Source organism: Lynx canadensis, chromosome C2, assembly GCF_007474595.2.
Source record: "Lynx canadensis isolate LIC74 chromosome C2, mLynCan4.pri.v2, whole genome shotgun sequence".
Lineage (NCBI taxonomy): Eukaryota > Metazoa > Chordata > Mammalia > Carnivora > Felidae > Lynx > Lynx canadensis.
This window is the reverse complement of record NC_044311.2, coordinates 63463563-63607741: the sequence shown is the minus strand read 5'-3', so window position 1 is coordinate 63607741 and position 144179 is coordinate 63463563. Positions and strand designations below refer to the sequence as shown.

The 144179-nt window shown below is 42.1% G+C and overlaps 1 protein-coding gene across 1 annotated transcript; it reads left to right on the top strand.

Moving 5' to 3' along the window:
• The first annotated feature begins 27800 nt into the window (after nucleotides 1–27800).
• SLC7A14 (solute carrier family 7 member 14) lies at nucleotides 27801–140223 on the top strand. Its single transcript, XM_030330405.1, has 8 exons — nucleotides 27801–27957; nucleotides 84995–85452; nucleotides 106733–106969; nucleotides 108624–108841; nucleotides 117709–117855; nucleotides 120343–120551; nucleotides 122424–123301; nucleotides 135628–140223. The coding sequence occupies exons 2-8, from the start codon at nucleotides 85149–85151 to the stop codon at nucleotides 135948–135950; spliced, it is 2316 nt and encodes a 771-aa protein (XP_030186265.1). The 5' UTR covers nucleotides 27801–27957; nucleotides 84995–85148; the 3' UTR covers nucleotides 135951–140223.
• The last annotated feature ends 3956 nt before the right edge of the window (nucleotides 140224–144179 follow it).

Genomic DNA, 144179 nt, shown 5'->3' with positions numbered 1-144179 from the left:
TAGGCAGGGCTCCTCTAGGGATGGCTGTGCCCTCCGGAAACTTTCCCAAGCTCCCAGTGGGCATTTGTGGAAGGAGGTGAAGGAGGGACGAGGAGGTGCTACATGTGGCACAGAAGTAGTGATTAGGCCTCTGTGTGCTCCCAACAGGGAGGCGTGCTAGAAGAGAAAAAAGCATGGGTTTTGAAGTCAGACAGGCCTGGGTTTGAATCCTGCTTCGGTCACTGTATTAACCAGCTCAGGCTAAGTCATGGTGCAGTAACAAACAAATCCAGAATCTTGGTGGCTTGCAATAACAACGGTTTATTTCTCACTCAGTCTACACGTCATTTGTAGGTCAGCTGCAGTTCTGTTTCATGTTTTCTTCAGCTCAAGACCCAGGCTAAAGGAGCAGCCTCTGTTTAGGAAACTGACCTTGTGGAAGAAGGAGAAGATACAATGAAATCATATGCGGGCTTTAAAATTTTCTGCTCTCATCGCTTCCATTCAAATTTTACTGACCAAACCAGTTATACCAACGAGTCTAACATCAACAGAGCAGAGATATTTAACCCAACAAAGGATAGCAAATATGTTGAACAATAATACACCTTGCCACAGCCATTTACCGTGTGTCCTTTGGCAAATTACTGTGAGGAAGGAACAAGGATGTGAACCTAAAGTTGATGACGGGAAGGTTAAATAAAATATGGATTTTATTTTTTTTTTTAATTTTTTTTTTCAACGTTTATTTATTTTTGGGACAGAGAGAGACAGAGCATGAACGGGGGAGGGGCAGAGAGAGAGGGAGACACAGAACCGGAAACAGGCTCCAGGCTCTGAGCCATCAGCCCAGAGCCCGACGCGGGGCTCGAACTCACGGACCGCGAGATCGTGACCTGGCTGAAGTCGGACGCTTAACCGACTGCGCCACCCAGGCGCCCCTAAAATACGGATTTTAAAAGCGAGTATAGTATAGTAGCAACTAGACAAGTTAGTTCCCTCTCACATTTCATATACGAGACTTATCAAAGAAATTCTCATCCCTTCAGAATTAGCTTTTATGATTCTCTTCTATGCAGGTGTGCCAATGTTAATGACTTCTCTTGAGAAATGCTCGCGTTGTAATAATGGCCTTCCGTGCTATTTTAACCTAAAGTCTTAACTCTAACGATGGGAATTTCAGACACCAGAAGGTGTCGATATGCTTGACCACTTTCTTCCTTGCACTATGGCCCTCTAAACTTTCCAGTTTGGACCACTTATCCAAATTAGGAAGAACCATAATGCATCATGCCATGTAAGAAAATGAAAGTTGGAACAGCTACAGCTCAGTCCCCTAGGACTCTCAGAGGGTGTGGAACATACCTCAACAATTTTGATGACATCATGCAAAGAAGTATAGACATTGTAGCAGAAAAAGGAGTTACAGGGTTGCCAGGGCCAGGTGAGGTGATACCCATTGAGAGAGGAGGGTGGAGACGTGGACTGACGGCCAGGCCAAAGACAAACAACTGTATCTCTCTGAGGGATCCTCAGTACCAAGGGTGGTGTGGGAAGAGAATCAGACAAAATTTGACATCACCCGCAAGAAAATATGAAATAGTTATTTCTACAACACCACGCCCATCAGCAAAGGCAACTAGCATCAAACAGAACCAGATCAAAACAGAGCTTGGCCAGGGACATCTTCCTGCCACATATATGTCGTCAGGTATATAATATGACTTTTGCCTGCATCATCTCTCCTTCCAGCCCCCTGCAACCACACAGAATGGAGACCTAGAAAAGAAGAAGGCAGGCTGTGTGCATCTCACATCCTCTTCTTCCACCATCCAGAGGTCATGCTCAGGCCTGTGCTGCAGGGAAGGGAGAGAGCGAGCTTTAATACACTTTGAAATTGAACTGGACTCTTAATTAGCAAAAGTGACAAGAAAGTTATGGAATCGGCTGAACATGCTGCTGAGACAGGAAATGGAAGACTTATCAGAGCATAGTTTAAAATGGTAATTGGAAAAAATAAAGCTGCTATACTCCACTGAGTTAAATCTCCTCAATAAATTGTGAAACCTATTTCTGAATCATTACCTGATTGTGTTTCCCTGATTAAAGACTAACTTTCTCATTTCAGGGGTGGAGTTAAAAGTGGGTTCTTTTGGGGCGCCTGAGTGGCTCAGTCGGCTGAGCTCCAACTTCAGCTCAGGTCATGATCTCACAGTCTGTGAGTTCGAGCCCTGCGTCAGGCTCCGTGCTGACAGCTCAGAGCCTGGAGCCTGCTTCAGATTCTGTGTCTCCCTCTCTCTCCGCCCCTCCCCTGCTCACACTCCGTCTCTGTCTCTCTCTCTCAAAAATAAATAAACATTAAAAAAAAAATTTTTTTTTTAAAAGTGGGTTCTCTTTTCCTTTAAATAGTGGGCTTTAATTCAGGGAACATAGACTCGTAAGCACAGGTAACATAATCACGTTTAATTCTGCCTTTCAATCTGCCTTGTTCCAAAGGGATCCCAAAAGGAAGTGGGGCCCCCAACCAGAAAAGAGTGAAGTTTTTTTCTCATTCCAAGCCAGATTGCACATTTACAGATGGTGAAGGGGAGGATGGAATGGTCCAAATGCCTGTGAGTTCCTAAGAAAACTAGGCCTGCTTTCTCCAGTCAGGAGAAAGGACAGAATGGGAGTAATTCTCAGGAGGGGTACCATGGGAGTACGGACCGTGAGTCCCATTATCTGAGACTACCCCGGAGAGACTGGGTGAGCCCGGAATCTTAACAAGAGTTAAGCTGATACCTTCTTTCCTAATTAAGCTGATACATTCATTCAGAAGATACATACTGAACACCACAATATGTTAGGCATTTGTCTGCTTCACTGTTGGGAAACATCAGTGAACAAACAAATAAACAAACAAACAGAAAAATCCTTACCCCCGGTAGGGTTCAGTTTACAGTTTGGAGAGAGAGGTCATATAATATATTTTTTCGAATCAAGTGAGGAAGTGAGCTGGGCAGTTATCTGTGTTCCTGCATTCAAACAACCAATTGATTCAACACTGAAAGTTTACCGTCTCCTCTGCTCTTCTTGGCCAACAGACCGTATGAGCAGCATCTTGACCTTCAATGTCAAGAAGTCTTACAGTGAAAAGCTGCTCTTCCTTGTAAAGACTATGATAAAAAATGATATACTTTCAGGCCAAGCAAAAACAATTAGAAAACGTCATCATTCTCATGCCACACTTAGAGTATGTGCACTCTTTTCCTTAGCTGTAGATTGTATTAACATTTAAGTTAGAAAAGAGATTTTTGGAGCACCTAGGTGGCTCAGTTGGTTAAGCATCCAAATCTTGATTTCGGCTCAGGTCATGATCTCAGGGCCATAAGACTGACCCCCACATCAGGCTCAGTGCTGGGCATGGAGCCTGCTTAGGATTCTCTTTCTCCCTCTGCCCCTCTCCCCATCTCTTTCACACACACACAAAAAGAGATTTTCAAAAAACATCCAAAACCTGTCCATTTCTCACCAAATCTATCACAGTCACACTGACGTAAGTAACCATTATTTTTTTCATCTGGCATATAATCAAAGTTACAAACCAAACAATAGTGAAAAAATGAGTTATTTAGAAAATGATATGGGGATCAAGATGTCCAAAAAATTGAGGGTAGTTCCCATCTCTTACTTACTAAAATACAACAGAAAGAGAAATCAAGAAATCAATCCCATTTATAATTGCAAGAACCATAAAATACCTAGGAATAAACCTAACCAAAGATGTAAAAGATCTGTATGCTGAAAACTATAGAAAACTTATGAAAGAAATTGAAGAAGACACAAAGAAATGGAAAAACATTCCATGTTCATGGATTTGAAGAACAAATATTGTTAAAATGTCAATACCACCCAAAGCAATCCACACATTCAGTGCAATCCCAATCAAAATTGCACCAGCATTCTTCTCGAAGCTAGAACAAACAATCCTAAAATTTGTATGGAACCACAAAAGACCCCGAATAGCCAAAGTAATGTTGAAAAAGAAAACCAAAGCGGGAGGCATCACAATCCTGGACTTTAGCCTCTACTACGAAGCTGTAATCATCAAGACAGTATAGTGTTGGCACAAAAACAGATACATAGACCAATGGAATAGAATAGAGAACACAGAATTGGACCCACAAATGTATAGCCAACTTATCTTTGACAAAGCAGGAAAGAGTATCCAACGGAAAAAAGATACTCTCTAGCAAATGGTGCTGGGAGAACTGGACAACAACATGCAGAAGAATGGACCACTTTCTTATACCATACACAAAAATAAACTCAAAATGGATGAAAGACTTAAATGTGAGACAGGAAACCATCAAAATCTTAGAGGAGAAAACAGGCAACAACCCGTTTGACCTCAGTCACAGCAACTTCTTGCTTGACACATGTCTGAAGGCAAGGAAACAAAAACAAAAAATGAACTATTGGGACCTCATCAAGATAAAAAGCTTCTGCACAGCAAAGGAAACAATCAACAAAACTAAAAGGCAACCGACGGAATGGAAGAAGATATCTGCAAATGACATATTGGATAAATGGTTAGGGTCCAAAATCTATAAAGAACTTACCAAACTCAACACCCAAAAAACAAATAATCCAGTGAAGAAATGGGCAGAAGACATGAATAGACACTTTTTCAAAGAAGACGTCAGAATGGCCAACAGACACATGAAAACATGCTCAACATCAGTCATCACCAGGGAAATACAAATCAAAACCACATTGAGATACCACCTCACACCTGTCAGAATGGCTAACATTAACAACTCAGGTAACAACAGATGTTGGCGAGGATGCAGAGAAAGAGGAACCCTTTTGCACTGTTGGTGGGAAAACAAACTGGTGTAGCCACTCTGGAAAACAGTATGGAGGCTCCTCAAAAAATTAAAAATAGAACTACCCTATGACCCAACAATAGCATACTAGGAATTTATACAAAGGATACAGGAGTGCTGATTCATAGGGGCACATGTACCCCAATGTTTATAGCAGTGCTTTCAACAATAGCCAAATTATGGAAAGAGCTTAAATGTCCATCAACTGATGAATGGATAAAGAAGATGTGGTTTATATATACCATGGAATACTACTTGGCAATGAGAAAGAATGGAATCCTGCCATTTGCAACAACCTGGATGCAACTGGAGGGTATTATGCTAAGTGAAATAAGTCATAGAAAGACAGATATCATATATTTTCACTCATATGTGGAACTTCAGAAACTTAACAGAAGACCATGGGGGGAAGGGAAGGGGGAAAAAATAGTTACAAACAGGGAGGGAGGCAAACCATCAGAGACTCTTAAATACAGAGAACAAACTTAGGGATGATGGAGGGGGAGCGGGGGAGAGGGGAAAATGAGTGATGGGAATTGAGGAAGACACTTGTTGGGATGAGCGCTGGGTGCTGTATGTAAGCAATGAATCACAGGAATCTACCCCCAAAGCCAAGAGCACACTGTATACACTGTGTGTTAGCCAACTCGACAATAAATTACATTTTAAAAAACACGTTCTTCCGATCAAATAAGTAATCAAAATAAATCATTGTGAAAGTAAAATATAAATGATCAGTAAAATAATCAAAATAAATAATTGTGAAAGTAAAATATAAATGAGTAAGGACAGATTTAAAATCCTGACTTTGGAAATAGAACAAGGATATGTGCTACTATCCCTTCAATAGAATGTTGTACTAAAAGTCATAGCAATGCAAGGTGGGGAAGTATAAGCTTAGAAAAGAAAAATAAAACTCAGTATTTGCACATGGCAAGTAGTGTAGACAATTCACTGACTCTAAATATAAACTTTTAGAATTAATCATTTAATTTAGCAAATTGCTGGACACCACGTCAATATTTAAAAAATCAGTACTATTTCTATATATAAACCAAAAATTCGAAAATAGTATTTTCATAATACATTCGTATTAAAACTATCAATTGCCTGGGAATAAATTTAACAAAAGATGCACAAAACCTCTGCCAGAAAACTCTAAAAAACTGTTAAGGTAAATAAAGGAACACTTAAAAAAGTGAAAGCCTCCAGTGTGTTGTAGATTAGAATATTCCATAAAGAAATTAATCCCCCCAAAATAGGCCTAAACATTCAACACAATCCAAGGTGAAATGCTAAGTAGGCTTTCCTGTGGAAATGAACAAGACGATTCCAAAATTAACGAAGAAATGCAAAGGCATGAAAAAGAAAAAAATCGTAAATAATAAGGAAAAATGGAAGTACTTGAATAAATTCAACACATATGGAGATACAGCTTTTAATAGAGAGTAGTGTTGATGTGGGGATAGACAAACAGATCAATGAAATGAACAGACCCACAACCACATGCATTTGTGAAGTGTTACACAGGTGGTACCTCAGAGTAGTGGGAAAAGGCCACCTTTCAGTGCAGACCCAATTGGTTGAGTGTTTTTAAAAAGTTAAATGACCCCTACTTCACTTTATGCAGCAAAGATAAATGGATTGAGTATCTCTCTATAGTTTCATTAACATTAAAACTTAATGAAGATAATACAGTCTCACGTCTTCATAGTAGAGATCAAGAAAGAATAACTAAACAGATACAAAAAGCACTAATAACAAAGGAAAAGATTGATAAATTGGATTACAGCAAAGTCAAAAACCGTTATTCATTAAAAGATGCCTTTAAGAGAATGAAAAAAACAAGGCACAGAGTCAAAAAAGATGTTTGTAATGCATGTAACAAAAATTTACAAAGAATTCCCATAAATCAATAAGAAATAAGATAACTCAATAGAAAAATCAGCAAAGTACTTGAGGAGACAATTTATAAGAAAAGTTGAATTGAAATGAAAAGGAGTTCAATCTCATTAGAAATCAAGAAAATACAAATTAAAACTAAAATGAGATGCTTATATACATTTACTGGGATAGCTACAATAGAAAAGACTAGTAATACCTAGTGCTAACAAAAATGTGGAGTAACTGGAACTCTCATACACTGCTGGTGGGAATTTAAATTGATACAACCACTTTAGGAAACTCTCTGGCATCATTTACCAAAATTGAATATATGCATACCCTGTGACCCAGCAGTTCACTCCAAAGTAAATATCCATCAGAAATGTACACACATGTGTACCAAAAGTTACGTCCAAGAATATTTGTGCAGTATCATTTGTAATAGCCCCAAACTGCAATCAACCTATGTCCGTGAATATATCAACTGTGATATATTCCCATAATGGAGTGCTCTCCAGACATTACAATAAAGAGCATACTGCTATTCTCAAAATTGAATCCCACAAACGTAATTCTGAGTGAAAGAGGTCAGATGCCAAAGAATAGATTCAATTTCTTTAAAGTCCACAGAGGAGAAAAACTCAAAGATGTTAGAAGTAAAGGTAGTCTTAGTGATGGTTTGAAAAATATGTCCACGAATTTTTCACTGTTGCTCCCTTTAAGAAGTGGATTCTGATTATCTTCCCTTTAAGTGTGGGCTGGACTTAAGTCCAGCTTCTAACAAATAGAATGAAGTGAAAATGACAGTGTGTGACTTCAGAGACTAGATCAGAAAAAGGCACTGTAGGTCTTCCTTCCTCTCTCCCAGCTTCCCTCTACCACCTCCACTCTGGGAAAGCTAGCTAATGTTCTGAAACGCTCCAGGGAAGGCCCCACATGGTGAGAAAACGAGCCTTCTTACGACAGCCAGAGAGGAACTAAGGACTCCAGTCAAGTCATGTGAGTGAGCTTTCTTGGAAGAAGATCCTCTACTCTTAATAAAGCCTTCAGAGGACTACAGCCCTTGACCACATCTTGACTGCAATCTCACGAGAGTCTGAGCTCAAATCACCAAGCTAAGCTGCTTCTAGAGTCCTGATACCCAGAAACTGTGAGATAATAAATGTTTATTGTTTTAGCTCACTAAGTGAGTTATGCAGAATAACTATTTCTGTTATGCAGAAATAGATGACTAAGGCAGGTAAGTTTAGGAAAGAAAGAGAGGTTAGTAAAGAGAAGAGAGCTGGACACTTAATATTGTGCAAAATTTTATATATGTTATATTCTAATTATAGCCCAATTCTGAAAATTTTACTAAATTCAAATACATCTTTTTGCTCTTTAAAGAGATACTATAGACAAAAGTAACAAATATGTGACTATCTGGGAGAAGATGTTTATAGTGCCCATGACTGACATTAGATTAATATCTAAAATATATAAAGAATTCTACAATGCAAAGAAAGGTAAACAAACAGGAAAGGGGTCAAATAGTAAAAGCAAGTCACAGGAAACACAATCACTTAATAACTATGTAAAGAAATGTTCAACTTTGCCAGTAAACAGAGAAATTCAAATAAAACAATAGAAACACACCACTTTGCATCAGATTGGCAAAAAAAACAGAAAAGCTGATAACATCAAGTGCCGATGAGGATGCATGAAAACAGAATCTCTCTTGCACTGCTGGTGGAAAGTAGCCATTCCGTAAAGCAATCAAGCCTACAAAGCATGCTTGTACTTGACCACTCTGCAATCCCACTCCTGGATGTATAACCACAGAAATGCACAGGGAAGTATATAAGTTAATATTAACTGGAGTGTGGTTTGAAGCAGTAAAGAATAAGATTCAACAACAGGGGGATTTCATAAATAAAATGCAGTGGATGTATAAGAAGGAAATTTAGGCAGGTAACTGATAGAGTGAACTAGGTCCGCATATGGCACTGAGAACAAAGCTCAAAACATAGTTGTGAACTTTAAATTAAGAAACAAAATGCTATTTCTTTTTTTAATGTTTATTTATTTATTTTGAGAGAGAGCGAGCACACGTGAGTGGGACAGGGGCAGAGGGGGAGAGAGAGAAAGGGGGGGGGGGATTCCCAAGCAGGCTCCACACTGCCAGCACAGAGCCCCATGCAGGACTCGATCCCATGATGGTGAGATCATGACCTGGGGCAAAATCAAGAGTCAGATGCCCAACCGACTGAGCCACCCAGGCGTCCCACAAAATTATACTTCTGACAAAATGTTATTTCTGTACACTTAAAACACACAATACTATGTATTGTCATTTATAAGTATGTGTGAAGAGACGTATTAATAGTAAAATAGACATTCATAAAATAAGCAAGAATGTGCCCTTTAAGTGAAGGAGGAAATTTAGGTTAGAGGATTTGGTTTAGAGGAAGATGGGAGAAAATATTGAAAGAAAGTATAAATAAAGGAAGGGTTCTCTATAAACGAATGATGATAATCAGGCATGATTTTAGGGGATACTTAGGAGTACATATGATGAACTAATTTTGTACTCCAGAGTGAAGAGAAGAAAAGCAAATTCATGAATAGTGGATAAGCCACTGGACTACCCTGAATAGGAACTTTAGCTTCGAGGCGATCAAGGCCTCATTCTTAACTGCCCAGCCTCTGCCATATACCTGCCAGACAGCAACTTTCTCAGCAAGAATAAAAGAGAAATGAAGGTGCTCTGGGCCTACCTGTAGTGAGACTACATTGGCTCCTGTCAAAAGATAATATCTGCTTTTCTGCCCACGCAGCCACCCCCAAGGGGGGCGGGGGGGAACCCTTACTGGAAATCTAAGTTTAATAACTATTATTTATGAAGCACCTACTTGTTTTCAAGAACTGTGCTGGCACTTTACATGTGTTACGCCTAAAAAGCCTCATTACTATTATGCAAGTTAAGTTTCTTACCCCATTTCGTAGATTAGCAAGCCAATGCTTAGAGAATTAATCCCCCCAAAATCATGTATCTGGCAAATAAACAAACGGAGCTTCCAGCCCTGTCTGGCTTTCTACCACACTGTGCCGCCTCCACACTGGTCTTAAAAAAAGAAACAAATACAAGCCCTTTGGGGCAGAAAAATCTAGACATCATATGACTCAGGGTTAGAAAAAAACCCATGCTTAAACATTTTTTAAGTGTGTCCCCAGAATTGGTGTGTTTGTAAATATAGTCTCGGCCACAAACCATGACAATAACTGCTGGGAAAGGTGAACCAGAAACAGCTGCTGCACAGTGTGTTTCTAGACACCCACACCCTGGCTGCCTACACATACCCATGGCATTTGCTGCATGAGGACATGAGGGCAGAGAACACCTACACTCACTGTGCTTCCCCCACGCTAGTGTGATGAGCCTTCCTTGGGGCCAATGAATCACACAAGGGATTAGACAGTATAGGACCTGTGCTATCTCTCAGTGATGACTGCTCATAAACACTTCCTTCAGTCAAAATGGAGCCCACTTACCCTCTGCCCAGCTTGCCCTCTAGATAAATATCTTCGTATCTACCTCCAAGTTTTAGACACCAGGACCATTTTTACAATCAGCTTTACAGACACAGAAATATCTGTCCCAGCACCAAGGACGGCGACCCTTGGCTTCTGGGGTGTGTGGGTGGGAGACCCTGGCATTCTAAGAACTACACCAAGTTTAAGGCAAATGTCTTCAGCAGATGAAAGGGACTTATAAATATTGTCTGACAATTCTTGCCTAGCTGATCAACCCCTACTTTATTTCCATGCAAGCTCATGAAATGAAAATCATAAACACTAATGATTGTTTTAGGCAATCTCTGATTCTTTTAGAGCTTTCCATAGCACCCACCACAGAGTACTATAATTTTCAGTATATTTCTCTGCCTCCTTCATTAGATAGTAAGCTCCTGGAAGGCAGAAATTGTATCTTCTCTCTGTTTATTCCTAGTAACTACCATGCATTGAGTACATAGAGGCTCTATAAATTATTGCTTAAATACATGAGATCCAGAGCCTGATCATGTGTCTAAATAAAAACTTAGAGGGTGTACAATGTTTTAAAACTAAAATCAAGGGCTAAATTCTGCATCATCTTCTCAGTCTTCCCTTGACCTCATCCTCAGTCCCAAGCATTCCCTACCACATTCCCTCAGGCCACCACCTTAAATTAAAAAGAAGAATCATTAAACAATGTATTTATCCACTCAAAACTATGGTCTAGGAATTGAGCAAGACTGGAAGGATGCTGAAAGGAAAACTCAGTGGGTTAGGAGCTGAAGGATGATGATTTTACTTAAGGTGATGTCAACTCCCAAAAGCAAAAGAAAAGTTATAGAAAGAAAAAGAAGCATACAAAAGTGCTCAGTGAAAAATGAGAGGATATCGCCCAAAGCCAAAGGAGCTACAAGCATGTATTGACATCATAGTACGGAGTACAGACTCAAAGTTGCAAGCAAGAGCAAACATAAGTGAATGCCATTATCTCTAAACATGGAGGCAGGAAGGAGAGTATTAGTTATACCCCCTTGTGGATACCATCTATTTAGATGGTTTAAGAGAAACTGAATGCAAATATCTCTTAATGTAATTTTTCCAGAAAGAAAAAAATCACAAATAACCCCTGGCATAAACACAATCTCTAATCAAAGCATTAGTCCTTTCTGCCATCATTGAGTACCTCCAGACATACTTTAACAGCAGATTAAATTTAATATGATTTAAGATATTTTAAGAGCTGTTCACTTAGCTTTACAACAGCGCAGAAGTACTCTTCTCCAAGATGATGCACTTTTCCATGAAAAATTGGTGCGGAAGTATTAAATGAATCATGAATTCTGATGCAGACTGTTACAGAGTGAAGCAATATGGAAAAGAAATTCTACTCGTTTTTTTCTGTAAATTCACAGTCTTTTGTGCATGCTCTGATTTCTCAACTACTCATCTGTGAAATGAATAAAGAGCATGATAATTTAATTTGATTGTAATTTTATTGCATTGGGAGAGAACAATTTTTTTGCATGGACATATGGAAGCTTTGACAGGTCATCCATTTGAGTGGCCATGACTTGCCATAGTGATGTCTACAACAATTATTACACACTGGTGATTGGAGACAATCATTAGAGCAATGTGTTCTACCACTAATAACAAATATTTCAAATAAGAGCAGCTTTTAATATTTATAAGTTAATTTTTCTCACACATAGAAGAAGACTCTAGGTCAGAAGTCCAGGGCTGACCTGGCAATTCTATAGTCATAAAGGACCCAGTGTCCTTCTATCTTTTTGCCCCACCATCCCTAATATATGGTGTCCACTCTCAAATCCCCTCCTGATCCAAAATGACTGCCTGGGCTCTAATGATTACAATCTGATTCAAGGTATGGGGCAAGATAAAACAGAGAAAGTCAAGAAAGTCATGCATCATTTCCCAGGAGCCTCAGAGACAGAGTAGACTAAAAAGAATAGACTTTAGCTGGCAATTTTCCAACCAGAACAGAAAGACATTATTATTACTAAGGAAAGAGAAAATGGGTACCATGTAGGTGAGTAGACCCTGTTATTCAGATAAGGAAAATAAAGCTCAGAGTGTCTAGCTGGCTTGCCCAATCTCATACAGCTAGTAAAGACAGATCCTAGACTAGTGTCTGGGCATCCATTCTTCTCTTTCTTCTACTCACCTAATAGAACCCTGATTTGACTCAGATATCCTCTCCTCCCACACACGGTGCCCTTGTATTCACAGAAGCTGTCCACACATCTAGCCTCAGAGAGGTGAGCTTGATTCATTTAAGGCCATCCCATCTTCCTTGCTATAATTGGCTCCAGACTAGTCACAGGATGTCAATTAGATCAACTAGATTAAAAAAAAAAAAAAAAGGTTTCTCATGGCTGCTGAAAAGGTTACCTTGATCTTCTAGAAAAAAAGTGCCCGGAAGCAATACTTTCTCTATCATTATATTCTTTCATTGGTAGATATGAGGTTTAATTCTAGAGCAATGCCTCAGTACCAGCATGAAGCTACCAGGCAGAGGCGAGAGAAGAATCAAGAAAAAGGCAGAAAGACAAAGATGGAGTAAATGGATTAAGTTGGCATAGATTATACCTACCTCTGAATCATTGGTAAATTTCCTATTCTTTATGTTGATTTCAGTTTGGGTTGTTATTGTCACGTTGTCAGACACACATGGTTTAACACGGGCCCCTTCTTGTTTGCCTGCACTATCTTTTTTTTTTTTTTTCAACGTTTATTTATTTTTGGGACAGAGAGAGACAGAACATGAACGGGGGAGGGGCCGAGAGAGAGGGGGACACAGAATCGGAAACAGGCTCCAGGCTCTGAGCCATCAGCCCAGAGCCTGACGCGGGGCTCGAACTCACGGACCGCGAGATCGTGACCTGGCTGAAGTCGGATGCTTAACCGACTGCGCCACCCAGGCGCCCCTGCCTGCACTATCTTGAAAGACTCTTTTTCTTACTGTAAGGAGAGCCATGGTATTAACGTGGTAGGGCCTAATGGCACTTTGAAAATAACACACAAAAGTTTACATGAGTAATAATAAGTGCTTTCTTGAATTTAGACTAACCCGAAGGATATGTCCATATTTAGCTCTTCACCAGAGGAAGCATAATTAAAGTTTCCTTCTTTTCTGCTTTCCCAGAAAACCACATTTTCCTTCTCCAACAAAGCCTCATGTCATAGTAGGGGTCATAGCATGTCTTCCTTACCTCAGCAGTCATGTCAGCTCTGCTGCTTGACAGACATGGACCATCACTTGACTTTCCATTGCTTAAGTCTGAATACATTCCCCATTGTGTCTGATCTCCAGCTCCTGTAACATGTCAGTTGTCTCCTTAAATTGTTACTTGCTGGTGCATATTTAAGGCAGCAATCTAATCAGCTGAAATTGATGCTTCTACATTTGCTCCTGGGGGAGTTTCCATCACAAATACTATTGTAGCTTGAGTGAACATGCCATGACCAAAGTCCACCAACAGGTTAACGTCTATCAACCCTGGCTTTTTAGAATTGTACACAAGCTGTCTTTACTGACGGCTGTTTACACATCCAACAATGTTTGCTGATCCCAGTACTTATCATAATTGGACATTTTAAATATTTTTTGTTGCGCTAAGTATTTTTATGATTAATAGTTAAATAAGGAGCAGGCCATTAGAGGATGTAAGCAGATTGTGAACAAATGCACAAATACTAATTAGAGGATTATTAATGAATGTTAGCCAGTTGTGGGACATTTGTTGCGACAGCATATAAAATAAATAGATAACAGTGTCTATAACTGAAGTTACTCACTTACATCAAGATTGAAAAAAGCATTTGATGAAATATGTATTAATAGTGGAAGATTATTAACAAATTAGCTCAAAACTGGCCTGTTTACATTTCAATTATCAATTTAGTTTGCCATAGTCATACAGTGTATGTACAATAATGTACTTCAATCTCAGAAATAATAATGAATTACACACTTGGAGTTGGCTCCCTGAGATCTATCCTTACTCAAGTTTTTTTTTTTTTTAATTTTTATATAAATTTTTTAAGTTTATTTATTTATTTTGAGAGAGAGGGCATGATCAGGGGAGGGGCAGAGAGAGAGAGAGAGAGAAAGAATCCCAAGCAGGCTTCATGCTATCAGCATGGACCATGAGATCATGATCTGAGCCAAGATCAAGTGTCGGATGCTCAATTGACTGAGCCACCTAGCACCTCTATATTTCATTTATTTTTTAATATAAGCTCTATACTCAACATGGGGCTTGAATTCATAACCCTGAGATCAAGTCATTGCATGATCTATCAACTGAAACAGCCAGGTGCCCCATTCTTTACTCAAGTTTTAAACAGTGATTGGTTTTACAATATCTTACTTAAGATTAAAAATAGTAACTTTGGGGTAGTTAATAAATTTGCTGCAAGCTACTCCTAGTTTTCCAACTGTAACCTAATTTGCTTCTTTATTAAAAACACACAGTACATATTACATATTAGAATAGAAACATAAAATGTTATGAGCTAAAGGCATCTCAGCAATCATCTAGTACACCTCCCTTACTCTACACATAACAAAGTTGAAGCGAGGTAGGTTAAGTGATTTCCCCAAAGTTGTGAAGATACTTAGTGTTTAGAACCTACACCTTCTTAGTCTGAATCCTAAAGCTGTTTTGAATGTTAGTCTGCCTATGTTTGATGATTCAGAGGTACTAACCATGTCTTGAGAGTCAATACAAATATTAACCAACACTGAACTATTAATTTATAGATATACTGGCCAGCAGAAATTGCCCATATATAAAGACAAAAATTGATTTTCCAAATTTTTAAGACCCATTAAATTTTCTTGAATTTTGACAATGATGGATAGTTATTTTCTAAAAAGAAACCTCAACAACTTTTCACAAGGTAAGAACTAGATCTATAAATTGTCATATTGATGATTAACAGATGGCTATCTCTTTGTATTTTTTATCCAAGTCACTCTAGTAAGACAAATCAACTTGAAAACATTGAGCCAAGCAAGCTAAGACACTTTAAGAAGTTCAGAAATCCCTGTTTTTAAGTATCTTAATGTCATCTCCAGATCATTTTTTTAAGATTAAGAATATCAAGAATCCTATTCAAAATGTTTATGGACTTCTGAGGCTTAGAGAAGAAAGCTTCAGAGATAAGGTCCTCCTATTATTACCCACTTGTAAATTTACCAATTACTACAGACAGCCAGAGGAGTTACCACTTAGTAAGCAGCTACTATGTGCCAGGCATCGTTTGGCATTGTATAGTCACCAAGTTACATAACCGTCTCTCACATCTTATGAGGTCAATGTTACTATCTCCTTTGTCATATAAGAAATCTGAGGATCAAAGAGGTTAATGATTGCTTACAGTTATATAATAAATAGGTGTCTGTCTGTCCTGAAACCCATGTTTTTTACTTCTGGATATTCGAAGGGAAATAACAAGTATAGTACTTTATACTGCAGAGCATAATTTCTCCCCACATGACACTGTCCTAGGATACTGAACATGTTTCTAAAAATAACTCATTTGATCATAGAAGCATCCATCTGGTCTTTCTCCAGCTATTCCAAAGTCATTGTTTCCTGTACTCAGCACCATATACCTAAAATCCACTGCTGCTGCTTTTTGTGGCAACTGGAGGTTTAGGATAGAACATTTTCCAAAGTAAATCTGCTGCTCTGAGTGATTGCTCTGAAATCTCTATTCCTCATTAAATGATGACAGACATTAAAAAAAGTAATAACTTACATTTGCATTGTAAACTAGAAAATGTTACTAAATTCATGATCTTTTCTTTGATCACAACAACCTTGTGAGCTAGGTAGGGTAAACATTATTCTCATTTATCCAGTGAGAGAGACTGAATTTCAGGTTGAAGATACGGGACTTGGCCAAGGTCACAGAGATGGGATATGGCATCACCGAACTCCAAGTCCAGTACTCTCTCTGTTATCCTCAACCTCCTCCTATAGATGGCCCATGTCTTCCTGAAGTCTTTTGTAGAATGCGGATAAATAGATAATATCTCAAAGGAAAGAGAGATAGAGAGGTGGGGAGAGAGTATACAATAATGTAATCCTACTCTAATGGGCTTTGTGTGAAGTTGCATCCCATATATCTGACTCCCATTCTTTGGTAACAACCCAGTTTACTCAGCTCACATAGGATTCAGGGTAAATTAACCCCACGTCTGGCTTCAGAGACAGAATATCATTTGGCAAAATTCAAATATCTGGTTAGAACTTTTGATAAGAAAGGGGTATATGACCTAATCCAAGCCAATGAGACTGGAGAGGATGTTTGCTAGGGTCTCATGGGAAAGAAAGGCATGCTCTCTCCTTCTGGATGGTAAACAGTACAGATGTAAAGCCTGGACACATTGCAGCCATTTCGATGTCATGCTAAGAACTCTTCTTGATGACTGTATTAAGCTACTGAATCAAACAAATGCTGAATTCTACCCTATATATTATCTATCTATCTATCACCTATCCATCCATTCTTGTCCTAAGAAGAATCTAAGGCAGACACAGGATTATATGAGCCAATAAATTCCTTTATTTTTAGTCAGTTTGAGTTGGACTTTCCTTTACTTGCAACCAAATACATCCTCACTGATCCATGCATACATACATTTATATATTCTTAGGTAAAAATGAATTGTCTAGGGGCATCTGAGTGGCTTAGTCATTTAAGCGGTCAACTCTTGATTTCAGCTCAGGTCCTGATCCCAGGGTTGTGGGATTGAGCCCCACGTTGAACTCTGCACTGAGTGTGGAGCCTGCTTAAGATTCTCTCTCCCCCCTCTTTGCCCCTCTCTCCTACTCACACTTACTTGCTCGCTCTCTCTCTCTCTCTCAAAAAAAATAACAAATGAATTGCGTAGTGCCCAGTGGCAACTCCAACTAAGCCATCTCAATGCCACTACTCTTAAACATAAATAACTTGTGGCCGGGACCATTCTCATCTGTCACTTTTCAAATTGACAGCTGGGTGCAATTTGCCAGTCTTCTCCCTTCAAGCGGCCCTTCCGTCTGCTAATTTCTTATGGCACTAAAATATAAGATACTTTCACTAAGGCAAAGTTAATTAGCGTACTTAACATCTTCATTAAGAGTTTTTGAGTCCAACAAGGTGACAGGTAGAGCTAAAGGGAGTTGGAAATTGGGTATGATATTTTGACAACTAATGACAAGATGACTGATGTCCGATAGCTGTGGTCATTGAGTAATTAACTACATTGAATAGCATCTAAGAGCCAGTGAAATGGTATGTGGGGGAAAAACTTGATAAAGTATATAGTACTGAACAAATGCAGAATGGTACTTTTAAGAAGATATTTAATCACTATTATCATTGTCAATAAGGCAGTTCCTAGGGGTATAAAAACCAGGCGATGCGTTCGTCACCTGTATATACAAACAACTTCAGTGGGGTCAGATAAGATTTTTTAGGCATAAGACCATAATTATTGTGAGACATTTTTTAGGGATCAGATCACTTCAGACTGCATTTACCCAGATGTGTTCTACTGGATAGTAATCTTAAGGAAAAAGGATTCTATAGGTAGTAAAGTTTGGGAACCATTGTTTTCACCCAGTTATAATATATTTCTTTCTCCTGATAGTAGTGTCTTATCCTCACCCCAAGCCCATGTGGTTTATATGGTTCTAACCTCTTCTCCCAGAACTATAGTGGGCCCCAGGCATAGACCAGTCAATTAACACATTCTATTTCCCTGAACTTAATGATTAATTATGGAATGGGCAAATGACATCAGTCAGTCCAATGAGAATCAGCCTTGGACTTAGCTGGAATATTGCAAAAGAGATACTCTCCTTCCACTGGGGTTGTTAACCTGTTTTTTAAGTGAGCCTGGGGCCAGTGGCGGCCATTTGCCACCTTTGAGGAGAGCTTGGCTGAGGAAGAAGCTAACTCAGTAACAAGAACTTAAGGATCATGACAAACACCTCGTGATGGTCTTTCAGCACCTGAACCCAGCTGTGTCTTGCACCTCTAAACTTTTAGTTTACACGAGCCTTTCATTTAGAAAATCAGTCACAAGGGGGGTGCCGGAGTGGCTCAGTCAGTTAAGTGTCAAACTCTTGATTTCACCTCAGGTCATGATCTCGAGGCTCATGAGATCCAGCCCCGTGTCAGGCTCCGCGCTGACAGTGCAGCGCCTGCTTGGGATTCTCTCTTTCCCTCTCTCTCTCTGTCCCTCCCCTACTCACACATGCACATGCTAAATAAACAAACTTTAAAAAAAAAAGTTTAAAGGAAAATCATTCACAGGGAAGACTGCAGAGGCCAAGTCACAGACACGTTTTCCTTACTCCTCACCCTATTTCAGATCACTGCAATGCTGGCCCAACTGCTAGCCCCTCCCCTCTACCTACCCTTCATTTACACATGCCATCTTACGGTCCATCTCCAAAAGAAATTCTCAGTTCTACTAAACAACTCAATTTTAGGCATTCTGTTCTTCCTCTTTTTCTTTCATCACAAAAGCCCACACTGGTCCCAAATGACATCTGTGTCTTGCTCAAACCCCACCTAGTCAGCACCCAATATGTGTTAGCCATTATAACTTTTATCCTTAAGTCTTCTAGTCTTCTTGATCAGGCTGAAATCACCCAAAAAGATGGTTTTCTTCCTCGTATCTTCCCGTTTTATTCAAATAAACGTCTCCTCCAACACCTGTCCTAAACCGGCCTAAGTCTCATTAAGGAAGGCCTCAGGGCATAGCAATCATTTCCACATCTCACATCATTGAAGAGTATCCCCCACCCACCCCAACAGAGACACAATATGTACAATTTGGGGTTTCTTTATCTTGTAATGCACTTACCCAACATGGGAAAGACCTAATTCTCAAAATATTTAGTCCTATTCCCTTAACTAGACACATGTCCCTCTCAAATCCAGAGGTCTTATACCCTTTTTCTCTCGTTTGATGAGGATTCCAAACCAGCCAAAAGCACTGGCATGTATGGGATTGGCCCGAGTTTTACGCAGAGATCAGAGCAAAGAATTAGGGATGTTAAAGCTACTTATAGAATTCAAAGGAGATGGGCACTTGCTTGTTAAATCAGCCATTGTCAGCATCTGTTCTGGACAAAACAATTCCAGTCTTTAAGCTGTTGTGAGACGGGATTAATTTTGCCTCATTTCCCACTATAGCTTAAAGTACTTATGATGACACATTAATTGGTACAAATGTTTCCAAGACTAAACATAGTGAGAAGAGCAGCAGCTGGTTCAGCCAGGGTAGGGGGCTTGAGGCACTGGGGAGTGGGAGGAAAGACATCAACACTCTTACTGCACTGTCATCATCATCTTCATCACCATATCTTCATACCAGAAGGTGGAGATTCCAGAGAACAGGAAGATTATCAAGACTGGAAACAAACCTCATGGATGAAGCAAACCTTTGTAATGATCAGAGCTGAGTAGGGATAAAAGGAACAATCCTTATTTGATCATGTATATATAAACATAGATCAAAACAAGAAACACTTCAGTGTATGCAATAATACGGGGCTTTAGCTAGATAATTAAAAGGGAGGCCTATGGGGTCAGAACCTAGAAAGCAGTGAACTGGTGTCGCTCAAGAATTAGTCCAAGAGGCCAAATCATGTTTCAGGATTGGAGAGTTCATTAGTAGTTGCCCCAAGCCACATGGAGAAGGTGTTCCAAACCAATCTGAACACAAAATGAAGGGCCAGTGCCTCGAGTGATCAGCTAATCTGAAGACAGATGGCTACAGTTAGTGGGGTGATTGAGCCCTCCAAGTACTTGGACATACTGACTCTTGCCTTGAAACATCATACAGGCACTTCTGGTACCTAATACAATGGACATAGAAAACCTTAATGCAAGGATAACTAAAGACTATAACATTTTGTGGAAGGAGAGGGAATGGGGCAGTCAGGCTGTAAATTCTCCCTCCCTGGAGATTCTGAACACAGGAATCTGTTGGTTGCCTTCGTTGGCATTGGTCAACTTAGTGATTGTTGACTTAGGCCTTCTCCCACTAGGACCTGGTGGAGATAAAGACTGGAACTTCATTGCCTTTTCTAAATAATCTCGTAGCTTTCATCTAATGTGCTGGAATGCTTTGCAGAGTCTTTGGTCTTCTTAAGGGCTTTAAGGAAAGAGTAAATGGAATAAAATATTCTCATTTTCTAAAAGTCATTGAATTAAACAGGAGAAAGCTTATACACAGCAGGTGAATACATATCTTTAAAAGGCTGACAATAAAATAATCACTGTTTTACACGATGGATGTTTACTCAGAGTGTAGTGATTTGCCTGTCTCTCATGAAGGGAATGCGCTGTGGAGATATTTGACCCACTATCAATAAAATCCACCCTTCACTTGGCGGCAATAGTATGGGTTGCAGAGACGGGAGCAAGCTTACAATCCTGTTAGTATTTCTCTGGTGCTTCTTGATTGTTTTGTATTCAAATCTGCTGCTGTGGCTGCTACCTTTGTTAACCATGTGACCATTCTGACACGCAAGAGTGGACAAAAAGACCATCCCTTGACCCACAATCATCCTTACATTGCCTATTGTTGTAATGGGTCATTGGTTAGTGGAACAGCAATAAAATTGCAGCAGTTTGCTGCTGTCTGGGGCTCACCTCGAGTATTGCCTGGATTTCCCCAGGAGAACACCATGACTCCTGGTTTGTTGACTTCAGTCTATGAAAGAGCTCTTAGAAGCAATCTGCTCCCATTCCTTAATTTTTCCAAAGAACAAATGAAGGCTAAGAACAGGAAACTGCCAGAGGTAAACCTACTCAAGTAGATGGAGGCTGAACCTCTTCAGTTTCTTTCACATCCATCTTCTTATTACTGATAACATTAACAACAGGCATTGATGTTGAGCAACTATATGTGCTGAGCACTTTATGTATGTTATTTTCAATCTTCACCAGAACCCTGCAGTTAGGCATTATTATCCTCTTTCACAGATAGGAATACTAAGCCTCAGAGAACTTGAATGATTCGCCGCATGCCAGATGCCCCATCACTAACAAGTACTTGAGTTTGGATACAAACCCTGGTCTGTCTGAATTCAGTGCTCCTGCTCCTTCCCACAAGGACTTCAGCAGCACATGAGAGAGTTCTAGCCCTCATCATTCTCAGGCTTCAGAGAAAAACTCCCCAATACCCACGATGACCTTAGCCATTATATCTTCCCCTCAGTGGCTTCAGAAGAAGCTTGGCCTCCCGGGAGGATTGTATAATCCCATGTAATAGCCACTATGGAATCAGGACATTTCAGCTATTTGTCTGTACACATCTACTACAGCAGAGCCAAGTCTCAGGAATTCCGATGTCACTGTGAACAAGTAATCTTTTCTCCAGGACCCATCCTGCCTCACTCTGTAAGAGCGACTTTGTTAGACCCCCTAGGAGAGATTCTGGGTTTACGGTCTGACATCGATCCCGATTTACTCTCTGTGTTGACCTTGAAAAGTTATAGAAGCCCCCTGAGCCTCTGTGTCCTTGAGTGTAAAGCGGGCTAATAACAACCTGACAGGAATGTTATGCAGACAAAATTTGTAAATATCCTAATAAAGTGTCTAAAATATTCTAAGTTCTAAAGAAATGATCATTTCTTTTCCTTTCCTGTCTCTTTTCCTCTGCCCCTCCCCCTCTCGTAGTCACCGTGGCCTCTTTTCCTGACTGGCCTCTTTCTTTTGATGTCCCTGCTGTCATCAAAGTTTCCTGGAATCCTATGTTCTCTCTGCAATTAAACTTTCTTTTCTTTCCATATGATACAGAAGGACCCAGGAGAGAAATGGACTCATGGTGGCCCTGTTGCCCTGGGAAACTTCATGAGAAGAGGGAAAAGATTACCATGACAGACTCATGGATCGTCAGTGATAGAAAAACTATATTATTTGTTAGAGACTTTTAATACTCATTGTATCTGATTCTACTCTCATTCTAGGCAGGTGGAAATATTATCCTTCTCCACCCTTGTAACTGCAGCTGAGTGGGGATATGTTCTGGCCAATGGGTTGTGGGCAATAGTGATATGCATCACTTCTAAGCCTGAGCATTTAGTTGCTGTGCAAGGTCCTCCAGCATTGCTCCTGCCTGCCAAAGCAAACTCTGAACTACCATGTGAGGATGGGGCAACATAAAATGACATACAGTGACTACACGGAGCAGAGCCCATAGTGACCCACAGTGGAAACATAATGTCAACAACAAGTAAACTAACTTTAAGCTACTGTAAGTTTGGGCATGTTTGTTACCATAGCATAACCTAGAGAATATAGCAATGCAAACGTTGGCTTTCATGTCATAGCCCGTTGAAAAAGGTATTTTGTGTCCCTAGTGACAAGTCAGTGATTTTACAGATCTTTTGGGAAAGAACACTAGACTGAAAGACAGGAAGCTAATGAAATTTTAGCCCTGGCTCATCTACCAACTGTAGAACCTTAGGTTATTCACAACCTCAAGTCCTCACTTTTCTCATCTATATAGTAAGAGTTAGCATATCCCCGAGTGTGAGACACATAACATTATTGGTACTTTGAATCCTTGCTATTCAAAAAGTGGTCCAAGAACCAACAACACCAGCATTACTGAGACCGTATTAGAAATGCAAGTCCTTGGGTCCCACCCCAGTCCTACCGAATCCAATTCTGCATTTTTGACAAAATCCCCAGATGAGTCCCATGCACATTAAAGTTAGGAGAAATACTGATTTAGATGGTACTAGGACTCAACACTAAATGGCATATAATCACAGAGTGAGAGGTTAGTTTTATTCCTTTCTTTCAATCTTTCTGATTACTTCATGGAGAAAGTCTCAGTTTGATGCCAATATATCTTAAATACTTCTCTACGGTTGCTAATTTTCTTTTTTTTTATAAGGAGAAAACAAGCCTCAGGTGCCTAGGCAGACAATAGTATTTAGCTTGGCTATCAAAGCATTGTTTTATTTTCATTGTGTTTACTTACATGGTTGTCTTGTATTAGTGGCAACTGATGCCAATTTTCTGTTTAAAGCAGTGAAAGAAACCTATTCAAAGTAAATTAAGTAGGAAAGTGAATGTATTTAAATAAATAAAATATAATAAATGGGAAGAAATGTTTGCCTTTTTAAAAAATTTATTTATTTTGAGAGAAAGAGAGAATCCCAAGCAGGCTCCAGTTGTTAGCATCGGGCTGGAGGCAGGTCTCCACCTCACAAACCATGAGATCATGACCTGAGCCAAAATCAAGAGTTGGGTGCTTAACTGACCGAACCACCCAGGTGCCCAAGAAGTGTTTGCTTTAATGTTTCCTACTCCCATGTCAGGGAATGCCATTGGTTTGACACTTTGACTTCTCTCCACAGCTTCATCATTAAGGGACTTTATTCTCTCTATATGGGGTGGGAGTGGGAAAAGTGATATATGTCATTATAAATTTCAGAAGAGTGAAATGAACATGTTTAGGATGAAATCCCCTTTCTTCCTCTTAGAATTTAGATATCCAGAGTATAATTACTCATAGATAATTGACTTAAAAACTCCCAGTCCAATTGGTAGAATCCTAGCAGCAGGCTCTTTATTCAATATTTATTTTGTGCCAAGGTACACGAGGATCTCGTCTTCTCCTCCTGCTACCCAGAAGCACCTCCCCCTTTGGAGGGTTTTGGACCAGGCTCTAGCCATGCTGTTGCAGTGTTTTTGGTTTCTCAGCTTCTAAATATGCTCTGAGGAAAATGTCAATAGCGTTGATGAGCCTGGAATTCTCCTAGAAGGAAACATTAGGTACTCATCATTATAAATCATGAGACAAAAACCAGGTAATTGTTCATAAGGCATCTGACCAATTCCCTCATGGGTTAATCATAATCTACCAAAGCAGGTCTATCAGGAAGGATTTTAATGATTACCCTGCTAATGACACAGAATTTTGTCAAAGAGCCCTACGTAAAACGGGCACTGCACATTTCTTGCAGAGTAATCAGTTTTGTGTCTGGGCCCTGCATTTGTCTTTATCAGTTCTCCACCACTCAATACAGTGGTGCCTCTTTATTTCTTATTATAACAGTCCATTTTGTTTTCATCATGATACTTCTCGCCACTTCTTTGCTTCTTTAGAATCTAACTCCCTCCACTAGACTGTAAGCTAAAGGAGAGCAGGAATCATCTCTGAATTGTTTGTGGTCGTATCTCAAATATCTGGAACATGTCGAATAAATGAATCAACCCTCCCATATTCCACATGGAACGAAAAGAAACTAGAATGTTTACTTTCAAGGTCTAATTAGCAGTCACCCTGTAGTATTATTGCTTAACCCTGAAACTGAGTGAGATATGTATCAATTTTCCCTGCTATGTGTGGCTCTAAGTGCTCGACTACATTTTTATCTACTGCCTTTCTATTTGTTGGCTCATTAATGCTCTGCTAACAGCTGAAAAGCATCTGCACTAGCTTATAAAGGCAACAGTCAACAGGCAAAAGATAAGAGCTTATAAGTAAAGGAGTAGGACCCAAGGGAAACCTTATCAGGAAATCACTGTTACGGTGTAACTTTCTATTGCAATCAATCCAAGATCTGTCCCCGAAGCTCCCTTTTCTGCCCTTAGCTGGGTAAAATTGACTTGGACATTGAAAACTGATTCAAAAAAAATTATTCAGAGTCCTAGAGCAACTTCTGATGAAACTGTCCATAATTTTCTAAAATGTATACTCATCTAAGGAACTGTTTACAAAGGCACCATTTTTGAGGCAAATTATTTCATTCTCATCCTTCCATTTCTCATGTTTTTGTCATGACAACACAAAGGTGGGTAGGAGTCAGAGGCAGCATCTTATTTAGCCTGGACAATATTTTTAAAGGATACATTTAGGAGCATGGGTTGGCATCTTCTGGTCTTTTGATCTCTATAAATATAAAGAGATCTAGATTGATAGTTTCTGAGGGATATTAAAAGGAAATAAACCAGAAAACTAGACTGGAGTCTGCTTAAGGGTAGGAAAGCCTACTTGGGAGTTTCTGGTTTGTGTGAGCGTTTCATTGGATTTATTGGCAATGGACTAGAGATTCATTTCACCATTCAAGGTGCTGATGAATATCCAGAAATTGCTCCTGGATGTTGAATTTTTTAATTTTGAAATCAAACCCATTTTGAATTTCTAATCCAAATCAATTTTACCTAGCAAAGGCAGAAATATCTAAATTCTGCTGTCCTGAAATACAGGCACAAACTTATCTCAGATATTAAATACTCCTAACCCCTGTGATTGTGGCTGGTGTTGTCCTAAAAATGAAAGACAAGGGGGGAAAATGGATGAGATTTAATCCAGCAATTCATCACAGAAGTGAAAATGAAAAAACACAATGCTCAAAACACCACACCCCTTGAATTACATGCACACACACAGACTTACAGAAATACATTGACATTTTAGTGGCTGCCCATTTAATGACAAATCCTGTCTTCTCATCCATTCATGCCCATGATATATCTAGAACAAATGCAGGGTTTTATTTAGGGCATAATATTAACAGTTTGCATTTGTTTACTCTTTACCTTGTGCAGTGTGTCTTCTCATACATTATCCCATTTTAACGTTACAACTATGAAGAAGGCAGATAAACATTCTATTCCCATTTTAAAGATGAGACTTTGGGGCGCCTGGGTGGCGCAGTCGGTTAAGCGTCCAACTTCAGCCAGGTCACGATCTCGCGGTCCGTGAGTTCGAGCCCCGCATCGGGCTCTGGGCTGATGGCTCAGAGCCTGGAGCCTGTTTCCGATTCTGTGTCTCCCTCTCTCTCTGCCCCTCCCCCGTTCATGCTCTGTCTCTCTCTGTCCCAAAAATAAATAAACGTTGAAAAAAAAAATTTAAGATGAGACTTTGAAAGCTTGAATGATTTGCCAAAGATCATACAATAAGTAACGGGCAGAACCTGTGCTAAGACTCCAAACTTCTGAGTCTTTAACTCGGTGCCTCTCCTGCAATGTTTCACAGCTTCTTGAGTATCCCAGGAGGTATGACATACCCTGAAGTACTCTCATAAGCTTAAATTAGGGGTATGTCTCAAGACATCAGACCTGGATGCTGGTGATCCAAGACAATAATGAGCTTGATCTAGGTGTACTTACTGAGACTGTCCTGGCACCAATCAGTCATTTCCTTGGGTGAACCCAGGGTCTCTGAGCCATAATCCACAACCTAAAGGTAAACTTGAACTGCTTTATCCGACAAAGGGGGTGTCAGTCAGCCAGCATTCTTCTCAAACAAAAGCTCAGTGAATTTGTTTCCAAGGGTAGGAGTTATATTTCATTAGCTCCCACGTATTTTGAGGGCTTGGACCAAAGATGCAAGCATTCATGGAGGTACTTTCAGTCTACTCAATGAATGTTAAAAAATTCATTCTCTGACGAGACCCAATATGCCTGGGTTGGTACCATCTAGTCCTCATCCTTTTGAGGCATAACAGAGTTATGGGATACTTACTGTAATGGAACCAATGAAAAATATAAGCCTTCTGTCTCTCCTGTCCCCATTCAGACTGGTTATCTCTCTAGCTTGACCTCACAGATGCTCCTCCCAGTCTTACAAAAGATAATTCTGTTCTGCTGGCACAAATTACAATCTTCTTGTTTTCTGAAATTTATTTTAATAGAGACAGGGAAAGAATGTTTATTTGTTGAGTTACAAATATGTATCCAGCACTGGGCTAGGCAATTTCAAGAACATTATCATTTACAGTTTTCATAACTGTCCTGTGAGGTGGTCATTTCATAGATGAGAGAAGAAAGGTTAGGAAGATGAAATACTCCAAGGTCACACAGACTAGAATTCTTGGTGGGTCTTCAAAACTCAAACCCACAGTCTTTCCACTCATAAGATGTTGAGAACCCAAAGATAAATTTGACCTACTTGAGCTTTGGAGAAGGAGGGTCTGCCTTTTTTTAAGAAGAGAGATGAAATCAATCTCTCCCATCCTTTCTTTCCAGCAATGCTGAGGGAAGTGGAAGAAATTTAAGAACAGCAAGGGTTCAGCAAAGGAGGAGGGAAGCTTTCAGAGGGTAGGAAGCAGGTCTGGAGAGCCAGCTTTGTTCAGTGCCAAGTCCAGCAAAGGTGGAGCTGTTGGCGGATGCCTTCTCAACCCACCGACACCGCAGACATCTGCTTAGTCCTGCTTTCCCAGGGGCAGAGAACTGCGCCCTTATCAGGCCCAGTAAGCCTCGGGACAGCCTGAGATACTGGAAGCAGCACCCGGAGGCTCAGCAAGCCAGAGAGGAGTTGAGAGTGGCATATAGCTGAGTGAGTGTGTGTGTGTGTGTGTGTGTGTGTGTGTGTGTGTGTCTGTGTGTGTGCTGGGAGGCGGGGGCGTCTGGTGAGAGGCCTCGGCTCAATAATGTAAGGGGTTGGGCCGCCCACGTGACTCCAGAAAGGCGGAGACAGGCGAGCTGGAGGGAGGACTGACAGGCCGCCCGGAGGGAGGTGAGGAGGGGGGCGAACTGAATAATTGAGGAGCTGTTCAGCAGCAGCGGCTGCCTCCTGCCTTCCTTTGCCTCCACCGCTCCGCATCATAGTGGGAGAGACAGAATCTGGCGCTGTAAGTGCAGACGGCTAGCCACCAGTCCCTGCAGCTAGTTCATCGCCTCCAGCTCTCCGGTGAGTGAACGTCCCCCTTCGCCGCAGTCTGTTCCCCTCCGCACCCCCTGCACCCCAACTGGACCCCCGCGAGTAGGATGGTCGCCTCTTGTTGAATGAACCAGGGAGCCGGAGCCACAGGAGGAGGGGAAACAGGAACATGGCGCGGAGGCTGAGGGCGCCCGCCGGGAAGGGGTCCCTTGGAAGAAGGAAGGAGCTGGGTTGGGGTCTTTCCGTATCTGGCCCGGGATGGGGCCTGGACAGGGTCTAGGGTCGGGGGACGCCGGGCTCCGACTCACGGGAGCTGCCAGGCTGGGCTGGGGCAATCGCAGCTCCGGCGCGGCCAGAGTGAGAGGCAGAGGAGGGAGCCGCAAGCAGTGTCCGGGCCGCCTGGGTCTCCACAGATGCCGGGCCTGTCCTTTCCTCCCTGCCTTGTCACACACCCGGCTCCCGCAGCTAGGTTCTCGGCCTCGGACTGAGCCCACGGAAAGGAAGAGAGGCTTTTCCGGCTGTAGCCCGAGGGGAGGGCGGGGACAACGTCTGCCCTTTTACCTGAGAGCAAACTCTTCAAAGGGGCTCCAGCTGAGCCCGATACCCACACAGGGCCGGTGCGCTCCTGTCCCCAGAGAGCGGTGATACGCGACGGGGCAGCGAGAAGGACGTGATAGGAAAAGTGTCCAAGGAAGCTCTCTTGCCAGAGCGCGCAGCCCCGGGGGAGAGGATTCTCGCCCGCACTTATTCACCCCATCTGAGCTTTCTCTCTTCCCTCATCCCAAACACGTCAGTTTCCTACAAATCAAGAGGGCCAGAGTAAGGCAGTGTGGCCTCGCGGGTACAGCCCCAAACCCCCTCCTCCATCCAGAGTCATCTTCCCCACCCCGCCCCCCCCCCACACACACATACACACACAACGTTTATTTTATATCGTGATCGAAAAGTAAGGTAGAAATCGCCAAGTGACCAGAAGCAAAGGGAAGGCAGGGAAAGATGGAAGGAAAACTAGAACAGCAGTGATCTCCTCTGCTCCTGGTACTCCTCACCCCACTACCTGTGCGAGGCTCCATTCACTGAGTCCTGAACCGAGAGTCTTGAACTGAATTCAAATTCAGAGGAAAAACTTGGGGTGGGGTGGGGTGGGGGGAGCAGGTGGGATTCTCGTCGAAGTGGCGGGGCCAGTCACTGGCCGGAGTTGACAAGCACCACAGAGTGATAACCCGCCTGTCGCCCGGCGTAAGGGGTCCTGAAGAACATCCCAGGCAGGATAGCACCAGGCAGGAGCCTGGGCCGCAGAGCTGACAGCAGGGGAGGGCGCTGTCCGCGGTGCTGAAAGTTCTGCGAGGCCGGGAGCTAAATACCGCGGGCAACTGGCGGCTCACTGCTCGCCGGCGGTTCCCGCAAGCTGAAACTGCGTTAGAGCCACGTAAAGACGGTCAGGTGGAACAAGCGACCTGGAGAAAGGGGTTTAGGAGCTCTGCGTTCCCCGATTCTCTGCCTTCCCCTGGTCTCCTCTTGGAAAGAGGTTTTTCCGACTCCTAGGTAGAGGAGCAAGTAGCGGATGTCACTCCAGGATCCAGTTTTGCTAACTTCAGGTGAAAATAAGTCGTGTGGTTCCCCTTTCTATGTCCTGGGCCTGTGCGGTTAATCTTCCTATTGGTAAAGTGTTGGAAAAGCAGTTGGGGTTGTTATTCTGATAAGCACTTCTGTGGCTTTCAGGAACCAGAGAATTGTGAGGCTACCAAAAGAAAAGGGTTTCATTAACGAAAAGGCTGGGTTTTCTATTCCTGGCTATGGCTTTTACTCTTCAGCACCCTTCTCTCCCCACCACAGATTGTTTACATCCTCTAGATATAGACCTCTAAGCAGCCCTACATGATTGTTTCTTCGACTAATCTTTTACATTATGGGTAAAATGGGGAAAGAATTAAGCCAATTGGGGGGGGGGGCAATTAAGAAAATATTTACTGAGCACCTGCTATCTACTAGGTAACATTATCTCATTTAAGCTTCATAATAGCTGCTGACTACAAATATCACAAGGATAAGAAAACTGAAGTTAGAATCCAGAGCTTGGATTCAAATTCAGGTCTACTTCAAACCCCAAGCTATTTTCATGCCCTCATTTTGGCATTTGGCTTTTGATAGCTTTATTGGAGAATGTAGCAAAAGAATGTCAAAAGAGGAAGGTCTACTTTCTTTTGCACACACACAACTCTCTCTCCCAACCCTTTCCTCTTTAATCTGTTCACCCACCCACTGTCACTAACTCCCACCATACCAACTGCTTTTGTGCATGCTGATTGAGATATCACTGTTCACACAAGTTGAGATTCAGAATTACAGAAACAAGTTAGAGGACTAAAACAGCAGGCTCTCCCGAAAGAGCAGTGGGGCTTCACAGGATCTGGAGAACTAGAGCCCACATGTGCTTTCATATTTAGAACTATACTCTTGAGCTTTAGGGCTGGAATAGGGCTTAAAGATCCTTGAGCACCATTCAGATCATTGTTTTACAAGAAGAATTTGGGGACCAAAAGATGATTATAAGTCTAAGTCACATGATTGAAAAGTTAGGATTGGAACCCAGTTAACTCAGTTCCAGGGTCAGTGGCCTTTCAAGTACCCTCATCGTGCTTCAGATACCCTTCCCTGCTTCCTTCTGTGGTTTTCTTTGATAAGAACATCAGCATCAGTAAACTATATGCAATAATATACCACAAATACCTAAAATCCAAGTGCTCATCTTAAATTTTCTTCCTTTTCTTTTTCACTCTGGTCTCACTATTCCAGTGTAGTCTGACCCAACATACCTGACCCCCCTTCCTCAACAACAGTTCTCCCTATGGGAGCAACTTGCAAATGGAGACGGGGGCATGGCATTTCTCTACACAAAGGCATTGCCTTTGTGTTGTCTATATTTCCTCTTCTGTGGTCTATTCCCAACAAAGCAAGCTTTCCAAAATAAATACCCCTAAGCACCTTTCTATGTTCTCACAGGTACTTGGAATAGGCCTTTAAACGATCTAGGCAGGGGGCGCCTGGGGCGCAGTCGGTTAAGCGTCCGACTTCAGCCAGGTCACGATCTCGCGGTCCGTGAGTTCGAGCCCCGCGTCGGGCTCTGGGCTGATGGCTCAGAGCCTGGAGCCTGTTTCCGATTCTGTGTCTCCCTCTCTCTCTGCCCCTCCCCCGTTCATGCTCTGTCTCTCTCTGTCCCAAAAATAAATAAACGTTGAAAAAAAAAAAAAGATCTAGGCAGAAATAAATTATCGTTATAAATGCTAATAGCAGTCAAATGTGAGGCACTTTCCTAGTTCCTTTTTGTAAATAATTTCATTGGATCTTCACAATTCTGTCAAGTAGATAATTTCATTAGAGGTGATCTTAGAGTTCTAGTCCACTGTAACTAACATGCAGCAGATTTGATGTTCTATGTATTTCTTCTTGCTTCTCTTTCAGCCCCTAGTAAAATCCCAACTTTATTGCATTGGCAAGGAGGAGAAAATTTTTATCTTGAATTGAATTGTTCTATCCTCTTCCAGTGTGTAAAGTTTAGAAATTCAAATTCACTTCAAATGGTAATGTTCTGTTCTTTTATCTCAATATTTACCACAACATATTCTTCCTTCATTTGTTATCCTTTACTTAAAGATCCTTATATACCTTCTTAATTCTAATATTAACGTTCTGCTTCAAACCCCATCTAGAATGAATTAAGGCACAACTCATAATTAAATATATAACTTCGGGGCGCCTGGGTGGCGCAGTCGGTTAAGCGTCCGACTTCAGCCAGGTCACGATCTCGCGGTCTGTGAGTTCGAGCCCCGCGTCAGGCTCTGGGCTGATGGCTCAGAGCCTGGAGCCTGTTTCCGATTCTGTGTCTCCCTCTCTCTCTGCCCCTCCCCCGTTCATGCTCTGTCTCTCCCTGTCCCAAAAATAAATATAACTTCTATTGTACCCTCACAGGGTGATCCTGCAAGGATGCTGTTCCTGAGGTGCTCTGGGCCCTGTGAACCATAATCTTTAACTGTCTGGAACTGCTCTTCAATATGGTGTCACTGGCCACATATAGCTATTTAAATTTTAATTAATTAACATTAACATTTAATTAACATTAAAAATTTCAATTTTTAATCACACTAGCCATATTTCAAGTGCTCAATAACCATATGTGGCTAATAACTACCTTATTGAACCGTGCAAATATGGCACATTTCCAGCATCGTAGAAAGTCCTATTGCATGATGCTGTTTTGGAAAGTGCTAAAAACATCCTCACAAAAACCACTGAGAACTTGGAATTGGGAAGAACTTGGGATTCTGCTTTAAAACTTCTGCCAAGAAAGGAGGAAAAGCCACTTGTGGCCTAGGACACCCCTAGAAGCCCAGATATGCTCAAGATAATAAGGCTAGCAAAGAGAGTACATGTCCCACTGAAGGAGCTGGTGACCTCTGGCATTCGCTTCACATGAATTCTGTTTTACCATGAAGTAAAATATTCCATGAATGGGTCTTGCTGGTTTCCTGGATTCCATCTTAGAAGTAACCTGGAAGTTTTTATTCAAAATTCAAGTTTTATACACATATATATCACATATACATGTAACAACCTGTATGTGTGTGTGTGTTTACACGTATATGTATGTATATCTTGTCTTAGTAAGTATAGTATGATAAATATGGAAAGAATATGGGACTTGGAGTTAGTAGTAAATCTGCCACTTACTACTTGGTGACATTTTAAGGCCCTCTAGATTTCCATTACTTCATTTGTAAAATGTTGACAAGAATAGCCTATCTCAACAGGCTATTGTGAGATTCAAAATGTAGATAAATGAAAGTACTTTGCAGGGAGCATGATTGCTATGTAATGGTTGATAATCTCACATAGATATTGTATAGTATATAAACAAATAGCATAGCTTAAACCAATGGCATTTCTGAATGCTTTTAGTCCCATATAAATATATTTTGCTTTTGTTGTCATTTTTCACTGTAAAGGAGAATGCTGAAGAAAAAAATATTTTTGGTTGTTGAGATTTCTTGTTGGTTAAGTTCTATGAATTGAAATACTGTTTACTGTTTGTGGTTTACTTCCTTTGGCCCTGAACATTTCCTTCAGGATAAAAAAAAAATACCTAGGAAGTCTCATTGGTTCTGAAATAGCTTTTACCTGTTAACTAATAGCTTTAAATCAATTGTCAATAACTATCCTGTCATTACAATAGTGTTTCAGATAACAGAAAAAGTATTATTGATATTCTTGAGCATGGGTGGATAAAGGGGATGATTTAAAATGACTATTTTTACTATTTATTCATTGAAATGAACTACCCATCTCATGAATCAATGAAGACTTCTATTTTATCCATTGGTTAACCCAAAAATAAAAGTAAAGGCTATCAATTTGACTGAATTCTTGAAGTTGCATTAGGGATTCTGACCTTAAATAAAGGGTCTTTATCTATTCTCTAAGGTAAAATTTGTTGGGGTCATAAGTAGAAACTTAACTTGCTAACAGGTGGGACTGGGAGGCCAGAAGTACCAGGGCACTAGGCAGCTATCCTCCACCCCCTCCAAACCTTAATCCATACCTTTTATAGAACAAGGGGCATCGTGGTGAGGTCAAAGGGTAGGCACCTAAAATGGCAACACCTGTACACCACTGGTCTCTTCTAGTCATCTAACGTGGAGCCTTCTGTGTGCAACTGTAGGGAAGATCAGAACAAGCCTTCCCACATTCTGGTTAAGACACACATTAACTTCCAAGGAACCTGGAACACGTAGCCCCAAGTAAGGTCACTTCATGGGCACGAACAAGATGGAGCGTCAAACATGGAGTCAGTGTTGTCTGCACTTCTACAACTTAGCTAACATTTACTCCCAAACCTGGCATCTATTGCCTGTGCCTGAACTTTAATCTACAGCGTTTATAACTCAAGTAGGAGTGCTTTTTTTATATATGCCTGACTGGGTCAGAAAGTGACACAAATACAGTCATGCCTTCTCTAATAGATCACCATTTTGATACTTAAATATTTTTCTCCTACAACACAAAAGTTAATACAATGCTCAAGTATTACAGAAAATAAGTCTGCAAAGGAAACTATTCCATCAGACGATTCTTAATTGTATTATGTTTGCTATTAATCCTGAAAACCCAATGAAGTAATATATTTTTTTATTGGGAAGGGGTAGATAAACCTCCTGAAAAATCAAGCTGAGTGTAGCTAAGGGCTCTAGATTCTATCTCTGGTTCTCTGGCAGGTTATTTCCTTTCTTGGAACCCGAGATTACCTTTGTTCAGACTTTGTTAAGGCACGCATGGTAATTTACAATATGCTCTACCAGAGAAATAGCTGAAACATACTCTCAGCTCCAAATGCTGGTCAAGCATACCATTCTCAGGTCTTTGTTGCATATAAAATTATATTACTAAAGGGAAAATTAGTGAGATTATCAACTCTGGTCTCTGGTAGCTCATGCTAGCTTTAATAACAGATACCCTTTGTTAGGAATCATGGTTATTAATTTCATTGGAATTATTTGTCTCTTGGAAGGGCTTGGATTTTGGAAGGGGGAAAATACATTACCTTGGAGCTGAAAAGAGCTTACTTTTCACTGTCTTTAGCTTGAGGGATATCAATAATTTTATATCACAGGAAAGAAAATTAACAATGTAGCTTTGAAACTCATGCTGGTAGCATGCAATCATTCACTTAAAGTAACTGAGGTAGGGGAACCTCAGTGGCTCAGTTGGTTAAGCATTGACTTTGGCTCGGGTCATGATCTCGTGGCTCATGAGTTTGAGCCCTGCAGAGCCTGCTGGGATTCTCTCACTCTCCCTGTCTCTCTGCTCGCTCGCTCTCTCTCTCTCTCTCTCAAAATAAATAAAATTTAAAAAATAAGGTAACTGAGGTAGCCCTATATTGGTAGCCATGGGTGTTTGGAACCCCTATAGCCTGGCATATGAGTGCTGAATACATATTTGTTGAATTCAGGCCATTGTTCCAGGTCGGTTCATGCCATGCACTCATCTAGCCAAGAAATAAGTATACCCTGTGGCATTTTCCTTTAGCAAATGAAATAGGAGGCAAGCACCAAACATCAAATCTTACCCTGACAACCACACCTGTAACCATAAGTAGAAGTGGCCTGGACAGACTGCTCCTGAGAATTGGGTCTTGCCGCCTTCCTCCAGGAAATAAGGGATACATTAGCTCGAGGGTCTTGAATCTCACTGTATGAGGAAACTCCATGAAGCCAAAGCTTAAAATAGAGTTGTATGTTATTTTTGACTTTAGAGATATTTCTTTATTTCCTTGAGAAAATATTTGACTGGCAAGATTGTTACAGGCAATTACTATTGTTCCTAAATTCAGAAGGAATTAGAACGAAAGCTTAGAATGAAAGCACATACATTAATTAGAGAGCTGATGACATCACAGTCTGGAAGGTCACAGAATATTTTCCTTTTCCAGGAATAATTGGGCCTTCTTTCAAGAGTTTTGACTGGTCATTACTGACAAAAATGGAAGAAAAATAGATCATTCTATTCTAGCAAGTCAATAAGCAAATACCTAGAATTAACTGATTCTCATTTGCCAAAGGCAAAATATTCCAACCCAATAAACTGTCCTACAAATGAGCAAGCTGATTTCCATGGCCTGTTCATTTATTAGGTTGTTTTTTTCTCTGTTTGTTTTTTAAATAATTAGCAAATTTTAAAAATTACATCCAGGTGTTTGAACATTCTGATGACAAATTGTCTTCATAATTATAAATACTTTGTTGTTCATTAGAGATTATATTTATATAATATATTATTGTGCCAATGTTTTGGAATGATCACATAACCCAACTCTCTCATTTGACAGAGAAATTGAGGCTGAGAACACTCACCCAAGTCAATAGTAAAGGCAGAAATAAGATTTGAGCCTCCTCTCTCTCAATCCACTGCTCTTTGTATATTTCAACCTCAGACATCTCTTCATTAGTCATGAAAACCCATTTAGTCAATGAGTTTAGCCACCAAACTTTTGCCAGGGCTACTAGGAGTAGGAAAGTATATGTATTTGGATTTCATATTATTTCCATTTGCACCTCCAAATGAAAGAACTGCAAAATCAAGGATAGTCAACAAGTAGAAATTTCATGGGTGGAACTATGAGCCAGAAGAAAAGCATCAAAACCCCAAAATCCTTGTGAGAACCTGGGCAAGGATTTAACTCCTCTTACCTTCATCATCTTCATCTCTAAAAACAAGAAATTTGAATTAAATAGTTTCAGATCCTATACGCTCTAACATTCTATAGTTTTATGAAATGAGGCCAAGGATTTAAATTATCCATGTTCTGCCTCACTCAGACCACATAATAAAAAACAAATCCGGATTCTTATTTTTATGTTACTACTTATTGGAGGCTCCGTTTCATGCTAGTACTTCACTCAGTAACAATATTCATAATAACAGCACTTATGACGATAGCTAATAATTATTGACTTATTTACATTTACTGTGACCCTATCATGTTGGTAATGCTAGTATCCCCATTTTGCAGGTGAGAAACCTGGGTCCCAAAGTAATTAAATAACCTGCCCAAATTGATATAGCTTTATGCTCTTAACCGCCATGCACACTGCCTCCTTTGAAAAGCACTGGTCTCTCAGATAACTGATGTGCGTCATTTACAGGCCACTTAACACACAAGCCCCTTTTCTGGGGGAATTTCCATCTTACCTACATTTTCTGACTAGAAGAGCAATCAAGAGAGTAAATAGAACTTCAGGTCTCTGGGTCTGATGAGGCTTGTAGAGTGATCTTCATTGTCTTTCTGCAAGATGGCTCTTGTCCTTTTGCATTTGATACCATTGATCAATTATTTCAATGGTTCAGTACTGAAAGTTGGTGCTTTGCAAGCTGCTGCATGCAATGAGAACCATTCTGCTGTGTTTTCCCCAGCATGTGTGGACAGCCTGCATTGCCAGAAATGGATGGATGCTGGTATAGGATTCAGCACCTTCTGAAACTACAGAAGTCACCCTCCCACATCTTCATTGTTCAGTGGCATCTTCTGGCTTCTGTCTCCAAGTTTTTGACTCAGAGTAACAATCTAGACAGCATTTAAGGCAGAGAGAGAGAGAGAGAGAGAGAGTTTCAAAGTGTCATTTTCTGGTGGTGGGATTCAGTTATTAATCATTAAATACATATACCACAGTACCCATCTATTCTACTGCGGATTTCAACATGTGCTTAATCTGTTCACGGACATCCTGTACTTAATATGTCATGTCTAATAAATAGAATGCTCTGACAGCAGCCTAGCATGTACATACATTTTTATTGTGTAAATATATGATTATGTAAAAACTTATATAATGTAATAAATAAATATTATTTGTATACATTCTTTTATTTTTTTAATTTTAAAAGGTTTTACTTAGGGGCGCCTGGGTGGCACAGTCGGTTAAGCGTCCGACTTCAGCCAGGTCACGATCTCGCGGTCCGTGAGTTCGAGCCCCACGTCGGGCTCTGGGCTGATGGCTCAGAGCCTGGAGCCTGTTTCCGATTCTGTGTCCCCCTCTCTCTCTGCCCCTCGCCCGTTCATGCTCTGTCTCTCTCTGTCCCAAAAATAAATAAACGTTGAAAAAAAAAAAAAGACCAAAAAAAAAAAAAGGTTTTACTTAAATTCCAATTGGTTTGCATACAAAGCAATAGTAGTTTCAGGTGTACAATATAGTGACCCAACACTATATAACACCTGTTCCATACAACACCTGGTGCTCATCACAACATGTACACTCCTTAATCCCCACCACCTGTTTAACCCATTACCCCACTGACCTCCCCTCCAGTAACCATCAGGTTTTTCTCTATAGGTAAGAGTCTGTTTCTTGGTTTACCTCTCTCTCCTTTTTTCCCCTTTGCTTGTTTTGTTTCTTAAACTCTACATATAAGTAAATCCTTGTCTTTCTCTGACTTATTTCACTTAGCATAATACTCTCTAGCTCCACCTGTGTCATTGCAAATGGCAAGGTTTCATTCTTTTTCACGGCTGAGTAATATTCTTCTTTACCCATTCATTGGTTGATGGACACTTGGGCTGTTTCCATAATTTGGCTATTGTAGATAATGCTGCTATGAACATCCCGGTGCATGTAACCCTTTGAATTATTATTTTTGTATTCTTTGAGCAAATACCTAGCAGTGCAATTGCTGGATTGTAAGAGAGTTCTCTTTTTAACTTTTTGTATAAACTCCATACTGTTTTCCGGAGTGGCTGCACCCGTTTGCATTCCCACCAACAGTGCAAGAAGGTTCCCCTTCTTCTGCATCCTCACCGACATCGGTTGTGCTCCTGTGTTGTTGAGTTTAGCCATTCCAACAGCTGTGTGATTATATAATAATAACTTATATAAGATAATAAATATATGTGATATATTTAATATATTATTTTGCACATTTCATACACATCCTTTTATTCTTTAGCTCTAGTGTCTGGCTTGCTAAACTAGTCACCTACCCCACCAATACCAAAGTCAATTATAGGATGCGTAAGTCTACTTCTGCCTCTGCGGCAGTCAGATGGATGTAAACTCCACTAATCGTGTATGCAACATATCAATATATGCTGTAACATGTTACGAGGGAGCCTCAAGGAGAGACCAGGGAATGATTTACGTCCATATAGAAAGTACAATGAAATTATACTTTGAATGATATGCGATATTTTCTCATGTGGATAAATAAGAGGGAAGGCTCTTGTAGAAATAGGAACAGCATAAACAGTGTGAATGTAAATGACATAGGCTGATGTGGTTAGTTAGAGACCTGGCTGGAAAGGTGGAAGGTCGTATTGAAAAAGACTCTGAAGAAACTTGAATACAGCTGGGTGGATGTATTTATTCAGCCTGAAGTTTATCTTTGAAGACAGTTTTTATGAATATTTTAGAAATGCCACTGATTTCAGTGTTGGTTCATGGCCAGAATCATGAAGTCTAATTTCCTGGCTAGAAGGAACCTCAGAAATCATATCGGTCTTCCCCTTTGCCTATATTTTACAGTTGAAGTAATTAAAACCCAGAGACATTAAGTGACTTGCCCAAGGTCAGCAGCAAATTAGTGACAGTACAAAGACTAGAGCCTGGTCCATCCTCTTAGTTCATAGCATTTTGTCCTGCTCTGTGCTGCCTTCGGGGATTTTATTCATCATCTGAGCATAACCCAATGTAACACAAATGGTGATTATTAAGTATTTATGAAGCTCCGAGTTTTCCATTGCTCACTATGAAGGTATAGTTTCTTCATTACAGCCAGATGATAGATCAGATCCTGGGCTGCTTCTATCTACATGAGAGAGCATTCTCTTCAGAAACACAAACACAAACAGCATTCCGAACACATGGGCATGACATTCTTCCCCTGCCTCATTTCAAACCGCCAGAGATTACAGAGGCACAGCCTGAACAGAAGGTATCTTAATCTCTGGTGGTTCTGTAAATAATATGCTGTTCATGCCTGCATAGAAATGATCACAGCCTCTCTATTTTCTAGATGAGGGATCCTGCAGAAAAATGAAGCTGCTAGCACACACAGCACATCAGATAGGATTTCAGACCCCAGAGCACCAGACCTCTTTGTAACAAGTTTGAATATTTCACCCATTTGCACACTCTTAATTTATCCAGACTTGCGGTCTTAAATTTTATGTCACAGTCTAGTTAGTCTGTGCATATTTAGGTTCGATTGGTTATCCCCCACTCTTTTCCTCTGGCCACTCTTCCTTCACCTCCACCAAAAGCAGCACTGTAACTAGATTCTCTGACTCCCAGTCTCATGCTTGTCCCTCCAAACTGCTTTCCAAGGGTAGAGAATACAGCGTTTCCGCACTCTTCACCACCCCTGCCCGCCATTCACATCATAACCTTGTAAGGATGGATGGAAATGACTACTTGCACTGCTTGGAAGTTCATTCCAAGCCCTTGTTTAGAATACCCACCATGCTATACTGTCCACCTATCATTTTAAGAAGCCGATTATGGAGAAGTTTAACACACTTTCTACTCTGGAGGTTATATACAATCATTGCCATTGCTCAAGGAGGTATCACCACAGAGAACAGTGTGTTCAAGAAGAAACAGGACAGGGTCTGCTGCTCCCATCACTTGACAATGGAGCAAAGTTCATCCAAAATTCACTATAAGTTATAGGTCATTAGATTCATAATCCCAGAGACCAGACAATGGGGTGATTAGATGGAGTTAAGCAATATTGGTAGCAGCCAAGGAAGTGAAAAAAGGCAACTCCCACACCATTCCTTCTTTAAAGGTGAGGCGTTTTGCCTGAATTGATCAGCATGGTACACTTAATTTAGTGTACATAAAGTTTACAATGATAGGGTTTTTGTTTTTAGAAAATCAATGGAATTCACACTTTCTGTTTAAACTCCTTCTGATGAATCATTTTAAGACAAAAAAACAGGTGGTGTTTGAGTAAAGAGTGTGTGGGAAATAGAAGCAGGGAAGAGGGCAGAGAAATGCAAGAACTGGCTTCCCACCCAAGTCTTCATAGGCTCATGATTATCTCATAGTCTGACCAGGCTTATTTATTAGGTATAGAAACTCAATTTTATCAAAAGTCATCTAGCTCTGAAGAATCAAAAGTCTATCTAGCTCTGAAGAATCAAGCCATGCCCCCTAAATCCCAAGAGGCTGATTTGTAAACTAGATGCAGTATAGTCACATGCAATGGGGAGATACTGTAGACTATTGCCCAGGTCATTCCCTTCCTGGTATTAGGTTAACAAGAAAACCAAAGGAGTGATCAAAGATAAGCTGTAAGCACAAGATAAGGATCAATGGCGTTAGACAGAGAGTCTCATAGAACGTGCTATGCAGGCTGCAAGAGAGACAGAGAATTCTTTCAGATTCTACCCAAGAGCACCTTTTAGATTTCTGAAACAGTCGTGCCCTTCAATTTGACGCTCACAAGAGGGTCTTGTTTCCACTTTCTCTAATGTTGTAGAAACTTTGGCAAACACTTCCAGTAGAAGATAGAAACATTATCTAGTCTCTATGGAGTCCTCATCTTCCGTTCGGATATTACTTCGGACATGTTGTAACTTCTTAATTCATAGCCTATCTCATATTAGTTACATGCTAGTCTCCTTCAAGGAGTTCTGGTAGATGCCCCAGTTTAAGCACCAATCATGAATAAATTGCCTTAAGTTTTCTCTGGAAGGTTAGGTTAGGTTATTTCTGTAAGGGGCAAATCTCTTGTACTTTGTGTTAGTTCTGTTTATTCTGCTTCAGAGGGTACCATGATCTGACATTGCTCTGAGAGCTCTGGGGTCTGGTTTATCCTTGTCAGTAATCTACGTGTATGGACCCTGACATTTGAAACTGTATCCATTCATCACTCTCAATACAGAAAACATTCATGGGGTGACTATGACTCATCCACAAAACGCTGAAGGCATCAACTCTCAAAAGGTTTTTTAAAAATCAGACAATTACCTCTGAAAGAGGCCAAACAACCATTTTAACTATTTTTATTCTCCCCTTGACCTGACTGGTTACCCTGGTTCCAAGCAGGCACAAACTACACAGACAGTTTGGGATTCATTTTAAATTCTTTCCTAATCACATAGACTTTTGACACACTTTCGATTCCAGCATCAGAATACAGAGGAAAAAAAAATCTGAATGAGTATAGACTGTTGTGCCAGAAATAAATCCCTAATATAGACAACTGAAATATGCCTCTATAGAACTTAGCTGTCAAAATAGAAACAAAACTACTGTTTCAATACTATCTTAGTATCTTGTCTGTGTTCTTCCTTTCTGCCCCCAAGTTATAGTTGTAAATAAATACTATGGTGCCATCACAGTGCATTAAGAGATTGAGGAGAACTTGTCCATCGAGCATTGTGATGTTATCTCTTTACGTATGTAATTCCAGTATGGCAAATTATAAAATGTTCTTCTTAAAGTCAAGGATAACTAAATAGCTACATCATAATACTTGTGATCAGAATAGCTCACATTTACTCATGAAGTCTTATGAAGGAGATATGATTATCCCAATTCTACATATAATGATTGGCAAATTTAAATGACTTGTCCAAGGTTTTCTAGACAAAGGTTTTACAGGGTTGAGATTCAAATGCTGTGCCACCTGACATCAAAATCTTCCCCACTCATACTACCCGTCCACAGTTTAAAAATTCTCTCTGAGGGGCGCCTGGGTGGCGCAGTCGGTTAGGCGTCCGACATCAGCCAGGTCACGATCTCGCGGTCCGTGAGTTCGAGCCCCGCGTCGGGCTCTGGGCTGATGGCTCAGAGCCTGGAGCCTGTTTCCGATTCTGTGTCTCCCTCTCTCTCTGCCCCTCCCCCGTTCATGCTCTGTCTCTCTCTGTCCCAAAAATAAATAAAAAACGTTGAAAAAAAATTAAAAAAAAAAAATTCTCTCTGAAAGAGGCCAGTCTTAATGTATCTCATATGAGTGCATGGATAATAAGAATGATTTTTCAGGTTTACCTTCATGGTCTTTCAGAGGATTAGACTCAGGACTCCAAAGACTTGGCATAGGACTTAGGGCAACACATCTCTTTCCTAGGCCCCAGTCATTCCATCTAGGAAAGAGAAAACTAGTGGCTCTTCATTTGGTTAGTTATTCACTCATTCCACAAATATGCTAAACACTGAAACGACAATGGGAAAAAACACAGACCGGAAGCTGTTAGTAAAAATAGGAACCACTATTCAGAATATTGTTACTAAAATAAAAACAATATCAAGTCCCTATTGTTCATGATACGTACAGGATTGAATCCAAGATTTGCTGTTTTGGAAAAAAAAAAAAGATTGATTGTTTTGCTTAAGTTTTCGTAATCAGTGAAATAATTTTAATTCTTCTCATATAAGTGTCAAATAAACAAAATTACAGGCCCAACTAACCAATGTAATGCAAGTTATTACTTAAAAGAGCAGAAGTCTAGATCCTCAAGATTCCTGTGGTTAGTTTCTGGAAGACAGATTTGCTCCAAACTATCAGTGATATACACTGCAACTCTAGACTTAATACATTCATATTCTAAAAATTCAAAATACATTTTCATTCCCTACAGGAACTCATTCCTTTCAGCGAAGGCTGAGATTGTTTGAATACCCCAAAGCAAGAACATAGTACAAGAAGACTAATAAGCTGTAATGGGAGACTGATAGCAGAAGGGATATTTATTAAGCAAAACAGAACAGGAGACTTGAAAGGAAGAAAAGTAATTTGAAAGGCAATTTTCAGTTTAAGACAATTCTAAAGTTTAATATTGTTGATGGGCTAGAGCATATTAAAAAAAAAAACGTTGAATGAGAGAGTAAAAAAGAAAATTAAGGCAACAAAAAAAAAGAGGGAAAGATATTACATTTATTCTAAGACACTATTCCTTAAAATTTTATTCTTCCTAAGTACTTTTCCTTTAAAGGTCAGCGGCAGGAGGCATTTGCTGGGCAGTGAGAAGGGAAGATACAATTCATTCCCCTGAGTCAAAACCTTTGCCAGTATCCCAGGCTTGAAAGTAAAAGGTACCTCTCACACATAAACACACAGTTGTCTTTTTCTCAGTTGTCTCTTTCTGCGTTCTTCAATTTGTCACCAATTTTCAGAAGCCACTTGAAAGTGGCATCATCACAAAACCATTATCTAATGACCCCCAACTGTGCCCAGCTGAGAGACCCAATTTATATATAGGAAACTATTTGGACTTTCAAGGTGATTTTCTTCTCTTAAAACATGGGACATCAAGTCTTTCCTAGCATGAGACCAAAACAAAGAAATAAATAAATAAAATAGAGCCCCCCCCCACCCAAAAAAAAAAATCAAGGGGAAACCACTGTCGTTAGGAAATGAAGTAAATTTGCCTGCCAGCCTAATCTCATAGCTCAGCTTGTATGCAGGGCCAATTTCTAATCAAAAGGATTACACCAGTTGTAGGATAATATCAGTTGTAAATGGAGTATTTATGACCGCATGACATCACTCAGGGTGATCCATTTTAACTTTGCTTTTAATATTAAAGCAAAGGTTTCAGGGTTAGCTTTTTCAGATTTTTTAAAATAAACTATAAGGTGATCCTCACCAAAATTTGTTTATCATTCAGCTTCTTGGGGTTTTTAGAGAAGTATTACAAATTCTGTGGCTACAAGGTGAGTAAAACTCATCTGTCCTGGATCTTGAATGTTGAGCTCGAGAAATTGGGCTTCAAGCCACGATCAGTGGAAGCCCCAAAGGTTTTGGCGCAGAGTTGTGACCCGAACAGTCAGGGAAGTGTCCGACAACAGTGAGTGGGATATATCAGGGAAACACAGAGAAAGGGAGGAAGTAGAAAAGTAAGTCAGGAGAGTAAACTGTGGGAAAAGGTGCAAGAAAAAAAAAAAAAAACATTTCATAGCTACAGAATCAGGGTCCATTGTTGCTATTTCTTGGCTGGTGCTGAAGCCTGGAACGCAAATCTTGTTGGAGGTGAGCACAGCTCTGAGCACTGGGGAGATGGCGCCCCTCTCTCCTTGGCTTCACACCTAACATCGGTGGGATGTTTCTCTCAGCTGACAGGAGCCCTTCTCTGCTGATGGTGAAAGAGTTGGTAGGGATGGGCAGAGTTGCAGAGAAGGGGGAAAACAGATGAGCTTTGCACACTTGGAACCAAAACAAAGCCAAGGAAGCACCATGGAGAAGTGGAGCTGAGTGGGTAGTGGTTTCATACCCTCTCCAGCTGTGTGCACCTCAGTTCACACAGGTCCTTTTGCTTCGTGTGGCCTGAGACACCTCATCTACAAGACAGAAAGGCTGCCACAGATGACTGCCATGGTTTTTACCAGCTGGACAATTTATAACATCAGCAGCGTATTATTAATTTAAAGATCCATTTCATGGATCATACTCAATTCACTTCAATTCCAGGGGGATCATTGCACAAAATGCCAAAGCTCCTAAGGGCTCGATTTCCTCGCTTTATTTTTCTGCCCTCCACTTCTTGTTTTTTTCCATTACTTTTCTGAAGCAGTATTTTTCCCCTCTTCCACTTTTTTCTTCATTTTCTAGTGACAGCAGGGAAGGGACTGTTTCAGTAAGACAGGAAGCTGAGGTCATCTGCTTATCCACAGGACAAGGAGAACCCAGGGCCTAGGCAGCCAGCTCTTTTCCACACCATTCTGCTGCTAGACCTCAGTCCTTACCAGCAAACAGAAAAAATCTTACTCAGCCTGTGTTCTGACTTATTTTTTTTATCACTGCTTTCTCTGCCAGACTGCAGGCTCCCAGATGTTCTAGGCAACTCTATCTGTCTCATTGCCTGCAGGCCAAGCTAGGTGATTGTTGTCACCCCCTTCTTCTGGGAAAAGTACTACAGAGGGAGGTGATTTGCACAAGTCTTAGCATAGTTGAACTTGATGATAACCATGTGAGGTGCCATGCACATATACATACCCAGTGCCAGTCTTCTATCCACAACTGCCTCTATTTAAACTTGTCTCCTCAAATCTAGCGGGTCAGCAGAGCCATGGAGATCACACTTCCCAAGGAAAAGCTGGACCTTGAGTTAGTCAGTCTTCTTCTAGTCCCCGGAATTACAGTCGCATTTGAGAACCAGCACTTCCTTGCCTTGCTCATCTCAGTGGAGGCTGAGCTGAGGTAGGATCTCTACCTTGTTACCTTGCCTCACCCCCACCACCAGCCCAGAACTTCTGACCCACTGCTTGAGTGACTCACTTCCTGTACTAGCCCGGTTCTCTCCCTTTGGAGACAACTGATGTTGCCCTTGAAATAAAGCAAAGAACACAGAATCTCTTTCTGCTGGTCCTCAGAGCTGAAGGAGGCTTGAGATTTGCTCGTAACAACACATGAATCAGATCATTGGGCTGCTCGAATCCTTTAAAAAATGAAACATTTGATTCCCAACAGAGTCAATACTCCTACAAGGTGGGCATTATCAGCCCCATTTTTTAGATGAAAGACCAAGGCTCACAAAGACTTGTAATAGGCAGGGTGGGGACTCTTAACACAGATCCATCTGACTTCAGAGGCTATAGCCTATTACTTCTGTGAAACAGTAAACTACTAAGACTTACGAAAATAAAGCCAAACCCAGAGAAATAAAGACAAGTGGAACTTAGGTAGTGGAACTACTACCTCTAACTAGCAGCTTGACCCTGGGCACATCTTTCGGGTTTCACTCTCTTTGTCCATGAAATGAGAGTGCTGGATCCAATGATTTCTTCCAGCTCCTGCACCCGGAAGTGTGCTTTCTAGTTAGTCCCTGTGTCTCTTCCACAGGAGCCAGCAGCTAAAATCTTACCTCAGCACAATAGACTTCTAACAACAGGAAGTCTCACTTCTCTAGAGGCTCTGGAAATGACTCAGGAAATAGACTTCTGACTTCGATTGCCCAGTGGTCAGGGCTGGCTTAGGTAACATTCACAGCTGTTTATTCTGCCAGCGGGAGGTCTCCATGGCGGTCTCTGCCGACATTGGAGGGAGAATCTGGGCTCAATACTTGTTATCCCTGGATTTAAAGAGGTAGTGATTCAAAAGTGAAACAGAGAGAAAAGATAAATATTACACACCCACTCATACTTCTTAAGTGAAAACCCATTACAAGAACGTGTTAAAGGTAGATAGAATTATTTACCAGCAAGGATTTTTCATTTAATAAAAGGAACCATCAGGATTCCTAAATCGTGTATATTTAGTCTTCTAGAGACTGAATTTGGTGGAGAAATAGATATTAAATCCAATGCTGACTGAATGCAGATCATAATCAAAGGGGGGGACATGTTGTTTAATGGGAGAATATGATATGCTGTTTGCAAAAGTTTGCTTTACACACAACCCTTAGGAACCGATGTTTGTTGAACTGATATGAATGTATCTTTTGTGTGGCAGGATGCCCACTGGTATAAATCGACACAGGGGAGCTGGGTGTACATTGGTAAGGGAGGGGAAAGGGAAGTAGAGACCAGGTGTGAGTGAACCCCATTTTTGCTTAGAAAAGCATCATGGTGGCAAATATTGTATTGACTTAAAAAAAAACTGGAATGATGTTGTTAAAAGGGGTGATGACATTTGATGCAATTATTTGCATTAAACAGCCAAAAAAGAAGCTTTGTCTAAGCCATCCAGAATAACAATAAGACTCCTTTGGTCAGCGTATTAACCATTAAAGAGAGTTTGACAAGTGAAAATAATATTTCTGTAGCATGGCCAGAAACAAGACAATGCCAGAATAAGCAATATTTCCCAGGAGGAATCAGGAAATCTTATTACTGCCTCTGTGGTTTACCATGTCCTGACCCACAAACAACAACACAATATCCACAACACCCAATGGATAGACTTTAAAAGTTTAAACCAGTTTTGCACATGGCATTTCTCGTTTAATCCTCATCCCAACCCTGTGGGATAAGCAAAGCAGATATACTGTCTTCATTTCATAGACATAAAAACAAAACAAAACAAAATAAAACTGAGATCCAGAAGGGTAGAATTATTTGTCTGAAGACACACAATTTTTCTAGAATAGATTCATTAAAACCCTGGACTTCTGACTCCTTGTCCAGTGATCCCTCCACAATACCCAATAAGATCTGAGGCTTAGGACACCCCCAACTCTATCAGTTTAATTGGAAAACAGCTTTTATATTTTATATGAAGATACACACACAGTAATTGCCCAGATTGGTGAGTTTGTGGATCAGCGAACAAATATTTGTTACAAGAAGCTTGCAAGCTGACATTTGCAAGGTCTAGACTGTGAAGGGACTGAAGGCCAGAAGATGTATTATCGGAAATAGTATTAGCACAAATTAAGGCTCAGAGAATAAAGAGAAGAGTCAGAAGAAAGAAATGAGAGCATGTTCTTGCAGGTAAGGATGAGAGGAGGAAGAGTTATAACACCCAGGAAAGGGTACTAATGCTTCAGGGCTTGGATTTGAAGGCCCATGCAGGAAAGACAACAGATATAGGCCCACTAGAGGAGGAGAGTTGAAACTGAGACCCCCTACCTGGAGCTAGGACCCTCAAAGGACCTCATTGTCAGTGAAAGAGGGACTAGAAAAATACCCACTGCATCGGTGATCATCAAGGAAGTGTGTCCCTGCCCAATATTTGGAGTAGAGGATAAATGTCTTGCATGAGAAATCAAAACCTTAAGCCTTTCCATGTAAGGGCTTGGGATCCAGGTTCACACTACTCACATGATATAAGAGCCCCAAGCCTGAGAATTTAACAAAAAAATCAGGACTGGATACCCATGCTCAACTATGCTCAGGATTTCCTCTCATCCATGAAGCACCTGGCAAAAGAAAAACAAAAAAACAACTCTGGAAGGATACCTCCACAACCCAGGCTAGATGAGATACCCGAGAGAAAACAAATCCCATTAAGTTAGCTCATAAAAAAAATAAATAAAAAAAAACAGATAAAGAAATACTCTCCCGTGAATCAGAATGAGTAAAAACAAAAAAACTAGAGGTTAGCATTCCAAGAACCTGATATAACAGAAAATCTGAAGGAAACTACGAAATAAATGAGTTTGAAATAATTAAAGAGATAAAAGAAAGCAGGGAGGGAGCCACGAAGAAAAAACAAGATGTCATGAGAAAAAAAAAAATAAACTGATTTGAAAAAGAACCAATTGAATAATTAGAAATAAAAAGTATGGTATTGAAATGTAAAGCTTAAGCAGATTACACATAATTAGAAAGAGACTTGGTGAACTGATAAATTTAAGGCAACTGTACAGGATGCATCAGGGAAAGATTAAAAAGCTAAATATATAAAAATACCATTAAGAGACAAGAAGAATGAAATGAGAAGGCCAAGCATTTATCAAATAGGCATTTCAGAAAAATAGATCATAGAAAATATAAAGGCAGCAGTGTTTGAAAACATAGTGTTTGAGAATTTTCCAGAATTTCATAAAACTATGAATTTTCAGGTGTAAAGATAACCACTAGTTCTTAGCAGAATAAATAAAAATAAATCTGTACCTAGATACATGTAACAAACTTCAAAATCCCAAAGACAAGAGGGAAAAAAACTCTAAATATTCACAGTAAATATAAAAAGACTGCCTAGGAAGGAACAACAGCAGAATCTCAGCACATTTTCCAAAAGCAACAATAGAGGTCAAAAGACAATAGAATAGTATGTTCAAAGTGCTCGGGGAAAATAACTGTCAATTAGTATTCCACACACACTAAGAGAACAGATGAAATAAAGACATTTTCCAACGAATGCTAGGATAATCACTCAAAGACCCTAATGAAAGTACATTTAAAGAATATTCTTGTGGAAGAAGGAGACTGAACCCAAAAGAATAATGGGCAAAGAAAGAAATTAGGAAACTTGTGCATAAACCTGAAGAAGCATCTACCTGTTGCAAATAAATAAATGAATGAGTGAATAATTAAGGATGATTACCAAGGCAGTGAAGACTTAAAAACAAGGTGGGCATAAAATTGTAGGCAACAATAACATTGAAGTAGAGGGGAAATCAATAAGAGTGAAAAGAGTTAAAGCACTTATTTTATGCAGAAGGTCGACAAAGATATTGACCAGATTCAGATTTTTTTGTCAATATTTAAGGGTAACTTAGAAAAATAATATGTTCTATAACAATAAAATGAGCAGAGGGGAAAACTTATTCAGTCCTATAGAAAAATAAAGGGAAAGAGGTGAAGGATGAGGAAAAGAAGAGGCACAGTAAATACACAATACAATATAATGGATAGAAATCTAAATATTCCAGCAATGCAATAAATATAAACAGATTAAATTGGTAACTTCAAGATTCTAAGAGTAGGTTTAAGGTTTAAGGTTCTAAGAGTACATTTTTAATATTTTATTTATGGGATATACTTGGAAAACATAAAGACACAGAAAGTTTTAATATAAAGGGATAGAAAAATATAATCAATATTTTTCAAATACTGATTGAAAGAGGCTATCATAGGGCTCCTGGGTGGCTCAGTCGGTTAAGCATCTGACTTTGGCTCAGGTCATGATCTCATGGTTTGTGAGCATGAGCCCCACTTAAGGTAAACACGAGCCCCGCTTCGGGTGAGCCCCACTTCTCTTTCTCTCTCTCTCTCCCTGCTTCTCATGAGATTCTCTCTCTCTCTCCCTCTCTCTCTCTCTGCCCCCACTCACTTGTGCCCTCTCTCTAAAAAAAACAAAGGTCTATTATAAATAATTACACACAATAGTTACACAATAATTACAGGATAAAAATATGATTATTATAAATATAAATGGTAATAGCATAATAATAAAAGGAAAAACTTGCCAGGAACATATCATAATTCTGAGCCTCTATAGCCATAACAACATAGCCTCAGAATAGAAAGTAAAAATTGCCAAATGGATAAAATTCCCAAATGTGAAAAATAAATTTTAAAACTTTTAGGTCAATATATAAGATAAAATCTTTATGACATCAGAATAAAAAGGCTTTTTTAAATCACAGACACACACATACAAAGAAAATAGTAAGTCATAATTTAAAATATTTAATGACTACATTAAGGCGTCTACGTGGCTCAGTCAGTTAAGCTTCCAACTTCCACTCAACTCATGATCTCATGGTTTGTGGGTTCGAGCCCCACATCAATCAGTGCAGAGCCTTCTTGGGATTCGCTCTCTCTCTGCCCCTCCCCTACTTGTCCATGCTCTCTCTATCTCAAAATAAATAAAACCTTTAAAAAATAAAAAATATTTAATGACTACATTAAAATCAAAGAGTTCTGTATAAGACTATTTTTTTAAAACAGAGCTAAGCCACAGACTCATTATAGCAATGCATTATGAGCCACATATAAAATATTACAATGCAGAGTAAATTTTAAAATAGATAACAAGACTAGCTCCCCTAGCTCATTTCTTCCTTATATATGTTAGAATTTTAAAAATGGGGGCAACTGGCTGGTACTGGTTTTTGCAGGTCAACACTGCAGTTAAATATGCGTGTGTGTGTGCGTGTGTGTGTGTGTGTTTTCTGCTATGCATTGGTCCTGACACATAGTGATGGTGATTATATATGTGACTGAGGCAATTTCAATGTATAAGCTAAAATAAAATAAGTCAAGCAGATTACCTGAATATAAGTTTTATTGGAAATTAAAAACAATGTCCAACTATGCTCAGGATTGCCTTGAGAAAACTTGATATTTTTGAGAAAAATTATTGTTATTGAGAAGAGCTGCCAATGCTGGCCACTTTCAGATTGTGCTATTGTTTTCCATGAACCAAAACCTTGGTGCATTATGTGCAGATTATGAGGGACTCTGTGGAGAGGCAGTACTTGCTTTGTCCGTCAAGGAAGAGGCTCATCTCCCAATTAAATGATTTCTTTTGGTTTTAGAACAGAGGGTTGTTTTAACCAAAAAAAATGTTGGAAGGACCCAGGCTATGTTGAATAAAGGAAATCCAATCCCCATAGCTCCTTTTTTTTTTTTTTTTTTTTTTGGTAAAATTTCTCACCTCCATGAGTTGCATTATCCCAACTAAATTCTCTTTTATTTTTTTTATAAGTTTATTTATTTATTTTGAGAGAGAGTGTGCACAGGGGACGGGCAGAGAGAGATGGAGAAGTGGAGAGAGAGAACCCTAAGCACATTCACCCTATGCAAGGCTCTGGGCTCAAACTCACGAACTATAAGATCATGACCTGAGCCAAAATCAAGAGTCAAATGCTTAACCCACTGAACCACCCACGGTCCCCTAAATTATCTTTTAAAGCAAACGTTTATATTAGCTATCTGAAATGGTAGGAAACAGCCCGGGAGCTCTACATTTCTTATATAATTTTAGCATCTTTTATTATAGGTTCCGAAAACCAAGCTTCATCAGAAATAAAAATCCCTTTTTAATTTTTAGGATTCTGCCAGCAAAATAAGTGCATTAGATGTAAGACTCTTTGATGTCATAATAAAAATAAACTTAAAAGAAAAAAAGAAACCACAAACATAGAGAAGATATATTCGATGCCTAAAACTAAGAAAAAATTAGTAGAAATCATATGTATTTTAAAATTCCTACACGTAGATAAGAAACAACATAGTAGAAAATGGACAATGATATGAACAAGCAGTTCGCAGAAAAGGAAACTCATATAGTCAAAAACACATGAAAAGACTTACTTAACTAAATGGATAATTAGAGAAATACAAATTTGACCCATTGAAGCCATTTCAAATCTATCACATAAGCAACAATTTTAAAGTCCAATAACACTAGGTGTTGGTGAGGACGTGCAGAAACAAGAAGTCATACATGTAGCTGGTGGAAATACAATCTCTGCTACCACTTTAGAGAGCAATTTGGCAATATCTAGTCAAGTTAAAGGTCCCCCCACCTTATACCCCAGCAACTCCAACCACATATGTGTAAGGAGACGTACACCGTGAAGATATTCACAGCAGCATTGTTCGTATTAGTGCTAAAAAGAGAAGCAACCAAACTGCCAGCATCGAGAGAATGAATACGCAAACTAGTATATTCATACAGTGAGATATTGTACCTCAGTTAAAATAGATTATCTAGACCAAGGGACAGATAAATCTCAAAAATAAAAATTGGACACTACTTTAAATAAATAGTTGACACTATTTTTAAATATTTTGGACAACTACAAAACAATAATCTGTGTGGGTATAACCTAAGTGATTGTTTAAAGTTTTAAACATCCACAGGAATGATGCATGTGGACTCTAGGATAGTGGGTCCCTCTATGGAAAAAGAGGGAAGAGAGGTAATAGGGGGCCTTAGCTATTAACAGCTACCTTTTATATTTCTTTTCAGAAAGAGAGATCTAAAGCAAAAATGTTAAATAGGAGTGCCTGTGATAACGCTGTCTACACTTTTATATATGGGTGAAATATTTCAAAACTATAGTAATCTTTTCATTTACTTATTTTCAAAATTTTGTTTCTCAAGGAGAGGCACCATGTCTGGCCACCACATCAGAGCAAGATGGTGTCAGTGAGGTTGAGGGGACCATAGAAAAGTCTTCCTAACAATTCATATGAGAGTGGAGTTTGGGAAGGCACAGTCTCATGGTCACGGTCATGGAGAGAGATGGGGATGGGAAGGCCCTCGGCACCGGAGGCAGGGTCCTCGCACACCTTGACCGGCCCAGTCCTAATTGTGCTTGCTTGTTTGGAGACTTAAGATCCTGTCAGCGTCAGCCACAGATGCTTCCTAATGGGAGGACATTCTTCCTCCCAGTTACTACTAATCCCAATGAATGACTCAGCCAGGCCAAAAGCGTGGCAAAGACTGACGGGTCTTTCTTGCCTCTGAAATGGCAGTGGACCGAAAGGGTGTGGTTCCGTCTGGTTGTTAATTACACATTGTGTGAGACGGGAATCCCACTTAATAATAAAACCAACCACAGTGTGGCCTCCGAAATTCAAGAGAGAGCCAAAGAGGGAGAAGAAGAGAGATGTATGGTGTCCTTTTAATCCATTTGTTTGTTTTTTAACTCAGGTATTAGAATTTGTAATTTTTCAAAATCGATGGCATTTACTTAGAACATGGATTAATCAATGTTAATCAATGGTTTAATCCCTTTTTTGAATAATGCAAACTAGTGTGTGTTCAGGGATTAAAAAAAAAAAAGATTTGCCAGAGAAAATGAAAGGAACAAAAAATTACTCTGGGAATACTGCATGTCTTACATAAAAATAATTTTAAAACTTGTAATAGTAGGCATGTTAAAGTGACAGATTACAGGTCTTTTTCCTACTTTGTAAATTTTCTATAATGATAGCTAATTATTACTTTTATAGTAACAAATTTTTTAAGACAAAGGGGTAGCTTTGCATTTCTGAAACCAATTAGTTCTACTGATTAAAAGAAATAGATCTTTTCTGCTATCCAGGAGATAATTTTACAATTGGTTAAGGAATGGGTTTTAGTAACAATCCACCTTTCCAAAATCGCATCCTCTATTCTCTGCCTGAACAAATTTAAAATTTGAAACAAACCTTTGAAACTAATAATGTGCCATTTAAATGGGTCCTTTATCAGCATTAATACTGGCAATTGGTAAGAGGTATTAATTCGTAATTTTGTGAGGTGCAAGTTTAGAAAGCCCTGTCTCGTGTCATTCGTGAGTTTTGTGAACCGGACTTTCATGCAGTTGAATTCCTGTATAAACCATCCAAGACAGTCACTTGGCCTGGCAGCTACTAACAAGAAAATCAACAGTTCACATCCTTCAGCTCAGCAGGGCCACACACAGGGGAAACTATTTATAACACGAAGGAATTGCCACCCCTTCTGTTTAAGGTGTAAGGAGAAGCTTAAACCAGCCATTCTTATACTATAACCTTATACTTATAGCCAACGAAAAAGCCCAGTCATTGAAATCCAACTTTGTAATTCTCCATTCAGAATGACACTGTAGGAAAAACATCATGTTTAACTCTGTCATTTGACATTTTTCATACGAAGTGGGTGTGTTTCCTATTTGATTTTCAGCCACACAGTCTTATTACTGAGCTACTCACATCTACCATGGTGATCTGAAAATAAAAACTGGCTGTTTGCCCAGATGCCTTCAAGTACAAAACACAGCAAGTTACAAGTAGACTGGGGATTTGGAGCTTGAGAATTGTAAATTTGAAAGGGAATTTAAGTAGTTAATCCCTCCCACTACCCTTTTTTCTAAATTCAGAATACCAAGGCTCAGAGAACTCCTGCCTGAATTAGGTTGTTGTAGTTTCCCGTTGCCACTAATCATAGGACAGAGGGTACTGAAGTGCCCTGGGGGAGCTCCTGTATTCCAGATACATCCTTCTTACCTCCAGTGTGTGGCACAGCCCAATTGCTCCTTGACAGTCAGGACAAATCAGCCCAGCCAAGACACTAACCCCCTTCTTTCCTGTTTGCTTTAGAGGCATGAGTCTTGCCCAAGATTACAAAATTATTCAATGGGAAAGAGAGGATTCAAATTCAATGCTCTTGCCTCCCAGGAGTTGGTAATAAACATTTACTGGTGCTTACAATCAGCTCTACATTTTCTAAGCAAGTCCCGTGGAGCATCTTTTTTAATCCTTACAATAATACTTTTAGGGAAGATGCTATTCTTACCCCCATCTTACAAAAGGAAGAAATCAAACTGAGATGTGGAGAGTTAAAGTTACAAGGTCACACAGCTGGTCAGTGACAGAGTCGGGATTTGAATGGAGGTAGTTGGATGCCAGATCTGTGCTCTTACACATTAGTTCATAGACTCTCTTTCTGGCCACGTCTGCTAATCCAATGACATTTCCACTACGCAGGCCAGAAGCAACTGAGTATGAGAAGCCCGAGGACAGGGGCCTCGTCCCCTTCATCTTCTGCCCCATCACCCAGCATTGCACCTGACACAGAATCAGTGCTTGTTAAGAGTTTGATAAATGGGATTGAACTCCAGGTAACAAAATTAGGCAACTCCAGACACCTGTTCTTAAAATCAATATGAAATTACATAACTCAGTTACAAATGAAGGCTGATTGCAAACTTCCTGCCCTAAAGCCTGGATATTTTAAATAATAAAAAGGTTGGTTTGTGGGTTTGCTTGGATTTGTTTCTCTAGCACTTTTAAGCACTTCGCAAACCTTGTTTCATATTAATTGTTCTCCCATCCAAGTACTAACCAGGCCCAACCCTGCTTAGCTTTCGAGATCAGACGAGATCGGGCGCGTTCAGGGTGGTATGGCCCTAGACTCATATTAATTGTTCACAACAACTCTGCAAGACAGGTGCTGCTTTCCCCTTCAATTTACTCATGAGAAAACTCAAGTTTGGGGGGCTGGTGTAAATTGCCCAAGACCACACGGCTAGTTGAGTGGCAAAGACAGGCTTTTAACACAGGACTGTCTTCTTCCAATGTGCGTACTTTACTCCTATGAATATAAGATCTGTGTAAGTCCAACCATTTTGAGTTTTTTTCCAAAAATCTCTTTATCAGTTTGTGAATATAAAGGTTCACACTGGGCACTCCCACCCCCACTCCAGCTGCTCAGAGTGGTCCTTGGGGCCCAGCTGGAAGGAGGAAGCAACAAGGACAGTGCCAAGCTCCCTCTACAGAGCATGGTTCTGTCCTTTCCTCTGATACACAAACAGTATGGATGTAGGCAATGCCCAGGCAGCAAGCACTTGCATTACTTATAACTGGCCCCAGCCCTCCTTAGCCACGCTTTCTTCCTTTACTGGGCCCAGCTCAGCCTGTTTCTGTTGATAGGGTGCCTGCACCTCCCCACCCTGCTCCCTTGTGGTCTCGGGCAGTTCTACTGCCCATGATTGCGTGGCCTCTGCAAAAGTGGGCTCCACGTTCCAGAAGATAAGCTTACCAGTGAACCCCCATAATACATCCCATTAGAAAGTCCAGGGTGGCCTATACTTAGTAAGGAGAAACACCAATTCATCCCTAAATAACACTTAACACAATTGTGCTCCATAATCTACCTGGAGGTCACTGGAAAGAATAGGCAGTATGAACTCACAGGAAGCCTGACCCACCTCTCCAAGTGATCAGGACTGAGACACAGGGGAAAAGACAGGATTCCATGAGGGACCAGAAAGGCCTCATGAACACTATGTTTTTAAACAAGACTCTCATTTATCCATTTATTCCTCTGGGCTCTTGTTTTTCCTCGCAGTGCCTTAATGGCTTTAATTTTACTTTTGTTACAAAGGTTGGCATGGGAGGGGGAGAGAGCCTGGTAGGCTATATTTCAGCAAGGATAATATAGATCTTGAAATTATTTACCTGAAATATCAATGATTTGGCTTCCTTTTGTGTCTGTGTCTGTCTATGGGGGGCAAAATCAATACCCAGTTCCTCTGCATTTCCTGGGGAGTGCCCAAATAGGCCATGTGTCCAGATTCTTCTATTAAAAACACACACGTACAAAACAGGCTTAGGTGGTGACTCACCATTTACTGTGCTGTTATTGAAAAAGAGGATTAATGCCTTCCCTGAAGAATAACTCTGGTAGATCAAACTTTTGTGCCACCATCCAGCGCACATGATGCCCACGTGATTTATCAAAATGTATATTACAGTAATAGCTATGATAATTAAAACCCACTATTACCGGGTTCCTGGTGGCTCAGTCAGTTAAGCGTCAAGCTCTTGATTTTGGCTTAGGTCACGTTCTCACAGTTCATAGGATCAAGCGCCACTTTGGGCTCTGTGCTGACAGCAGAGCCTGCTTAGGATTCTCTCTCTCCCTCTCTCTCTGCCCCTCCCCTGCTTGCTCCCTCTCTCTCTCTCAAAAAAAAAAAATAAGTACTAAAAATAAAACAAAGCAAAAAAAAACCCACTAATGTATGTAGGAGTCCTACATACATTATCCCATTTAGTTTTCCTATCAACCCTGCAAAACAGGCATGATAAATAGCATTTACAGAAGAAGACCTGTAATCCAAAGAGGCTAAACTACTTTGCCCAAGGTCGCAAAGGATAAATTGAAGCCAGGGCTGATGGAACACAAACACCATATACTTTCCAACTTGCCATATTGCCTCCCAACAGCTAGACCCAGTCTTTATACAGGCTATAGGCCATCCCGAGCCCCATGGGAAATTAATGAGCCATACAAGAAATGAGCTGTGATCACAATTATTTGTGAATATGATATCTTAGATATATGTTATTAGCTCAAATCTGAAGGTCAGAATTGCTCAAAAATGACAGACTGTCATTGGTAAAAGGTAACATAATGCAATGCCTTCATTTTAGAAACGAAGGAAACCACTGAAGGAAACTGAGACCCAGGGAGGTGAACTGCCTTTTACTTCAACCAACATTTGTAGTGAACCTTCTCTGGACGGAACTTTGTGCCAGTTTACACAGGATAGACACACATTTAGTAGGACAGATAAAAAAAATATGCCAATTATTAAAATACTAGAAGAAATATAAGGAGTCAACTTTTAGGAATATCTTCTAAACAAACATCAACAATGTAATCAAAGACGTATATGCAACCAAATCCACTGTAGCACTATTTATAATGATGATAAAATTTTATAGATATCTAAATGTCTAAAAATACCAATAATAGATGGATGATTAAATCATAGCACAGCTATATAATGGGTCATTGAACAATGATTCAAATAATATTTTATAAGAATGTTTGAATAATCTGAGCAAATGTCCATGACATAATAAGTGAAAATACAGGAATATGATATCATATATACAGTTTAAGCATAATTTTGGACCATTTTGCACCAAAATGTAACAGTGGCTAACTCTACGTAGTGGAATATGGGTGATTATTTGCTTCTTTACACTCTCTGCATTTTCCAAATTGTCTGCAATGAGCATTATGAAAGCATAACTTTCACTATTAGCTAAACAAGCAATATAGATTTCAAAGGGCTTGGCAACCTCTTCAGACATTACTTTCCAACTGGAGCCATCTGAGAGTAACAGAATGTAAGACTGGAAAGGCAGACGAGGGCAAATAACCTACTAAGGGCGGGCAGCTCATTCTTTTTGTGTTATAGAACTGTTGAAGGTTTCTGAGAAGACAGGTGATAACCAGGGCTGGCCTTTGGGAGCAGTGGCTGTGCTGGGGCAGAGGATGGGGAGGGGCGAACTGAAAACAGAGGCCCATCAGGCTATCATACGTGGTCAGAGTAGCGTGGCTCACAAAGGCTGACATGAGTGAGGACTGTGGGAAGAAACGGGGGCGGGGGCTGTGCCAGAGACAATCCACAGGGCTAGTAGAACTGAAGGAAGCAAGGAGAAGGAAATGCTGAATATAAGTTAAGGTGCATTTTCAACATGGCGCCTTGGACTTCATACTGAATGAATGAAACAGAGACACAGAGGAGAATATGTTGAATTAAGGAACCCTTGCAAAAATCATTTCTCCTTAGTTAAAAATCCAGGAGCTGCCATCTGACTCATGGTTAATTTTGTTCTGGTCATTCTGAATTGCATTACTGACGTCAAGCCTGTGCAATGCAAGGTGTAATCAAATCAATATTCTAATCAATCCTAGCCATGCCCGGCACAGTCCCAGACTGAGAATAGCTGACAAACCCATCAACATTTTTTTGTTTACACTTTTCTTGATTGTACCTTTTTTTCTTTTTTAGCTTTGAAATTTGCAGTTTTCCCCAATGACTGACTGTAAGAATCACACCGCAGAGAAGTTAAAAATGCTAGAGGGAGAAAACAGAATTGTGTACACCAGAATATGCACAGTGCCATCTGTAGGCAATGGCATTCATGATGATAGATGTTGCTTCTTTTTATTTTGCCATATTTTTAAAGATTTTTCCAATTAATGCGTATTAACTGTGGAAAGAAAAAAAAGAATGATTCAAAAACGCCAAATCATGCAAAAAAAAAAAAATTGTTAACAGTGGCTTAGGCATCAGAGCTGGAGTGGGAAGATTGGTGTCCAAGGTTGATTCCAGTGCCAATGTTTGCAAACGGGTCACTTAAACACAGCAGCTGCCACTTCAGACAAACTTATCCTTCCAACTGTTTCTTTGTGGGGACCCCTGCACTATGGCTCCTCTTAGATCCCCAGGGCCTCCTCATCTGTCCATAGCCTCTGTTCATCTTCCATCAGACATTTCCACTGTCCTTGAATATTTTACATGGGGCACTTGGGTTTTAAACTGCCTCTTTAGTGTATAAAACAAAAAGGCTTTGCCCTGTTAGAGAATTTCTAGTATTTAAAAGACTTTCTGTTGTTGCTGCTGATGATGATAAGGAGGAGGGAGAAAAGGAAAATGTTGATGTTTTGAACAAAGTTCTTCCCTACACCATGAGATTACACATACAGACCCCTACCTATGTTCTCAAATAAAGGCATGTACATTATATAAATAAATGGTCATAAATCTTTATGAGCTTCAAGGCTAATCAATGTCTCAGGAGAACTGGAGTAGTAGGAACTTATGGTAGTACTGAGGATTCATTCTTTCAATCAAACTTCACTGACCCCAACAGTACGTCAGGCAACGCGCTTGGCATTGAGGTGGAGACAGAGATGCCAAGATGAACAAGGTAGGACACTTACAGCCAGCAGCAGAAAGAGAACCCAGCTCTTGCATTTCAGAGTGATAAACGCCAGAATGGAAGTTTCCCAAAGGCACTTTGGGAGCTCAAGGCAGGGAAGCAAGCACCAGCTGGAGTAAAGACCCACAGGCTTCCAGAGGAGCTGAGGAAGCTGGTCCCAAAGGATTAATGCGATTTCCAAAGAGCTGTTGGTTTGCTCAATGGAGGGGCAATGTGTAGTGGCCAGGTCAGATCCATAGGCCAGGTGGCATGGAGGATGAGGTTATTAAGGGTAATGGAGCTGACAGGCCCTGTTGAAAAGCTTGAACTTCGTCTCACAGGGCATAAGAGTCATAGAAAGTTTTTAAGCAAGGAATAACCTGGGAAGATTGTATTTTAGGCATGTGGGAGATGGGCTGAAGAGGCAGAGGAGGAGATAGGCTGAAGGGTGCAGAAGATAACATTAGAGAAATGGTTCTCAAAGGTGACGTTACCTTCTGAGGGTTGTTCTAGATATTTACAAGACATTTTAATTGTCAAAAAGGTTGGCGGCACACTGACATTTTGTTGATAGAGGCTAGTAATGTTAGATGTACTGCAATGGGCAGCATAGTCCCACGCGAGGAAGAATTGCTTTGCCTCCCACATGACTTTGAAATATTCCACAAGAAAATCATACAGGTAAAACCTGTTAATAATTGTCTGAATCCGGGTGCACCTGGATGGCTCAGTCCGTTGAGCATCTGACTCTTGATTTCAGCTCAGGTCATGATCCCAGTGTAGTGGATCAAGCCCCACATCGGGCTCCACACTGAGAGTGTGGAGATTAAGATTCTCTCTGCTTAAGATTCTCTCTCTCTCCCTCTGCCCCTCTCCCCTCCTTGCTCACTCTCCCTCTCTCCCTAAAATAATTTTTTTAATTGTCTGAATCCAGAACATAATTCCATTTTACATGTAAATGTTGTGTGCAAATTTTATATATGCCGTAGACACATAGATCAACGGAATAGAATTGAGAGTTCAGAAATAATAAACCTTTACATTTATGGGCAATTGGTTTTGTTAAGGGCACCAAGACAATTTAATGGGGTAAAAATAGTCTTTTCAACAAATGGTGCTGGAGCAATTAGATACCCATATGCAAAAGAATGAAATTGGACTCATCTCAGAAGATATACAATAATTAATACAGGATGGATCAAAGACCTAACTGTAGGAGTTAACTGTAAGAGTTAAAACTATAAAACTCCTAGAAGAAAACACAAAACATAAGCATAAATCTTTATGACCTTGGATTAAACAGTAGTTTCTTAGATATGACACCAAAAGTATAAGCAATAAAAGAAAAAATAGGTAAATTAGACTATATCAAAAACAAAAACCTTTTGAAATGCCAATGAGATCATCAACAAAGCGAAAAGACAGCCCACAGAATAAGAGAAAATATTTGCAAATCCGATACCTGATAGGGGTCTAATATCCAGAATATATAAAGAACTCTTATGATTCAATAGTAAAAAGACAAATAAACCAATTTTTAAAATGAGCAAAGGATTTGAATAGACATTTCTCTAAAGGAGATAGACATATGGCCAACAAGGATGTGAGAAGATTCTAACTAATTATTAAGGAAATGAAAATCTAAACCACGGGGCGCCTGGGTGGCTCAGTTGGTTAAGCGTCCGTCTTCAGCTCAGGTCACGATCTTGCGGTCCGTGAGTTTAAGCCCCACGTCGGGCTCTGGGCTGATGGCTCAGAGCCTGGAGCCTGCTTCCGATTCTGTGTCTCCCTCTCTCTCTGCCCCTCCCCTGTTCATGCTCTGTCTCTCTCTGTCTGAAAAATAAATAAAAACATTAAAAAAAAAAGAAAAGAAAATCTAAACCACAATGACATATCACTTCACGCTCACTAGGATGGTTATAGTAAAAAAAGAAAAAAAGATGGACATTAACAAGTGTTGATGAAGATGGAGAGAAATTGAAACCTTCAAATAGTGCTGAAGAGAACAGAAAATGTTGTTGCTGCCTTGGAACATTATCTGGAAGTGCCTCAAAATGTTAAACATAGAGTTGCCAAATGACCTAGAAATCCCACTCCTAGTATATACCCAACACTTGAAAACATATGTCCATACAAAAATCTGTGCACAAATGCTCATAGCTGCATTATTCATAATAGCCAAAAAATGTAGATGACCCAAATGGCATCAACTAATGAATGGATACACAAAATATGGTATATCAATGCCCTGGAATTTTATCCAGCCATAAAAAGAAATGAAGTTCTGATACATGATACAATGTGGATGAGCTTTGCAAACCTTATAAGCGAAAGAAGCCAGACACAAAAAGCCACATATTATAATATTGCGTTTGCATGAAATGTTCAAAATAGGTAAATCCATTGAAACAGAAAGTAGATTCGTGTTTTCCAGGAGTTGGAGGAAGGGGAAATAGAGAGCAACTGCTAATGTACATGGGTTTCCTTTGGTGTGGGTGATAAAAATGTTCTGAAATTAGGTCATTGTGATGGTTGTATAATGCTAAAAAATGCTGAATTATTCCCTTTAAAAGGGATGGATTTTATGGTATGTGAATTATACCCCAATTTAAAAAATTTATATGTGCTGAATTTCTCAGAACGGCAACTCACGTACAAATCAAGGAAAGATGGGATTCGGTCTCGTTTGGAATTTTGCAAGAGCTGTTCACCATTTCACAAAATCACTTCGCGCATAAGTGCTCATCACCAGCATTTGAATCACCAACACTGCACAACTTTATCATGTGTGGCTGTTGAGCTCACAGTGACTCTAATGCATGGATGCAAGTTTGAGTCCTTCATTATATTGTGCTGGGGCAGTGCGAAGAGCATTTTTATTACGAACTAATTGCCTTTTAGTTCTTCATATTATGAGTGCCCTGTATTGATTTTTCTTATGTAATATCTGTGGGTTGACTATATTATCTATGAATCTCTTGTCAAGATACACAAATGTGTAATGCTCCATCACATTCGTAATGCAATGTGGGCTATAATAAATGGTGGCAGTGAGCCTGAAAGAAATGAGAGGTCCATTGACCTATTTTCAGATCAACCCCTCATTAAATATGTTAGTCACAAATATGTACTTGTAGCCCCAGGTCTTCCTCTTTTCGTCTCTGCACATAAAATCGTGACAGGTAAAACCACAGCGAGCCCGTCTTTGGCATTTCCCTAGACCGTAGCGTTCACCCATTTGGCCTCTGCCCCCACAATTATAAAGATTTCCTTGTAAAGAGCTTAAATTCCCTTACTGTCTTCACTCTCATTCAGACTCCCCGTGCCTTCGTGGGTTTGAGGGAGAAGCTGACTTTTGCTGATTGGTCTACATGTGTTTTATCCACCTGCTCATGTTTTAAAAAGTATAACGTGGAAGTGACCGGAGTAACCATTGTCTGTTCTCAAAAGATGCGATCCTTGTGTCACTGTTCAAACTAACTGCCTCTCCCTAGGAGGTCAGGTGGGGATCACTCTTAGCATTTTTAATTTCTGAAATTATAAAAAGTGTCACACTGGTGACACTTAAACAAATGTCCTCCACGTGGGCTGAGTGTAAAAGCTGTAAAGGAACAGCCTGGATAGGCAAAGATGGGCTGGCCTGGTGTTCAGAACGCCATTGGCCAGGTCTAACCCAAGCTGTGTCAACACTGAATGAGTCACTCTCTCCCTCCAAACTTTTGTCTTTTCATTTGTGAGATGGAGACATGCCTACACTTCCTGCCTCACAGACTTATGACAATTGAATGTGAAAATATTTACAAAGTCTCTTATAAAGTATGTCTACTCATTTATTCATTCCTGTGTCCTGGGTGCCACATACTTGCCAGCAGACCCTGAGCACCCAAGACAGACATAGCTCTGCCTTCATGGACCTCGGAGACTAAAAGGGACACAGACTCTAATAAATAATGACACAATCCGTGTATTATATGGAGTGCTCCAACGGAGAAGTGCAGAGTGCTATAAAAGTTTATAGTGGGGAGGGGCGCCTGGGTGGCTCGGTCGGTTAAGCATCCGACTTAGGCTCAGGTCATGATCTCATGGTCCGTGAGTTCAAGCCCCGCCTTGGGCTCTGTGCTGACAGCTCAGAGCCTGGAGCCTGTTTCAGATTCTGGTCTCCCTCTCTCTCTGCCCCTCCCCTGTTCATGCTCTGTCTCTCTCTGTCTCAAAAATAAATAAACGTTAAAAAAAATTTTTAAAGTTTATAGTGGGGAGATGGATAGATCAGAAGTGACATGCAGGGTGAGGCCTGGGGATCAGAAGAACAACCTAACCAGCAGTTAAATGATTCTGTTTAAAACACTGATTCTTGGACCCTACTCCCAGAGATGTGGATTCAGCAGCTCCATGGAAAAGGCTGAGGATCTCTGTTTCTGCTTTTGTTTTGTTTTTTTTTTAAGTTTCCTACATGATTCTCTTTACAGCCAGGTAGGGGAACAACTGAGCTAGGCAAAGAAGGGGAAGAGCAAAATAGGCAAAGGGAACAGCTATTGCAAAGGCCCAGAGGTAGGATTGAGCCTTGCTGCTAGATGTAGACCAACTACACAGGCGCAGACATCTTCTGGAAGCTTCTTAGAAGTGCAGAATCTCAGGCCCCATCTCAGACTCACAGAGGCAGACGCTGTATTTTAACAAGATTGCCAGGTAATATTTACATACATTAAAGTACCCAGAAGCACTAGGTAAAGGAAGGGCGGAACTCTGGATTATGCATTGGTATTCTAATGCACCCAGCACGTATTAGGCACTCTGTAAATGTGGCTCGAATCAAGTTTTACAGGTACAAATTTTTATTTTATGGGATCTACCCATTTCAGAGACTGTTAAGACTGATGGGAAATGGACACAGGCATGCTATCCTGAGGAGCACGTAAAATGGCACAATCTTTTGAGAGGACAATTTGGCAAAGGCACCAGAACATAAAAGATGCATACCTATTAACTTGGTAACTTCACTCCTAGGAAATTAGAGTAAGGGTTTATATGAAAATGTCTGCAAAATGTATGTCCACTGAGGCATTGTTTATAAGAGCAACATAATGAAAAGAGCTTCAATTTCCATTTTAAAAAGTATCTCAATTGTAAAAGTGTGTGCGTGTGTGTGTGTGTGTATTGAAAAGAAAAATACTTACATCTAGAAAACTTTCTAGAAAGTTATATACCAAAATAGAGTTCTTATCTCTAGTAGGAGGTAATGAGCGGTTTTGGCTTTCTTTTTCAGACCCCTCCAAATTGTCTGAAATTATTTACAATAGGTATAGATTGTTTTGTTTATAAAGGATGGAAAATATTTTCATGTGCATAAAAGGAAACAAAATCCCCAACTTCAAGAAGTGTAAGCTACTCTATTTGGCTCCTTGAGTCACTGCAGGAAATAGCCAGGAGGAGGAGGAGAGGGGAACGGAGGAGGGGAGGGGGCTCCTGACAACCTGAGGCCGCTGGTTACTCTATCTGGTGGTCTCAGCTCAGGCTGCACACTGGGGATCACCTGGGGAGTCTTCCAACATCACCAATGCCAGGTGCTCTCCTCAGACCAACTCAACATAAATCTCTTGGAAGTGAGACTGGACACTGTTATTTTTAGAAGCTCCCCAAGTGACTCAAACGGTTCTAAATGATTCTAAAGAGCTGGGAAATCTTGGGAGTCTAGCTTGAAAGACCAAGGAAACATGTGCATCATCTACCTGCATGTGTTATTATGCATGATACTCTGGCTCTCGCCAATAATCCCAGTTCAAGTCCAGCCTTTAGGGTGAAAAAAATGATTGGATGGGTGAAAGCTGATCCAAATTGCCTTCTGGAGTCAGCTGTCCATCTGTGCGAGGGGCCTCCGTCTGATTGCTTTCTAGCTGGATGCACCAGGGAATGGCACAGTTTGACAATGGCATTTTCTCCAAGAAACGGCTTGCAGGTCTGATTGCGAGTAGAAAGAGCTCCTGGTTAAAACCACGGTGCTGGATGTCATATCTTGAAAAATTATAAAATGCCTTCTTATTTCTTGCTCTTCTGTCACACCACCATATGAACTCGCTCCCTCTACGTGAGTCAGTGGAAACGAGAACGCTCATTTACATGAATGCTCTGGATTCTTAAGTACCATCAGGCTGGCTGTACTGGCATAGCTCAATCATCATTTGAGATCCTCCGTGTCCAGGGCATGTCACATGGGAATTAGAATCATCGAGGAGACCCAAACACAGATGCCCTTTCTCCCCCACTTTTATTATGTTCTAAAAGAGCCTTCCTCCCTCCTCTGTCTCTTCTCAAGCTGCTTTCCAACGGACTCCTACTTTCCGGGTCATTGGAAATACTGGTGTGCTCTTCTCCATCAGGAAACATTAGATTCTGCCTCCTCCTGTCTGAGTCCTCGTCTCCAGATAAAACAGTGATCGCGTCTTGTGATCAGATTGGCAGGCTGCTATCTGACAAGTGACAGCATTTCTTCTCTTCTGAGGCCAAAACGGATTGCCTGAATGCTTTAAGCCTGGACGCACCAGTATTTGAATTCGGTTTTTCTTTGTTGAACAGAGCTCTGTTTTCTCTTTTCTTGCCCGATGGTTAAAGTGAGGTTTCCCACTCAGATAATTCCAAACTCACTAATGGAAGGTAGAAAAAGGCAAATCAGTGAAATGTTAATAGTTGTACAAGACAATACGCTTGGCTCACCATGGGTCAACATAAGGTTGGCTTATTCAAAACTACCCTTAAGAGAAAGTGACAGTCTTCTAAACCATAATGATTGTATTTTTTTCTTTAATGATATTAGCCAACGTGAACCTAATTGGAAGAAGTTTGTTTGGGGAATTGGAGGGGGGGGGTGGAATTTCAAATTAAATAGTAAAGCTTGAGGTAGATAAAACTTTAGTACTTTTAAGCAAAGTCTGTTTGATTATGTAGCATATATTTTGTTACCAATGATGGAAGAATTGAACTAGGGTAAGCTGGAGAGAAGAACAACCGAGAAGAAAGAGACAACAAAAGAATAGTGTGGGATAGGCCTTTAAGAATGTTAAGAAGGAGTACACCGCTTACTCTTAGGTTCAGCTATTCGGATTTGGCCACTTAAACTCTCCAGGGCCGTGCCACATCCCCCACACATGTCGCATGGCATTCTGCCACCACGTGCTACTGTTCTACCATTACTGCATTCATAATAGAGGAAGGGAAAAAGAGACTTTGATAAGGGTGGAGGAAGAAAGGTACGCTTTCAGATCCTGTTTGGAAAGAGATGCAGAACTGGAGGGGGAGGTGCATCTCTGATGACACGAGCATGGGGCGGGGCCTTAGAGGCTAGAATCCTGGCTTCCCCCCCCCCCCCGTTCTAGCTTCGGAGCCTTGGATAAATCCCCTAACCTTTTTGACACTCAGTGTCCTCTTCTGTAAAGGATATCGTCACCTTTCTGGTGATATTTTAGAAGTTATTAAAGTGTAGACCCTACAGCTATGTGTCTAGTATAGTAGCCTCTAGCCACGTGGGGCCATTTAAATTTAGATTAATCCAAATTGAGTAAAATTTACACTTCGTTCCTCCAGCTGCACTAGCCTCATTCCAAGTGCCTGGTAGACACATGTGCCTAGTGGCTGCTGTACCAGACAGCACAGGGACCGCGTTCAGCATCCCAGAGCTCTGCTGGGCGGTGCTGCTCCAGGTGGCCCGCTGCTCCAGAGCTGCACGGCCGGCATTTGAAGCTCAGCTCTGCCACTTAGTAGCGGCCTTCATTGCTCTGTACCTCAGGTCCCTCGTCTTTGACTTGGAAGTGGTTAAAAATAGTAGTGAAAGTAGTGTTGTCAAAATTATATATATGTATAAATCAGTTAAAATCATGCCTGGTACAGGAACCCCTACGTGGTTCCGTCGGTTGGGCATCCAACTTCGGCTGAGGTCATGATCTCATGGTTCATGGGTTCGAGCCCCTCATCAGGCTCTGCTGACAGCTCGGAGCCTGGAGTCTGCCTGGAATTCTGCCCCTCCCCTGCTTGTTCTCTTTCTCTCTCTCTCTCTCTCTCTCTCTCTCTCTGTCTCAAGAATAAATAAATAAACATTTTTTAAAAATGCCTGGTACATAGTAAACATCATATAAGTGTTGCTATTATTTAAGTACAGTCACCCAAGAAAAAGCATGGGAAGTATCTGGCACATAGGAGGGCTAGCAAATATTTCTTTTTTTTTTTTTTAATTTTTATTCATTTTTTAGATGGGGGTGGGGGGCGGTGGGCATAGAGGATCTGAAGCGGGCTGTGCACTATAACAACAGAAAGCCTGATGTGGGGCTCAAACTTGCAATTGTGAGTTCGTGACCTGAGCCAAAGTTGGACGCTTAACCAACTGAGCCACGCAGGTGCCCCAATGGGCAAATGTTTCTATCTCAGGTGTACAAACATAGAAGGCAGAGAAGGAAGACACTCTTATTTGAGTACTATGATTTGTTTTTTAGATATATATGACCATTTAACCTCTTAATTTTTAGCTTCATAATAAGAGACTCTTTTTAGTCTATTTCACCTTTTATCTACTCAATACAGAATGAGACCCAGAATTCAAAATAACAAGAGAGCTGTTTCAGACCTTTTATGTGCCTGAGGGTGGTCCACCCCTTTCTACTTGTAAATTCCTCACTAACTGAACGGATGGGGGTTCTGGTCAGACCCAAACTGCAAACAGGAAGGACTTACACGCTCAGCACTTGCCTATGGCAGGTAGAACCAATTAAGCATTCTAGACACCAGGCTCTGAATGCAGAGGCTCATTTGTTGGGATTTTCCTCTATTGTCAAAGTACAAACCACAACTTGGCACATTTCTTTTCCCACCTCTCTTGGTTCTAGAGAGAGAGTGCTTCTTACAGATAGAGGACCACGGGCTCATGGACCTCACTGATGCAAAACATAGTGAAATAGGCTCTTCTTGGGCTGATTCTAAACAGCAAGCACCTCTCTACAAAAGAAGAAGGAATAAAAGTATCAATCAGATCTGGGCCGGTGCCTTCTGGGGGAAGGAAAGAAGTCAAAGACACCAGGGAAGCAAGTCCACCAGCCTAGTTTGGCAAGAGGACTTTACACTTTCAACCTGAGCTTCAATCTCAGAGAGGGCGACAGCCTCACACAGGTCAGCTCCAAGCATGGGTCAAGGTGCAGGGATGGCCAAATAGTCCAGATGGACCTGAAAGGTTGTAAACCATCTAATACTCTACCTCAAGGAATATTTTAATTCTTGTTAACATTAATCAAGCAAATTCTCCCATTTCTTTTTCATGTTGAATTAAAAGACATTTACATAGTCTCTTTCCCCTTCGGGACCACTCTTTCAGCAAAGGCATTCCAGGCATCAAGGCACAATGACTTCTTGACATTGACTCACACTGACCAATACATGGTCACATCAGAATCTCATTCTGTGATTCCATGTAATAATAGACACTGTATTAATAACTAAAAATGTACCAGCAGTAAAGGATCGTCTGGAGGATATGTTCTTCCTTTTAAAATCCCATTGCACTGAAGAAGAAAAAAATCACAAGAGCTTATTCCTAAAAGAATGATAGGTCACAGTCCAGCTTGCATGTGACACACACACACACACACACACACACACACACACCTCATGCCTCTCACTGCTAGAAGATGAAATCCAAATCTCTTAGCGAAGAATTAAGAGTGTTTTGAGAAGGAAGACTTAACTGTGTTGAATGCCTCTAACAGGTCAAGTGAAAGAGATGAGGGCTAAAATACGTTCATCGGATTTAGCATCATGGAAGCCACTGATGACCTCAACAAAAGTTTTGGTGGCAAGAAAGATGCATATAGGAGAATGGAGAGAGTCCGTGACTGACAAGATATAAAGAAGTGGAGATTGCTCCTAGGGCGATAGTCTAAGTGTGGCAATAGTTAAAGAGGGCATAGTGTTTGGGGGAAGAGGAGGGTTTTTACTTGTTTGTTTTACAAGATGAACCGACTGGAAATAATTAGAATTCTTACAATAGTCCATGAAATTATTAGAATTAGTTGCCTGTGGGCAGTGATCAACATGGAAAGAAAGAAAACCAAACTATGAGAAACCAAAGTCATAGGGCTGTGGTATTTGCTTTAGGGGCAGAGTCTATCTTCCCAGCAGGGAGGTTTGCCTGAGCTTTGTGTAGAAACCGGGAGAATCCCACCTTCAGGCCCCTGGTGACTCAAACCTGCTATATGAAGCTGATTCTGTAACCAAGTCCGAGCTTTCCCTGGACCTTAAAATTCTATTTCCAATGTGAAAAGAATGGTAATGATACTGACTAATCTAATTCTATGGAGGAAACAGATCCTAAAACAGTTCTCCATAAAAGATGCATAGACACGTAACTACAAAAATCAAAGATATCTCTTCATGGCCAGAGATAAGAGCATGCTCATTATTCTGGGATCTTCCGTGTTCTGTTTTGGTTTTTAATTAAATAGTTCTCCTCTGATTTTAAAGAGATACACGCTCCCCACAACAAAAATGGAGTAGAAATCACTCCTATAGAAATCGTTCTTCCACCACCCTAGTTCCATATTTTTAACATTCTAGCACACTGCCTTCAGAAGGAGAGAAAGAAATTGGATCGCACTCAATACACAGTTCTATATCCTTTCTTTGTAGTAGCTTTGATTTAATATAGCCTGAGTGATTTTTGTGTCATTAAATATTATCTTAAAATAATATTTTAATGTTTGTTTACTATTTATTCTTTGAATAGCTCATAATTGATTTGACTCCATCCATAGTTAGGGGCATTTAGATTGTCTCCAGTTTTTACTACTATAAACAATATTGCAATAGGGGTGCCTGGGTGGCTCAGTCAGTTGGATGTCTGACTTCAGCTCAGGTCATGATCTCACAGTCTGTGAGTTCGAGCCCCACGTCAGGCTCTGTGCTGACAGCTCAGAGCTGGGAGCCTGCTTTGGATTCTGTGTCTCCCTCTCTCTCTGCCCCTCCCCTGCTCATGGTCTGTCTCTCTGTCTCAAAAATAAATAAAAACATTACAAAAATTTTAAATAATATTACAATAGATGCCCTTGAAAAAAAATTGCACCTGATTATTTCCACATGATCAATTTACTTTCGAAAACATTTAAGACAGATTGCACTCCCATCACCAGTGAATGGAAGTATTGTTTCTTTGACCACCACCCACCACCCCACCACCATCAGCAATGAGTGGTTCTTTTAACCTTTGCCATGTTAATAAGTGAAAATGACTCCTTTTTTGGCATTTATTTGAATACTTGTGATAACGGACATGTCTCATATTATTGAACATTGATATTTGCATTAACGGTTGCTCTTTACTGGGCTCTACGAGGAATACATTCAAAATAAAGAACTTGAAGAATGGAAAATTTTTTAACTCAACAGTTTGGAAGTAAGCACTTTTCAGTTGTATAGCTTGTAGGTTGGAAATTCATTTTATTTTTTTAATGTTTATTTATTTAAAGGAAAGAAAGAGTGCGTGTGCATGCGCGTGTTCACACACACACACACACACACGTACACGAGCACACACAAGCAGGAGAGGAGCAGAGAGAGAGAATCCCAAGCAAGCTCCGCTGGCAACATGGAACCGGAGGTGGGGCTCAAACTCAGGAACTATGAGATCATGACCTGAGCCTAAATCAAGAGTCAGCAGCTTAACCAGGCACCCCTGGATATTCATTTTAAACTCCCCTAATGAAACCTGGCATTTTTCTGTGATTTCGTGCTGACATTGAAAGATGCACTGGGAGCTTTCAGATTTCTTGAGGAAATGACACATAGTAGGAAAGGAATCTGCCTCCAAAGAATTCTCTGGGCTGTGGATCCAGAATGCACCCTGAGGGCCTGCAGACTAACCAACCCTGCATGCAGGTGCCATTCTCAAAAGAGACTCAGAACTTACAAATGAATAGTGCACCCATAGGACAAAGCACGTCTCCATTTTTCAACAACATGCTAAATTCCCAGGCTATTAAAGTCTTGACTATTTTCCTCCCAGATAGAAAACAAAACAAAACAAAAAAGCAATGAAGCAAACTGAAAAATATACCTTCCCTTCTATGGTTCATACTCTATGACTTAGGAGGTTTCTCTGACTCTCTGGTTGGAGCCTACAAATTGCCGCATGGAACATCTACATCAAAAAGTACAACTCTAACCTTAACTAGATTTTAATATTTTAATACTGTATAGTTTTCATCCAGTCTTCTCTTGATTTAATGAATATAAAAGAATCAAAAATAGATAGCGATAACTTATTTATAATCAGACATACTTATTTTTAGATAATTTAGGCTCCCAAAGGGATTTGTGAAGGCATTCAACAAAAATAAATTTCTCATTTGTAAAATCTGAGACTTGGACCAGTTCATTTCTAAATTTTGTGTTCTGTGATTTTATGCACAAAGAGTAATTAACAAAGAAAGTCATCTCATATTCCAATAGATAATCGCAAGATAGCAAGGGTTGTTACAAACTGCTATTGTAAACTATATTTTTTATAAAGAAATACTTTGTTCCCAACAGTCTTTTAAGCACTGTGGAGGAATTTTATTCTACAAATATTTATTGATTACCTGCTTTGTGCCAGTCCCCGCTGTGGTCCTTAGGTATTCAGCAAAAAACAAGATGGACAAAATCCTTACCTTCAAGGAGTTTACAGTCTAGAGGGAGAATACACACAATGAAACCATAAACAAATAAATATCCAATAGGGATAAATTACTCAAAAGTAAATAAATAAATAAGTAGATAAATGGATAGATGGATATATAGATAGAAGAACATGAGGGAAAGAGTACAAAGACCAGGCCATTGGTTTTTTTTTTTTATTATTTCCAGATCATTTTTTTAATCTATTTGATTCATACATTACAGCAAAGTATAAAATAAAATAAAAAGTCTTTCTCTTTTAATCCCCACTTCCTAATTCAGTTTGTTTTTTTGGTTTTTGTTGTTGTTGTTCTTGTTGTTTTTAATTTAAATCCAAGTTAGTTAACAAATAGTGTAATAATGATTTCAGGAATAGAATTTAGCGATTCATCACTTACATATAACACCCAGTGCTCATCCCAACAAGGGCCCTTCTTCATGCCCGTCACCCATTTAGCCCATCCCCCACTCAACATCCCTCCAGCAGTTTGTTCTCTGTATATAAGTCTCTTATGGTTTGTCTCAAGATATGGCTACTTTCAACTCAAGTAGTTCAGCAGGGCCTCTCCTGCAGAGTGACATTCCAGCTGAGACCAGAATCATGAGAAGGACAGAGCCATGCAAAGACTTGGAGCAAGGGATCCCAGGTAGAGGAAACAAATGCAACCCTTGAAATAACAGGCATATTTCCTGTGTTTCAAAAACAGAAAGCAGGACAGAATGGCTGCACCAAGAAAGAGGCTGGCAGGAGATGTATTCAGGGGTGAAAGAGACACCAGACAGCATAGGGCTCTGTAGACCATTGTAAGGAGTTTGTATTTTGTTTCCTTTCCAAAAAAAAAGGGAGGGTTTTAAGGATACTCTAGCCCTCAAGTGTGTAACAATCTGTGCAAGGCAATTGAAAAATACATGCTGATTTGGGGGGTCCGTAGGAAATCAGAGAAGGGGAGGCCCAAGTGGTTAGCACACATTTAATGGCAGATGGAGTATGAGCTGAGTTTCAAAAGAACATGAAAAGGTGGATGGCTGCAGGGGAAAGGTCAGAAAAGCAGCAAATAGAAAGGCTAAGAAGTAAAATCACTATAATCAGTGGGGAGACATACTGTTACGATAGATGGTCACTTCATTGGCAGGCTTATCTTTCTGGCCAAATCGGGAGCTCCTGGAAGAATGGGGCCATCTTCTTCCTCCTTCTGTCCCTGCATCTTGCACACATGGTGCCCGACATTTACTATGTGCTCTGAACCCATTAAAGCAGATGGTGTGTATTGAGAGCAGTACAAAGAGAAGAGTGGAGCTGGGTGTGAGGAGTCAGTCTTTGTTAAGAGCTAGAAGTTCACAGAGCATGTAAAGTGACCTACATCAATTCAAATGAAGATTCTGTCCACTTGTCTGTTTATAGCTGTATCGCATGTAAATGGCCATTATCAAAACTTGAAGAGTCCACTTGAAATTACCTGACTTAAAATGCAGACTCTTTAGAGTAGTAGAAATTTCCTTTGGGGGAGAGGAAGGAATCTCAAAGAGACGGGTGAATGGCTTCCAGGATAACTGAATCCACAGTACAAAAAAGAGTCCTGGGTATCAGTTAAAACACAGTGAATAGAAAAACAAAACTGTTTCATATATTAGCTCCACACCCAAGGGCACAAAGTCAGTTATCCAATTATTGATTTGTGTTTAGCCTCTCCGGGGAGAGTAGCTATAGGGATGTACCTACTGAAGGATTTTCCTGAGTAACGCTGGGGATGCCAGCTGGTTAATCATGTGAATAATAGCATTTGGAAGACTCCTACAAGAGCCATGCTTCTCCAAACTGGCATGACGAAATGCCCACTGAGGCCAAGTCACCAGGAAGAGTTTTGAGATACATTAAACACCTTTGTCCATTCCCTTAGCTGCTAAGAAAGAGCTTTTCTTTTTGGCCATATTTAAGTTCATTGTAGGTTGTTAAGTACATTTACAGAACATATTGAAACCCATCAACCCAGTCAATACAATAATTTAGGGAGGGCACTGGTTCTCATATTTTAGATAATGTCAGCTGAAATAATATGAACAACCACTAGTGCTCACTATGTATTACAATTATATATTTTCCCTACTTATCCCTAGTATTCATTCCCATTTTTTTCCATTTTATTTTATTATTATTTTTTATTATTTTTTTCAATTTTTTATTTTTATTTTCTTAATATTTATTGTTTAGTTAGCTAACATATAGCATATACCGTGCATTCTTGGTTTCATGGGGAGATTCCCATGATTCTTCACTTACATACAATGCCCAGTGCTCATCCCAAGAAGTGCCCTCCTTAATGCCCATCACCCATTTTTCCCTCTCCCCCACAACCAAGAAAAATATATTTTAAAGGAACATTACCACATAGGACATTACCACAAATGCCTTTTTTCCTTTGGGGATCATCCCAAGCCTGACATGAGAGTGATATCATTCAAAGAAAATTGAGGCAGCTCCGTTCACTTTCTTAAATATGGAGCAGTAGGGAGGGCCGCAGGGTGGAGGAAAGGAGACCCATATTATCCCATTACCTTGAGTGTGGCCTTGGATAAGTCATTCCAGTGCTCAGGCCCGGGATCCATCTATCTGAAAGTAGCTGAATGAATTACTCTGCTAAGGTATTCTTTCAGAACAATGGGCAAATGTAGTTTGGGTTAAGTTTTCGTTGTAATTAGGGACCGAACTTTGGAGAGAGGGTATGAAGAAAAGCTGAGCCAAGTATTTCCAGAAAAAGAGAGAGGTGGAAGTCTGCCATAGAGTGTAGGACTATGAAGAGATATGTCCTTAAAGAGTATGAAAAGGCATTCAGGCTGAAGAATAACTCCTCCAAAGATGCCCACAACCTAATCTCTAAAACCTGTCACTAAGTTCCTTTACATGATAAAGGGGAAACTTGTGGGTGATTAAATTAAGGGTCTTGAGATGGGGATATTAATCCTGGATTAAATCAATGGGCTGATGCTATCACAGGAGTCCTTACAAGAGGGAGTCTGGAGGACAGAGAGGAGAGAAGACGCCATGCTGCTGATTTTAAAGATGGATTCTGGGACCCCAGTTCCTGATATTCTGTGTCTTGTAGTAATTTATGGCCACAACAGCTACCATTGAGTTCAGCACATAGTAGAAACTCATTAAATACTTTTAGCAATGATTAATTTAATGCAATTTCTTAAATCTTTTCTATTGGCATGGGAAAATGAACTAATTTTCTTGTGTAATTTTTCCCTTCTGAAAGAAGTGTTCCCCCAAGAAAATCTGGTTAGTGCAGAGTTTTTCATTTCCTCTGGTCTTGCTCATGTTGCCATATGCACAATGAATAACACAAGACACTGCACAGAGACCTGACACCCTGGACCTACTCTTTCCTAGAGGAAAGAGTAGAAGGGTGACATCAGGCTGTGATATCCTCCCTGACTGGGTTGTTGGAGGAGAAACGTGGTATCTCAGTGCTGAATAATCAGATCTCTGAACAAGCTTCTCCTCAATTCTCCTCCTTAGTAGATGCCAGGCATTCCCTTGAGACTATTTTCACAACAGTTGCTGCCAAATACATACACAGATAATATTCTCAACCCTGAAGGGTTGACAAATAGGGAAGCAGAATGGGAAACGTTTTTAAACAGAAATGTTGTCCCAGACCAGGCAAAGATCAAATATTCTCATAAGGTTAAATATATATATACGTATACATATATATTTTTTAACATACATACGTATGTGTGTATATCCACTCATATATGTATTTGTTTATTTCTAGCAAATAAGGTTAGAATGACTTCTCATTGTTTTGTTGTGCTTGGTGTCAGAAGCAGATGAATTTTGGATTCATACTGGTATTCAAAGGAAATGAATATTCATACCTCTACAGCGTTAATCGTGCAAGTACAGGAATGAATATCAGAGTCTCTTTAAGTTTATATATCAGATGCCCAGACTTCTGCCCATTCCGGAAAAGCAGCCTCAAAAAAAAATCATAATACAATTGTTTTGCCTAGTACATAGAAGGGGTTCCGTAAGATAAGTTACGTGATTGTCACAGCTTTTCATATCCTCCTTCATAAGAGAAGTATGCAACCTCATGCTTACTTACCTGTCTTCAATGAAAGAAATACACATCCCACCCCTCTAACTTTGAGCTTGGCCATTTGCTTCACCTTAATCCATGGAAACCTGTTGAACTCCAGTCCCAACCAGAAGCAGAAGAGGCATTGCATGTTTCCACCAGTTGCCTGTTCTTGGCCTGTGCCACAAGAGAACAGCATATGTCAGGTAGGGATTGTTCCTTAGCCTGACTCGCAGAATGAGAAGACGTGTGGGGACTCACAGTCCACCCTGGGGAGAAAACCTGAAGCCAATGCACAGCCTGGAGTAGAGTCATAGCAAGAGATAAATGTCATTGTTGTAACATATTGAAATTTGATATTGTTTGTTACTGCAGCAAAAGCTGATTAATGCACTCAATAACATTTTAGAAACAGAAAAAGAAACAACAAGCTGAATTGGAACAACCTCTTTTGCTTAGCTACTCGATTGTCAGAGATCCAAACTCTCCTTTAAAAGCATTCCAAGCAAAACAAAGCCAGCTGTGCCTGAGTTTCTGCATGTAATGTAAATGGGGTAGCACGTTGTTAGGTAATATGGGAAGTGATCAAAAATACTTAAAGTGGGTTCCATCAATCAAACATTTAGAAAATATATAACTGGGAAAATTAGCAGTCTCAAAGTCAGGAATCCTAGTTTTGAAGTCAAGGGTACCTCTGAGTCAATTTGTCAGGCACCAGTATTGCATGATTTAGGACACCCATGTGCATACACACACACACACACACACACACACGCAGAGCTAGACTGATCAAAAACATCTTCCTTACTGCCTTGTCATGGTCCCAAAATGTCAACAATGATAAACTGCAGCCTGCCCAAGAAGTATAAATCAAAATGTGATTGATCTAGAAGCTGTACTATGTGAGACACTACTGCTCACTGAAGAAATTGAGGATGTTCAGTCTGGGGAAGATAAAACTCCAAGAGTTATGTTAGTTGCCTTCAAAAACATGAAGCCTGTTCCTGTAAGGAGATTAACCCTAATCTGCATAGATACAGGGAGCAAAACTGAGGATAACAGGAGAAAATTACCAGGACACAGATCTCAATTCCATTCACTAGGATGTTCTTTTAGAATGGGGCAGACCCTGGGACTCAGACACGTCTGTATCTTGCCACCCAGAATCAAGTTACAGCGACTGACAGGCAAGCCCATCCACAGTCAGGGTGCAAACACAGAGCCGTATCTGGCAAGCGTGAAAAGAATAGAAGAGCAACAGAAGCAAGTACCTCAGCAGAAAATCCACCACCAGAGACTGGCTGAGCGAGCCGCAGTGAGCAACAGGCATAGAGGTCAGAAGTGGAGCATGTTTTCAGGGATACGGTGATGACTGTAAATGAACCCACCATGTCCTAGGCCCCTCACAGCGTATGTACATCTTGGGGAGAAAAGTCAAGGGCGTAAAAGAATGAGTAACACCCAGAGCCCCAAGCAAATCTGCTAAGAAGCCCATTTCGATAATGAAACGTAAGAAAGGAGGAAGCCATTCTCTGCAAGCACGAGAAAGAGAAGAGCAAATGCCTTGGAGGAAAAATATCAGGGCACAGTCTGCAGCCAGAAGGTACCCAAGGAAGTTTCAGCAGAGAAAAGCCCTGGGTGAAGACTGGGCAGCAGGCCAAGGGTCTTCTGAGAGCTGCCTAGGGAGGTGGAGGCAGTGAGAGGGGGTGTCAGCAGTAGGGGACAAAAAGACCTGGTCAGGGAGCAGGGTGATGCGAGCTAGTGCTCCCATGGCACCCACAGTGTGCCAGGCACTGTGCTAAAAGCTTCACACATATTAACTCCTTTGCCCCTCACCGCAACCCTGTGAGCTAGGTACCCTTATGATCCCATTTTATAGATGGCAAAACTGAAGCACAGAAAGGCTTCATTCAAGGTCACTTAGCTAGTAAGGGCAGAGCCAGAATTTGAACCCAGAGAACTCTACTACTGAATTATGTTCTGTTTTATTTTATTTTATTTTATTTTATTTTATTTTATTTTATTTTTAAGAGAGAGAGCATGTGAGCAGAGGAGAGGAGCAGAGGGAGAGAGAGAGAGTGAAAGAATCTTAAGCAGCCTCCATGCTCAGCTCAAAGCCCCATGCAGGGCTCAATCCCATAACCCTGAGATCATGACCTAAGCCAAAATCAAAAGTCAGATGCTCAACCTACTGAGCCACCCGGGTGCCCCCTGAATTATGTTCTTAACCAGGCACCAGAAGCTCAGCCCAGAGGAGGAGAAACAGCAGACTGGTGAGGAGGAGGGGTAGTGCAGGACCCCACGATATGGGACAGGGGAGGGCCTCAGAAGGCTCCTCGAGATCCTATAGTCACCAGGTAGGATTCATCAAACCAGGCACCTTTTACTCTAACCGAAACCTCATTTTGCCAGGGGACATTGATTAGAAGAATTCTGTAGCAGTCGTAAGTGTCCAACTCCATGAAGGGGCTGCTTCGATCAGCCCATGTTTCCCACTGCTCCAAATGTTCGGGCAAAGACTGGACAACTGTTTCTAGGGGACGCGAGGGAGGGATTGTTGTAATCCCTCGGTGTTTTCGCAAAATCAAGCTAGAATGATTTTTGGCCGTTTACTGTTTTGTTAGTCTTCATTTCCTTCCTCTCCTCACCTCCGAAGGCAAGCTCCAACCTAATTCGATAATCCTACCTCTTCAGTGAACTTCTGAGCCACGATTGTTTTCATCCTGACACAAACCTGCTTTTACCATCATTATTCTTGGAGTCCACTGAACCCTCAACCACCCTGGCAAACACCACAATGAGGACTCTCTCCTCCCAGAGGCCCTGTAAGCCTTTCTTAGTTATAGCTGTGAAGTATTTTGAGAAACTTGAATTAAAGTGCTAGAGAAAGCACAACACACATTTATTGCTCATCTTGGAAAGACAACAGCAATGAGCTTCCAAAACTATCTTTGATTAACATAATCTAAGGGTAATGAATATGGATATTGTCAATAGTCACTTCGAAGCATGTTTTCTCGTACATTTTGTTCTCTCCAGTAAATTTCCAACCAAGAAAGAAAATGCCCCCAAGTTCCTGTTTGCATCAACAAAGCAAACACTCAGAGGAATTACGCAGAGGGAATAGAGCCAGGAAGGAATGCTCACCACCCTCAACCTTTGTTCCAGTTGGTTCTCTATGTTTTCACCACGCTTCTAATTATCTATCAAATAAAAGCCCTCGTCTCCCTAACAAGCCTGGTTATTTCTCTGTGTCCTTGTAACAGTTTCTGAGGAAGGCTGATCAGAACTAGTGTCCCAGAGGGTGTCTCTAGACCTCACAGCATCCGTAGTCACTGCTTGCAGAAGACAGATGCCAAAAAGCCCAGCTTCCTGCCCAAAAAGAGAAATAGAAAATACCTGTCAGACTTGTGGCCCCATGTGGGAAATGACAATGTATTTCATGGTCCTCCAGAGAAACAGAACCAAGAGGGCATATACAGATACATACGAGGGGATTTATGATGGGAATTGGGTCCCATGTTACGGAGGCCAAGAAGACCCAGAACCTGCTATCTTCAAGCTGGAGACCCAGAACGGCCGGTGGTATGATTCAGTCTGAGTCTGAAGGCCTGAGAATCAAGGTGGAGGGGCCAGTGGTAGAGAGCCCTGTCTGCATCCAGAAGCTCAAGAACCAGGAGCACCAATGTCCAAGAACAGAAGATGGATGTCAATTCCAGCAAAGACTGTGAATTTGCCCTTCCTCTGCCTCTCTGTTCTATTCCGGCCCTCAACGGATCAGAAGATGCCCACCCACACCAGGGGAGAGGATCTTCTTCACTCAGTCTACAGATTCAAATGCTAATCTCTTCCAGAAACACCCTCACGGACACAGCCAGAAATCATGTTTCACCAGCTATCTGGGCATCCCTTTGCCCAGTCAAGCTGACATAAACTTAATCATCACAAGAACTATCTGGTTTTCCACACCTAAAGCTTTAGTCTTCCGTGGTGCCATAGGGCAGTGGACCCGACTGTGCCTTGCTAGAACGACCTGGGGAGCCTTAAAGAATCCCTATACCTAGGCCACACCTCAGACCGATTAAACTGGAATTTCTGGGGTAGAAGCCAGGCAGCAGTGTTTCTGGAAGAACCCTGGACAATTCCAGCACGCAGCCAAGACGGAGAACCACTGCAAAGGGATCAGGAGATCAGAAAACCCTTTTACCATCCCTCAAAAAGCCGACATTAAGGCCACCTGCATTTACCACTGGCCTTCCCTGCCATGGGGCCACTCTCCTCATTTCTAACACGAGTGACCTAGGAGGCTCTCCCTGGCCTTCCTGACAGTTTGTCCCCACACCTCCGTGTCCCCTGTCCTCGTGCACAGGTCCTGACACAGGCTGCTGTGGAACTGCACTGGTGATGGTTCTCTGTTTGCTTGTCTGTCTCCTCAGCAGCAGGGCCACACCTCCCGCACCTTTTTACTCCATCCTGGAGCTAACTTATCATCAGGACGTGATTGTTCAGTTAACTGCACAGCAGCTATAATGAGCTTTTAAAACATAAGTATAGGGGTTCCTGGGTGGCTCAGGCGGTTAAGCGTCCCACTTCAGCTCAGGTCACGATCTGGCAGTTCATGAGTTCAAGCCCCACGTGGGGCTCTGTGCTGACAGCTCAGAGCCTGGAGCTTGCTTTGGAGTCTGTGTCCCCCCCTCTCTCTGCCCCCTCCCCTGCTCGCACGCTGTGTCTCTCTCGAAAATAAATAAACCATTAAAAAAAATAAAAACATAAATATTATCATATCACTCACCTGAATAAAACCCTCTGGTGACTTCTCACTGTGCTTGCCGCAAACCCCAGCCCTCTTTTGGCTTGCAAGCCCTGTGCAGGCTGATCCTGCCCACCTCAGGCAGGAAGATGGGGAGTAAGGACGTGAACTCTGCAAGCAAGCACCGCAGGGCCAAGTGCGGTGCCATGGGCTCCTCCACTCTGGAGAAGTTACTGGACCTCTCTCGACCTCCTCTCCAAAGGCAGATTTGTTGTGAGGATTAAATTAGCTGGCACATGGTCTAACAGGGCACTGGAATCCTCCTCACCCTGTCCCAGACTTAGTCCCAGGAATGAGTCACAACTGCTCTCCCCCTGGGAGCGCTGACACCTGGCCCGACTGGTTCCCCGTCATCACTCAGGAACCAGGAACCAATGTCATGGCTGCACAGACCCTCTGTCACCCCTTCGGCAGCCCGTTTCATATCCTTCATGACCCATGTTAGTTTGCTGAGCTGCTATATAACAAAGCACCACAAATGAGGTGTCTATTGTTTATTTACTTTTGAGAGAGAGACAGACAGACAGACAGACAGACGGAACACGAGCAGGGGAGGGGCAGAAAGAGAGAGAGAGAGAGAGAGAGAGAAACGGAATCTGGCGCAGGCTCCAGGCTTTACACTGTCACCACAGAGCCCAACATGGGGCTCGAACTCACAAATCACAAGATCATGCCCTGAGCCACAGTGGGACGCTTAACCAACTGAGCCACCCAGGCTCCCCCAAACTAGGTGTCTTAAATAGAGAAACATATTGACTCCCAGTTCTGGAGGCTGGAAGTCTGCGATAAAGGTGCAGCAAGGTTGGTTCCTTCCTTGAGGAAGATGCACATTCCGTGGCTTTCTCCCGGCTTCTTGTGGTTTGCCAGCAAATCCTTGGTGTTCCTTCGCTTTTTTTTTAGATGCATCGCTCTGACCTCTGCTTTCATCTTCACACCTCATTCTCTCTGTGTCCAGATTTCCTCTTCCTACAAGGACACCAGTCATAGTAGATTAAGTGCCCACCCTATTCCAGATGACCTCATCTTAACTGACCACATCTATAACAACTATTTCCAAATAAGGACACATTCTGAGACACTGGGGGTTAAGACTTCAACATACAAATTTGGGGGAACACAATTCAGCACACAGCATATCTACTCCTCTTCCCTCCCTGGAATGACCTGGTTTTATTTTGTCATCCTGTATGTTGTATTATATTATTTCTTCACTGAACATTATTGTTTATGTTGTCCAATTTTTATGCAATAGAATAATAAGAAAAATAAAAGATAGGCTTTTCAGATAAGAAGCAAAAACAAACCTTATTCCTTGCATTGTGATTTGGGTGTCCACCTCCTCCCACGCTAGACTTAAAGGTCCATGGGAGCAGGAACCATGTCTTTGCATCCCCAAGCCTAAGACCATGCACGGCACATAACAGATGCTTGGTACCTGCTGAGTTGAAATTAAATAGATATGTACATTAAGTTCCCACAAGAGCTCAAGTGAAGCAATTGTCCTTGCAGTCTTGCTGGGATATATGTGACATGTTTTCTCACGAATCTGGAAATCTTTAAAAAAAAAAAAAAAAAAAAACCGCTGACACTTCAGGCTCTGAAATGACTCTGCCATATACAATGGCACTCTCCAACTATAGTGATATTTAAGATATGGTCAAGAATTAAAACACAGCATGAAGCAACATTGTCAAATCTAGGAGGAAATTAAACCATTAGATCTATCATCATCCAACCCCTGTGAACCAAACTGCCACATTTCCCCCGATTCTTCTAATTAAGGTTGTGTTTGCAAAGCCTTTAGAAGCAGACGAGTGTTACATTAAGTGCTAAGCAGTATTAATTAATCATATTGGTAGACTACATGGGCTGGTACTTCTCGTAAATGTAAATGTCCTAGGCTTGTCAGCACAGTTCTTGGAAGCAATGATCAGATGTACTCTAGAAGTTCTTTATAGAATTGTAAAAAGCTCCTGGCTTCGTAGTTTCTTATCATCTTGATACTCTCCACTTTGTCAAAACTTTGGAAACGGTCTAATATAATGGTTCCCGGTTCTATCAGGCCCAGCGCCTCTTTTCTGTATTGAAGATTTATTATACCTCTCTTTAATATCCTGAAGCAAAATGCATGAAAAACCTGCCTATATGTAACATATTTCAGTATGTAAACACTCCAGCAAGCACACATGGGGCTGTCAGATGCTCTCACTATATTAAGAATCACTGTCCGTGTGCCAATTCCAAATGGCAGGTGCGCATGTGAGATGCAGTACCATGGGTGGTGCTGGAAGGTGGCCTTGAGTTTCAGAAGCAGTGAAGAACTCCTTTTTGGTTCCAAACTAAAGAATTTACAATCATCCTTCAATTTACTCTATAGTTGCATTCCTAGAAAAGTCAACGTACTTGTATTTTAAAACCATCCCTGAAAACCCCCATATGTTTACATATATAAAAGAGAATTAAGTTTGGGGCACCTGGATGCCTCAGTCAGTTGAGCGTCTGACTTCAGCTCAGGTCACCATCGCCCACTTCTTGAGTTCTGGCCCCACATCGCGCTCACGCTGAGGTCAGTGCAGAGTCTGCTTCAATCATCGGTCCCCCGCTCTCTGCCCCTCCCCCGCTTGCACTCTCAAAAAATAAATAAAACATTTTTTAAAACTAGGTTTTAGGTTTAGATCATCATAACCAGAATTTTCACCTACAGGAATGTCTGTGAGATCACTGAAAATTGGATGACACCATCCCACCCAGTTAGCATCTCTGGGGCTCACCCACCAAATGCAAGGAACACCTCCCCCTTTCTCAATCTCTGAGAGCAAAAAAATTGCTCAAAACCTTCTCATTTCATTTGAGAACAAAGTTCCAAAAGGACTCCATGGGTGGGACTGTCTCTCTTAAGAGTCAAAAATCTAATTTTACATCTTTATATTTTAAAAAAAGAGGATATTGTGTCCCCAAAGAATATGCCCCAAATCACAGACCACGCCTTGGCAGAGTCAGGTAAGAAGCACTTAAGAATTTGGACAAGTGGGCATTTTCCATGTGGCAGGTATTATCTTATGCTCTGTTTAGATGCTAATCTAATCTTCACATCAACACTAGGCAGGAGGCTCTATTATCCCCATGATACAGGTGAAACTGAAGCACAGAGAAATGAAATAACTTATCCAAGGTCCTACAACAATAAGTAGCAGAGCCCTGACTCAGACCATCTTCTTCAGAATGACTTGGGGACACAGTGCAAATAATAGATTGTTATTTAGGACTGGAAGAGACACAAAGGGGGAAATGCACCCTTTCTGCATTATGAGAACACAAGATAGACCAGTTCGACCAGTTCAGTATACTGACCTCCAAATGAAAATTTGTTCCTGCTTGGTCTCATCTTCTTCCTTCTTGTGTTTTTCCTGCAGACATTCATGCCCAGGAGAAGACTGCTTTGGGTCCCTCTGGACCTTTCCTAAAAAAGAAGATCCCCATTCACTAGATGAGTTCCAGAAGCATCCACTAAGGCTTCCATCGCTCGCTTCCTTCAGTTGACCTTCACCGTAACCCCTCTCACACAGGATGAGTGGCTTCCTTGCCTCCCTGGACCCCCGGCGGGTACAGTGGGGGGCGGCCTGGTATGCCATGCACTCCAGGATCCTGCGCACCAAACCAGTGGAGTCCATGCTGGAGGGAACTGGGGCCACCACAACCCATGGCACCAAGCTAGCCAAGGTGCTCACCACCATGGACCTCATCTCACTTGGCGTTGGCAGCTGCGTGGGCACAGGGATGTACGTGGTGTCTGGTCTGGTGGCCAAGGAAATGGCAGGACCTGGTGTCATTGTGTCCTTCATCATTGCAGCTGTTGCATCCATATTATCAGGTAAGTGCCTCAGTACAGTGAAAGGCCTATGGAAAGTGCACTTGCCAGTCTGTTACCGCTCATCCCGCTCTTCTAGAATATTGAATGGTGAGATGTAAGAAGTGTCACCAAAGAGGTCATCGGGCTTCTTTTTTGCCTTGACTGCCAGGGAGTTCAAGGCTCAATTACATAGCTTCCTTTTTCTTTGGTTTTTCTATACAACTAATTATTCTGGTGCCCAGCTTCCTCCCAATTTCTCTTTCCCTGTCATGTCCTAATGGCTCCGTTTTTATTATAACTCTCCCTTTCAATGGAGGATAGGTCAATCCCTTGGTGGAGATGTGGATATAGCTAGGATTATAAATAATACATAAAGGATAGGCAGAGTAGCAAAATGACAAGTCACTAAATCTGATGTGATTGGGACTTGATAAGCCAAAAACTGGCATTGTGACACCCAAGCAGGAGGAAAGCAAGCTAGGAAATGTAAAGCCATCGTGAGAATCACAACGCACCATCTGCCACAAGCACTTCAACAGATTGTATTCTACAGAGGTGGTTCAACGAGCATTATCTCTTTCCTTGAGAAAGAATCATAGAACTCATTTTTTTTTAAATAAGGTGCCACGACTTACGTATTGATAATTTGTGAAATGGCTCTTCTATTTTCCTTTCCCTCTTCCCTCCTTGTCTCTTGAGCTATGGTCCACAGTATCTTGCCAGGAATGGGTAAACAGGTAACTTGAAAAAGAAGGAAACAACACTTCCTGCTTCCTGATCATAATATTGTGCAAGCCCGAAGCCTTGTTGGGGTTTTGGTGGTGAATCAGGTGGGTCAACTCACATCCTGGCAGGGAATGCATGGTCTCTTCCAAAGCTTCAGAAGCAAGAATGCTGGGGTATATCAGGATTTCTGTGTACAAATGCACATCATCACAAGAAAAGTTCTACATTCATATTGTATATCCAGACTGAACAGCCCCCATCCACGGGGTGTGCATGGACCAGGAACACACAACCAGAAAGTGCACTAGTTTATATTTGACATCTTTTTTAACTTAATGGCAGAAATGTTTCCAGACTGATTTTATTTATCTCCCATCATGGCTTACTTTCCTGTTGGTGTTACAACTATCCATTTTCCTGAAGTTATTCTCTAATATGCATGAGTAGCCTAATAATTTCCTTCAGAAAAGATAACTTTTTTTCTTAGAGATGAAAATAAATCATTCCCACGGATGAATTTTGTGGATACCTCAAATGCTATTAACCTCATTGTGTTCATTTTCAAACTTATTTGGCAAAGAAATTATTTGGAGGAAGGCGCCAGATTCCTATTCACCATAAATCTAGAGACCTAGAAGTGTTTGCATACAGACCAAAATAGTGATGGTGGGATAAAAGGCAGACATACAAACAGGGCTCCCTTCGAAGGCACAGGGCAGGTGGCTAAGAGTCCCGCCTAGTTAATGCATACTGCCCTTTCTCCTCTTGACCCGTCCTTTTATGACCCCATCCCCAAACCACAATGATTCCTGCAAGCAAATCACCCACATCTTATCCTTCACAGTGCTACATTACATTTAGAAACCAGCACAAGGTTCAGTTGCATTCTGGGAAACTGCCCCCCTGCCAAGGTCCCCATGATGCTATATAACCCAGACTTTTCTGCTGCTCCTGTGGAGGAGACCCGGCCAGCACTGTGCTGGAGCTAGCTTGCCCCGGCTGCCAAGATCCCTAACTGTGCACACCTCTCCCCACCTTTGCATCTCCGCAAGGTTATGTTGTTAACTTGGAATTGGCTACAGCAGGAGTATTTACACCACAAAAATTGGCAAAGGCTCCAGGTAGAGTTTGTTTGTTTTGGTTGGTTGGTTCACCACCGGCCCGGTCCACTGAAAGCCCTGGAACTGCCCAGTAACTGGTACCTTCACCACTGCACCAGGCACCAAAAGAAAACTCTGTCTCTCCCCCAAGGAGAGGACCCCCCCCCCCCCCCCCCCCGCAACATGTGGCTGCATCCACAACACTTCTCTACACTCTGTGACTGAGGCCAGCCAGAATTCTCCTACAGGCCCCAGCTAGAGCCCGGGCCCAAATAACTTGTGCCAAAATTAGCATTTTTATAACAGAAGTCTTCAACCAGGCGTCTCATTCTGTGATCCTTTGTCACTAAACTAAAGGAAGTCCCCCCCTGCTGCCTTCTTTCCACTCCTGTGTCATCATCCTGGTGTCGCGTCTCCCTTGACCAAACTTGCCACCACTTTCTGCCTCACGATAATCAAGCTCCCCTCTACCTTCACACTTTTTAACACCTGCTCCTTCCTCCTTCTGACCTTAACCAAAACCTGGCTCAACTCTGAGGACACCATTGCAAACACTGAGAAAGTGCGCGAGAAGGATAGACGTGTAGCCAAAGAGCGGGATGTTTGAAGCTGAGATTTTGGAAGTGGTACAGCGATCAGTGATGTTAAAATTAGACCTGGCTCCGCCACTAACTGGCCGTGAGACCTTGAGCAAGTTCCATCACTTCTCTGAGCCTCAGTTTCTCCGCTTTGAAAACAGCCATCATGCCACTGCCTTCGCAGAGTTCCTGTGAAGATTCGTGACGCCAGTGAGCGCCAGCCACAGTGCCTGGTACACGGCCCTCGACACATCGTTCTTATCATTGTGTGCCAAGCCCTGTGTTCAGAGTTTGCCATACGTTAACACATTTAAGAGGCAGCATACCCCTTCAAGGTGGGTTTTATTACTTTCACATACGAGAAAACTGAAATTTCAATAACAGAACCTAGGTTCAAATTTGTTATACCGGCAATAGTTTTCAGCACGGACTATGAATTTAAATCACCTGGGGAGCTTATTTTTTCAAATCATGGTTTGGCAGAGAAAGGTTATAATTACATGCAGTAAAATCTACCCTTTTAAATATACAACTCTGTGAGTTTGACCAACGCATATCATTGTGTAACTTCCATATAATCAAGATACAGAAGCATCCCATCATCCCCAAATAATTCCTTCATGTTACCTCTTTGCAACGCTCCTCACCTCCACCCCCAACCCCTGGCAACCACTAATCTGTTTTCTGTCCCTATGCTTTTGCCTTTTCCAAGATGTCATATAAATGGAAACACTCAGTATGTAACATTTTGAGTTTGTTTTCTGTCCCTTAGTATGATACATTGAAGGCTTATTCATATTGTGTGTATCAGTGGGTCGTTCCATTTTATTTTTGAGTAGTATCCCATTGTATGGACATACTACAGTTTATTTATCCATTTACTAGTTGAACGTGGAATTGGGTGGTTTCCAGTCTGGGGCCATTATAAACAAAGCCATTATAAACATTTGTGTACAGGTTTTCGTGTAAACACAGGTTGTCAGTTCTCTTGAGTAAATACCTAGGGATGGAAGTGCTGGATGGTGTGTTAGGTGTAGGTTTAACTTCAAAATAAACCGCTAAACTCTTTTCCGAAGTGATTGTATTCTTTTTCATTCCCACCAGCCATGCCTTTGATTTCCAGTTGCTCCGTTCCTGGCCAGCCCTCAGAATTGTCAGGTGTTGCTTTGTGTTGTTGCTTCGTTTGTTTGCCATTTTAAAAGGTGAAGGAGGGTATTTCAATGTGGTTTTCATTTGCACTTCCCTAACTGCTAATATTTCGAACATGTTTGTATGTGCTTGTTTGCCATCTATCTTCTCTGGTGAAGTGATCAAATCACTTGCCCATTCTTTAATTGGGTTCTTCATTTTCTTATTACTAACTTTTAAATTTTTCTAATATATTCTAGATACAAGTCCTTTATCAGATATGTGATTTTGTGAATATTTTCTCCCAGTTTATGGCTCATCTTTTAGTTTTCTTTTAACTTGTTGATTTCTTTTTAAAAATGCCCAGGTTCCGCCCCCAGAGATTCTCATTCAGTTGGACTGGGGCAGAACCTGGGGAATCGTATTTTTTTTTACAAGCCTCAGAGGATTCGAATGTGGAGCCAGAGTTAAGAATTACTCTGTCATAGGGACCAAAACTTAACTTCTGCTGCAGCTATGACCTATGAAAATAGAAAATAAATGTTAAGATATAAGCTGGGGCGCCTGGGTGGCTTCAGCTTAGGACATGAACTCGCGGTTCATGAGTTCGAGCCCTGTGTCGGGCTCTGTGCTGACAGCTCAGAGCCTGGAGCCTGCTTGGGATTCTGTGTCTCCCCTCCTCTGTTCCTTCCTCTCTCTCTCTCTCTCTCTCATGTGCATGCTCTCAAAAATAAGTAAACATTAAGAAAATTTAAAAAAACAGATACAAGTTATTTGGCCAGCAGATAGCAGATTCTTAAGTGATTTTCATGGCCCTATGGCATCATCACCCATGCCATGCAAACCAGCCTATAACCTGAAACAAATCTGACTAAGGGAGAAAGCCACTTCCTCTACAATTTGACAAGACCCAAAGTTACAATAACCTCCCCAGGTGCTCCTACCAGTCATGCCCCAACACTGTAACCACCCACAGCCCTATCACAGGTGGATGGAAAGTTATCAGAGGAAGCAGCTTGTGCTGTAACCTTTACCCTTTGTCCATAGAGTATTATCTACCCTTTAATAGTTCAGCAGGCCCCATGCCCATACCAGACCTAAAACACCCTTTGAATACACCAGATCGAATCAACCAGATAGGAGAAATCATGTTCCTTTATGATTCCCACCTATAACGTTGTTGAGACACTGAGGGACAGAAGCAGGATGGCTTACAGAGGTTCTCTCATTCAGTTGACTTAGGAGGAAACACAAAGCAAAGCCACCATGCCAGTGACACTGGGCCATTCAAAGTTCTAAGAGCCTCCTATGAACTTGAGTGAGGATGCCTGCTTTGGCTTTTTTTCCTAAGTTTATTTCCAGTTCTCTCTTAATATTATTAAAATTGAAACTTAAATAGAATGCAGGTCTGAATGACTCCTAAGCTCATGTGGATCCTACAATAACCCTTAAGGCCCGTAGCTCAAATGGTTTTGGTAGGGATTAAGAGACAGTGTGCATACATCACATCAGTCCCCAGTCTGATGCATGAAACCAGTAATTTCTGTCATCTACTCCTAAGAAATAGTTGACAAAAATCTAATAAGACGTGGTTCAGTACAGATGTATTGTATACCCACCATCTACCAGTTCTGGGGCAGTACCAAAAACAAAGAAGAGATTGTTTCTACTCTAAAGGACCCATTGTTTATTGATGCAGATGAACACCTAATCTGATAGGTAACTATGGCAATGATAGTAGTAATAATAGAAATAAAGCAGCAGGGGCACCTGGATGGCTCGGTCAGTTTAGCACCCGACTTCAGATCAGGTCATGATCTCACGGTTCATGAGTTTGAGCCCCTCATCAGGCTCTGTGCAGACAGCTCAGAGCCTGGAGCCTGCTTAGGATTCTGTCTCCCTCTCTCTTTGCTTCTCCTCTGCTCATGGTCCCTTGTCTCTCTCTCAAAAATAAATAAACATAAAAAAGTATTTTAAAAAAAGAAAAGAAATAATAGCAGCAGCAGTAGCTGCTATTTATTGAGCATTTACTATATACCAAAAGAGTTCTAAGTGCTTAACACATTATTTTACTTAACCTTCACATCAACTCTACATGATAAGTGGTGTCATTATCCTCATACTACAGATGGAGAAAACAGAGCCTTGTGAAAAGTTTGGTAACTTGCTTAAGGCACCTGATTAAGAGGTGACAGAGCAAGGAATAGAGTGAAAGCACCCTGACTCCAGGGCCAAATCTTAATCACCTTGCTGCTAATCGGCTACTGAGGTAGCAGATTAGGGTCAGATTCCATCACATACAAAACAAAACTAAAAATGAGAGACAATTTCACTTCTTTCCTGTGTAGAAAGAATCCGGAGGGAGGCTGGTATTGTGGCTCTGCAGTCATGGGGACTCAGGCCCCTTCATCTTTGGTTCTAACGATGAGGATGCTTGCCTTCCATCCTCAAGATGACTTCAAGCCCCAAATGGCTGCTGGAGCTCCAGTTGGTACATTTGAGTTCCAGAAGTCAGGAAGGAGAACAGAGAGTTGAGGCAGGTCATTTCCCATATTTCTGTCCCCCCCCCTTTTTTAAGTTTTTTTAATGTTGGTTTATTTTTGAGACAGAGTGTGTGTAAGCAGGGGAGGGGCTAAGAGAGAGGGAGACACAGAATCCGAAGCAGGATCCAGGCTGCGAGCTGTCAGCACAGAGCCCAATGCAGGGCTCAAACCCTCTAACCGTGGGATCATGACCTGAGCTGAAGCCGGACGCTTAACCAACTGAGCCACCCAGGTGCCCCTCAGTCCCCTTTTAAGAAACTTCTTCAGAAATCCTTCTCTATAACTTACAATTGGCTGAAACTTGGACACTTGGCCACAACAAGGAAGGCTGGGAAGTATAGTCTTCAGACAGGGTATATTGCCAACCCCAGTATCACAGGGGCTGTGTCGATGGGGAAGAACAGGAAAACTGGCTGTCACTGCCACATCTATAGTGGATGCATAACCTCTAAGCCCTCCATCTTGCTGAGGTCAAGTTGTTCTGAAATATTTAAATAAAATTGGTTCTAATTCCCAGTAACGTACAACCAGAAACTCTAGAGTCCCCCTCAATAAACCTAGGGAGTTGCAAGGCTGACTTTTTCCTAGTTCTGCCGACTCGGAATCTCCGCTCCCATGGAGTCTTCATCTCCATTCTGCATTTCATTAGCTTCTGTCCATTTTCTTTACTTCATCATGCAACCAGATGAATTCCAATCCCTCCTCTCCCCAAATATCCGCAAGACAAAATTGAATGTGCAGTGGGCTTTATAGAAAGTTTGGCCAGACACCTTTTGGGATGAGCACAGGGTGTTGTATGGAAACCAATTTGACAATAAATTTCATATATTGAAAAAAAAAAAAAAAAAGAAAGTTTGGGCGAGAGACGGGAGCTATAATACAGTCCATCCCAGCAGACCACAAACTTCTAATTGAATGTAGGACTCCAATTCTCCCTGCCTTTAAACAAGTCCACAGACTCTCTCTTTTCCTTGGGTCCAGCCTCCAGCACCATTAATGGGCAGCCTTTCTCCTTCAATCTCACCTTCTTTTCCCTTGCTGTTCCCTGTCAAGCCCTAAAACCCTTGTCCATATCTTATCCAGAGCAGTATACTATCTCTCTATCTCTCTACAAGTTCATCCCCACCATACTCCAAAGACTTTTGTCCCCTAACCAAAATGGCCCATCAAGATAATTCATTAAACAAAGTGGGTTCTTAAGGGAGAGACTTGGGGGCCAAGCAAGAAGGTTGGAGATCACTTGTTCGGCAGAGAAGTTGAGCAACGTGACCAGATCTGCAATGTATTAATATGGTGGAGAGAGAGCAAGGGTGAAGAAACTGGCCATGCAGTTGTACAAAACAGGCAAGAGACCATGAATGGAGATCAGAAGGAAACTTCAGATGGAGAGGATGCGGGCATGGGTGGACAAGGGAGGACGGGGGGAGAGGGATAAATACTCTCTGTAGCTGAGAAAAGACGTAACACATGAGAGTGTTTTTGAAATAATGTCATTAGAATAACGGATTTACAGCACAGTTCTGGTGACAGAAAGTGAAAGTAGAAACAGAAAACCCAAGGAAAGGGGACCTCCACAGAATGCCACCAGGGGCAGTGAATGAACGCGTGTGTGCAGAACGCTGCAGGCGGGGCTCCCGCGCAGCCCCACGGACACAGTGGGGCGAAGAGTGACTTTATCTCCTCCCTCAGCTGGAGAAGCCAGACGGTCAGAAGTTAAAGTCACTTCCTGAGAGGCAGGCAGATATTTAGTGGCAGGGCCAGAACTCCAACCTCAGCCTGCAGGACTCCAGAACTCACAGTCTTCCATCTCAGCAAGTGCCTCTGAGATCTTTGAAGCCAACCATCTAAAAGGCAATACTGGGGGCGTCTGGATGGCTCAGTCGGTCTGACTTCAGTCTGACTTTGACTCAGGTCATGATCTCACAGTTTGTGAGTTCGAGCCCCATGGGCTCTGTGCTGGCAGCTCAGAGCCTGGAGCCTGCTTCAGAGTCTGTGTCTCCCTCTCTCTGCCCCTCCCCCACTCATTCTCCTCTCTCTCTCTCTCTCTCAAAAACAAATAAACATTGAAAAAAAATTTAAGGCAATACAGGCCAACATGCTGAGTAGTATTTTCTTGGCATTCTTAATTTATGGTTTAGCGCTAGCATTTATCATTTGTATTTCCTGCCATCGTCATTCACTCTTTGGCATCTTCTAATCCATCATCACGTGAGAGTGTGGGAACAGAATCCCTGGGAAGGTGGTAAGGGGCACAGAGTTCTGTCAAGCAGATGCCTTCCCCACAGGCAAAGCTCCCCACCCTCTGGGCGGGGCCTTCACCAGGCTTCAGCAGAATATCCTCACTCCAATATTCATCTCAGGCTGGATTTTCATGACCAAGGAAGATTTCTAAAGATTCAGAGTCTATATAGATAGTCTGCTCAGTTCCCTTGTCTTGTTTTTCAGAACAAACCGTTTTCCCCTCCTCAAACTGAAGCCAGACTAGAGAGGTGGACACAGGAGGGTGGGTCCTTTTGCACTGCTGATCGTTCTCAGTGATCTAGGATCACTCATTCATTTCACAAGCTTGCATCTATGCGTTTGCCCAAACATACCTGAGCACTGCTCTCAGCCACCCTGGTGAGGCGAGAGGTAGAAACACTGAAAGGGTAGAAAGGAAAGGCAAAGATGAACAGATACGTGCCAGTCTTCAAGCTTCTGGAAAACTAGCTCTCCAAAATATTGTCCAAACACACAGCTCTATGTCGAACTCTTAATAATGATAGCAGCTTCCCCGATGTTTGTGAAGTCTCTAAGCCATAGCTTAGGAAGCACGTGATAAATGTTAGTAATTATTATTACTATTATTTTTGTTGTTATTAATCAAATACTGTGCCCCAGGCACTGTGCATATATTACCTCATTTAATGCTCTCAACCTCCCTACTGGGAGGGAGAGACACTATTAGTGTCCCCATTTTATGGTTAATCGTAACAGCTAAAGCACTGGGGACTTCATGTGCCTGGCTTTAGCTGCACACAGCTGCAAAATCCTCCCAATGAATCCTACAAAATAAGTGATACTGTATACTTATTCTGCAGATGATAAAACTGAGGCCCAGAGAGGTATGGTGGCTTATCCAGGCCCATAAGGCAGTCAGTGGCGAAGGCTGAATCTAAATTTGATTCTGCCTGGCTCCAAAGGCTATTACCCCTAACCTGCTTCATGCAGACACATCCCCCAAACTTAAAAACTCACCAAAGAGAATCAAATGAATCAAGGAAACTCTCACCCTTACTGAGGTTTCAAAAGAGACTGCAGCTCACTCTGTTCTATTGATCAGTTGAGCACTTTTCTAGATCATAACTTCTGTAACCCAGGTCATGAAAATGCTTTCTAAGCTCAGCACCTTTCTGTCACCTGTCAGCAGTGAGAAGGGTGTTGTGAAGTTCATGTAACTCTTCTATACAGAGCTGGATTGACAGTCCTGTAGGAAGGATGTCAGTTACCAGTTCAGAGAAGGTGAGCGCGTTTTAATAAAAATTTACAAGGCTCTCAAATTGCTGATTCTGAGATGAGCTTCCTCCAGCAAACCGAGGAGGACCGGGCTTGTTTTACATCTTGTACAGCACCTGGCAGAGTAGACAGTGCAGAGCAAGGGCAGCTAGCATGGCCATGGGAGGGACTGGTCACCTGCTCTGGGCTCAGCACAGCCGCTGTGCTGCAGAACACAGGAAAGAAACCAGGAGACAAAGGGCTCAACATCCATGCGGAGAAACAAGACAAGCCCGCATGAAATAATCACGAGCACTGCAAGAGACCACAGGGCCCAGGACAGAAGTCGGTACATCCGAGTCCTAGTTCCAGCTCTGTTTCTCATCAGCTCGGGACGCTTAGGCAAGTCACTGACCTCTTGACTTCAGTTTCTTCCTCTGCAAAAGGAACAGTTCAGATTAGATTGCCTGTGTGAGGACAACAAAAGAACCCAGGGAGGGGAAAGATCTGTAAAGAAAGACACAATGTCTCAACTTTCCACACGCACTTTCCAACCCCATGTAGCAGCCAGGCGCCAGATGCACTTAGTCCCTGGAATGGATCTCCCTCATTTCAAGCCCTGCTCTGCTACTTACAACCTGTGTGACTTGGGAAACATACTTAACCTAGACCTTCCCAAACAGGTTGCCTGAAGTTACAGGTGGGCCACGGTATTGAGCCCTCAGCCCTCAGCACAGCTAGCAGGTGGCAGAGACCCCAGGCTATCACCTCTACCTGTGAGCGGCCTCGCCCTGTGCCTGCTGACCTCCCTCTCATGTCTGCACCATAGCCCATTTAGATCTTAGATTCATCATCTGTAAATGGAAATAATAATAGTTTCTACTTGGGAAGATTGTGTATGTAAAGTGCTTAGTAGAGCCAGTGCACGTAGTAAATGCTCAGTAAATTTGCCCGGATTATTACTACTGCCAACACTATTAGCCAGATCTCCAACCTAACAAGGCTAGGTTGGTTCTTACTGCAAATGAGCACCCATCTTTCAGATTCTGAAGCCCCTTGGTGCACACCTAGTAAAAGACCCAGAGGGCCTGCCTCCTATTCACCCTTTCTCCAGATGGACCTTCCACAAAGAGCATTCTTTTGCATCTGAAGGTATATTCCCAAGAGCAATTCTCATCTCTACCAGGATAACCCCCTTCCAAAAGATTGTGCTTCAAAACGTACAGGCAGGCTGTGCCTCAGAAAGCAAGTACATGGATACATTTAACTACAAATTGTGGTAAGTGCCCTTAAGGAAATTAAACAGGGTCCCGTGACAAAGTACTCTTTCTGAACAAGGGGTATTGAAGCACTGGAATGGGTGCTAGAAGTGAGTAAAGCAGGACTGCATGAGACAGCGCGAAGAGGCCTCGCCCTCAGAGGCCCGGGACAAAGCAGACTTCGTGCACAGCGGCTCAGAAGTTCTGCAGGTGCCAGGCACTGGCTCTGTGCACTCGGTGTCCTTCCTCACTTTGCTAGGTCCCCTAAATCCCTAGTCCCTGGCCCTGCTCCGCCCTCCCTGCATATTAGCCCTGTCTGGGAAAACGGAGATGGCACCCCTCTTCTTAAATGAAGGGTGTCTCATGTGTCTGGGAAGGTCCTCTACGGAGAATAGATCCAGGCCCCTGAGAGATTCAGCGTGTCTCATGCTCCCAGGCATCTGCTGAGAATGCAGCCAGGGGAACCCGGGGGGAACCTGAATCCCCGGGGGAACCCGGTCCCACCTGCCCATGAGCTGGGCCAAGCAGCCACACAAGGGCTCGTGTGTGTTCTCTTAGGACTCAGCTTTGACCCCCTCCCACTGAGTCCTCAGGGCAGGGAGTGATGGCCTGGTCCCCTCACAGAGCTTCTTAGGTCTGTCATCCTTGTTGGTGCCATTTTCATCTGCTTTAGAAATGGGGACACTGCCTACTCCTGGGGAGTGGTGAGCCGGAAAATACCTGGGTGCACGAGAATTGCTGGCTGTCCCTTGACCCCTGTTCTCTCCTTTCTGCACAAAGTCTTTCTAGCCCGGTTATCAGAGTCATCTGAACGGGGCCAGAGGCCTCATGAAGAAAGGTTGAGCAAGAAAGCAGGAAATTTCTCTCCACCCTCACAACGTCCAGCTGGACTTGCGGAAAAGAACATGCGTTTCCAGATTAAAGGTTTAAAACCTAAGAAGGAACTTTTCCACGTTCTCATTGAGAAGTGAATTAGAGGAGAAAAAAAAGAACCAAAGCATCCATCAAGAAGTGAATTGGGCACACGTAGGGCTTGGTCTAGACTCCAGATGATTTCTGATATCCCTGCCAACGCTGACTCTCTAAAACCATGAGCCAACTATTCTTGCTTCCAACCTCTTCTCTCCCATCCCCAAGGAAAAGGTTCCTGCAGAAACACTCAGGAGGCTACTGCTAAGAAAGTCTGTGCGATTCCCTTTCCTCCTCGGTAATAATTGCCATTGCTCCCACTGCCGGAGTGCCCACCACACTCCAGAACATGTGCTCCTTTGCAGACCCATGGCAACCTCACAGCAGGGATCACCTTCGCCACTGTCCAGATGAGGAAACTAACGCCCAGTGAACCGGGTGCCTTACTCAAGGCCACAGTTAGTAATAACTTCAGTTACCATTTATTAAACACTTACTGTGTGCCAGGCACTGGGCAAAGTGATGTGTGTGCATTATCTCATTTAGCTGTCAAAACCACTCTCTAGACCTCTCTCCAGATGCTGTGTGGCTCCTGTGACACTCACTGCTTCTCCTAAAGCCAGAGACGGGCTGCTGATGTTGTCCTCGTCATTTGCCTACAGCTTACCTGGGCATCAGATGACAAACTGTGTACAATGGGCCTGGCACAGGTAGATGCCAACAACCAGGTGCCTTTCTCTTTTGTAACTTCTTTTTCCCTCCGAGGCTGCCTTTGACATTACCCTGAGGTCACCTACATAGAAATGTTAGCAGCAGAGAAAAGAGCTGTCCCCGTCCACCTGCCACCTCAGCAATGAAGAGGGACCAATCTGGGTCAGAATATGGGATCAAGGAACAGCTAAGCCTGTGGGTCACTTCGTTGAAAGCAACCACATGAGTGTTATTATTATTACCATCTCCATCATCATTTGATAAAGCAATAAAACTAGTATGCACTAATGATGATAATTAACAATAGCATGGCCACACAATATAATACTCTAATCCATCATGCTATGGAAATCGTACCTCCGACAAACCTTTAAAGTCTTTTCACAGAAGGAGATCTAGAGAAGAGAGTACACAGATAGTCTGGTCACATTTAATCAGTAAATTATGAAACTTCCTCGACATCTCTCAGGGGTCACTTCTCTGACTATGAGAACAGCTTCTTTCCTTTCTGTGTAGGTGTTGATAGATTGGTGCTCTGGTTTAGGGAACCAGCGAGCCTTCTTTTCCCCAACCCAACTTTAATTGGAGCCCTGTCAGGTTCAGTAACGAATAGTGTCACACACACCCTGATCAAAGATGCTGCCCATCCTCTGAACACAGGCTCCTACTGTCCCCCTAAGGCCCTGCTTTGGCAGAAAAATGATGTCTCTTCTTAGACGCAAAGAAATGGGCGTTCCCAGACAAATTGCTTTTCTTCCAGACGCATTTGTCAGAACTGCCTGGACTTCCCTGACAGGTGATGGAGTGACCAGGGTTCCTCAGGTAGATGAGACAGGAGCAGGGAGGTGAGAGGAAGAGACAGCCTGATGGATTTCTCCTGGGAGAAGAAATGCACAATTTTCTGGGCTAATCAAGAGCATTGGAAAGAGGACACGGGGCAGGGATCACAGGGTCCCACAAACCAGGGGACTGAAGAGATAGATGTTTCTGAGAATCCAGCAGCCTGCTTCTCAAGGGCAACAGCAATGATGCTGATACTTCATTACTTGCCATCTGGAATCCGGTGTCAGAAAGGAAACAAATGTTTCCGAGAGAATCCACACTCTATTTCTCTCTGAGGTCCTGTGATTTCTTCCGATAGCCCACTCCCAGTCCACATTTCTGCAGTGCTATCACCCACAGCAATATAGTCGTGTCTTAGCCCGGCTGTGAATCTGTAAACAGAACAAAGATGTCTTAAGAAAACTAAGAAAAGGACAAAGAAATGAGTTAACAACCATCTCAGCAAAAATATTGTATTTGGTGAGGACTTGTTCAGGCCTAATTGGTGTGGTGCACAGGTTCCATCCAATGGCTGATTCCATCCTGTGTCTGGGAGACAGAGCAGATGACTGGCACTCGGGAGGAACCGACTTCATGAATGAGAATCACTGAGAGACGCATGTTCAAAATAACTGCACAGGCTTGATGTCTGTGACCAAGAGAGCCTGATTGACCTTGTGAGCAACACTCCCGATGTTACTGATCCCAGAGGCCTGAATGAAGCGGCAGCTTGGCAAACTGTTTTCTTGGAGACTCCGCCCCCTCCTTCTCATATCTCCGGATACCTCTTGCCCTAGAGACAGTCCTTCTGGCTGTCCAAAGACCTTACTTTAGAACTCAGTTTTGCAGCTCTTTAAAGCAGCTCATGAATTTTCCCCCATCCCCCCGCCACGACTAATATCTCCTTTCTCGTTTTATTATAATGTGTTGGGGTTTTTTTGTCTGTCTTCTCCGCTAGGCTATAAGACCCACAACAAAGGGACTGTATTCTTCCCACTCACCTTTAAATCTCTAAAATCTAACATAGAGGCATAGAGATAGAACCTTATAAATGTTGTGGATGAATGGATGAGTTGGAAAGCTCCTAGAACTGCATATCAGTATATGCACGGCTCTATCACTAATTGAAGGTGCACCGTCAGGTCTGGGGCTCAGTTGCATCAACCATCAAGGAAAAGCCCTGATGAGCAGGTGACACGCACCCCCCACACTGCGTTCAGTGCGGCCCCGTGAGTCCACAGAGGAGGGTTGGCATTTTGGGAGGTATAGGATGAGGGGGATCCTGAGCAGATCAGCCTCAGGCTCCCTACCCCCTCCTCAAACAAAGCCACCTTGCTTTTACTTATTTATGTATGAGACTCTTAAAGAACACTTGTGTGCGAAGAGGTTTTTACAACCAAGACAAAGCTTTAAAACGAGACAAGTAGATGATTGAACAGTTTTTTCTTTCAGCTAGATTCCCCCAGTCTATTAAGAAGATCCCACTCCTTCAATCACTTGATCCTCAGTTCACCTCTACAAGACTCATCCTCCTCAATCCACAAAGCAGCCCACGCGTGCCATCCAGCTACCCCCTTCCATCTGCCTGAGATCACCCTTTTCCATTACATTCTGCCTGGAAAAGCCCAAGTCGCCCTTCAATATGAGCTCAGAAGCCTCCCCTTCGTCACTACCTCCCCAGAAACCGAGGACGGTGTTCTCTAAGTTCCCAGAGCACCTCATAAATACTGATAGTACTGAAACTGGCTGCATGGAATCATCTGTTTATTAAACTCTTTCCTGGTTGGAATCCAGATGCTTCAAGATCAGGAGATTTATGCCTCTGGTATTCACTTCAGTGCCTGACATAGTAGGCACTTAACTGTGTGCATCACTTAAAGGAAAGACATTAGGAAGTCAGAAGTTATTGTAGGAAATCAGTAAGTTAGTTGATAGGTAAGTTAGGGAATCAGTCCATAAGTTAAACTGCATGTTAACAGAAACCCTCTCTGTATCTGAGTAGAGTAATTGGCATTCAAGTGTGAAAAACCTCTAGATTTAATCTTTCCAGGTGAAAGTATTTTAAAAAGTACTTATGTAGACAATGGTTTGTTTTGTTTTGTTTTGTTTTGTTTTGTTTTTTTAGCAGAATGTGGAGGGAATATAGTTCTTGAGTGGAGAAATCCTTCTCGAACTTTCACCTACGCCCAGCTGGGTCTTTCTCTTCTACACCTCTTAGAATGGAGGAGAATCTTCGCCTCCTGGTTCTCGAGTGACAGGAAGCACATGTAGAGGTTATCTTGATGATTGGCAGTAGCATATCAGGCAGTTTGGAAAGTTCGACATCCCATCTAGGCTCTCTGGGAGAATTTAATGTAAGGCCGGCTGATTATATCTATATGCGATAGAACCACAGATTCTCTGAGTTGGAAAGAAATCCACTTCGAAAAGGACCAAATTTCTCTAAACTCCAAACCATGCATCATTTATAGGGTACATGAGAGATCAATAGAGAATATTTCAAATGAAGAATCCCCTTGGTATCTTATCCCAACCTTCTTTTCGATGTGTAAGTCCTAAGTTTGACTGCTATTCAGGCTGGCTGGTTGTCAATTTAACAAAAAAATAGTTCTGGGCGTAGAAATAAAACAAAACACTAGGGATATGACAAAATGAAAAGAAGGGCATGTTTACAATATACTTAAAGAGCTGATAAGTTGAAAAGGATACCTGAGTTTCAGGCTATGAAAAATCACTCTATTCCCTCTTGTCCTGCTCAAATGAACCCCTATATTTCTCAAGGACCTGGACTTGCCAACTCTGAACAACCCCATTGGGAAACTTTCACCCAGTGGTCTGCACCATCTGTACCCCGACGTTGTACTTCATGATTTTCTCCAGCCACACAGCTATACTTTTGAAATCAATATATCTCTCCCTCTCCAATCACTTGATGGTTAGCCAAGGAATGCAGAATCACTTTGACAATAGCATAAAGCAAATATGACTAGGAAGATAACCCTAGGGCAAGAAATTTTTTAATGCATTACTAAATTGAGTACAGATTATTTATAAATGTTTCTCTCATAGTGATTCTCCCCCCCTAGTACAAATCAACTTTAGGTAATGAATACTTTGAAATTCTTCCTTTGCTATCAAATAGTTCTAGAAATAAACTAGAGATAATGTTTACCTTCCTACACACTTATTTTTTTCTAGTGATTAATATTATATATATTTTTTTAAGTTTTTATTTAAATTCCAGTTAATAGGGGCGCCTGGGTGACTCAGTCCATTGAGCGTCCGACTTCAGCTCAGGTCAGGATCTCGAGGTTCATGGGTTGAAGCCCCACATTGGACTCTGTGCTGACAGCTTGGAGCCTGGAGCCTGTTTCGGATTCTGTGTCTCCCTCTTTCTCTGCCCCTCCCCTGCTTACACTCTCTCTCTCTCTCTCTCTCTCTCTCTCAAAAATAAATAAACATTACAAAAATATTATTAAATTCCAGTTAACATACAGTGTAATATTAGCTTCAGTTATATAATTAGTGATTCAACACTCCATACAACATCTGGTGCTTATCACAACAAGTGCCAATTCCTTAATCCCAATCACCTATTTAACCCATACCCCCCCCCAACCTCCCTTCTGGTAACCATCAGTTTGTTCTCTAAAGGTAAGAGTCTGTTTCTGGGTTTGACTCCCCCCCCCTCTCTCCTTTTCTCCCACTTAGTTCCTTTTTTTTTGTTTCTTAAATTCCACATATTAGTGAAATCATATGGTATTTGTCTTTCTCTGACTAACTTATTTTACTTACCATTAATACTCTCTAGCTCCATCCTTGTTGTTACGAATTGCAAGATTTCATTCTTTTTTATGGCTCAGTAATATTCCATTGTGTGTGTGTGTGTGTGTGTGTGTGTGTGTGTGTATACACACCATACCTTCTTTATCCATCAGTCAATGGGCCTTTGGGCTGTTTCCATAATTTGGCTATTGTAGATAGTGCTGCTATAAATATTGGGGTGTCTGTATCCCTTTGAATTCGAGTTTTTGTATTCTTTGGGTAAACACCTAGTAACGCAATAGCTGGATCATAAGGTAGTTCTATTTTTAACTTTTTGAGGAACCCTTACTATTTTCCAGAGCCACACACTTAATTTAAATATATATATATCTCCCCTGAGTGTGGAAGGTAAACGAAAGAAAAGTCACTTCTAGTAAAAATAATATTTCAGTGTGTAGAAGCTAGAGCATAAGAACAATAGGAGACGTAACGAAGTCATCAGATGTCTGCTGTCACTTGTAGAACAACTGTGAACACAACTCGCATAGGTGTGCTGTTGTATATTCAGAGACCATGACTTATGCTGCTGTTGATGATGTGGTTTCCCAAAATAATGACCAACTCTTAATTCAAACAAAACAAATTGTGACTGTCCCTCAATTTACCCAGCTGTTGCAGCCCTGGAAAATTCGATGCATATAAAATCATGAAAAAAAAAACAACAACTTTGTGTTAATTTGTAAAATGGAGATACGGGCACCTGGGTGGCTCAGTCAGTTAAGCATCCCACTCTTGATTTCGGCTCAGGTCATGATTTCACAGTTCATGAGATCAAGCCCCGCATCAGGCCCTGTGATGACAGCATGGAGCCTGCTTAGGATTCTCTGTGTCCCTCTCTCTCTCTCTGCTCCTCTCCCCAGCTCCTGTGCGCTCTCTCTCTCTCTCTCTCTCTCCCTCAAAATAAATAAATAAACTTAAAAATGTATTAAAATTGGGGCGCCTGGGTGGCTCAGTCAGTTGAGCGTCCGACTTCGGCTCGGGTCGTGATCTAGCAGTTTGTGAGTTCAAGCCCTGTGTCAGGCTCTGTGCTGACAGCTCAGAGCCTGGAGCCGGCTTCCGATTCTGTGTTTCCTTCTCTCTCTGCCCCTCCCCCACTTGTGCTCTGTCTCTTTCTGCCTATCAAAAAAATAAATGTAAAAAAAGTGGTTTTTTTTTAATGTATTAAAATGGAGATAGATTCAGGCTCAGAAATTATAAAAAGGTTTTTATAATTTATAAACTTGTTTTCATAAACAGGTCCTTTGGGACCCTCAGAAGTTATGTAAGACACAAGAAAATGCTTCATTCTGTGGGACAGTCCCACACTGCAGAATGTCTAATGGCTCCCTACCCATTGAATGCCTCAAGTGTCCACAATCATGAAAACCTTGGACACCCCCACAGATTTCCAAAATTCCCCCTAGATGGCAGTACTACTTTTGCTGAAAACTACTGGTTTCCAGTATTTTCTCCGGAGCTGCCCCCATTGACTCAAATGTTTGAAAGTTGATTCTGGCTGTGAAACCAAAGAATGGCAACACTAGAAGGGACCCTAAAGTTTATCTACCTGGCCCCTTCACTTTACCCATGTTAGGTAAGTAACTTGCTCTTCGACACTCAATTATTATATAATCTAAGATAAAAACCGAGGTTTCCCTTTCTTTGGTTCTTGTTTCTTATTAAATTAGAAAGATAATTTGAATATGTTTCTCTTACACACCATCTTTTTGAAAAAAGTGGAGTGATTGACAACTTTTTCCAGGTTGTTTTTTTTTTTTTTTTTTTTTTTTTTTCAGGACATTTGGGGTTGAGATCACTTACTCCTCACCACTGAGGTTCAGTGCCAGGCTGGATAGTCTCTAATGCCCACTAAAAGCCTGGATTCTTGCATACAAATAAATCAGAAAGATGCAAAAATAAAATCCTTTACAATGCATCCAAAAGAATGGTCTCTAGGAGCAGAAATTGTCTTACCTAGTTAGTGTCTCATTTAGTTTTCCTGCTGTTCTTCCCAAACTCCACCTATCAGAATACAAGCTGGACCTTGGGAAATAAACAACTGATGTCATATGCTCCTACACTGTGCACAGCTAAGGGCCTCTTCCTCTGCCTCAGGACAGCAATGCCCTGGCTCCTTCCCAAGACCTAAGTAAGATGTGGCCATTGAGTTGGCGAGTGAGTTCTGATGGTGAATTGGGAATTTTTACATCTAATTTGGCAGATCAAATATTAAGGAGAGAACCACTGATTGCCCAAACTTCAAAATATTACCTCTCCAAATTAAATTTACAATCAAATCAATGCCAGTTTCAAAAGCATTGGTTGAGATTTTTCTATTTATAAGCCGTGTGCATTATCAGGGGTAAAAAGGGTGAAAAGATGAAGTTCACAGGATGTAAGAATTCTTGGGTAAAGCTATGGATCCTATACCCAAGAGCAGAATTAGGATTGCCTCCTAATCCTTTCCTCACACTGCACTAAAGGGCAACCTAATGTGTATCCACAAACCCAACTCTCTTCAGGAGAGAGTGCTTATTCACTCCATACACTCCTCAGTCCTTCCTTCAGGGACCACTTCCTCTTAGTTTTAGACTCACTCTAACAATGTAAACATCAGGTGTTGGAAGTGGCAATTTAGAAAAGGAGGTGGTCAGCCTGTTCAAGGTAATCCCTGTGACAGCAACAAAAAGAAACAACTTACAGTCTGACCTCCAGGAGGGAGATGAAAAACTGTTTTACAAAGGTGGGGGGCGGGGGAGCGGGGCCAACACAGGAACTCAAAACAAACAGTGGCCTAGGTCATTCAGTGCAGGGATGGATGACTTTGCTAGGCCTGAGAATGTCTCCATATGTAGAACAATATAGTAATTGATGTAAAAGAAAAGTGAACCATGTTCAATGTGTTTTGCAGCAAAATCCGTAAAATTCAGTGTAACAGGTAGAATCCTAGAGTGTCACAGTAGGGAGGCCCTTAAGAGAGCATCCCTGTCTAATTCCTTTAGTTTACAAAGAAGGAAACTGAATATAAAGGGATGAACAGGTTCAAGGCAAAGTTGAGACAAGAGCACAGCTCCCCTGGTCCAGTGCTCCTTTCACATGGACACCTGGAGAGCCGGCACCACTAAGGGGTAGGAAAAGAGAAAGTGCATCACCTTTAACCACTCATTGTGCCGTGGCTTCTGACATCTCTGTTTGTGCTTCCTTGCACTGATATCACTCCCTTCAAAGGAGAAGAAATTTGCTCTCTTTATTCACAAAAGAGTGAACTGTTATTCCCTGATTTATGATGAGAGAACCTCAGGGTTGGCCCTTAACAAAATTGGGACTGAAGGTAAAGTTTACTTTGAAATCCCTCCTACAACCCATTCCTGGTGTGTTTCCTCCAGGCTGTCCTAGGTTTGTCCTCCAACTTGGCATCCTACCTACTGGCCTCACATCCAGAGTCCCTAGCAAGATGCAGGAAACTCTCCCAGCTCCCAGAAGCTTGGTGTATTCCCAGTCTCTTTCTAATTTAATCTATAATTCCATCAAAGATAGGCAATAGGGGCATCTGGGTGGCTCAGTAGATTAAGCGTCCACTCTTGATTTTAGCTCAGGTCATGATCTTAGGGTCGTGAGATCAAGCCCCTCATCAGCTCCATCTGCTTAAGATTCTCTCAATCTGTCTCTCTCTCTCTCTCTCTCTCTCTCTCCTTCCCCCATTGGTATTCATGCTCACTCTCTCTCAAAAAAAAGAAAAAAACAAACTAGACACTTATATTTGCATTTTGTATCAATCCTGCCTCCCGTATATAGTACAGAACCTTCACAGATCACTTGAACTATCATTGTCAAATGAGGAGGACCTCTGTAATATGTAAAAATGAAAGAGAAGAATGTTATACATAATGTAAACTTAGTGTCATCAAGTCATGAACTAGACCGTGCTCATTCTGACACCTAAGAACACCTAAAGAACATGACAGAGACACATACAACAAATAGGAATTTTTCTAAACAAAGAGCAGTTTCCAATAGTCCATTCAAATTAGTTCTGATTCTCTTCCCAAACATTCAGGTTAAAAGTTTTTCAGAACTGATGTTGAAAGACATTAGAATTGGCCTTGAATTTATTCATATACATAAAATTTTGCTTATTTGTTCTAAGATCCCAGAGATTCCCAGTATTTTGTACCCAAGATGGTTGACCACCAAGAGGTTATCTCATCTCCTAAAGTCCCCCACCCATATATGCTTTTCCCACGCAGGTGTCTGCTATGCAGAGTTCGGAGTCCGTGTTCCCAAGACAACGGGGTCGGCTTACACCTACAGCTACGTCACTGTCGGAGAATTTGTGGCATTTTTCATTGGCTGGAACCTGATCCTGGAGTACCTGATTGGCACTGCAGCCGGCGCCAGTGCTCTGAGCAGCATGTTTGACTCCTTGGCAAACCACACCATCAGCCGCTGGATGGTAGACACTGTGGGAACCCTCAATGGCCTAGGTGAGACTGCCATATCCTCTTGCCCCAACGTGCAAAATTACCCCAACAAACAAATGGGTTCCTCCTTCAGGATTCAATTTGACAAAATGTATCAGGACCCTTAAATATGTCTCTTTCTTCTTTGTTATTTTTTTTTGCAAAGTAATTCTTCTTCTGTGAATCTATGCTAAGGAAATCATTCTAATTTTCATAAAAGCTTTATATGAAAAGATATTCATCACAACCTTATTTATATTAAAGATTAGAAACCGCCTAAATACTCTACAGTGGAGCAAACGATTAAGTAAATTGTGGAAGCATATTATGTAGCAATTAAAAGGATGATTAGGAGGACTGTTGTAATAATATGGAATATGTTTTTGATGCAATGTCATGTGACAAAGGATACAAATTGTATATGCATTATGTTAATAACTATATAAAAACAAGATCAATGCAAGAAAAATAACCGTAAGGAACTTTTCTAGTGGTTTCGGCAGATTTTTTTAAATTTTTATAAATAAGCATGTATTAACTTTTAAATGAGAAAATATACTTTTAAAAGGGAAAAATGGATTCCAGTCTAGCAGAGGTCAAGGAAGGGGTAATACAACTGGGTGAACACTGAACAGTCAGAAGCTCACATAACAAATACCACTCACTCCATCCATCGCTTGCCTTGCTTCCCATCCTAATGTCTGACTTTAACCTCTCATATTCGTGGGAAGCCACACAATAGTTGGGGAAACTTGGGGGTCTTGTCCCAGAACTTCCAAGTATAGATTCTTGGCTGTGTGCTAGTCATGTGACTTTGGTGTGCCTATCTCAGAAGAATTGACAAAAATGCTGAGCAAGCAGATACCATAAGAAGATAAAAAGTATGAAGACCACATCTCCACAGTATACTGATTTCATGGAATTTTTAAGCTCAAAAGGGCCTCCAAAATCAGGTAGTCCAAACTCTTCACTTTACAAATGAGATCCAGGGAACTGAGGCATTTGCCCAAGGCCACACAACCGGTCATGGGCAAAAGTACAGCTGAAATTCAGGACCCTGACAGCTGAGGCAGTGCCTTCTCCATTCTGTAGAGAGCAGGAGTCCACTGGCCAACAGACAAGGCCAATCAGGTGGGGGTATGTTCACTGCTTATCCTCTCTGCAAACACATACACATAAATGCAAAGAATACTCTTCTTCCAATAGCGTTCAAAGATACACATTTTAAAACTTTCTAAAAATGAAAAGATTACTAGGATGGAAAATTTATGGACTCTATACTGAACAACTGTGAAGATAAACCAGTTTTCAAACGACATGTTAAACCCATGTTTTATACCATCGATATGTCAGTACGGTTCTGACTTCAAATGTTCTGTGCCATGGTTCCCTAGGCCGTGTTGTCATTGTCATATCATGTATCTCAATTTTTGGTCCAGGATATCAGGTCGTCTTACTTGTATTTCAAAATCTCCCCATTTGCAAATAGACACTTGTGGACCACAGTGTAGGCACATGCATTCATACATACACCCACTTACACGCAAGCCTCCCCTCCCTCCATGACAAACTGATTACCCTTGTCAGAGCTGAGTGCAAATGCTCTGAAGCGGTGCTGGGGGTTTGCATGGCCCTTTCTCCCCTCTGAACAACATTAACTCATATCTTTCCCCTCTAGGGAAAGGTGAAAAATCATACCCTGACCTTCTGGCTCTAGTAATTGCTGTGATTGTCACCATCATTGTTGCGCTGGGGGTGAAGAATTCCGTGGGCTTCAACAACGTCCTCAACGTGCTGAATCTGGCAGTATGGGCATTCATCATGATTGCAGGCCTCTTCTTCATCAATGGGAAATACTGGGCTGAGGGCCAGTTTTTGCCCCACGGCTGGTCAGGGGTGAGTTCACTTCTAAAGTCTAGTATGGCTATTGCACATTCTGCCTTCCATCTTGTGGCTAGTCTGAGACATATTTTTAAGAAAATGCTGCTCTGTCCTGTAATCTTCATGGCATCCGTTTCATTACTTTTTATCTGAATTTAATTGGAATGCTCTGAAAAAGTGGTTCCTATATAATTTTTTAATTTGTTTCACATTTATTGAGATCCTATTTTATACAAACAACAAGAAAAGATTTTATGTTTTGGCCACGTGAAATATGCCTAATCTTATGCTAAGTGCTCTGCATGTAATATTTAGGTGTCCTAAGAACCTTGCAAGGAAGATATTTACATTCTGGTCTTATAGATGAAAAACTCGCACTTGGAGAGGTCAGTGTGTGCTCACTATTAAGCATACAATGTAACTGGCAGAGTCAAGACCCAAAGGCAGGATGGTCTGACTCCAAAGCCTGTACAGCTTGGTCCTATAGAATCTCTGTAGAGTATTTTCCGAGAGACAGACAGCCCTAAATAGACAAGGCAGTAAAGGAGCCGGGAGAGTGGGTGGGTAGGTAAGGGATGAGTGTTGCCTGGGTACAGAACTAGAGAAAGAACGGTTTTTAAATTTAATCCCAATGTTTGGCCCAATATGGAGAGCCCCACTGAAGTCTAAGTGCAGCTGGGCCGGCCCAGTGAGGGCCGCTCATAAATCCCATTCCAGTGGTGTGGCTCACGGCACAGAAGTCCACCTGGAGTGGTCTGGGAGTTGACCAGAGAGCAGGCTGGACCCAAAGGACATTTTCCGATCTCATCCCCATGATCTGGGTGGTGAGGTTTATGCTAAAGAAAAATGGGAAGGTCAGAGTGGCAAGCCAACTACTTGGCTGATAAATAGTTCTAAATTGTGTCTGGATCCTCTTTCTAGTATGACTAAAAATGCCTACTTTATGAATTCATTGGTAAACTTCACCCACCTATCCCTTTTTCTTTTTTTTAATAATAGAACATAAATCCGAGAATTTTGAGCTGGCAGAGGTCTTAGAAATCACCCGGTCTTATCCCCTCACCTAGCAGGTGAAGAAATGGAGGCCGAGAAAGGCATGCCCGCCTAGCAGACTGCCATGCGACTGGCAGACGCATGTCCATGATTCTCCCAGATTTGCTTGTGTAGCTTTTGCTTAGACTGGTTTTCCTCCAAGATGTCCAGGGACCAGAAATCTCTCTTGGAGAATACTCAAAATAACTCCTGTTTATTCTGAACCGTGCCACACTGTTCAATGCCAAGAAATAAGCAAAGGAGGAATCTGAGCCAAGATTTCTAGTCTTCTGCTTATCTGTAAGAATTCCACAGTACCGCAAAGTTCATCTCTCCTCCTTGAAGTGAATAAATCCCGAAACTGGTTAAAACCAGAAAAGACAAAGAAACACTGTTGACCTTATTCTGGATCCCTGAGTCTATATTCTCTTGCGATACAAATCGTTCCTTTCCTATCAAATAAGAGAAACAATATATTACAAGAGTGGCAAAGAAAAAAAGTGTTTTTCCGGAACACAACTGCATTTCCACTGTAGCGCACAAATTCCCACCATTTTTTTTCACAATTTAAGACATTTGGGGGTCATGGACTTACTGTTAGGACTTTGACCAACAGCTAACTTCTGTGCTCTCAGGTTTTCTCATCCACCAAATGGGAAAACTAATTGTATCAAATGTTTGCCAAAAAGAAGAACATCTTGGATAGTTTTTTTAGTACACATTGTGTGGTTAGCAATAGTGATAATTACAGGAGGAAGAAGCTAGAGTTTATTGACTACCAGTTAGGTACCCAGCATTGTGTTCTATGGATATTATTTCACTCTTATAACAAAACTTTAAAGAAGGTGCTGTTGTCCCCAACCTAACAGGTGGAGAATCCAAGGCTCAAAGAGGCTGGGGAGCTTACCTGAGGTCACTTAGCTAGTCAGTGCCAGGACTGAAATTCCTACTTGGGTCTATGTGACTACGACATGCTTTCTACTTCATGGACTACCTTGTGCATGATCACCCCCTTCCATCTGAGCCTTCTTTAAAAAAATGCAATAAGGTAATTCATCCAACATGTTACATTTTCATTTCCTTTAAGCTTTTACAAAGTCATAAAGTCTTCGAGCTAGGAGGAGCATTAAGACGTGGTCTAGCTACTCTTCTTACCTACAGTTGGGCGTGTAAACCAACCTAGGCCAAAGTGCATTGTTTACCAAGACGACAGAGCAAAACAATTTGAAAACCTTTCTTAATTACTCAGTTCATGTCTACTTTCCAAAATCCTCCTAAGAGTTCACCAAAATGGCATACATTGTAGTCTAGGCCCCACGTAAAGACTAGAAACAATCTCTTCTGTGCCCGTGCCAAAAAAGATGACTGAATCTTTTACCCTTCCCCCTGTGCTTTGTGCTGGGGTATTTATTCTCTTTGGGGGTCTCCTCTTCCCACTCAAGGGCTCCATATCCCTCCTCAGGATAGTCAGGAGTCTACCTCATCAAGGAAGAAACTAAGTCAAACCAGCCTTAGGGGGTCCCCATTTATACATATCCCATGTTCTCACTAGCTTTTGTGGCCAGAAAAGAAGATCTGAAGTCAGGCATAAAAAAGGAAAGGAAGGATTCTGTTCCTAACACGAACCATTTTCTTTGTGATGCACTCTTTCATGTACACTTTTCATTTCATCTTCACAGCAGCCTTACAAAATAAGGACAATGGTCTCTACTCGTACATCAAAATACCTTAAATTGAGAAAAGTTAAGGCTACAGATCTAGATGGCAATGGATCTGAAATTCAATCCCAGTTCTGCTTCAGTCAAAGCCCTATTTACTCCACTATCCCCCAACCTGGTTTGGACACACGGGACCGATTGCCTCTCTTTGCACCTTTGGCCTCGCAATCTCGCTGCAACCCAACCTTACGATCTTGAGTAGGCTTGTCACTGGCCACCAAAAAGGTCTAGCTGGAATTTTGTATTTTTCGCTGCAAATCCATTATCCCTGCAGGGAATTCAAATATGTGCTCTAGAGACGACTAAAAGCATCAGCTGAGCACAAAGGACAGCCCAGTTTGAGGATGTTGCTGACTCATCCTCTTTTCTATCTGCCCGGCCTTGGATTTCTGCATAGTACATTTCCTCCCTAGCAAACTGGCCTGGACCTGTTCTTTCTCAGCTTTGTTTTCTGGTCACTTTTCTAGTCCATGAAGGCCACTTTGGGGTTTTTTTGTTTTGTTTTGTTTTTTTCTTTTTCTTTTTCCTTCTTTCTTTTTTTTTTTTTTTTTTTTTTTTTTTTTTTTTTTTTTTTAATGTAAACTCTTCACCCAACGTGGGGCTTGAACTCATGACCTCAAGATCAAGAGATTTGTGCTCTACTGACTGAGCCAGCCAGCTGGCTCCTAGCAAGGCCACTTTGAATATGGATCCTAATTTTTAAGGTCTGAAACCCTTTCATGAACATGACATCCACCAAGTGAATAAACACACTCCCTACTCTGTTACTTGACAATTGTCAACAAAAGTGAGTTGACTACTCGACAGCTGCAGACTTCTCCTTAGGGAAAACCCAACCCTTATCCCTGACAAAGGGTCTAATACAGAGCTCCAATCCACTTTACTCTTCAATCACTTCTGGTAGGATGGGCTGGGGGAGATCATTGTGTTATGTAGGAGATGGTTTATAAGGATACCAGTACATGACTTGACACACAATTCTCGAGTACGTTGAAAGGGTTAATAATAAACAATCTGTCCTCTGGCCATAGACCCTTCACAAGCCTACTCTTTCCCTGCCCCAACCACATCCTTCCAAAGAAAATAGCTTAAGGAATGGTTTACTCACTTACAGGTTCTGGGTCAGATGCTGCTTTGGTCTTGAAGAGCCGAAGAACAACAAACATTTTTCTCTAGATCAAGTAACTGCTGGCCCTCAGCTGAACCCCTGCTTCCATCTGCAATTCTTTAGCCCCTGGACACTGTTGGATGTGTATTGCCTGTATGTTATTTGTTCTTGATGTTATCTTATGGTTTCTCTTGAACCAAATCAGACACTCCACCGCACAAACAGCTCCAAGGAAAATGGTCCTTAGCAAGCATGTGTGGGGAATGCTGAACGCCTCCAAACAAAGGAAACGTTGGTTTTCGTGTTCTCCACAGTTTAATTCATTTGTTGGAACCTATTAACGCATTCCACTGTCACCGTGGACAGGCTGCTAATAGATATCCGGAGCTTGAGGGTGGTAGAAAATGCTATTAAAGTTGGAGTTTTGTCTCGTTACCGTGGGAGTGAATTATATAAAGGTGCCCAATTATCTCCTAGACATCTGGCAGACTGGCCAAGGCAGAATATGGAGAGCTGCCTCATTCCTATGCCTCTTGAATATCAGCAAGACACAGAGGGCCAGCTTTTAGGGACCCCACACACTGAACAGCATGCCGCTAATGGCATTGCTTTCGACAACCAAGTAAGCAGCAGCCTTCCAGCAACTGAGGCACGGTGCTGCTTCCCCACGAAGGCTCTGTAGAGGGATGAGCTGATCTGGATCGCCTGGCTGAGCAGCTACACCAGCTTTACCAGCTTTACGGAAAACTTTCCACTTACGTCGTCAAATTAAAAAGTCAATGCTATGTTTTATTCATGCGAAATACTTTTTTAAAGCTAGGCGAAAGCACCAACGAACCCAGAAACATGCACATACGCACACTTCACCCACCAATTTCATTCATAGATGTTCACTCCTAAGAACATACGCATTCTTTCAGGCTTGGAAGGGAATCCTAATCACAAATACCAATGGCCAGATCTGAGGGCTGGATAGAGCGAATAATTTCAGTGGTTATTTGGGTAGAGACAGACCCATACCCAGTTTCATTTCCTGGCTCTTTTGTATTCATCAATCGGGAATCATTTGCTTGCAAGGAAGAAAAATTCATTCAAACTAACTTAAGTAAAACTAACTCAGGCAAAAAAGTGATCTTATTTGCTAATTTTATTACCTTCTCCTTGATAATGTGTTTATTTAATCTATAGCTTGTTAGGCCAGGATCTGTTTGATCTTGACAGGTATGCTGGGTTTTTTCTATTTCTCCTCCCTCCCCAGATCCATTATCCATCTTTCATACTCTGTTCTGTGCTCCAGAAGGCCCCTTGCTGGTTGCTCCCTGATGGACTTAGCCAATGGGCCTTCACTGAAATCATTTCATTTAAACCATCTGAGTTAAATTCTGTTTCCTGCCTAATGCAGTAGAACCTCCAAATGTCCTACCTTTGATCTATCCAGTCTTCCTTCAACTATAATGGCTTTCTAGTTTTACATAGCAAATTCAGGCTAACAGACATTCTCTTTGCAGACTAATTCTCTCCATTCCCAACTTGGCCATAGTCAATATTCTGGTATCTCATCATTTTCAGCAGTTGCCATCTATTTTTTCGATTATTTGGAGAGCAGCAGAATTTGTGTTTCATAAATAATATAGGCACTTATCAATCTCATTCAGTTTATTACCACAGTCAATATTGTATTTTAGGTCTTGCAGGATCCTCTAGACTCCAAGCCCCAGGGGGTTAAGCTCACAGTATTTTTGTTCATGACTATATCCACATCCCCAAGCACAGTGCCTGGCACAAGGGAGCAGTTACTAAGATATATGCCCTTTAAAAAAAAAAAAGGAGGAGGAAGAATTTGTTTATGCCTTTGAGTTTCATCTGTTCTAGAAATTTTATAATAGTAATTAAAAAATACTGCTGGTAAGAGCTAATATTTACTAAGTACCTGCTGTAGTCTATGACTGCAGTTCACTGTATTATCTCATTTAATCCTTGCAACAACCCTATGAACTAAACACCACTTTCATCTCCATTTAAGAAAATGAGGTTCCAAGAGGTTAGGAACTTATTCTAGGTCACCAAGCCAGTATGTGACAGAACCACGCTAAGTCTGACAATCTGTAAAATCTGTTCTCCTAACTAAATCCAATCCCCACCCCCAACCCCCAACCTGTGGATGGCTGTGCATGGCGTTGGGATTCCCTCTGGAGCCTACAGTGTATTTCTCCTCCAACTGCTTCATGATCAGCACTTCAAAATTGGAAGGTGTCCTCCAAGTCTTCCACTGAGTCTTCTTTTCTTCACATTTGACATCCCTGGGTCCCCAGTGATTCCTCACAAGGCGTGGCTTACAGACCTCTCATCTTTTTCTAGGGTAGATTGGCCCCCAAGTTCTTATTTTAAGATCCTTCCAACCCCCTTTCCTCAAAAGTGAGCTCTTGCAATATCTGTGAACTTTCCATCCAGAACTGACCACAGCAAATAGGCATAGGGACTATGCATGGCACGTCCTAACTGGGAGGGATACATCATCAACTGACTGTCCTGACAGATCTGTATGATTTGCAGGAGCTGTGTGTGTGTGTGTGCACGCACACGTACGTATGTATGTACGTGTAAAGGAAGAAAGATGTTAAAGGAAGAGAAAGCAGAACCTGTTTTCTGGTAGCTATCTTAAAGCAAGGCTTTCCTTGATTGGGGAGGTTTAGGGAGCCTGCAATCGCAGTCTCTGTTCATCCTTAAAGACCAAAAACATTTGCTAGATAAGCGAAAACAAGCACATTTCCAGACCGGTAAACCTCCAGGTACAATGAAGTGAGATCTGTTTTCTCTCCTTGCCTGGAGGCCAAAACACTTTCCATTCCCTGAAATGAAGGAGTTTACTGGGGTAAATTTTGAGATATCTCCTGTCCCAGAAAGCAGTCCTCTGATGACAATTCCTTGAGAAGTTCTTTCTACCTGAGTTATTAGGATAGACCAGCAGCTCTTATGGGGTGCTTGGGTGGCTCAGTCCGTTAAGCATCTGACTTCGGCTCAGGTCACAATCTCATGGTTTGTGGGTTCGAGCCCCGCATCGGGCTCTGTGCTGACACCTCAGAGGCTGAAGCCTGCTTTTGATTCTGTGTCTCCCTCTTTCTGCCCCTCCCCTGCTCATGCTGTCTCTCTTTCTCTCTCTCTCAAAAAGAAATAAATGTTAAAAAAAAAAAAAAAAAAGGAATTTGGAATAGACCAGCAGCTGTTAGATTATTTTGTGCCACGGACTCTTTGGCAGTTTGATGAAGTCTATGGACCCCTTCTGAGAATTGTGTTTATAAATGAATAACCTAATTACATAGGAATTCAAAAGAAAGCAAATATATTAAAATATAGTTATAAAAATATTTTTAATTGTGATATAATAACAATGTGCTTCTATATTAGTGTTTTAAATATTAATATCTGTGTCTACTAACTATCATAATTTGGAAGTAGCAATAAGCACAAGAAATATTTCAAGATCTCTGCAACTATCTACTAGTATAGAAAAAAATACCTGATTGCTTTGGTGACAAAATCACAGGTACTATTAGTTTGTCACTTACATTCATAATTAAAAGAAATGCTTATGTTTAGTCAGAGGTTACTAACAATAAAGATGTAATCTTTTCTTAGCAAAGTTCATAGACTCCCACCCTGAGTTGAACGGACCCCAGGATAAGAATGCCCACTTAGGGACTTGGAACTTTAGAATCCTGGTGGGAAAGACCACAGAAAGGGCCAAGTCATTTTACAGGTGAGCAAACTTGCTTCTGAGGTTTGAGAAGATATTCAGTTTGTCATGTACCTGGTCGATTCCAGTACTGAGTATTTTATCTGTTACTTACTGAGAAGTCAGTGGGAGAGGTAAGAGTGAAACTTTGGGCACAGGTATCTGCTTGGCACATGTTTTGAATTTCATCATTTGTAAGCTAAATGTGGATTAAAGGGGGAGAAATGATCCTTCAATGAAGCTCACCCCTGGGCCCCTGGCTAGAGCTTGCATGTTGCCAAGTCCCCTGGCCCATACACACAAGTCTAGAAAAAGCTCTCTCACCCTCCCCTGAAAGGACATTCCCCAAGCATTCAGAGAGGCACACTTTTTGCTTTCAGCCGATAATGAGAATGCCAAGGTGGGGAAACTTCATCTAAAGTTCAGTCAGTTCTTTGGAAGAAAGTAACCCACTCCTTAATAGAAGATTCGCACTGACATCTTGACTTATAGTCCCACCCACCCTTGCAGCCGTGCAGGCTCAGTCCAACAGACATCCAGCAGATGTCACTGGTTACCACCTCCCCAGCCTGACACTGCCTCTCACTGCATATCTTCTCCAGCCTTATAACCCAGCTAGGACACTCAAGCCCCAGAGGGACAGAAAAATCAGACTGTCTCTACCTGTCTCCCCACGGAAGACAGTAGGATATCTGAAGATCTGAAAATCTTTTCTATCATTTCAGAGCTAGGTGTTACCACAGAGATGATCTATGAAGGGCACCAATGGTAATGTCAGTAGGACAATTCTTGGTGCAGAAGCATTTGAGTCCTGTACCCTAAATGCTGAAAGCACACCTCACGTCTCTGTGAAAGTCACAAGTAGCTCCTCACATTTCCAAACATCCCCTAAGGGAAGTCATACGACCCCTGGTTGTGGTTGAGAACCATTGGAAGAAAATAAGGCACAGAGAGGTTAGTTAATGAGTTCCGCAAGACATAGGGATAGCCAGTTTATTGATTTACTTATAACCCCACTTATTTCCCGAAATGATTTGAATATGTTGAACAACCCAGTGTTTATGTGGCCATAAGTCTTCTTATCTCCATTTTACACATGAGGGAATTGCCCAGGATCACACAGCTAGAAAGCACAGGAGATCAGAACTCAAGTGCTGAGCACGAGATCCACCATGTTATTCCCTCTGCTGCTCAGTGACGTGGCCGAGCACTGGGCAGTTGTTGGTACCACATGTTGGGCCCTGGTGCTGCCCTGACACTCTGAGTCTGAAAAATGCTATTGTCCCACCAGGTGCTGCAAGGAGCAGCCACGTGTTTCTACGCTTTCATTGGCTTTGACATCATTGCCACCACTGGAGAGGAAGCCAAGAATCCCAACACGTCCATCCCTTATGCCATCACCGCCTCTTTGGTCATCTGCCTGACAGCATACGTATCTGTAAGTACTACATCCTTTTGGGACCATCTTGATGGCCTTTTCATATTTGACCTTAAAAAGTAGCTCTGGGACTGGGTCACCCTCTGTCAGGAAATGATCCCTTCCTTGTGTCGTCTCGGCGTTTGTATGCATGCGTCCATGCACCCTATATCCCCACCCACCAATGACAAGAAGAAAATCAGCACTCTGAACTGGAGATGGGGGCAGTCTTGACCTCTGAGTTTCCATCCCTGCTCCTCCGCACACACAGGCTCTGGGTGTCCACTACTGCCCAGGGGATGGTGTACAGGGAGTGGGCTGCTGTCCAAGGAGCTCAGATCATAGGCTGGCAGTAACGGGTGGGTGTGCAAGCAGAGGCATTGTGGACCTCTGTGCACCCTCCTCAATGCTCTTCTGTCTTCTGGGATCTTCCCGGCAGCGGGAGACGAGGCTCCTCCAGAGTGGGGAGAGAGGACACCACCCTCCCAGAGACACTCTTCCCCTTAAATCTCAGGGGAAATGCCATTTCTTTCTGCTGTTGCTCCCTCTTTTTATACCGGCCCAAGCTCATTTTTCAAGTTTTCCTGCCAAGGGGAATCCTTAGAAGGAAGCCTGCAGCTTCTTGTCATCTCAGGATCAGACGCTCCTCAAACTTGTGATGTGTCATTTCCCAGTTCCCATCCCAGAATTTCTATCACAGAAATCGCTCACTCGCAGCCAACGTCTTCCTCGGCCCCTGGCAATGGAGAGAACCAGCCAACAAGTCAATAGGTGTGTGGTCACAAAAATGCCCCAGGCCCTGGGGGTCCCACTCACTTCACTTATCACCAATAGGAAAGATCCACGGCTGTTACATGTACCCCTGCTGCAAAACAGAGGAAAAGCACCCCCTCCCCAAAAAACAAACAAAACAGAAACAGCTTTAGCCAACTACTTAAGGAAGCCAGACCAGCGGCTGGCTCGATCATTAGGGCAAGCTGCAAAATAAGATTGTCCTGGGCACCAAAGGAAAACACAAGAGCAGCCATGGATGTGGTTTATAGGAATTCACTTGTCCCTGGCAATTGTTTTATGGGTCAATTATCACCTCCCCTTGAGCACACACAGGCAAGTGGCTTCATCTTAACCATACTCTGATGATCCCTGCAGACAGTGTTCAGGCCATGAGGGTGGTGTGGGGCAGAGTTTCTCAGGGCAGAGATGCTCTGCTTTGCATTTCCCCTCTTATTCCTCCCTCATATACCTCCCCCTCCTCCAGGGGTCAACCCCTGCTGCACACATAATAAAGTTGGTCATCACAATTCCTTTCTTAGAATAGCGCCTTATAGACTACAGACTACTTCTATGCATCTACCCACTTTTTGCCCATCCAGATCTAACATGAGCAGCCGACCCAACGCAAACTGCTGTAGGAATCAATCCCACTGTCTCCCAGCCCACCCCATGTTGCAAGTGGTGAAGCTGCTGGGAAACATCCTCTTCTAGAACACACGGCCCTTAACGAGGCCTCAGGGGCTGTTTGGTCTTGCACCGGTCAGCAGGCTGCCATTCCACCGTCAGGAGAAGAGCCAAATTGCTGGGCTGTGGTGGTCCATCCTGCTGTCCTCCCTAGCAGCCCTTGGCTTCACTGGAGGATGTTGGCTCCCGAGGAATATGCAAAGAAGTGGTCTGGAAATGCACCACCCTCTCCTGTTCAGGCTCTGACCTCCATTCTTGATGCCAGCATTGGCCCCTGCAGGCCAGGGGGAGCCTGGACCTATAACTGGTGGTTTCATTGCCTGGGGCCATGGAGGGAGGGTTGTTATGGCCGATTTATGACATAAAGGAAGATGGGTCTTAGGAGCCAAGTGATTCCTGGCTAAGCAAAGCCACAGTAGTCTTACAACCCCAGAGTAGGACCGGGTTCCATCCTGATGCCTTCATTTGTGGGCTGCCTGGCTCCTGGCACTGAGCTACAGAGAGGAAATGGAAATATAGTCCTCATATGGGTGCCCCCTGTTAACTGGCTATGGACCTCTGATCACTTATCTTTGGAGTTTTTATCTCTGATTTTCAGAGTGAACGGGAGAATCCATTTAAGACCATAGAGGATCCTGAAAGTATAAAGGAAATGAGAGTCCTGCCCATGCCGGCAGGGTGCTCACGGCCACTGCCAGGTCCTGGCTCCAGCACCTTTGGCTCCAGTTCCTTCCATGTGATGGTATCTGCCCTTCACTGAACTGTCAGTGTAGTTCTGCTGTTGTGGGGCTTAGATACCTACATACTTATCCCTCAGATATGAAAGCCTGAGAGAGAGATTGAGGACCATCTTGTCAAGTCCACTAAATTCTAATGTGAGGAGAAAATACTGAGACCAAGAGGTCCAGATGCAAAATGACTGGTCTAAATTAAGGGCACATGCCAAGAAGTGACAAATCCAAAGTCCAGGCCTCTTCGCTCTCCTATGGGACATCCATCCATGCTGTCAGTCCTCTCCACCTCCAGCCATGTTTTCTCTTGTTTCAACAGGTGAGCATAATCTTAACTCTGATGGTGCCATTCTACGCCATCGACACGGAATCCCCACTCATGGAGATGTTTGTGGCTCATGGGTTCTATGTTGCAAAATTCGTAGTAGCCATTGGGTCAGTTGCAGGACTGACAGTCAGTTTGCTGGGCTCTCTCTTCCCAATGCCAAGGGTCATTTATGCCATGGCTGGTGATGGGCTCCTTTTCAGGTAAGGACTATGCTTTATGAAATTAATTCTGCTCTGCCATGCCTGTCCAGGGAGAATGTCACCCACTGTCAGCCTGACTATAATTTTGATGTGCGTGTATGTCACATAGACGATGGAATTTGTCATATATCCTAATAAAGAGTTTGAGCGAAAAGAACGTAAGCCCCATAACAGCCCCTCAGTTTGACTCTGGGTCTCCCAATCTAGCACAAACTGGTATAATCCCCCTAACTGCCCCTCCCCTCTTGTTTGACACTGTGTGTTGCTTTGTGAAGATTGTGGGTGTCAAACTGCTGCACTGAGTGACTTCCAGAAGGAAGGAGCCCTCCCAGGAACATCTTAGGCCTGCCCTCACATTGAGGTGAGGTACTGACCATCTCTCCACAGCCCCTCTGAAGGTGAAAACATTAAAAGCTACCATCACAGGGAGTATAAGACCATCTGAACAGAACCTAATAACAGTAGCAACAATAACTACCATTCATTGAACATTTGTGTACCCTGGGTGCTTTGTATACAGATCCCATGTAGTTGTCACAACAACCCTGTTTTGCAGACAAATATAGTAGATGAGTATACTTAGAAAGGCGAAAACACTTACCCCAATCCTCCAGCTGCTGAGGGGAGTCCGGGATTTGAATCCATGACTGTCTGACTCCAAAGACAGGATTTTCAAGCACTCCAATATATTGGCTTCCAGCCCCCTACATTGGCCATGAAGTGGTCAATCTGCCCCGAGGAAATGTGGCCCATCTCTCGGTTCCCAGTGCCCACTGTATGAGGGGCTTGCAGGGAAGGCATTCTTCAAGCATGGAGGTCAAGGAGCGCTCAGGGGTACGGGGGCGGGGGGGGGGGGATCCAGCTCAGGGACTTCGTCTCTGCCGCCAGCTGTCATCTTCTGCTCCATTTCCCCTGCATACCCCCTGAAGTCATCACCAGGTCAGAGCTGCCATGTTTGGGGAGCTGGATAGGTCAAGAAGAGGCTGAGTGTGGCGGAGATGTTACAACTTCACACACCCAAAAGGTTTTTCTGCTGTCAAAGGGGAAAGATGCTGGAGCTCCAAAGGCAGCTGATAGTCAGTCATATGTGAAAGACGAAAATAAAAGAGAAATGGAAGAGGTGGGAGGAGGGCAGATTAGGAGGAGAGTGAGGAGGAGAGCAGGAACCTGCTTAAGGCCCACAGGAACTGCTAAAGAGGCACCTGTCATTCATTCACCTTTGTTGGTCTTCTCCAGTTGGTAAGTGGCTGGATTTGGGCTGCATTTATGAGCACATGTTCTGAGTTATTGCGCTATTTTGCCAACTAAACTTCTGCACTTTTGTTGTACAGCAATGCTTCTCAAGCTTTGGTATAAATCAGAATCCTCTGGAGGTTTTTTAAAGCAAAGTTTGCTAGGCCCCATGCCCAGAGGTTCTGATGTAGGAGGTCTCTGGTGATACCTGAATATGTGCATTTCCAATAAGCTCCAAGGTGATACTGATGCTGCTGGTCCACGGACTGACCATATTTTAGGTAACACAGGTTTAGGGGACCCCAAGGAGGTGTATGAATGTTCCACATATCACCCCTTCCCAGCAAAGCTTGCACTTCGATTCAGATTTCTAACATGCCTTCCTAAATTCAGTCATCCCTTCACATCGCATAATGAAGTAGGGACTTTAATAAAGAAGTTTGCCTCAAAACCAAGGCATGAAAGTAAATTATTTTTAAATTGTATTCCAGAAACCAAATCCTGCAGTAGGAATAACTGTATTCAAAGCAGTGACTCCAGAAGTACATTGGAGGAGCAGGACCAGGTGGACTTAAGCCGTGTTAGAGTCAGTCACCATCTGTAGCTCACTGTTAACCCTCTGCTTGCCCGTCCCTCCAGGTTCCTGGCTCATGTGAGCACCTACACAGAGACACCAGTGGTGGCCTGCATTGTATCGGGGTTCCTAGCAGCTCTCCTCTCGTTATTAGTCAGCCTGAAAGACCTAATAGAGATGATGTCCATCGGCACACTCCTTGCCTACACCTTGGTCTCTGTCTGCGTCTTGCTCCTTCGATACCAACCAGAGAGTGACATTGATGGTTTTGTCAAGTTCTTGTCCCAGGAGCACACAAAGAAGAAGGAGGGCATCCTGGCGGACTGTGAGAAGGAAGTTTGTTCCCCTGTGAGTGAAGGGGAAGAGTTTTCCGGCCCAGCCACCAACACATGCGGGGCCAAGAACCTACCATCCCTGGGAGACAACGAGATGCTCATAGGCAAGTCGGACAAGTCAACCTACAATGTGAACCATCCCAACTACGGCACTGTGGACATGACCACAGGCATCGAAGCCGACGAATCTGAAAACATTTATCTCATCAAGTTAAAGAAGCTGATCGGGCCCCGCTACTACACCATGAGGATCCGGCTGGGCCTTCCAGGCAAAATGGACCGGCCCACAGCAGCTACAGGGCACACGGTGACCATCTGCGTGCTCCTGCTCTTCATCCTCATGTTCATCTTCTGCTCCTTCCTCATCTTTGGTTCCGACCACATCTCAGAGCGGAGCTGGTGGGCCATCCTGCTGGTCGTTCTGATGGTGCTGCTGATCGGCGCCCTGGTGTTCGTGATCCTGCAGCAACCAGAGAACCCCAAAAAGCTACCCTACATGGCTCCCTGCCTCCCCTTCGTGCCTGCCTTTGCCATGCTGGTGAACATTTATCTCATGCTAAAGCTCTCCACCATCACATGGATCCGGTTTGCAGTCTGGTGCTTTGTGGGTAAGCAATTTCCTTTGACGCCTGGAGAATTCCCTCTCAAGGCCTTAAACAGGCTTATCCCAAAATTACCTCCTAGCTGGACTAGGCATCTCCGTTGCAAGAGAAGTCTGGCTTGTTCTATGCACCCTTGCTCTCTGCATTAGAGTCAATAAAGCCAGTTGTGCCCTTTCTGCCTATTATGGTCTTGGCCGTTGGTTCTGAAGAATGATGCTAATCAATCCATCACTTCATTGAATACTATTACTGGACATTCTTTTTATGGATAATTAATTCCATAAAAAGTCATTAATTAAAAATGTAAATAAATTTTATAGAAATATAAACAGTCATTCAGTAAAATGAATCCACATAATAAAGGGACATAAATAACACAGTAAAAATTAGAGTGAAAAAGGTTGACTGGAATTCTATTTTAGAAACTAAAAATTATGCAACTGAAAGTTATGGAAGAATCACTTTTCTTATATTTGACAAAATTAAAGTAAAATACCAATCATGCCCTAATATTTTAAATGAGCAAAGTATGAATTAAGTGTGGATTTTGGCATAATTTTTCCAACTAGATTATACCATTTACCATCTCTCACTTCATATTGACTTTTATAAGATATTCAAGAGTTTTTCGTTTTCTCTCAAGATTCTTTCATCATCCTTCGATATTCTAGTCATTCTCTTGGAAAGCACACATCACGCCGTCAATCTTAACTGATTTTCTCTTTGTCTGTTGACAACTGATACAGTTCTGCCAGGACTTCAACTGTCCACAACTTTGGGCGTAAATCAGAGGTTCTCTCTCTAAATTCACTTTTATTGCCTTCATAAAGCCCTGCCCCTGTCCCAAGATTTTTCATTTTCCTTTGTGATTGATTTATATTACATTCACATCACACGTTTATTATATCCAACAAGTACTGATGTTCATGAAATGGTTGGAGATCAGTGCTCATGGTAACTTGAGAGGGATGTTTAAGTGAAAACTGATTTTAAAGTTCCTTAGTCACTGCCTTTATTTCCCTATACAAATTGGTAGCCCTGAGGTCCCATCCACTCCTTGATATAGGAATACGGGTGTTTAGCACTATGTCCTCTGTGTCTGGCACACAGCATGCGCTTAATAAATATTTCTCTGTGACTACTCTTCCGATGAGAAAAAAAGAATAGCTGGAAAGGAACTTGAGGAGGTGGAGTTTGAACCATTAGCCTAAGGATGCTTGGGTGTCTCGGTTGATTGAGAGTCCAACTCTTGATTTCGACTCTGGTCATGATCCCCAGGCCATAGGATCAAGCCCCACATTGGGCTCTACACTGAGCATGGAGCCTGCTTAAAATTCTCTCTTTCTCCCTCTACCCCTCTCCCCTCCTCGTGCTCTCTCTTTCTCTCTCTCTCTCAAATTATAAATAAACAAACAAACAAAAACAAACAGAAACTGTAATCCTATAAGATAAGATCTCCATAGAAGGAAGTGGAGCAAAAACAGTACCCAAAGGAAAGGGTCCAGACCTTCCGGTAGATTCCTCACCTCTCAAGGCCATCCTGTGTCTTCTTAGAAGCATCCCGTGCCAATTTTCACAACTCTAGGTTTCATCCTTTGTTAGACTTTAGGGGGAGTTCTTGAGAGAACCCCACTAACCCCTCAAAGTTTAAACTACTTACATGATTTATTCACAATCTCTCTTCTCCATTTAAACATTTTTCCACTGAAACCTGTAGCCAACCAATGGAAAGATTCTACTGTGGGTAGAAGTGACTGAGGAGGGTAGAAATATTCCAGTCACGTATTTGTCAAATGACTGAAGGCATAGACACGAAGACACGTGCATTTGTTCATTCATTCCTAGAGTATTAAAGCTGGAAGGGGCCTTCAATATCTAGCACAATGTTCCCCATGGTTTTGGTGACCATTCTGTCAGTAATATTTGGGCTGATTTTAGGGAGCATATGAATAGACTTTTTTTGAATTTTTAAAAGTATTATATAGGTATTATACATTTGCACACATACGAGAAAAAATATACCTACTCACATGAATCTGGTGATTATTTTTAAATTTAACAAGTGAGTCCAATTAAAGAAAAAGCATTACTACTGGTACAGGTGCCATGATTCGTAGTAATAATTAACATTTAATGTAGCCCTTATCACATACCAACTATTACTCAAGGACTTTCCTCACATTAACTTATGTATTCCTCACAGCAATCTTCATTTTACAGATGAGGAAGTGGAAGCACTTGACCGAGGTCACATAGCTAGAATTTAGGGGAGCCAAAATTAGAAGTCAGGTAGTATGGGTCCAGGGATCATGACCATGGCCACGATACAAAATATGTGGTATATAAATAACCAAAGTTTGAGGGGTGCTTGGGTGGCTCAGTCAGTCAAGTGTCCCACTTCAGCTCAGGTCATGATCTCACAGTTCATGGGTTCGAGCCCCACCTAGGACTCTGTGCTGACAGCTCGGAGCCTGGAGCCTGCTTCGGAGTCTGTGTCTCCCTCTCTCTTTGCCCCTCCCTTGCTCATGCTCTGTGTCTCTCTCTAAAAAATAAATAAGCATTACAAAACAACAACAACAACAAAGTTTGAGAAACACTGAAATCATCTACCCTTCCCCACCGCTCCCTCTCTCAATGTCACAGATGACTAACCTGAACCTCCAAAAGGTTAAACAACATACTCAAGGTCAACAGGAATAACTGGAGATTATTCACAGAGCTATTATTAAAAACTCAGTATCTCCACGCCCAGATCTGCAACCCGTACCTCCCTGCCAGGGTGCCTCTGAGCATCTTCCTTATTGGATCAGGATGTTTGATATGTAGTTTGTGCGGATTAACACCTAACATCAGGGCTGGCTCCATGGGCGCATAGGACCCACATTTGGCCTAATGCTCTGCTGCTGCTTTCTTGAATTCTTAACAACCTTTTTTTTCTTAACAACTTTTTAACAAGGGGCTCTATGGTTTCATTTCACACTGGGGCCCGTAAATTACGTCCCCAGTTCTGCACTAAATCTATGGTTTCTGGAGCACCAGAGGCACTCTGCAAACATGGTAAGGTGGCAGGGACCCTTGCCTTTGGAGTCAAACAGCCCAGGTTCAAATCACAGTTCTGCCACCTCTGTGTCTTGTGACCTTGGGAAGTTCACTTAGCTCCTTTGGGTCTCAGTTTACCCATCTGTAAAAATGCAGATTAATTCTACTCGTCTTCTTCTGATTGCTGTTTGGGGCTTAAATAAGAAAATATTGCAGAAAGTAATAAGAATCATTTCTTCCCTGCCTTTCTCTTTAAAATCTAAAATGATTCATTGTCGCCCAGACTAGCTATCACATGCCAAAGTACAGCATGAACCTGTTCTGACTCAGGCTGCCCTCCCAGTTATCAGGCAGAAGAAAACTCCCAGAGAGCCTTTTGTAATCTTGCTGATAGCATAAACTTCAAACTCGCTCCAGAAATTGATACTCCATGACATGGGAGGGTGCCACTACGCAGCCTGGAGTTGGCCAGTCGGAAGACACGGGAGCTCACAGCTCGCATCCAGCTGCTGGCTACTAACTGCTTTAGCATCGTGGTCTTTGAGAAATGGTCCCTGAGTAATTTCTGCCTAGAACAAACAGTCTCAGTCCTGACTACACATCAGAATCACCGGAGCTGCTCCTGAAATATTCTATACCCATGATCTCAGAGATTTTCTGATTTAATTGGTCTGGTGCAGCCAAGCACTGGGTATTTTTTTTTTTTTTTAAGATCCCCAGGGAATTTTAATGTGCGGGCAGGTTTACAATGATCTAGAACAGTGGTTCTCCCAGTGTGGTCCCAGACCAGGAGCATCACACACGGAACAGGTTAAAAGTGAGATTTTAAACCCCATCCCAGACCTGCCAAGTCAAAATCTCTGAGAGCAATTTAGGTTTTAACAAACCCTACACATTGTTCTGATGCATGCTCAAATGTGACAAGGACTGGTCTATAGAGAAGAATAAGAAGATATTAGCAGGCAAGGCAAATGATTTAATTACAAAAACTCCCTGTTTTTCAAAAACAAATTTTTGCACATATAAAATATATCCATCGAACAACCCCAAATTGGCTTATACAATTTTCAGTGATCTCATAGAATAATTATCCCATCTCTAAACTTCTGAGTCTCCAAGATGTCAGATTTTTATTTTGTTATTCATAGTATAACTTTCCTGGGGAGAACAGTAGAGATATTTTTAAACGGAGCTTCTTATGAAACATTAGCTACTTTTTAAAAACGAGATTTACATGGTTAGGCTGAGTCATAACTCGATCATCTTCTCAGGCATATCTTTTTAACCAGCCCTCTCTAGATGAATCTTAATCACAGCATTTTTCTAACAATGTTTTGCTAAGCTCTGAACCTTCGGATGAGCACGACTCACTGAATAAAATAAGGCCCAAGTCCCAGCAAGATTACTCAGCACTTGTTTCTTTTCCTTCAGACAAGAGAAGTAACATGCACAGCAAATGTTTGATAATCCCCAGCAAAATGAGCACAGATCAGACTTCCTGTTCCTTTTCTCTCAGCTGATGCGGTTTTGTAAAAGAACACCTCGAAGTGTTGGGCAGAGTCTCAGGGAGCCCGAAACTAGCAGTTACCAGTGATGACACTATACGGCAGTACTTTCCAGGTCTACTGTTCCCTGTGGGACTTGAGTATAAAATAATGATCGGGTGAACCAGCTCGTGGGCCCCCTCACCCTGAGGGCTGCCAAGTTCTCACCTGGAATTTTTTCAGCCCCTCAGAGAAAAACCAAATTCTCATCTATAGATTTAGAGAACAGACACTAATCTGGCAATGAGCTTCGTAAATCCTGTACTAAAACGTGGTTTCCAAAGGGAAAACACAGCTGTGGTCTTTACCTGCAGTATCATTTGAAAACCCTGTTGGAAATTGACTCAAAGCAGCCATTGTCGTGTAGGGAAGAGGAGGAGAAGAGGGGGGCCTTGAATGGGGAGCAGAGAGGACACCAAGATAAATCAATTCCTGAGGATATGTCCCATAAATAAGCTTGAAATTCTCCTTGTAGGCAGAGGAGAAAACAATTGGCAACTTCGACAAATAAATCATGCTCAAAAGGGCAAAACAAAACTCACGAAGGCCAGGGCGAGGATGGCAAGAGGAGCAGCGCAATTCCAAGAAGGGGGGGGGGGTCCCGCTACAGTCCAGGCTGCCTGCTGGCAGAGGGGCTATGCCGGGCAGGGCTATGCATGGAGAAAAGGGCCGGGTGATACCACGGCTCTGCACCCAGCAGCAGCCACAATATCGGCTGTCCTTTGAGACAAAAGAAGGAAAGGAGAGATGGCCATGGCAGAGACGAAGGGCCCCGGAGCAGGTGTGAACAGGCCCCTGGAACACACTTAGAGCCATGAAAGAGTGGGCACTGGGCATCTTTCCCTCAGCATTATATTTATAAGACTCATCCGTGTCGTTGCTTGTGGTTTTAGTTCGTTCACTCTCCTTACCCGGCTGGCATTCCACTGTGATAATAATATGCCACAGTGCACTTATCCATTCTAGTGCCTGTGGACATTTAACTTGCTTCTACTCTGGGGCTATTACAGATAGAGCTGCTGTGAACATTCTTGTACATGTTTTTGGTGGACACATGAACATATCTCCCTTGGGTTTCTGCTGAGTTAGAAGTGGCATTACTGGCTTGCATTACTGGATTTTTTAAAATATTCTTTAATAAGATTGCATTCTGTTTCATGGCCATTATACCCCTCAAATAAAATAAGTCCCCAGTTCCATTTTGCAGGTGGGAAACTGAGGCATAAAGTAATGTGACTTTGGGGGCGCCTGGGTGGCGCAGTCGGTTAAGCGTCCGACTTCAGCCAGGTCACGATCTCGCAGTCCGTGAGTTCGAGCCCCGAGTCAGGCTCTGGGCTGATGGCTCGGAGCCTGGAGCCTGTTTCCGATTCTGTGTCTCCCTCTCTCTCTGCCCCTCCCCCGTTCATGCTCTGTCTCTCTCTGTCCCAAAAATAAATAAAAAACGTTGAAAAAAAGATTAAAAAAAAAAAAAAAGTAATGTGACTTTGTATTTGATCAGTAGCGGGGCCAGGAAGAGAATTTCTACCCCCCCCCCAACCCCCTATTCAATCCAAGCCTGCTCTTCCTGGCCACACCATCTTAAACAAACCTTACTGTTATTATAATCAATGGGCTTGCGGTGGTATTTTTTTTTTTTTTTTGAGAGAGAGAGAGAGAGAGAGAGAGAGAGAGAGCTGGAGAGGGGCAGAGGGAGAGGGAGAGACAGAATCTTAAGCAGACTCCATGCCCAGCACAGTGCCTGATGCGGGGCTCGATCTCACGATTGTGAGATCACGACCTAAGCCAAAATCAGGAGTCAGATGCTTAACCAGCTGAGCCACCCAGGCGTCCCTCTGGTGGTATTTTAAAAACTAACCAGCAAAGCAGGAGTTGGTAGGGATGGCAGTGGGTGGGGAGGACACCTTCTCATTACCATTTAGTTTTCATTTCTGCCTTGGCAAATGTCTGTTTTGGGAGGTCGATCCCAGAGTAGTAAAAATAAAAAAAGCCTCTGGGCATAACAAAGTGCCTCAGTTATCTGCCGCGGGCAGGGCTTCCTGCTGGAAAGTGCACCCCAGGAAGAGGTAGCTCCACCCAGCCTGAGGTCAGGTGGCCCACCTCATCTGGCCCTGAGCCCTGTTGCTGCCTACAGAGGACAGGAAGCCCCCAGGGGACTCTAGAGATCCAACATCTGCTCCTCAGCCAGACTTTGGGCCCGTGAGGTTAGAAATCTGCTGCTGCTGTCTATCTCCAGGTCACCCAGTCTCTTTTCAGACTTGAGGTTTTGTGCTAGGTTTTCCCCATATGATCCAGAGACACCCCCCTCCTCCTACCCCTCTCACTTGTAGGTTTGGCGTCATTTGCTTAGTTTGCACAAATGGAGCAACACAAGTAGAGTAAGTTGTTGTTTGTCCCAGCATCTGAAGGCAGGCAAGGCATTTCTAAACCTTCCCTGGAGGTGCCCGGGTGGGATGGGCACAGCCATCAGTTTAGACTCAACAGATGAAAGTTCCAGTGCCTTTTCAATCACTGACTTATTAACCAGTTCTTAACCTCTCTGGGATGATAGACGAGGAAGTACTTTTCTACAAAGGGCTTTATGATCACAAAGTATTCTACTACATAAAAAAAGCCCACTAAATTGCTGAAGGTGTGATTCCTCATCTTGTCTAGCGTGAACCTCTCCTGGGCACATTCTCCATTCCCACCAGGGAATTTCTGTCTGAAAGAAAAGCCAATGCCTCCTTTTGAATGAATATTTCCCTTTGCTGCAAACAGCCTTTTGCGGGACTCATGGCCATTACCTTTGACCAGGGCTGGCATTCAGCCCATGTGCCCGGTACAGCCATGTCTGTTTTTTAAAATACTGAAACCCTTCTGTGCCTGCTGCTAACTTGTTGCTGCCCTGAGCTTCTCTCCCTAAAAAAATAACTCCAGCCCACCAGGGGGGCTTCCAAGACCCTACGGCAACAGAAGAGCTAACCCCCCTCTGATTTTTAACATCACCCCTGCCTTTCATTTATCACAGATACAAGATGTGTAACTACAAAGCAATGGATCTAAGTTTTTAAGACACAGCAGGATTAAATATGCAAATATCAATTAGCCGTCTCATTCTTAAGGGTTCATTCCAAATGACTTCTGGCTTAGGCCAAAAGCGAATCCTCTCTCAAAAGATAAACTTTGCCATCTGTAACGGTTTGCAAAAGAATATGATGCCAGCCCCAGTGACGACTTGAATAACAGTGCCCCAAAACTCTATCAAGCAGTGATAGCATCATTGGAGTAAGTCTATAGCCTCATACGGTAAAGAGTATTTCCCCCACATGCACAATAATTCAGGGAAATTTTAATACTTCTGCATATCAGATAATCTTAGGGAATTATTATTAGTTTTTAGATGTGATAATGATAGTAAGTTAAGTATTTTTAAGAAGTCTATTTTAGGGGCACCTGGGTGGTTCAGTCAGTTGATTTCGGCTCTTGATTTCGGCTCAGGTCGTGATCTCATGATCTCAATCTTGTGGGACCTAACCCTGCATTGGGCTCCATGCTGAGTGTGGAGCCTGCTTGGGATTCTGCCTCTCCCTCTCCCCTGCTTGCCCTCTCTCTTTCAAAACAAATAAATGAACATTTAAAAAAGAATGCTGTTTTAAATATACGTACTTATTTATTTACAGGTGAAGCATAGGATGGAAGGGATTTGTTTCAAAGTAGCCTGAGAAGGGAGCGGTGGGTGGATGTCAGGAGCAAACTAGTGATGACTATACGGGGTTCTTTATACTATTCTCTCCACTTTGATATATGTTTGAAATTCTTCAAACTAAAAAGTTGAGCAAGCTTGATTGCAATCAGTCTATAGCCCTGGCAGGTGAGAGAAATAACAGAAGCACCCTGGATCAGGACACGGAGAGACCCTGAAGGATTCACAGTCCAACCACTAACCATGTTCCTGTGGAAAATCTCTTATTTTGTCCCGTGCCCAACTTTCCTGTCTGTGCGACGCACGTAATCGCAACCTTCCCACTCCCGGCCACACACACACACACACACACACACACACACACTCACACACACTCCTGAACAGGCGAGGAGGGATCTGAACAGGATAACATATGTATAACATTTTGAGCTTCTTGGGGGAAAGGCGCAACATAACGAATGTATCATTAGGACCTCAGCACCCGGAGGTGTTGTGCGAAGTTCAGTTTAGATGATTCAGAATTCCCAGAATCCCCACAGACTTTTCAGAAACTACCTCATGCTTAGTTTTGTAAGCCAGCTGAAGAAAGGAGCAGAAACAAAACACCCTGCTTCTACACAGGAGGCTTTTAGCAGCTCTGTTTACTCCTCCGACACAAAGCCTTTGTTTATGTGTGACAGATGGTAGTACATGCTTCTCTCCTCTCTCTCTCTCTCTCTCTCTCCCTCCCTTCTACCCTCCCTTCCTCACTTCATTTGTTCCTGTTTCTTTGTCCCCCTACATTTTTCCTTTTATTCAATCCTCAGTGCTTCACATCACTTTTCTTTTTTTATTATTATTTTTTTTAGAGAGAGAGAGCTCACACAAGGGGGGAAGGGGCAGAGAGAGAGGGAGAGAGAGAATCCCAAGCAGGCTCCATGCTCAGTGCAAATCCTGACACAGGGCTCAATCCCATGACCTTGGGATCATGACCTGAGTCGAAATAAAGAGTCAGGCGCTCAACTTACTGAGCCACCCAGGCGCCCCTCACAACACTTTTCTTGAATTTACTCAAGAGCCAGCAAGAAGGATGAAGGCAGACAGAACACCAGACCTTTGCCCAGGTTGACCGTTTATTCCATCAGGCTGCATGCACAAGTCACTTCTTGGCTCAGAGCACTCATATTTGAAATATATTTTAGAAGACAAAATAATGCACCTTTGAAATTGTAGCACAAACATTAAAAGGCTCATATTTACATGGCAGATTTCCATAGGTTGCTTTCTCAAAGTAATCATAGTCAATGCATTCATGCACACACACACGTCCCTTCAGACTCAGCCATTCCCAAACAACAAATGTAGACATAACCTCTTTTTTTTAATTTTTTAATTTTTATTTATTTTTGAGAGAGAGAGAGAGAGAGAGCAGGGGAAAAACAGAGAGAGAGGGAGACACAGAATCCAAAGCAGTCTCCAGGCTCTGAGCTGTCAGCGCAGAGCCGGTCGCAGGGCTCGAACCCACGAACCGTGAGATCATGACCTGAGCTGAAGTCGGACGCCCAACCGACTGAGCCACCCAGGTGCCCCTTTTTGTTTTTTTAGACATAACCTCTCACTGAATATGTACTGTGATATGCATAGTCTATACACCAGCCTGCGGAGGAGAGATGTGAGGGACTGAGTATGCAAGAGCCTTCTCTCTATCCATATAGAACGCTGGTTCTGCCCTCAGCCTGTTTCTTTTTCTGTAAAGTGAAGGTATTGTATTCATTCACAGCCTCTTTCCCAGCTCTATATATCTAGGATTCTATGAGGCTCTTAGAGAATTTCCATAAATTCTGGTGGGGGCATGGGAAGGTCTGTCGGAATACATGTCAAACCAGTGCTTGAATGATGAGCCACGTAATGGCACAGCAGAGAACTTAGGGGCAAAGGGAAAAGGGGGGGAAATGGTATTAAGTTCAGTAGGGAAATAATTTGCTTATAAATAGGGTCTGAGAAGGGGATCAGAGATGGAAAAAATTGATATAATAGATACCAAGCAGGAATAGGAGGCAAGATTTGACACTTGCCTTGATGTCTAAGACAAAAAATAACAAAAAAGCAAAATTGGGCCAAAAAAAAATTTAAAAAAAGGTGTGTGCCTGTTGATCCCACCTAGTCTCCTGAAATTTACTCTCAGATCTCAAACATGCTTCCAAAACAGGCATTCTTCAAGCTGCAGCATACTGGCCATTTTAGAGGAGGTCTGGATGCCTTGTGCTACACAAGGATGATAACTATCCCCCGTGGCCACCCTCCGCCCCCAGACAAGAAAGAGTAAAGATCCGTGCTCAGAAAAATGAAGTTGCTATTTGAGAATAGCTACATCTGCAAATGATTAACTCCAGGATTTATTACCAATTAGGACTATAAATCTCTGCTTACTTTGGCTCCTGAAAAGTTGATTTCACCGGGGGGTGGGGGAAGGGGTGAGGAGAAAGTCATTTGAGACAGGGAGGGAGAAATCCAAGCTTAAAAAGACACACTTCAAATTCAAAAGGGAGAAGGATTTCTCAAGTACCAAAGAGGAAAGCACACTTGACCTTAAGGTTCTATGCAAACAGCTCTACAGATGCCTGCTGTGTTAGCAAAGTCAAAGGTGCTAATGCCACTCAGAAGAGGGTGTCTGGGGCCTGGAAGGGGGTTGCATAACAGAGTGCCATCCACTGGCCAAGCCATAATGTGTCCAGAGTCGGCAATGGAGTATGTGCCTCAGGAGGTTTATACTCCTGAGCTAAGGGATTCCCAGCCTTGGCTGACCATTGGACTCACCTGTGAAGCCTTAAAACATACCTATGCTTCGATCATATTACAGGCCAATTAAATCGGAATCTCCAGGGGTGGTGTTTGGGTATAAGGGCGGTTCAAAAACTCCCCAGGTGACCCTCCAGGTGAAGCCAGGGTTGAAAGCCACCGCCTATCTCATTCCATCCTCATGGCAACCCCAAGTTATAAGTGTCTATCTTATGGTTTTCTAAAAGGGAAAACTGAGGCACAAAAAGGCTAAGTAACTGGTCCAGGGTTACACAGCTAATAGTGATGGGAGGCAGGGTTTGAACCCATGGCTCACAGTCTTAATCATCATGCCCTATGACCTCCCAGGGATATGGTTCTCACCCATTCCAGGCCCTGAGCCTTTATGAGCTTTTCAAGGTGGAAAACGGGGGTTCTCAAACTATTTTGTTATTTCAAAAAAATTATAATAGAAATGAAACATTAGCCCTCATTAATGCTACATATCAATTAGGAAGACACGTTTCTTTCCTTGGCTTGGAATGACATCAAATTAAGGAGGTTGCACTGGAAAATTCATGCTCATCAGGAGTTCTCATTCTTTCATTCAACAAATATTAAGCGCCAGTTTTCTGCAGAGTCTATAAAACAGAACCACCCTGTGCAGGTAATCACACAATAGATGTTCTCAGGGCCGTAACTGTGGCATGCTCCAGACACTCTGAGAGCCCACAGAAGAAAGTAAACAGCTCTGAGTGGCAGTAATATAATAACACTCCTTTGGTGAGTGAAAAATGTCAAGGTAAACCATAGGGCAATATATGCGCATTGCTCAGTGGTAAGATAAAAGAGGGAGTCCCCTGGTGGAGACGTGGGATAATAAAATACTGTAAGAAGGCTGGGGACGCATTGTGGGTGATCCATAAATATTTAAGCCAGGGTGGAAAATTCAAAGTCCTGGTTGGCACCTCCACGAGTGTAGTGGGCTGGATGTCAACAGGGACGTGGGGACAGAGGCAACTAAAGAGCCCACATTCTGTCCGAAGAGGCAGCTGTTCTCACCTCCAGCTAAAACTGTCATACAGAAATGTGGGGACAGGGTTGTCAGACCTTCGGAGTTTTTTAGGGAAAGCTGTGAATAAGGGTTGCTTAATGCAAGATATCCCACTTTGAGTCTTTTCCAGATACTGTGCAGACCAAAGAAAACACATCCACCCCCAGCCCTGCTTTCACCATTTGAGTGATCTCCCCGCTAGTCCCATGGATCCCCAAGCAACTGCTTATTCACCTGTGCCTTTCCCTCCCGGCAGGTATGCTCATTTATTTTGGGTATGGCATCTGGAACAGCACCCTGGAAATCAGTGCTCGAGAAGAAGCCTTGCACCAAAGCACGTACCAGCGCTACGACGTGGATGACCCTTTCTCGGTGGAGGAGGGTTTCTCCTACGCCACCGAAGGCGAAAGCCAGGAGAACTGGGGCGGGCCCGCCGAGGACAAAGGCTTCTATTACCAACAGATGTCAGATGCTAAGGCAAACACCCGGACAAGTAGCAAAGCAAAGAGCAAAAGCAAACACAAACAGAACTCAGAGGCCCTGATTGCAAATGATGAGTTAGATTACTCTCCAGAGTAGAAGTAAACACACAAGAAACGTGTAGACACGATGGTGATTTCTTTTCAGTAACTTAACCTGTGGGCTAGAGGGTGAAAACATTTTTTGGCTCTCATTTCAAAACTCCAGCCTTCCCCCAGAGTCAGTCCCCAGTCATAGCCCTTCATTTGCTACTTTTGCTCTTCAGGATAGTTCTGTTGAAGGGTCTAACCTGGGTTTCGTCACCGAGTCCCTTGTAAAAAAAATTTAAAAAAAATAAAAAAAATAAACTAAACAGGAGGCTACAAGAAATTCTATCTTAGGTGCCACCATCAGAGCTGATGGCAGCAAATGTTTCCCAGGCCTTTGCTTTGCTGGTTGAATCCTTCTGCTTCTTACTGAGACCCCAGAAGCAAGGGGCTAACTTCTTGGGCCACACCGAGGCTGCAGCTCCTCCTGGAGATGTGCCAAAGCAGGCGGGTCGGGGCACAGGGCGGCTTTTCAGGCACCGGGATCACAAGGGCAAAGATCCTCTCAGCGCTGGTGGGCTGAGGACTGCTCCCCAGGGGGTGGGCAGGTGGGTGCTAGCACTTCCTCAGCCAGCAACACTTTGTCCTCAGATCTCACAAAAACGAATTCATGGGAGAAGACGCGTGCTTCTTTTTATTCCCCAAGGTTCTCAGTCTCCACACCAGAACTTCAGGAACCAGCAAAGGTTAGGGACTCTGAGACCATTTCCCCAGAGGTTTCAGATTTACCATAAAGCAGTCACACAGACCCCACAACATGGTGAGAAGCACCATCAAAGGCCTACTTACGTGCCCGGGAAAAAATTAAACAAGCATCTCTTGCAGCGAAGGCCAGAAGGGCATTGGCAGAAATTAACTCTCTGTCATACCTTTTCTTTTACCAGCCCCTAAGCTCCTGCTGATATAATGAAAGAGGGCAAAGTTGGAGCATGATTTCATGGCACTAATATGCCTTGAAGAAGTAGGCCGTTTGTTTTATAATCAGATAAAAATCTTTACAAGGAGAAGTGACCCAGCCACGGAGATCACATTGCAAATTCTATTTCAGATTTCCAAAATTATAAATTGTGCAGTTTGTTGAGATTTGCAACCACTTGATTGGTGGGGGCTCCTCTGAAAACAAAGATGTGAAAGCACAGCTACTTAGGTAATCACATTCCAAGAGATCACATTTCACTTCTGAACCTTATTCTTCTGGAGTAGCTCCCTTTTAGACATGTATTTTGTCTGTTATTTCCCAGAGCAGGATTCACTGAAGCCCAGAGAAACACCTACCCAGTAAGGTCTAAATTGGGCAATGAGAGGGGCTCCTAAAAGAATTTTCTCAGAAATAACCTAGATGAGAGAACGTGCCGCAGGAAGAAAGCTCATGGCCTCTAATCTCTCCTCTTGGGTTCCAGGGATTCCCACGGCTGCACTGAGATGTGCATGCGAAAACATGAAGGCACAGTTTCAGTCGAGCTAAAATCTTTGTGGAAGTTTCCTGAAAGGGGGACAAAATAGCAAATTTCATGCCCTCTCTCTCCCGGATCTAGCATTATGCCAAAAGTTTTCCAGAATACATCGACTAATGTGAAGTGTATTCTTTCTTAACTGTTGAGGTTCCTGCCATCTTGGCATGCTTTAGGATTCTGGAGAAGAGGCAAATTCCATTTTTTCACTCAGTGAACACTGATTGAGAAAGTACCAAGGGCTAAGCGATGAGAAGGGAAAGAAGTGTAACATTGTGCCCTTGGGGTTCCCAGTTCAGGGAGGGCACAGCTCTGACGCCTGCCAAACGCAGACAAAACCACCAAGCCTGAGTCCTTGTGGATGGTGCACTGGGCTTAAAATTAAAGGTCAACTGAAACTAGTTTTTTAACACGCTTTTAAGTCAATTGCATATCACACCCATAGCCAATGTATGCCAATAAATTCAAGCAACTCCTATTTTCTAGATCTTCTTTTTCTGTATCAATTGTTCAGATTTCTGGTCCCCTGAGGTCATTCTGTCATTTTAACGCGATGCATGGCAATGCCGTGTCTTCTCTCCCCTACATTTGACCATAAAGACACGGTAGCTGGTCTGTGAAATATAGTCATGGGAATGAACCGTAAGCTAATTATCAGGAATGTTTTGTGAATACAAAGTTCTGAACTAGTTTTGAGATTCAACAAATCTGCCTAAATCAAATAATAACGTGCTAAGCCTGAGATATCCAGATAGATGGGATGGGGCTGTATTCATTAAAAATTTCCCAAAAGAAATATAAATGCAAAATAACAAAATCTTAACATGGTGAAAGAGCTTGCTTTTACTATGAGGGTTGAGTGTTAAGGTTACAATAGTCTGGTGGCAGATGTACGAAATTTCTGTAGCATGAGGAGAGAGAACACATGCTTCGGTAAACACCACTGGCATATAGATTTTGTGAAGATCCTATGAGCTGCTCTTTTTTCTGGAGCCATTTCTCCCAAATGGTATCTCCTTCTTTTCTTAATCCTGGCCTCTTCATTTCTCTCAAGTTAGTCAGCTCCCTAGCAATCTTGGTTTAAAAAAAAAATAACTCAAAAAACTTAGTATGATAGAAAAAGATTTCTTATGGTAAGTTGACATGTTTTGTTCATGTTTCCCAGCCTCTGTGCAATGGTCCCAGATTTCAGAATGCAGTTTCAAATACCGTCAATTACTAGAATGATTCTATTCATGTTTCCTAACAATTTCCCCAAGACCACTTTCTGGGATCATGTTAAAAGTGAGATCACCTTATAATTACTGAAGAAACTTAGCCTTCTTGAATGGAGTTCAAGGAAGACCTACATTTTATTGAATTCTTCTCTGCTGCAAAAGCTCCTCCAGGGAAGTTTCATTGTGTGAATTAGTAGTTTGGAACCAATTACTTGATTTTTTTTTTTGTAATTGTATTCTATTTATCGGTACTCTACTTCATTTCAAAAGGATTTTGAGGTGGCCATTAAAATACATATAATACCGAGAAAAAAGTGAGGAGTTTGCATAAATTAAAAATAGAGATAGAAACGATAAGACAAATCTAGAAGTGTGTTTAGTGCACAAACGCAAAATCTTTGTGTGCATTGCTAGATTTGCCAGTGAGGGGCATCTTGAAAAATAATGGAATTGTTAGTAATGACAAGAAGAAATACTTCTGCATGATAACAACAAATCTTTCCCCATGAGGGTAGAGAATAGCATAGACTATTGAAACCTACATATAAGCTTCAGACTTAGATTTTGTCAGAAACACGTGCCTGGCATATAGTGAATGCTCAATAAATATCTGATGATAAGATGGATGGATGAATAGATGGATGAAAGGAAAATGAAATGTCATGTATTCAACAATTTTTTGTGGAGTGCTTATTCTGTGCTATGGCATAAGAAATGAGTGAAATCAGGATATATAAGATATATAAGTAAAAACTATAGTGAAGGTTACAGGTGAGATGAGGGAATTACAATGTGAAATTGGAGTTCAAGTATGGAAAAGACCTCCTTCCATTGGAGAAAAAAAATGATAGAGAATTCAGCCCTTGTGTTGAGCCTTGTGGAATGGGCGGAATTCTGCCAGGTAGAAATGGGGGAGAGGCTTGCCAAGTGGAGAAACAGCATACATAAGGTGGAGACTGGCTGGTAATCTGTACTGTGACTAATAATCTGTACTGTGCCTCCTTCAAGGGGAGGCAAGAAGCTAGTTTGACAGGAGCTTATGCTGTCTGCACGATTTATATATGGAACAGTAAGCAATAATGCTGAGAAGGTGGTCAGGGCTTACTCACTGATAGACTGGAACAGCGAACTAAGCTGGCTGGCTCTCCCTGGGTGGGGACGCACTGGGGAAATGAGGAAGGTATGAGTCAGGTTGGACTTTAAGAAGCTGGGGCAGTGGCCTCATCTGCCTGTGGAAGGAGCTAACAGATCACATACACATTTCAAATTGACTTAATACATTAAAGGGGAAAATATATCCAAATTAAAGCAATGTATGGTTGATTCTTCTTTTGAGTCCTGATTTCATCGTTAACCTAGGAAAAGTATAGTCATTTAACGTGTAGACAGACAATACGAAGTTATTCACAGCCACTTTATAATTTTCAACAATAAGTTTAAACGACCAAACCTAACAACTTTTTATATCTAACTAATCTAAACGGTAAAACCTCAGCTCCAGATTTTACTCAGCTTGAGTGCAAGGCCACGTTGAACTGGAGAAAGGAATTGGATGATAGAATTAGGCTAAGGGACACCTGGGTGGCTCAGTTGGTTAAGCCTCAGACTCCTGGTTTCAGCTCAGGTCATGATCTCACTGTTTGTAGGTTTGAGACCTGCATCCGGCTCTGTGCTGGGCATGGGGGGGGGGGGGGGGGGGGGGGCGGAAGTTGTTGAATTTAACGATCCATTTGTCTAGATATAAAGCCAGCGATTATTGAGAAACAAAACATGAACTCCTTCAAAGAAATGTCTTTCCCCTATTCTCCCGAAAAGAATTGATCAACTTGACCTCCTTCACATCACACTTGTTGGAAGTCTACAAGGGGCTACCTTTTCTCTGTATTATAAACAGAGGCTACAGGAGTTTGAGACTCAGCCTAAAAGACCAAAGGAAGTAGCTTTCCCCTCACCCCAGCTTTCACCAGGGGCTGAGATGTCAGTGGAAGCCCATGGCGGGTCAGCCACAGGTTGACCTAATTTTGTATCTCAGAGTGGAAAAGTCAGAAGTCAGGAACCACGTCTGAAGGCAGGGAAGGGACCAGCTCACTGAATCCAGGTGGAGTTAATGGCCCCTCTTGGATGTAAGCTTCCAGGTTAGTGACCAATCCAGAGATGGCCTTAATTTCTTATGCTGGTGGGAGAGGGGGCACGAATGAGACACACACTCCAAAGTTTGCCACTAGGGCTTCATGGCAGTACTCCATTTTTACGCCATTTGAAACAAGACTAGTCAAGGAAGGTGTTTCCAACCAAAATGTCCATAGAGCCTCCATTACTTCCATATGCTTGCACCTCCCTGACACTGAGGACCCGTTTATCTGCAAGGGCCCTTTGAAGTCCCTAAGAGAGAGAGTTACCAGCTGGTAACCACTGAGGCCTGGCCGTGAAAAGAGCCAATATTTGTAATTAAACAGCAGGCAAACGCAGAAACGGCATCCCAAACCACAGGCTCCATGGCGAGCAGGAACCCGGATGTTGTTTCATCAAAGAGCTGACTTTGTATTTGTCAGTTAGAATGGTGATGGGTGGCAAAAAGCCCCTTTCATGTACACAACCGTTAGCCCTGTGTCTATTTTTTTTTTTTTTTTATCTAAGACTTTAGAGGAGAAGCTATTGTAATTTCCTTTCCTCCTCAGGAGCTACTGCTTTCTAAAATGCTTTCCTTTTCTGGCTTGGCTTGAGTGACACATGCATCATTCTGAAATACCTAGGCCATTGTCTTTTCTCAAAATTATTGCTCTAAAATAATGTTCTTTTTTTCCTTTTAGGGCTTAAAGCCCAAAAGGGATTGGTGAGAGTTTTGAAGCCCATCAAAAGTGAATATATATTCTGCAGTGTCAACTAAAAGAGTGCTAGAGGGGCACCTGGGTGGTTCAGTCTGTTGAGCATCCAACTCTTGATTTGGGCTCAGGTCGTGATCTCACAGGTTCATGGGATCAAGCCCCGGGTCAGGTTCTGCACTGTGAGTGCAGAGATTCTCTCTCTCATCCCAGTGCTTGGGATTCTCTCCCTCTCTCTCTGCCCCTCCCCTGCTCATGCTTGCGCACTCTCATTTTCTCTCTTTCTCTCACTCTCTCGAACATAAATAAACATTTAAAAATAAATAATAAAATAAAATAGTGTTTGAAATCGTTAAACAGTGTTCTACGTGCATGGCATTACCAAATTCATACAGGACTTCCGCAAAGTCAGCTTTGGGCTTAAAGCTTTCTGAAAACAGGTAGCTTTTATTTTTTACCCCAGGAGACCATTCAGTACATTTTGGTACAATAAGGAGAGAAAATGGCTCTGTATTAGAATTCGGAAACAAGAGCAGCCTGGATTTTTTTCATTAGGGATTCACCCTGTGCTTTTTTTTTTTTTTCCTATTACACTTTCCTAACATTGACATTAGCGACATTGGCTAAAGAGAATTGTGGGTCACGTAAATTTCCCAGGCAGTGCGGACTTTGAAGGATTGTGCTCATTCCAATATCCAGAGGAGGAGAGAGCTCCTTGCACATCTCCGACTGATTGGTGTTGGCAATTGCCAGTTCACTGGTCTCACTCATGCTCCCGAAGGCGAGAATCTACGGCAGACATCATACGTTCCCACTTTCCAAAGCAAAGACATGCCATGTTAGTGCTATGATGGCGCATAAATACCTCAACTGTCTGGGCTGATAGAGGGGCTGCGGGTTTTTAAGAGAGCAGCTATTTCTTCTTTCTTCATCCCATGTAGTTATACCATCTAAGGACAGAGCTCACTCGACATTCTAGCTTTTCTCACTGTGGAAAAGAAACATTACTGTTCAATTCATGTCCAAAGTTATAAATACAGCTTGTAAATCTTACTAACTTGTTTCATTTTTGTTTGGTCCTTGAGAAGTACAACTTGCTTTTTGCCGATGGTAATTTCTAGTGTCTTTCTCTGCTATTTTTTTTTTTTTTGGTGGGGGGGGGGTATGAAATTGCTGTATTTGCTAAAGTTTGTTCATTTTGTGGTTTTTAATTCCCATTGGTGCACTGTACAATGGGGTGTTGTAGTGTATCATGAAGAAAGAAATAATTTGCAGATATGTTATGGGGTGTGTTTTATTTTCAAATGACTGTGGTGTTGATAATATATTGGTTTATCAAGATACTAAGGGAAAATTCTAAATTTACCAAAATGTGTATATTTTAATAAATGCATAAAGCTTTATTGTGTGCCTTTAAATTTAAAAATGGGTGATAAAGTCAGAAACAAAAATGTCTTACTATAAAATATACATAGTAATGTAAAGCTTTTACACAGAAGACTACCAAAAGAAAAAAAAGAAAAGAAAAGAAAAAGGAACTTCCCCCTATTTTGTTCACCTTAATCAGTACCTGAAGTCTGATACTTTCTTTCCCTTCTAAAATGGAGACGAATAAGTGAATCTTGCCTTAAATGTTTCAGTTGTCCTTTGTAGAAAAGCCAGATAAATGAGCTCATTTTTTTTTTTTTTGGAACTAATTGCATTACTGTGGAAAAATTCATTTTCAGAATAAAAATATTTTAAAAATTACAGCTAATCGACTATGAAAATTGAAATTTGAAGAAAGTCAGTGTCATCCTACCTTTCAAATTCACTTTATTTCCATGAAGAGAATCACAAGTTCTTCTTCAGTGGACTCTCGGGAGGACAGGAAGTGACCCAATCTCCCTCTGGTCATTTTCTTCTAACTTGGTACCAGGCTCCGTCTGGGACCCCCCACTACACTGCTTCCTGAATTACCCCATCCCCAGTACCACAAGCCATAACCACACACACCTGCCCTCCATCCTCAGCACCAAGGAGCATTCCGACTAGTTGCCCCCATTCATTTTAGGGACAAACTGGAGGAGGACCATTACCTGCCTACAGACAGCATTTCTGGTGGTTTAATTTATTTTTACTGCTTGACAGTACCGTGGTGACATCTGGAGAAAAGGTAAAGTGGTGTGGTAGGGTCACATGATGCCACACCGCACGAGATGCAAAGAACCTGCCATGTCTCTATGTTCTGCAATGCATTGATCTCCCTTGCCAGGGTCTACCTGCCTGGGTAGCAGGGAGAGAAAAACGAATTTTAAATGCATTCATTTGCAGAATCACGGCTGTCTTCTACTTTAGTCTCTTTTTCGATGATTGAGTCTCTTTGGGATGCAGGCTCAGTCTTTTGGATTTCCTCCCCTCCCCCTTGCTTCTCTCCAAAATGACATCTGGGAACAGAACCTATAGGATCTCACAGAAGTTGGGGGGGGGGGGTCGGGGGAGGCTAGGCGAGCAGATGAGAACTAAGGTGTTCTGGACCCTCTGCTGCTGCAGAATGGCTACCTGGACTGCTCCCTGCACAGGTGACCATGGAAAAAGAACTGGCCCGTCTAGCCATATGGATTTCATGATGACATTCACTTCCAAAGTCCACACTGAATCCCAGTTGTGAAGTTCCTGCACACAGATGCTCCTTGGTATGATTCCAGGCCTCTGCTGGTCCACCAAGCCCTCAGCACTTCCACTTTAAAACCCACTGCATCCCCTCCGAGAC

What these genes read in the sequence shown, in the direction of transcription:
- SLC7A14 (XM_030330405.1), top strand. Translation starts at nt 85,149, where the DNA reads ATGAGTGGCTTCCTTGCCTCCCTGGACCCCCGGCGGGTACAGTGGGGG. An exon ending in TGCCCCACGGCTGGTCAGGG is followed by an intron (nt 108,842 to 117,708) that starts GTGAGTTCACTT and finishes TTGTCCCACCAG; the next exon opens with GTGCTGCAAGGAGCAGCCAC. An exon ending in GGTGATGGGCTCCTTTTCAG is followed by an intron (nt 120,552 to 122,423) that starts GTAAGGACTATG and finishes CCGTCCCTCCAG; the next exon opens with GTTCCTGGCTCATGTGAGCA.